Here is a 144,179-nt window from a genome sequence, read left to right on the forward strand (position 1 = left end):
AGAACAAACAAACAAGGGACCTCTCCTGAGCAATGTACTTCTCCTTCAAAACACATAACCTGAGGCAAACTATTCAAAAAGATATAGAGGATTGCTGCAGGTTGCATGGGAAACATCCTCCTAATTTGGGTATTTAGACCCGCCCTTTGGGCTCTCTGCACCACTGCCATTTGTATTTTGTACAAACTCTTAGTCTCCCTCTCCTTCAATACTTATGATTCCTGCCAACTTTGGTAAAAAAAAAAATCAGCCACTTGTTTTCAAGAAGATGAATACAGTGTGTGTAGAAAATAATAAAATTAGCCAAGGTTGCAGATTTTGACCCCACCCTAGGGGCCCCCCGAATGGGATTCCTGCCAATTTTGGTCAAAATCCAGCCCCCCACCCCACCCATCCCCCATTTTTCTAGGAGATAAAATTGACAAAAATCATGAAAATGTACTAATTTACGATATTAAGGCTCTGCCTTTGGGTCCCCTTAATAGGGTTGTTAACACCTTGAATAAACAATGACCCCCTCCCTCCATGATTCCTGTCAAGTTTAGTTAAAGTCCACCAACCATTTTTCGATCAGAAGATGATAAAAATGTGAACTACTGTACTTTTCGCATGACGCACATTGCATGCATGACGGACAATGAACAACAGATGGTAATTATTGCAATACTTACCTCGCTTCACCCATATTCGGGGGGGGGGGGGGGGGCGGCCTTTGGCAACTCCCCAAACAGACAACCCTATAGTACCCCTTAAAAAAAAAAAAAAAAAAAAAATCACATTAAGATGGGTTAAAAATGAGAAAATTTGTACATACCGAGCATGCTCAAAATCAAGTTTCTGTTTGTTTGTATTAATTTCAAAAACAGTTTCTTAATTTTTATGAAGAAGAAAAAATACTAGAAGCATACATAAAGAAGCATACATTGTACTTATTGGCTCCTTTCATTATCTAGTGCTGAGTCTAAGTTCAAGCCAAGATCCACCCATGAATCAGAAACAGGAACTCTCCATGTGCATTCTTATTTTATATCTCTCATATATTTTATTTCAAAATACTTTAGAAGCTTCCTGCACTCAAAGAAAAGAAAAAAATGCATCACTGTACAAACAGACATCTGGAGAATATACATATAACAATCATTAAAATAGTCCACATACACACTCATGAATTCAGTAAAATACATAGAGTTGACACTACAAAAGCAACAGATGGATATATTCAAATAATGTCTCCTTCCTCGGGAGTGTGACATACATTGTACTCTCAAATACATTCAATAAGTAATTCGTATTTCCTGTTAATGTTGAATTCTCTGTCTGCCTTCACAAAGGTCATTCTATACATACACAATTTGAAGTGGTAAGAGAGTAAATATAACATATTAGAAATATACTGATGCCACCAAAGGTAAGATTTGCTTGTCCCACCACAACATGACGTGTGGATCAGCTTTTGCATTGACAAAATTACGATGGTTATAAGTGGGCTGTGACCGGAGCGTCACTCAGAGGCATGTACATTTGTATGAACAATAATGTCACTGCATTGTCATAGCTGTGATTAATCAACTGTACACTGATGTTACCAGCCATTCATGTGTTGAGGTCTCTTCTTAGGTACAGTGGTACATTTTCTCATGCAACACTGCATCAAGGGTTTTCACACACACTCATGAAAAAAACCATGCCTTCATAGCCTATTGCCATTAACCTGCAGGCCAAACTTCCATACTCTTCCCCATCAGATCTCTTCCCATCCCTAGAGATAGCTACATCATGCGGTACATGGAATGCATGTCTACTCACACATTCCTTGGGGTGGCATCACACTGTTCCGTAGTTGCACACGATCGCAATACATGTATGAATATGAAAAGGCTACACAAAGATTATGCCACTGCTCACAAAGTTAATAATAGTAATAATAGTGTCTTCTTTACCCATGGTAGCCTCTTCAGTGTTGCCACTGCTCTACCAGAGGGCCCTGCTATTATCATTACTCTAGCGTTGCCAGGTACCCATTTACACGTCTGGTTCGAGAGGGACATGGTGGGTAAAAGCATCTCGTCCAAGGACGTATGCACTGGGCGGGAATTGAACTCGGGTCCTCCGATTGGGAGTCGGGAGTCTTATCCACTATGCCACAGCGCCCCCACAATGCAAGTTGCTGCTGGAGCCAGAGAAACTCCACCAGTGGCCATACAATGGGCTTAAGATGCCCTCAGGGATGATACAATGTTTATAAGATCAGAGCCAAATGTGAACATTTCCTCTATCATGTGTCCATGTTTGTTTAATTTTGGGACAGTGTGATGCCTGCTTCACAGCACACCTTCAAATACCAGACAAGTGAAACAGTGAAGAGATACAATGAGGATACATCTCAAGTAAATACCAAGTTTGAACATGAGACAGATAATAGTGTAACAAAATGAGTCCTTTTCTCACTTTCTATCAAATCAGTGGTGCCTTCCCACTTCTCAGACATACAAAGTCACAAACCTTTTCTGATTACACCTGCTATGCAGCTTACTGTTGGTATGCCTCTAAATATTACTAGTACCTAACAATCTAAACTAGGCTACTCTGGTCAGCTTAATCTCATTGACATCCAGGCCAAAAAAAAAAGTCTTTCTGTTTCAAGACTTGCTACAGCATCATAAAACAGCTTCAAAATGGAAGTCGTTTGCACATGATAGGGTAAATGAATTTCTGCTTCCATTACACAACATTTGGGCTATTGATTATTCACACACTACCAATAAAGAGTACTACAGTAGGCCAGGATCTTACCAGGTTAAAAAAAAAAAAAAAAAAAGTTTATGTCGCCAAACCTTTGGTTTGCTGGTCGACAAATGAGGATCGGCGACAAAACTAGAATGATTCATTTAGAAATTAAAATCACAGAATTTTGACAAGGAAATCACACTTGTGTCTCATCCCTCTCACATCACATGCAGCATGGTTACAAAAAAAATAACCCATACACATCTATTTCCTTGTCATCTTTGCAAAGTATGCATCGTTTCTCTCATTATACATTCATTCATGCATATATTCTATATCATACTTCAAGACTTGTACTTCTTACAAATTGTTAAAACAATATAATTTGTTTGTTAGATGTATGCTTTGCATTAAGTATGACCTTTTGCTGAATGGAAATGAAGTATGATTGAATAGAATTGAAATTGATCAACTCATTTCGGCAGATCGAGTATCATATTAGCTGTTTTCAATATATGCCTTTGTCTGAGTGTGTTGATAGAGTATACAAATGTAGAGAGGAATGTGCTGATATTCAACATAACACACAAATCATAACTGCCTACGTAAATGTACCATCTCCATTCTAGCACACACAACAGACAGTATCAAGGAGCATGCTGCCACTTCTGTCATCAACACATATTTCAATTCTGTCTGTGACATCCTAGCATCGCAGTGACAACTACTTCAACTGATGGGAAAATTCTCAAGGAACACATTCCTGTTTCTCCCACAATGAGTTAAGTGGTCTACAGAGAAAACAGAATTGAACAGAGTAACATTGCATTCCTACCATCTCTCCTTCCAAACAGGTTGCACACACTTCCATTTCAAGACAACGTAACAAATTCACTGAATTATACATTTAAGAAAGGTCTATTCTTTTTGTGAATGGAGCTCAGACGTAGGTGCCCAGAGGAACTGAAGGTTGTGAGTCATGATATCACACATGATCTTTCTCCCATCTGCCCCGATAGGTGTTTGGTCTAGAGCCCCTTACTACTCATTTGAGCTACCACCGGCAAGTAAACACGAGGGTTCATAGCACTTGGTATATTAGTACTTTGCACTCTCCATGTGTAACACAAAAGAGACAGTCATTATCACTTTCTTATAAACAAACATTTTCACTGGTATGAAACTAGACTACCAAGCTTTATCCTCTACAACCAGTTTGGTGATGTCTTCTATTGTTCTCTGTCCTCTATGACCCTACAAAGTAACTGTCACTGGTGTAAAGAAAAATATACAATCCATTCCCCCTAAGAGATTCATTTTTCTCTTTTCCCTTTCTCCAACACGAGAAAGATGGACTTTGAAGAGAACACATTTACATACACACTTTGTAATTGTCTAATATTGTGTACATAATGGCAAAAGATGTCGAGGAAATTTCACCCCATTATTTTTTTCAAGTCACAAGGTACTATCTGTCAGAGGAAATGAGTGTCGCCATGGTGATGACTGCGGAACCCTAACCCCAGGGGGGCGAGGCAGTCTCTATAGGGCCAGTCCCTCGAAGGACGGGGAGCCCTCCTCTGTGCTCTCCTGCTTGGTGCGCAGGTGATCGATGGTGTTGTTGAAGTGTTTGGTGATCTGTTCTGTATCCTCGTTATCCTCCAGGTTGGGCATGTCTTCCCGGATCTTCTCCAGGAGCTGGTTTGGCACCATCAGAGTGATCTGTGGTACGGGAAAATGGAAAATGATTACATAAATTCACATTACGTTCAGGGATTACTACTGTGTTTTTGTTGATGTTGAGGTCATGTTCTGGGAGGTACTGTAAAACCTGAACACTCCCGGCATAAAACTTTTGCAAATCGCCACTGGCACCCAATGCATTGTGTTGACAATCACTTTGGTGAATCTTGGCTCCCCACAAAATTCGTGAAAGTCTCATGCTGCCAAAAATGTCTGGTTTTATGGTACGCTGTCTCCAGTCCATGCCTTTTTCTGGATAGATGATTGGTATGGTAGGAGAACAAAATCCGATGCTATAGGACTTACCATGTCAGGGTTGCCAGCATTCACACATTACACTCATAGATGTCCTGTGTAAGAGCTGTATCAGGGGGAGACTAGCATGTCATATGCATCTTGAATAACAAAAATAATTTTTAAATCTGAGGGCTTATCAACAAAATTATCTTGTCGCAACATGAAGATAGACATGCACATGTATCTAATTATTCAGGCAGTCTTCTAGAGAATCAAAGAGACTTGCCAGGTCTGTTTTACATGTGCAAGCAAGACATGAAAGATGAGAGAAGATAAACAAGAGAGGAAAGGACAATAAAGTGAGTCCATCTGATTTCTCCATAAATAACTTCTCATGAAAAGTAGAATATGGCAACATTGTTGATAGATGTATTCGTGATTTCAAATCGCAAGTTCTGTGTACCTGTTCGTTGCCCCGTTCATAGAAGTAGACGTATCGGTTGAGGATCTCTACAAAGAGCTGCACTTGGACGGTGGGGTCCATGCACTGGTTGGCAATCCTGAGCGCTTTCTTCAGACACTCTGCCACCCTCTTACCATCATGGATCTGCCAAGAAAATATCATTAAATAAGGACGAGGTTCATTCGAGTGGTTCAATATCAATCTGGGCCCCATTTCACAAAATTTGTTATCAGTGACAAGTTGTTATAGTTGTGACAAGCTACTGAAATCCTTGCATCTGATTGGCTGAGAGCAAATTTGTCATAGAAATGTAGTAGTTGTCACTGATAACAAGTTTTATGAAATGGGCCCCTGGTTTCCACTGAATACTATTAAACACGAAGGACATACACATTTATCAAATCAAGAAATAGCATCGAGTATAACTTTAGAGAATACAGTAACATATCCAACATATTTAGACGTCTGACAAGAAGTGGTCAATTAAGTGTACATTTTCTAGGGTCTTGTATAAAATGCTTCCTAAATATGTAACAAAATGCTTTACCTCCTCATTCAGTAATGTGATTGATTGGGTATAATCTACTCTCATGGACCCCATGCAATAAAGCAAAGATTATTATAACAATACAACCTAGTCAATCAACCACCAACAATTAGACAAAATAAAAGCTTATATTACTTTCATACACAGGCCTTCTTACAAGCCAAGTTAAAGCTTCCTTTACTTGGGGTATGCACATACACACAGAAGCAAGTACATGCTCTGCGTAAAATCGCAGGTTTCAAGACTTGCAAAATTCGAGCAACACTGCTGCTACAATCCCCTTTTATCTCTGTGTGTGCCATGGTGTAACCACCCCATTTGCCACATTATTCTAAGACCCCAAATAATCATTTTAGGAAAATTTTGTTGTTCAAATCCAAGTAATTTTTCATGGAAGTGTTTAAGATAGGAATGCAATCCAGCAAAGTTGTACAGAACATTATCAGTTTTACTGTGGAGAAGTTTATGACAAAGGTATGGCTATGATACTTGCAATGTTCTGTAGCAAACTGCTATTTATGGATTGTTTTGTGCGCGTTTGGGCATTGAGCGAAATATGCACAGTTGGTATGCCATTGACTGCGTTTAGGTATGCGAACGTGGCACACAAAGGCCCGTATTCTACTGTAGACCAAGGTTTAAACCAATTTTAGACTCACCTATGGTTTAGCTAGACCCGAGGTTTAATTTTGTATTCTGCTAGCTAGGTTTAGTTAAACCCAAGTCTATTTCGGGTTTAAATTAAACCCGAAATAGTCTTGGGTCAAGCCACCATGGTGCCCTCTATGGAAGAAGAAATTCTCCATCTCTGAGTACTTTTCTCTCCACAAATCCACTTAAATTTATTATTGGCAGTGTATCAGTCACATGAGCGTGACTTTCTTGGATTTTGAATAGTTTTTACGGGTATTTATGTCGAATAAGGGCATGCTGTATTTTTGCTTACGACGACTCGTGAAGCACTGTACATTACTGTACAGTTTGTGTACGTGTGCGACGCACATCACAGGATACATGGTAAGCGTAGCGCTATTATATTCCTGGCTACTAGCTAGCTTTGAATGCTCAGTTACCAGCAGAGTCATCGCGCCGCACCGGCCGGCGGCACGGTTGCTGTGTGCGCTGGATGGGACATGGCTTTTTAGGTCGATTGAATCGTGCAATTGGCGATTGGATTGGCGATTGATCAAACCAGGACTTTGAGGTAGGAAATTGAATAAAAGCTTTTCTCTTAAGATTGTCAGTTAATAAAAATGGAAACCATTCTAAAATTTAGAAATAGATCTCGGCCAATCCATCAACCCTGTCTCGATATTGAAGTAGATTTTACCTACCGTACCACACTAACTTAACTTTTAATAGATCTAACGTTAGTCCTAACGTTACAATAATGTACTCTAGCGTTTAATAGCTATTCGAATAGGTTCTAACGTTAGTAGGACCCTACTCCTAGTCCTAACGTTAGTCCTACGATCTATGGGTAGGTTCTCGATCCACTCTAGTCTATTACTAGTAGAACTCTATGCCAAATCGACCTCATCTGCAGGCTCTACCCTCTAGTCCTACGTTGAGTTCTTGGTCTAGTCTTCAGGTTATTTTCATCGTAAAGTTTAGACTAACGTATATGTAATACTAGGTAGTAGTAGTATTTCTAACATTTAGATCTCGAGTCTCTTCTAAGTGTACAAGTACCGTGGATCTAGTACGTAGTAGGCGTATCTCGTGTGTACACGCGTGTGGCCGACAAGCTAGCTGCTGTACGTATCCAGGCTAGGCAGCCACTCGTTTTGTGCCATTGGCATTGATCTGTGTGCTGGTACCCTTACCAGTCATCGTTAGACTCGATTTAAACTCGAAATAAACCTCCTCCTGGGTAGGTTTAATTTAAACCCAATTTAGACCACAGCTGGACTTAGTAGAATACAAATTAAACCTGGGTTTAAACCTGGGTCTAAACTGGTGGTTTAAACCCAGGTTTAAACCCAAAAAACCCACTTTAGACCCAAGCGTGGGTTTAAACTCGGGTCTAAGTTTTTAGCAGAATACGGGCCAAAGAGTTTAACCAAACTACACAGCTCACCTCCTCGCCCTGGCTCTCCGTGCTCCTGCCCGACCAGAAGAGGTGTGAGCACACCCCGACAGCCCGGCACTGGTCTGGCTTCTTCAACAGCTTGGAGGCAGCGAGGGCGCACTGCGTCCTCAGCGGTTCGTGGTTTTCTTCCCCGAAGCAGCTCATGCGCTCAAAGGTGGCAATGATGAGAGTGATGGCAGCCAGCTGTGCCTTGGAGTCACTGATCTCATCCTCGTACAGTGAGAACGCCTAGCAACAAACAAAGAAATCCCCCATTAATCTACTGTATAATTATGCTGAATATTTCACAAAGTTTCTATTTTTGCAAATTTTGTGAGTCGGGTGCTATTCGGGAATTTAAAAACACGCGAAATATCAACTCTCATCCTGACACGAATGTGACTTGTATGCATACATTTCTCCATTCAATAATGTACTCCACTATTGCAAATTTAACCACTTGCAAAATTGTTGGGAAATCCTGATCTGCAAAAAAAATTGACTTGCTAAAAACATGGCATATACAGTATTCCAGTGACTTCCAATCACACACACACACACACACACACACACACACACACACACACACACACACACACACACACACACACACACACACACACACATTACTCATAAACGGCACACACAGTCAATCTTTCTCTCTTTCTCTCTCCATATCTCTTCCCCAAGTACTAGGAGTCCTCTAAAAGACAGAAGCAAATAATAACTAAATCTCATGATTGCCTTTGGCCCTGACTACTATAAAACAGACATTTTCGCATGCATAAAACTAGAATCTCGCAAGCCAAGTGTCGCAAAAGCAAAGTGCACACAACTGTTTTTGTCTACACTATACATTGAATGCTAGTCACCAATCTGTGAGTTTCATGCCACAAAAATAGGCTGTCAGCTCTAATTCACGAAAGTTTCACACTGCAACTGTTTCCGATTTTACAGTAACCATCCACACATCGTAACTCTTACCACAGGTTTGTGAAACAAAACTTATTCCCTCCTTCCCTCCCTCTTTCTCTTTGACACTCATGCACTCGCTTCTGACACACAGACAACACAGCAGTCATAATCTTAGGGTTGTTTTTATACAATTTTTATAGACGTGGCCAAAATTAAATGCTTTCTCAATGAGGCCCTTTCTCAATGAGGTAACTTCACATTTCTTACGTTCTCTCCAGCTACTTGGTAAAAGAAAGAATGCCAATGAGAACTTCACTCATTCCTAATCCCTCCCCTTACGGGTAGCGCCAAGACAAGCCTGATATTCCCAATTTACCTGGGACATGAACTCGTAGGCTACCGTCTCGTGGTTCTCAAAGCCAATCTCCCCAGCGGCTAGCGCCCCCTGGAGGAATAGTCTGAGCGGCAGCTCGGCCAGCTCTGCCTTGATGAGGGCTGTGATCGTCTGGTGGCAGAAGGAGAAGATTTTCTGGCACTTCTTCTCCCATTTATCATCCTGTGTACAGAGGGGAAAAGAGAAATCAATTCATTAACTCATGATGCCTGAGAGTTTGCATATCCCTTACATCAAATACATGTTATGATGGGTTCTGGGGAGTGCATTGTCCAATCCCACCTGGCAGCAAATCTGCTTATGCTTCGGTGTCGCATGCGCGTACGCACATGGTGATTGCATGATACATACCGGTATTGCAGTAGGCGCGAGCCTGTTGCAATATCTATCATGCATTCACCATACACATACATATGTTGTACATGCGTGGGACACCTTAGTAATAGTGGCGGATTCACTGACAGGTTGGATTGGTCTATAGGATAACTTGAGTATCGCAAGTTCACCATCCTCAGTACTAATGTATTTGCTCACAGTATGGATGGTGTTACAGATTTTTTTTTATTTTTTTAACTTATTCTTCTAATCTCTTATATAGATTTTCTACTTTTAAGGGAAGGAGACCCTAAGTGGGGAATAGTGCCCACTTATAGAAACTATTCTGCAGATTCTGCAGAAAGGTGTACAGATGTGCTGAGAATAAAAGGGTTATAAAAAGGGCACAGCAGAAAAAGAAAGGGTCTATAGAGAGTCTAAAGAGCTGGGAATGAAAGGGTTATAGAATCTGTTCTGAAAAATGAAAGGGTCTACTAATGAGCAGGGAATGAAAGGTTTATAGAAACTGGTATCCAAAATCAAACAGAATACAGAGGTTCTGAGAATAAAAGGGTTATCTATAGGGTACTGCCAAATGAAAGGGTGTACAGAGGTACTGAGAATAAAAGGGTTAACTATAGGGTACTGCCAAATGAAAGGGTCTTCTAATAAGCTGGGATTGAAAGGGTTACAGAAACTGGTATGCAAAATGAAAGGGTGTACAGAGGTTCTGAGAATAAAAGAGTTATATAAAGGGACTATAAAAGAGCTGGGAATCAAAGGGTTATAGAATCTGTTCTGCAAAATGAAAGGGTGTACAGAGGTACTGAGAATAAAAGAGTTAAGAAGGGTACTGCCAAATCAAAGGGTCTACTAATGAGCTGGGAATGAAAGGGTTATAGAAACTGGTATGCAAAATGAAAGGGTGTACATAGGTTCTGAGAATACAAGGGTTATATAAAGGGTACTGCAAAAAGAAAGGGTCTATAAAAGAGCTGGGAAGAAAGGGTTATAGCATCTGTTCTGCAAAATGAAAGGGTGTAACGAGGTAATGGGAATAAAAGGGTTAACTACAAGGTACTCCCAAATGAAGGGTCTACTAATGAGCTGGGAATGAAAGGGTTATAAAACTAGTATGCACAATGAAAGGGTGTACAGAGGTACTGAGAATAAAAGGGTTATCTATTGGTACTGCCAAGTGAAAGGGTCTACAAAAGAGCTGGGAATGAAAGGGTTATAGAATGTGTTCTGCAAAATGAAAGGGTATACAGAGGTATTGAGAATAAAAGGGTTAACTATAGGGTACAGTGAAACCCCGTTATAACGAGGTACGTGGGACCGGCGATATTACCTCGTTACAACCGGTACCTCGTTATAACCGTACGCATCAAAAACAGAGAAAAACATAAGCACTACATCATATACCCATCAATGAAACTGAAGAACATCCTTTGCATTGTTATTACACTATTATGGATCATTATTATTGAGAGAATAAAGGGAAATATTTGTGAATTAGACAAAAAAGTAGGGGCTGAAATGAGTTAATTCTTTATTGTAATTCTTGTTTGTTAAGTTTTTTCTAAATACTCTATAGCGCAAATAGAGTAACATACAGGCGTTGATTACCGTAACTTGCGAGGTATTTTTACATTGTTGGTGCCCAGCGGGAATGCGATGATTTCATGAATCATTTCGGCTGTAATCTTGTACAATGTATGATCGTTGCGCCCGAAAGGATTGAAAAATGCGTTCTTGATCTTCTTCCGAAAATCTCTTCGCGTTTCGTACATTCGTTTTTGAAAAATATGCGACAGAATTGAATGTGGAAGGTTGTGACCCTTTTTACGCAAATCTATTCTGACTATTCTGAAAGAAAGAAAATCGTTGTGAAATGCAGTGTTAAAATTTTGATAATGAACAAACCCAGATCTATTCAAACTAATAAATGTGTTTGTTTCTTTTTCTGATATAGGTTAACATGCGTCATTCAACTATTTTTACGCTACTGTCACCTGGCGAGATCGCGATGATTTCAAAGTAACATACATGCGTTGTTTACCGTTAACTTTCGAGGTACTTTACGCTGTTGGTGCCCAACGGAAATTTGATAATTTCATGAATCATTTCGACTGTGTATACAATGTATGATCGTTGCGCCAGAAGGGATCAAAATGCGTTCTTTATTTTCTTCCGAAAATCTCTTAGCGTTTTGTACATCCGTTCTTGAACTGTTGAATGCGTTTGTTTCTTTTTCTGAACACCGATTAAGTAGATTAACATACGTTATTCAACTATATTTACGCTACTGTCACCAGCGAGATCGCAATGATTTCACTTATTATTTCTGCTTTAATCATACACACTCGTATTTAAATTATCATTTGTTAAATGATAATGAACAAATCCAGATCTATTCAAACTAATAAATGCTTTTGTTTCTTTTCCTGAACACCGATTAAGTAGATTAACATGCGTTATTCAACTATTTTTACGCTACTGTCACCCGGCGGGTTCGCGATGATTTCTCTAATTATTTCTGCTTTAATCATAAACACTCATATTTAAATTATCATTTGTTAAATGATAATGAACAAATCCGGATCTATTCAAACTAATAAATGCTTTTGTTTCTTTTCCTGAACACCGATTAAGTAGGTTAACATGCGTTATTCAACTATTTCTACGCTACTGTCACCCGGCGGGTTCGCAATGATTTCACTAATATTCTGCTTTAATCATAAACACTCATATTTAAATTATCATTTGTTAAATGATAATGAACAAATCCGGATCTATTCAAACTAATAAATGTTTTTCTTTCTTTTTCTGAAAATCGATTAAGTAGGTTAACATGCGTTATTCAACTGTTTTTACGCTACTGTCACCCGGCAGGATCGTGATGATTTCATTAATTATTTCGGCTTTAATCATCCACACGCATATTTGCTAACCAGCAAAAGAACTGGAGGTCGGAACTGAAATTGGAAAGGATATAATGAGTTGCACACGCGTTCCAATTGTCCATTTTTGGCCACAAGTATCGCTACATGAAAAGTTTTAGAATGCGTTCCCCCTATTTTTTTTCTCGTTGCGCTGTGGTCTGACCTAATATCAAGCACACGTATATCGCGGAAAAGGAAAATCGAATGATTATGTTTTATAATTTAGTAGGAACATCGGAAGGCATTCCTGTGTCTTATTGCGTGGTTTAGAAGAAAACATGGAAGGAACGGTTCTCTGCAAAACGGGAAAAAGACGTGGATATATAGCGTGAATTTGGTTTTCAATGTTTCGTTTGTCGCGTGTTTGGAAGCGGCAATTTAGTCAAGAAATGGAACCTCGTTATATCCGATCAAATTGCTTATGCTTTTCTTTATCATGATGCACCGAAATTGTCCTCGCTATAACCGGTATCTTGTTATAATCGAACTCGTTATAACCGATTCGTTCTACCATAGGTTTACACGCAAAGGAAGACGGGATCGACGCGATCACCTCGTTATAAGCGGTTCCTCGTTATAACCGAACTCGCTATAACGGGGTTTCACTGTACTGCCAAATCAAAGGGTCTACTAATGAGCTGGGAATGAAAGGGTTATAGAAACTGGTATGCAAAATTAAAGGGTGTACATAGGTTTTGAGATTAAAAGGGTTATATAAAGGGTACTGTAAAAAGAAAAGGTCTATAAAAGAGCTGGGAATGAAAGGGTTATAGAAACTAGTATGCAAAATGAAAGGGTGTACAGAGGTACTGAGAATAAAAGGGTTATCTATTGGTACTGCCAAGTGAAAGGGTCTCCAAAAGAGCTGGGAATGGAAGGGTTATAGAATGTGTTCTGCAAAATGAAAGGGTATACAGAGGTACTGAGAATAAAAGGGTTAACTATAGGGTACTGCCAAATCAAAGGGTCTACTAATGAGCTGGGAATGAAAGGGTTATGGAAACTGGTATGGAAAATGAAAGGGTGTACAGAGGTACTGAGAATTAAAGGGGTATCTATAGGGTACTGCAATATCAAAGGGTCTACTAATGAGATGGGAATGAAAGGGTTATAGAAACTGGTATGCAAAATGAAAGGGTGTACAGAGGTACTGAGAATAAAAGGGATATCTGCAGGGTACTGTCACATGAAAGGGTCTATAAAAGAGATGGGAATGAAAGGGTTATAGAAATTGTTCTGTAAAATGAAAGGGAGTACTGATGAGGTACTGTTACCTACAGGTGACTAGCAATAGTCAGCAAACGGCATCAACCAGACACATTGTGCCATATGCTAGAATAAGAGGCTAAACACTAATATTACAGTGATTTGGGTCATGATGAGCCAAATTGGTTCGATGTCAAAAAGGTACTCTAAGTCAAATCCATGGACTAAGTGAAGTCCATGGACAAAAGCAAGCGCAAAATAGGCATATCAGCTTCTGCGACCTAAATTCAAACCACGTATGTGAATTGGGCCATTTAGCCATTTTTTCTACCTTACAAAGTGTGCTCTACGATGTCTCCTTACCTCTTCTGCTAGATCCTTGTACCTGAATGCTAACCGGAAGGCGGAGAAGGTGAGTGGCGGTAGTGTGTACTTTATCCGTTTGTTGCCTCCACTGCCAAAGTGTTTCCTGGCTGTGTTCAGGATCTGGAATTGACAGGTACATGATCAGACAATTTAGAGACATGTTTAACCCATTTAGGACAGGCTGATTTTGCTACAACATGCATTTCCCATAGACACTTGCGCGAGATATACTCGGAACTCGTCCTCAACGGGTTAACAGTGACAAATGCATATGAATCTTACCAATGTAAGACATAAGCAAACATGCACAGTAAACAAGAAGAAGCAGATCAACCAAATAATTCCCTCTGCACCTACATTATTGTACTTGAACAAGTTATGCTATTATAAAGTTGTGTCTTTTGCCTTTTCAATTCAACTGATGGTTGCTATGTCCCATTTTCTGAAATAATATATATTAAAAAAAAATGAACATCATCTTGTGGCTTTGGACGAACATTTATGAATTTATTGTACACCATAATTGTATGTACATACTTACTACCTCAATTGTGCCAAATGTGTGGGGAGTTCATGCCTTAGAACAAGAAAATTATTTCAAATATAAAACATCATCTTCATTGGCAAAGTTTGTTGAATGTGCAGTAGCACATAATATGTGGGTGCACACATGTGGTTTTCAATGTTGCGGTAATTAAGTAAAAACAGAGTTTGTTTTCTTACCTTTTTCTATGGGGGGGGGGGGGGGTAAAGGGGGCAACTATCTGCTGACGCTAGGTCTGAATGCTCAATTAGGCTTTGAAGATTAACTTTAGATCAATGTCATCAAAGACCATAAGCATTCTATTATCAACAAAGATGATAGGGCTATGGATGACAGGATCCAGTGTTGACTGAGCTACAGAGTTCATTCATGCAGTGGCAAAAAAAAAAAAAGAGGAAAAAAATGCGAACAGAAACATGTAGGCCTACTACTGTATGGATGTGTCTACAGATAACAACAATCCTGGAACTGTAAATGTCTTTGGTCATAAAACCGTGCACACCTGTTTTATCTGATGCCTGCCTTCATAATAATCTGACACAAAAGTAGGATGTAACGATATCTTCTTCTGATGATATTCACAACTCTTTTATGCCACCACTGCCACTGTGCACTGGGCACGATGGCTACCAATAGCTCTCTCCATTCTTCAAGTATGCACTCACTATCCCCAATGTGGAAGGCACTAGCAGTGGGAAAGAGAGACAGTCAGATCCAACTTTGATGGAACTGACGATCCCTCTGATGGTGTCAGAGGGCGAGCTATTAAGGGGCAGATATTTACGAGTGCTGTCATCGCGGTTTGAGGACCGAGGCAGACATTAAAATCCCTTCACTGGGAGGATTTCGCAAAGTCTGCCTCAGTGACTTTCGATAGGAAATAAATCACTGGAGTCACATAAAAGTGCTCACTTAACTGAGTCTTATACTACAACCACCTCTCCCCCCACCCATATCCCAATTCTGACAGGGTAACGTATTCCTGCAGGCAGCATATTCTACCATTACCTTTCCAACCTCCCCTGGTCAACCCCCCCCCCCCCCACACACACACACACACAAACAAACCACACACACTTTCTGTCTTGATGCTATATCACTATGATATTGATATGTGAGGGTATTTTCTTCAGTTGTTCTTTGCTATTTTTTTGTTTCATTTCAATACCCTATCCTTCTAACAATCTTGCATTCTTGCCAGTATCCAGTATTGATATCTAAAACACAGATATATAAAAATTACAAACCATGCACACTGCAGATATTAATGATACAAAAAGTAACAATAGAATTATCGTAATGTTACTTTTATAGTGTATGTAGGCCTATATATATGTCCTCTCACAGCAGCATACCCTTAGAGGAAGTGCGTTAAATCAACAGCAATTTGCCTGAAGATAACCCCCCACCAAAAAACAACAACAACAAACAAACAAACAAAAACAGCGAGTTAACATAACCCAGCTTACAGCAATTTTTCTTCTTTCTTTTTTTTTTTAACATACTCACCAAGTATTGCTGGTCAGCATCTTCAGCTTGGAGTAAATTGATAAACCTTCCCATCAGCCCCTGTTCCTCTGCAAAATCTTCTGGATCTTCCTACAGGGGAAAACATGCACACAGACATTAAGACATAAACAGTCAGTAGAGTTAGCAAGCAAGCTGCCACACAATATTGACCTTTTGGTGTGTGTTTTTTCTTCTTTCTTTGAGGGAGGTACATGTGTGTGTGCACAGTAGCATTATGGCCCTGTCTTGGCTGTTGCATAAAAAGATGCAATCAAACATACAAATCAGGGATCAGGCAATCATACATTTAGGCCTACTTGTTTGATTTCCCGACTTATGTTTGATGTAACCTTTTATGCAACAGGGCCCAGATCGCCCCCCCCCAAAAAAAAAAAAAAAAACAAAAACAAAAACAAAAACAACCAAACATTTGTATCTCTCCTGGATCAAACTGCCTTACGACTCACCAATGGGGAATATCGACATTCTTCCAGAATCTTTCTCTTTCTCATGCTCAAATACAATATCTGAATAATGCATAGAACTACACTCATAGAGATACATACTGTTTATGTCTGAATAAGGCTGGCCTGTGGTTAGAAATTCAGTGTCATCTCCCCCCCCCCCCCCCCACCCCTCTTTACAATCAAATCAAGATCATGCTTCAAACACTTTGGCAACACTACTGAATCCCTTTAGATATGATACTGCAGTATTGGAAACAATTATGAAATTCACACTTGTAAAAAAAATATGCTGGCTATATATCACAAGGCATCTACCACTGGTCGGAGATTTCCCCTCCTAACCTCTCTCTCCCTACCGAAATCTAACTCAAGTTCATGCTTAAAATGTCTTATCGCTATCACAGAATCACGCCAGGTGGTACAGAGACATTGGCCATATTAAAAGCATGTCAATGTCAAGATTTTTCAATCTAGAGGTCAACATGGAGTTTCAAAGTGGCCCACTGGCAAATATTCGAAGTTGTGTAATGAACTTCATGACTCCCAGCAAAAGAAAAGACAGTCAACAGCATAGTTTCCTGGGTTGCTAGGATACACACATCAGGAAACTTAGCTTCAGAAGCCCACAGGAAAACCTGTTCCTGGTAAAAGGCTAAAAACTTGTCTAGACTTCAGTGACACCACTTCAAGGAAATTTGTCCCAAGGACTATTGCTGGATTCACACACCTCCTCCCCTCCCTCCCCCCCCCCCCCCCCCCCCTGGAAAAAAAAAATACACACATAAACTGTGGGGGAAAAAAATTGTATCTGGCAATGTTTGCTTGACAGGCAGTCCAGATCATTTTAAATGCTTAAAGGTCTGCACACAGACTGGTCACAGAGTACTGTAAAACGGAGGATGTTCGCATGCACTTTAATTTCGTGAATTTTGCGAGAACCGACATTCGCGAAATTAAAATGCACGCGCAAGTTCTTGCCTACACAATATGCACTGGATGCCAGTTGCAATTCGCAAAAATTTCATGCTGCGAGAAAGGCCATCGGCTCCAATTTGCGAAATTTTCATGCCTCTAGTATATCATGTTTTAGAGTACTGTATACAAACATTTAGAAACTGTCAATTGTACATTGTTTGCATCAATCCTTCGTCTGCCTGGAGGCTGCAAATGTAATGTACACACATTTCTAGAAAGGTGTTTGCAGTACTTCAAATGACAACAGACAAAATTTACAATCTGGTCGAAGTCTGCAAATACCAGTGTGGTATGATCTGTGTGCAAATTGTAAGGCTAATAAAATCCAATGGAATTTTCTGTTTGAAGCACACCTGGCATTATGCATTCCATGTTTGTAGAAGCAGCAAATTCTAAAGATTCCTGCAGGATAAGAATTTAGGTAACTTGACCCTGAAATTGGAGGATACAAACACAAAACATCACACTCCTAGGTGAGAAGACCTTTCACACCTACTTACCCTGTGGAGCAATAAAAACTCTTTCTCCACTACACCACCACTCCATTCCCATTCTGGCACACCTCAGATAGTCCCACATATTGTATTTCTGTGTGTGCTCACATTACTTGATAACTTTGCAGAAGCATACCCCCAGTCCCCCCCCCCCCCCCCCCCAACAGATGCAATCTCAGAATAAATTGAAACCCTTCAGGCAATAGATAGGTCTGTTCTGTGATGACATTATTATGCAAGGCCAATTGAGGTCACACCCTGAGTGAAGGCGAGGATAAGACACTGCTTATACAAATTCATACTCCCTGAGGGCAATCCTCCCTACCCCCACCCATCTGAGCTTCCCTTGCAAATGTGCTTCCAGTTTACCCACAAAATGGTTTTGAAAATTCAACCACGGATATGACAAAAGGTGACTGTAAATTCTAAGAAACAATCGTAATTGCTGTCAAACACAACCCAGAATCAATATTCCTAATCCCAAACAAATATTAGCAAAGGCTGCATGACACAACAACAACAAAAAGAAAAAAAAGGGGGGGGGGGGAGGGAGGAGGAGGGAGAGAAGGGCTGGAAGGTGAGGGGGAGGGGGAGTACTAGGTCTCAATATAATTTGCCCTACAGAAAATGACATGTCACTCTGTATAGAGTTCACAACTGCCTAACTCACAGTAGTCTTAAATTCCATCCTTTGTACAATTAAATACAGTACATATGAAATGTACATACATGTACATTGTATATGTAGGGCCTATGATTAATAAACTATGTCATGACCTAATTCGGTATTGACACCAACTTTAATCATTGTTTAATAAGAGTAAGACTTTGTCATAATTCAAATTGTAGACATCAAATATGTTGAATATTGTTGTTTTGTATGAATTCATAAAATTGATACTCCACTATTTAATAGAAAATTAGAATAATATGACTGAGGCCATTGCAATAGACTTGAATACACAAACTGACATTCAATATCATTCGTGTGCTGAAGAAATCAATGTTTGTCACTGGGGTACTAACACAAGTAGCAAACACTACATTCATCACTATGATCATTTACAGCTGTTGACATTTTCAATTTGTGTCTACATGATTGGAGCTGGCACCTAGTGTACACTACCTAGGCAATAAACAAGCATCATTAACACCTTCTACTGTATTCATGGGCTGCAAGTAGGGTCTGAATGCAGCAGACTAGGTTTTCTCTGGGTGAAAGTTCGCCCCAGCCATGGCTTGACAGCACTCCAGGGGATTGGGGGATTGGGATTGGAAAAACAGGTGGACTTGACTGACTGCATAACTACACTAGCAGTTCAAGGTTATGGGAAGAAGTGAATAGGTACCAGTCTTTCCTTGCAAGACAAATGATGGAGAGGGGGGGGGGGGGGGGGGGGGCAGGGGGGGGGGGGGGGGTACCTGGTAGCCTGAAGGAAACAGAGGAGGGGAACCACTCCTATCCCACGATTGGTTGGCAAAGAAGTGGATAAATCTGTATCTGTAATGTATACATATTTCTGCAGATACATGTATGTCATGCGTGACAATATTTAGTTTAACCTACAGGACAGCCTATTGCACAAAAGCTTAAAGGGACTGTACAGTACTGGTTGAGGGGGGATTCATGTTTTGAACATTCCTAAGTGAGATAATGAGAAATCTCTTATGAAATATGAAAGAGCATGTAATTTTAAGAAGGATTCAATGTTTATTTGATGAAAATTGGTTTTCAAATGGCTGAGATATCCAAAAAGTGATAATAATAAAAGGAGACAGGCCATGCCTTTTATCAGGATCTCTTTGTTTCACCTTGTTTTGGGATATCTCAGCCATTTCAAAACCAATGTTCATCAAATAAACTTTTGATACCCCTTAGAATTGCATGCTTTTTGACATCTCATAGAATGGTTTCTGAATATTGCGCATAACGTTAAAAGCTAAATCCTCACCTCAACCAGATCTGAACACACCCTTTAACATTCGTGTACACTCTAGTCCAGTGACACTGTAATGAAATACACGAGTGCCACACTGATTTTCGATCCTATCCTGTACTGCACTATACTGGTCAGTGTATTAACCTCACTCTTTGAAGATGCAAAGAACTTCAAACCAGGGGATGTCACTGCTATGCGGTACAGCGAGAGTTGTTCCCACAAAAGTAGTTTACGTCTATAGGAGATCATTAGTTCATTTTGGTAATGCAAATTCCAACTCTGATAAAGACTCGTGCCCTGCATGACCAACTCATTTAGACTAAAACACAAAACTCCCAGTGAATGAAACTGAGTCCTACAGCTGTAATTGCAGGTGTCAGAAGTATCAACATGTAATCTTTTCTTGGATAAACTCGCCACAATTTGGGATAAGTTTAATACAACAACAAATGTGATACATTCTTTCCTCAAGGTTCCCTGTGGCAACTTTAAAACATGTATGAAGGCAATGCCTGGCCCATTAACAACTCACGACAGCTGTCATTATCAAACAAGGATCAAGCCACAGAAACAACTTACAATGAGGCAGACGCAATGCATAGCTCTCTCCATAAATAATAATAATAATAATAATAATAATTGTTTTGGATATAAACTCCAAATTTTATTGTCCGAAAATGGAAATTCTTTTTTGCCAAATTGATCGTGGGCCCGGCAGCCACTGAGCAGCGCCAGATCGACGTTGCTCTAACCTTTTCTACTGTTGAACGGCAAACAAGGTAGCAGCAACTCCCATCTTTTAACGTCTTATGGTATGACGCGGCCGGGGTTCGAACCCACGACCTCCCGATTGTGAGACAGCCGCTCTACTTACTGAGCCAACACATCCAATACTTGGGAATAATGGATCCAGGAAGTTTAGGGCAGTACTGAAAGAGTGTGTACTCAGGATATGAGAGGCAAAATCTAATAGCAAGTCACCACTGATTTTATACACCATGGTATGACGATGATGTATACAGACACACATACAAATTTACATGCACAAACATACCCGGACATACAACACAAACACACACACACGTGTATACAAATCATACAGTTGACTTTAAAAAGACCTGAATACAGCTTATAGCTGACCTGAGCTACAGTGGAGAAATATGATAAACTAAATCTGAAGCTGAACATAGGAAACTGTTTCCATAACATTGAATGAAACTGGTCAGATGGCCTAAACAAAAGTTTTTCTTTTCACTTTGAACCATTAAACCCTCACATCCAATGAGGTATGATGTACCAACATGATGCTGTCCATTCCAAAGGCAATCAAGTTCATTAGAAAGGAATCATCAAGGGACACACACTGCATAAGACTGACCACAACTTGATAATATTGCCAAGACCCAGCACTACATGTTGTCTATACATCTCACATCAAAACCAAGAGGCTAACTTTTCAGCCTTTAGTTTGTACAAATATGACTGTCACATTAATATCAATAAAGAGAAGTCTACAAGATATCATAGTTGTTGTTTCTCAAACAATATGGGCTTACCACCACAATTTTTGTTGTCAAACACCATTGTAAAGAATGAGTGTCATGGGTGAAAACAGTTTTTATGATATGACTTTGCATCATGTGACACATTTCAATACAGAAAGTACATCATGTGTACCTACAATGCTTGCTGTGAAATAGTTACAATAGGCAAGCAAAAACCAAAGAACAAGAAAGATCTAATGGCAATATACACATGGATTTTAGTGAATGTAGAAATATTAGTAGAACACATCAGTTACGTTTTGACGAAACTTGATTGAAACAAAATATGAAAAGGATTCTGCACTTATTCATGTTTTTATAATGATAAAAGAGCATTTGTGTTACATCCTCAAAAGGTAGTTGGAAATATTATTGTCCATAACACGTTAGTGACAAATGTGCATATTTTATTCCTTAAAAAATAATAGTTAACTATATAGTTATATACTATTCTTAAACTCCACTGATTGGCTCTACTAATCTTTCTGCATGCACTGAATTCACAAACACATTTGAGGTAAATACTCCTTTACGAAAAGGATCTGTACCAACTTGTTCACGCTGTCGATGTAATGCACTAACACACACACATACATGTAGATAAAAACACAAATCCAGATATTTCCACGTAATAACATGCATGCACGTACACATACACACACACGAAATACACAGCTATGCAGTCATTCCTTACCTCTTCTGGTTGATCAGGCTGGTCCTGCACGAGGGGCGCCACCAGTGTCAGCGTCTGGTCAACCTGCTCCTGGCTGGGCACCGCCAGGTTGCTGTCGATGGCGTTGTTGATGATGAAGGCGCTGATCGTCTTCCGGCCCTCGTAGTCCAGGTATTCGACGACGCGGCCGTAGTGCTCGAGGCGGAGCAGGGTGAGGATGTTGTTGTAAGACTCGACAGGGATCTTCAGCAGTCTCTGTAGCTCCTTGGCCACAGCAGTGTTGTATTGCAGACTGGAAGGTATCAAGCAAATTGCAATGTTGTAATAGTAGGATTAAGGTCATACCTGTTTCATGAAGATTGAGCATAAGCTGCAATCAATCGCAAATTGTATTTTATAAACAATTTTGCAATTGATCGCGAGTAAGGCTCAATCTACTGAAAGTTAGGCTTGATTTTTCTTGAAATCAAGCAAAAGCGTCTTCATGAAACAGGACTTATGGTCAATATTGAACTTACGCTCGATTCAATGAGTCATGGTCAATAAATCAAGCATAAGATCAATTGCAACTCTTTATGATACAGGCCCCAGGACTCTACACAAGTACAGTCAAACATGCTATAGCCTGACCTGTCTATACTGACTACCAACCTATCTTAACCACATGCAAAAACACCCTGCTGGGAAAATGAGTGGATAAGAACCTGTACATGGCAACCACCTGCCTGATGCAAGCAGTACCCAAAGATTTGGTTTCTTGTTGTACAACCAAAATGTGTGTACAACAACTGCCTAGTGGCAAGCAGTGGGAGAGTGACCAGCTTACTACAAGCTTTGCTTGCTTTGCATCAAACAAATGCCACTGAAATGTGTCTACAGCTAAAGTAACATATGACTGCTTGGAAGGGCAAGGCAAGGAGTCAACAGAAATGACTTATCTAGGTGTACATAATATACCATGGTGTACTAGCGTATGTAATCATATAGGATATTGAAACTATCCATCACACACGGCTACTACACTGAACATATTTGTAATAGCCACCTGTCTTCAATGACCATATTTCGTGTTTCATTTGAGTGGTCTTTGAGGAGAGGTTTGACTGTACATTGAACTTGAATGTTTGATGCTGCCACAAAGGAATGTTACAGTGACATACAAAACAGATGCAATGATAGCAATACCACTTGACCCATGTTCACTCCTTTACGCCAATGCTAATCTCTTGATCCTACTTACAAGATTGTGTCTTGCAGAGATCAACACATGCAATGCCTTTCAATATTGATGATTTTAGCTATTAATGGCACAGATGGGTACTCGCACTATGCTGTTCAAAATTAACTAGGCATTGCTGAGATGGAAATAAGCATTGGGCGGAGATAATTGCAGAGTGATATAAAATTTGCTGCCCATATTTTTGTAATGAAATCTCCACCTTTTTCTTGAAAACAATAAACTCCCATGGTTTTTAAATGTTTTTATCCGCATTATTGTTATCATTATCATTGTTATATCATTTCATCATTACATAAAGTACCATTTTGGCTATTTGAACCGTATAAAGACTTGAGAAATAATGTAAGATGTGAGAAGATGCAAAATGAACGAAACATGTGGACCTGGGCTTCCCAGAGGCTAATTTCAGAGGTTTTCAGACCCCACACACACTGCATCAACAACAAATGCTGCATCTGAAACTCACTGTTCCAGCTTGAGCTTTTCAAAGATGGAGGCAGTCGTCTCCAACACCTTGTCGATGTAGTCCACCCTGTCTGGGTAGCACTTGAGGGCAAGGTTGATGAGGGAGACTTGGAGAGCAACGATATCCTCCGTTGGCATGTCAGACCGAGCCTGTCCACACAGACAATGAAAGACAAGACAGAGAACTCAAACATTTAATTGACTGAGAAATGTTGCGGTGTGATAATCAATATTTCATCATCAATTGATTATGCTTATTGCCTGTCTCTGGAATATGCAATATATTTCTGAAAAGATTTCTAAGAAATATACTGATATTCCACAACTGAGAATCACTGAGAACTTTATTGGCTATCTTGGGGCACCCTATGTGGCACAGTGCAAAAACTCATGTATCGATGTGTTACTTTTTGAATATTATATACAGTAGAAAGTTAAGGAACATGGCAAATGCAATATGAAATCATACACACACACTGAAATTCACATCATTTTATCTACTGCATTTATATTTCAGCGTATGTCATTGTGTCTACATGGCACCATGCATTGTGCCTTTACAGATCCTGAGCTCATATTCTGAATGTGTGTATCAAACAAGTGGGACCAAATGAATTCAATCGAAATGTAGTGAATGAACTTTTTGTCTCTCTGGTACTTCCACACATCCACACATCCACACATTAAAAGCATAGATATTCACTTATAACATCTTTGATAGACCTGCTTTCACCTGGTCTGGGTAATTACCCCCTGGACAGTTACCCCAGACCCTTCCCCTGACCCTAACCCCAATCCTAAACATAATTGTGACCCTAACCCAAACTCTAACCTTACACCTAACCCCAACCCTAATCTTTACTCTAACCTTTGTAACGATTTATCGGGGGGGGGGGGGGGGGGGGGGGTAATTGTCCTCGGGGGTAATTGCCCTGATATGGTGCTCACCTCTATGATTCCTGCAATCTGATGTGAAAAGATGTCAAAGAGTTTGAGGTCTGATGGAATCCCCGGTGTGTCGTCTCGGCAGGCAAACAGGGCTAGTCTGTTGAGGGGTTGGGGGTTGAGGAAATTTGGGAAGATGCAAAAAAGATAATTCTACATGAAGACAAACTGCAAGGGTGGAACCTTCTGAACAATCAATTCTTTGCAAAGGATCAATTCACTTCAATTCAATGAACTTTGCTTGTTTATTCTATTCATTCATAAATCTTTTGCAGGTTAGAGCATTTTCTTTTCACTGGATTTAAAAGTTTGTTTTCTTTTTTGCATTATCACTTCTATGATGCTTCAACAGAGGGCAAAGTTCACAAAACATTTCCAGATTGCAAAACATTTCAAGTATACAGTTATTTCATCATATAGTATACGATTTTTCTTCTCCTTATGCATTTCATCTGTTGTTGATTATTTCAAAGGGGTGGTCTCAGTGCTGGATTCAAAGGTTGGTAAACCCCATGATCAGTAGTCTGACAACTTAACAAAAGAGATCCCCACACTTCTGAAGCTAAAAAATTAGTTCATGTCAGCTGCTAGTCTTGATTTGGACATTAAACATTGTCAGTGGTTGAAACTAAACTTCACTCAGTGGTATAGGAATAGAGAATGTCCTACCTGTCAATCATGGCGATGATGATATTCTTGACGTTGACCTGAGAGTTGAGATCAGCACAAGCCTTCAGGAACATACTCAGAGTCTGAAGGTGGAATTCGTCTGGGAACACCTACAAAACAAGAAAATTGTAACATATAGAACACTACAGTCGTGGCAGCAATGATACAAAACATACTCAGGGCTTAGATTTTAAGCCCAGGACAAATTTCTTTTCCTGGAAGAAGACACATCAAAACATGTTAAGAAATTTTATGTCAGATTTATGTCATCAAGGTGAGTCTGGGATTGTAAGAAGCAATAGAAGCAACAACCACAGCCACAAAAAAAAAAAAAATGCTTATCAGGTCAATAATTTGTGGCAAAGACATGCATATAAATTATGGAATACAGTACTGTATACGCTTAATATTTTGCCAGATTTCTATTTTCACTAATTTTGCGATTCAAGTGCTATTCACGAATTCAAAAACACATGAACGTATGAACTCTGATCCCAACATGAATGCGATGTGTACACATAAATTTCTCCATTGAGTACTTTACTCCACAATCGCGAATTTAACCTCTCGCAAAATCGTTGGAAAGTCCTGATTCTATCCTCCAGTAAGTTATGTTGTCTTTAGGGGCATTTTTGCCTGTTTCATTTGGTGACAGATCATAGCTTTTAGTCTTTATCATCAAAAATACAATTTCGACAGACATCCCAATGTTAGTGGACACAATTTATTCTTATCCATCAAATGTAAAGCAATATTTTCCTCTCACCTGGATGATACACTCCATGAGGTACTCCTGAGCAATCTGATCTCGACAGCTCACAACCTGCTCAATCACCTCTGGCAAGATGTCCTGAATTTTACAGACCAGGAAGATAAAACTTAAAATTACCAAGACTCAATCAGAGAATCTGTGACACACAATCATCTCCTCTTGTACACATAAAACCACAAACCACTTACAAAGGAAACGTAGGGAATGAACTGTATACAAGCAATCAACTTTAAATTGTTTATCTTTATCAAGCAGATGACAGAGTTTACTCCTGTTAAGAGTCAAGACGTGACTTCTAACATGTATGGCATGCACAGCTAAGAAATAATCTTAGAAGTCACACATCAACAATAATTCTATGGTGTTTTTCTGGGAACTAGGTAGAAAACACACACATAAACAAGAAAAGCAGGATAAGTAGAGGTGTAATAAGCTAGTATTAGATGTAAGCATGAAATGAGAGCAAAGTATGTGTAAATTGCTACTACAATGTACTTGAAGTCGGACCATGAATAAAAAGTTCATAATTACCTTTGATTAACAATCTTTATTCATATAATTCTTTTTCACACTCTCTCATACGCTGTCATAAATGTTAATATATATACATAAATGAGTATAGCAACAATCTCCGTGGCAGCAACACGAACTGTCAAATCCATAAAAGGGTGGTCTTTAGAGGGTAATGTCCAAGGGGATTCTGCAGCAGAAATTACTACTTTGTCATCACTAAATTGGCACCTTTGAATATTAATGCATATCTTACACATTGGAGGAAGATTAGACCGCTAAATTCAATAAATTTGCCGCAAAAAAAAAAAAAAAAATCAGAAAGACACCTACAAAATTTTGCCAATTTGAGAGAAAAACAAGGATTTAATTAAATCTTGTTGCTCATTTAAATTTGGCTTTCTGAAGGATTTGGAAAATTTTGTAACCAAAGCACACCATAATCTGTGAACACCAAAGGGATCCAAGGAAAGATTATAATTATTTTTTCTTGACCTGTTTCTCATAAAATACAATAATGAATATTGAAATCAATAATAATAAGAGTAATAATCAAACCATAGAAACGTTGTTTCTGGGACTCAGTTTACTGTCTACCTCCCTCCCTCCAATACCCCATCCCTCCCACCCCCTCCCAACAACCCACCTTCTTGTAGCGCTCCACGTCCACCGTCTCCAGTTGGCTGAGCCGAACCAGATTGGTGCCCACCAGGATGCGCAGCTCGTTGCGCTCCTTCTCCCGCTTCTCCCAGTCCCGGGAGTGGCCCTGGTGCTGCATCCGCACCCACAGCTTGTTCATCTCGGCAAAGTTGAGCAGAATGAAGTCGATGGAGTCCTCCACCTTCCCTCCAGCTGTCTCGGGGTTGTCGCTGGGGTTGGAAGTGGGGCAGAGAGAAAACATTCAGTGTTGTACAAGAAAAAATTTCTACCTTTTTTTTCAGTTCTTCAGAGAATGAAACTTCTACAGAGAGAGATTGCAGGGACATGAGGAAGAAGAGGAACAAAGAGCAGTAGGCAGTTCATATTCTCTTCCTACTTGATGAAGTAACACATTAATTATCATTATATCTTACATGTGACATATAGTAAAGAAACATATCAGTATCGCTTCTTGTCGATAGAGCATAACTATTAACCTTAGTAACTTAGTGTGATATTTAGTTTATGTTTCTTGCAGGATAATTCTGCAGTTGAATTGTGGACATTTCATTATGATATCAACACATCTTGGAAGAGAGAGACAGGAGAGAAATGTAATTTTTTGGAAGCATCAATTCTACTAACAATTTGCATGATCAAAAGATTATGGCGATGTCACTTCTGCACTCAGGATAATGGGATAACATAGATTTTGTTTTCATTAAATAGCCCAGGTATCAAACAACACATGGTAGGTCTATGGAGGAAGGTATTCATTCCCAACTGTTGAGCTCCATCATAGTTAATTCAAAATATGAGGACAGAAATAGCTACCCCCTACAGCTGTCCCCCCCCCCCCCCCTTCTCCATCCCTTGGAGGACCTGCTCACCTCTCATCGACCTCACAGTCTGGCAGAATGTTCCTGGTGCACTGCAGGAGGTAGTTCCTCAGGAACAGGCCCCTCAGGGGATGCTGGACACCCCTGCACATCTCCACCAGGTCCTTCATGATGTCCTTGCGAGAGCTCTGCTGTGACTTGATGTACACGATGCCGACGGTAATCAGAAGGTACCTAAAAGGGATCAACCACAGCTTCACTGTCAACATCTAGTCTCATTTTATATGAACACAAGTATGAGGGCAATGGAGTTTGAAAAGCACTGAAAACCACTTGTAGGGGCTGAAAGGACAGACCAACCACATTCCACATAAGGCAAGATCAGCCAAGAAGGCTCAACAGAATGCTTACACCACTTTGGGAATTTGTATCTTCTTCCAGACAGTCATGTACCCACATGTTAATAAGTAAGTAATCTCTCCCCCCCCCCCCCCCCCCGCCATTTCTGTGTCTATACCTTGGACCCATTTTGCCTTACGCCTTCCTGTGCAAAACTTCCTATCCATCTCTTTATCTCTTTATCTTCCATTCATTGAACGAGCTCAAACTATTACATCATGCCATAACCACTTCCCTTTATGAATGACCATGTGCACTTTCATTTCTGCCTCAGCATGCCTTGTACAGTTTGTCAATGTCAGTCTTTTGCTTTTGTTTTTTTAATATTTTTTTTAACTTAACTGGCCTTGGCCATTACTTTCTAACTTATCTCCACGACGGTAGAATGTTTTAAATCACTGACGAGGGCATCTCCTATTGCCATCACTACAAACACATTTTCCCATTTGCTGAAAGGTGATTATGACCTTACTTCTCAAGATTCATGTGTCCAACACACGCTCACATAATGAGTACACACCTGTAAACCCCCACTCCCCCCCCCCCCCCCCCAAAAAAAAAAAAAAAACCCCAAAACAAAACACAACACAACACAACACAACATAGCTATATCATGTGAATGTGTAAAAAGAAAAACTTACAGGCGGGGCACGATGTTTCCTGCATACTGAACGAGCTCATAAAGGTCAGCTATCTTGTGACCCTTCTGGTACTCATCCAGGAGGTACTGCTCCAGGTAACGGAGTTCATCGCATACACTCATATCTTACACACAAGTAATGTCAAGGAGAATTTAGACTAAAAAATCTGCCATAGCAAGATTGATTCCACTAGTAAAGAGCAGGTTTTCATACCAAATTTCACACCAACACACCGTCAGGAGAGAAGTAAAAGGTTCTGTAACATTTATTTAAATATCTTCTGATAGTCTAAATAACTCTACAATAATTATTCATTGACATACACAAGTGTTTATGAGTCACAAATGTTTTGCCAGAATGGTGAAACTGAATAAGAACGTAGAAATGCAGTTGAGTTCGGTTGAACGGTTTGCTGAAGACATCTTCCCTTAATAATAGAAAATAATAATCAATTCTGATTGGTTGATACCTGAATTATATTTGATTGCATCACAGCATGCCACACTGACAGGGCCCAGGTCAATTAATTCAGAACAAAAGGATACAGAGTTCATAGTAGCCTTTCGGAGATAGGAGAGATGTGCGCAGTTCACCCAGCATGTTGGATGCATTTTTAAGACCATCCATCAGTTTTCCTTTATCCTGGAGGAACAACAAAATGTGACAAAAGAAAGGTAATGTAAGTGTGTGATGAAGATCTATTAAAGTACTAAGTGTATCTCGAAGAATATCAAGGAGCAGCACTACTGGTATGTTATCATCTTAAATTTCTTCTTCATGCCACATTCACAATTCAATATTTAGTATCTGTTACCATGTTTAGCACAAGATATATTCAGTAAGTTCAAGTTGCATCTTAAAAGACACTTTTCATAACTGTTGCAAACTGTGATTTCTCCATGCTACTTGTAAGGTCTGGCAACACTTTTTTGGGCAAAACCACATTGCTCTACTTTGGCATGCAGGAAGGAAGTGAGAAATTATCGAAATCTGATCCATTAATGTCCTAAACTGGTCTTGTTCTACTCGGATGTCATTTCTCCATCCTACTGAGAGTAAGGCATGTAACGATGTCACCACATTGCAATGAAACTACAATTTATACTGTTAATGTCAGATACAGCTTCTTCATTGAACAGAAAAAGCACTTTTGCAACATACACCTGCCGAAATACATATTTGTAAGGCAAGAATTGCCGCAATGAAATGTGGACAGCTTTATCATTGATCTCTACACAAGTACAAACACAGCAGAATAATATTGGCTGGAGTCGACAGTTACTGATAAGCGTACCCTTCAATGCACATATTCACTGATGAGTGCTCTTTGTGGTTTTTTAATGTACCTTTGTGGGCAGCTAATGAAGATCGATTTAATCGGACCACCCATATTTCCCCATGCTACTGGGGACTTAAAAGGGGAAATCCAGTCTAATATAAGTTAGAAAGAGTAAAATAGTATGAGTTAAATGGTAAAATTTTGATCAAAATCAGGTAAAAATAAGGAAGTTAAGACATTTTGAAGTTTCGCTAATTTTTCAGGAAATAGTTCTTTAACAGTCAATTTATGCAAATGGAAAAGTGAGCATGTCATCCCCTAGCAACTTGCCACATAGATTGTATATAAAATTTTGAAATTTCCATTTTTTTATTTAAACGCAATTAAGTCCAAGGCTTAAATCCTGATATATCTAATTGATCACTATTATGAAGTGATTCAACCAGGAATACAAAACAGTGTAACATCATGTTTCAGACTTCAATGACAGAAACATTGAATTTTGTCATGTTTTTTTGACATGATCAATGGAAAATTGTGAGGTTAAGACATGGTTAGCTCACTCATTTGCATTCCTATCCACTGTGTAAGAACTCTTTTGCAGAAATTAGCAAACTTTAAAAATGCCATTACGTCCTTTATTTTCATCTGATTTCAGCCAAATTTTTACTGTTGAACTCATAAGATTTTACTCTTTCTTTTTATCAGACTAACATATACTGGATTTCCCCTCTAAGCGGTTATGGAACTCTGGCATGAACTCACCAAGGACCTCTTCATCTGGAAGGCCTGGACCTTGACCACTTGCTGAGCCTCCTCCAGCAGCTTCTCCTGCTCCTCGTTCCCGACCGCTTGTGTGGGCGGCTGCAAGAACAAACGCACAAGAAGCCATTAGGTTTGACGAATGCAATCCTGAGGGACTTTGGCTGAAGATATTATCACCTTTTCACCATTAACTATTTACATGCCATACATACAGTGTACATGTATTGTTGCTCTATGGGGTCTAGATGTGTATCATAATTATGGTGCAAAACAATTGCAACTTTGGTGAGCTACAAAATTTGTAGTGTGCTAAAATGGCACTTCCTAATTCCATTGCATACAGTTACATAAAAGGATTATAGATGGAATTGATTAAGTTGATTAAATTTACACAAAATTATTAACAAATTCACCACACACACACACACAAAAAGCCAATTGGAGCAAAAGAACCGACCCAAGCATGCATAACTTTTGCATATATACACCTGCCACTACCAAAATAGCTATGAATGATTTCAACTCTAGTGCAGTACTCGAGTATTAGTGGATAAACTCAGCCTAATGGGTAAACTCAGCCTATCGGGTAAACTCAGCCCCTCATGACCCCATTACAGGGGCCGAGTTTACCCACAAAGACGGTATACTAATTGTTAAGCGATTTACTTTGACTCTGGTAACCACATGGGGAAATCTGAGTATGGTAAACCGGGTCACATACGAATTGTGTTTGTGTGTGTGTGCGTGTGTGTGTGTTTTCAAAACATACAGCTTTGTACAGTGATCATTAGAAAGACTTTATGTCCCCCCCTCCCCCCCCCCCCCCCCCCCCTTGATATCACTCTACACTACCCTACCCTTGTTAACTTATGCACAGATGCAAACTGGTACACAGGCTGCTGGATCACTGCAACATACATTGTAAGTTTGTTCACCACAGACCTCCACTATAGAAATAGTATAAACAATGATGGATCTGAGCGATAATAGATAAAATCTAGACTGGTCTATCAATCATCCCTGGCCCTGGAAAATCATTTCATAAACGATAAACCATGATTTGATGAGCAAGATTGACACCGACACTAAACAGCCAATTTTATGTTGGGTGTTAGACCTTTACAGAACTACAATGTATATTCTTCCCCACATGACAGAGTCTTGTGACATTTGCTGTCTGAATAGAAGTAAATAAACTAGAAAAGTGCAGACCTCTGCCAAGCAGCTAATTCCAATCCATCATGTACACATGCTGAAAATTGTCCATTTCCCATTTATAGAACCCTTTCTCGATGGGCCGAATGCATAAACGCTAGCAATTGCTTGTGCTAGCCTTTTACTCAAATCCGTATGCATAAAAACAAGCAATTGCTTGCGAGCAGAAGCTTTTGCTACCAAGCACAAGCAATTGCTTGCTGCCCTCAAGCAATTGCTTAGAGACCAAGCATTTGCTTAAAAACGTATGCATAAAACATACCTTTTGCTAGTTCTTGCTAGCAATTGCTTACGATTTTCCAAGCTCTGTAAAATGAGCTCGAGCTTTTGCTTAACCGGAACGTTCCCTTTTTTTAATCATTTTCATATTCATGAAAGAAAGACCACACTTGTGCAGGAGTGGTATAAATCTACAAGAAATTACTCCTGAGTAGTGTAAGACACTTTTTCATTTCAACAACGGGAATGTCCAGTGGTTAGCACGCAAAATGTGATGAAAATCAGGTAGGATGTCTGACTTCGGTAGAGAGCAAGGAGACCTCTCTCCGCGTGCGATCTGGCAGATCCAGGCTACTATAAGCTGCAGTGATGAGAATCAGCCAGTAATACGTATGTGTGTGTAGATGTGTGTGTATGTGTCTGCTTGTCTCTTCTGCTATGTCAGGAAATGTTTCCACACACACATGCCCTTTCAAATACATGCTGTCACACTCGCCTTTGTTCTTGTGTTCGCACAGGCGTGAAGTCCCTTTTGTTGAAAACGCAAGCAATTGCTTGTGTGGGACAAGCAAAAGGTGTTAGCATAAGCAAAAGGTTATGCATATGGATTTAAGCAATTGCTTGAGCTAGACCTTTTGCTAGAAGAGCTTGTGCTTTTGCTTGAAGCAATTGCTTACAAGCAATTGCTTGTTTTATGCATTCGGCCCTTTGTTTCATCACCTTGCAGCTGCAGCATGGTGTCTCCCACAAGTACTGTATCATGGGCATCATGGGGGTGGGGGGGTGCAAACACACACTCCCTTCAGAAAAGTTTTGCTTATCATGTATGCAAGGACAATTTAAATCTCCATGGTCTCTCCCCCTCCCCCCTCTTGCTCATATGGGCTCAGTCACTTTGCTCCCTCACATGCACGTAGGTAAAGAGGCCTGCATTTTTTTCTCGCTCGTCAGCTGAAGAAATCCAGAAGTGGAATCAGAATTTTTTTCCTTTTTTTTTTTGTTTTTTTTTGTTTTTTTGTTTTTTTGTTTTTTTGTTTTGTTTTGTTTTGTTTTTTTTTTTTTTGGGGGGGGGGCTTGTTAGCTGATAAAACGCGGAAGTGGAACCAAAAATATAAACCCACCCCCTTGAAAAAAGCTGGTGACGCCCGTGTATATGCCATATATTTAGCGAGTCTTAAATTTTCGTGAATCAGGACTTCAGGACGATTTCGTGAGTGGTTAAATTGGCGATCGTGGAACGGAGAAATGTAAATGTGTGCATCACATTCATGTCGGGATCTGAGTCATTATTTTCGCGAATAGCACCTGACTCAAGAAATTCACAAAAATGAAAACCTTGCAAAATATTCGGCATAGAAACTATACAGCAGATGTCTAGAGCACGTGTTTAGAGTGCATATCACCTCAAATACGCGCAGCTTGACATTTCAAGTTCATTGACCTGATCTGCAAAAAAATAAAAAAATCCTTATTAAATTTAAAATCCATAAAAATTCCCGGATTGCTACCAAAATTTAATAATTTATTCCATGTTGTGTCATTTAATTATCAACTTTTCCTGCCTGGACAAGGTTCATTCCAAGCCATTCCCAAACTTTTGGAGGTATTTTGCAAACAACCCCGACAAACCAACGATGATGATCACTTAAATGTAATGGGATGGTACAGTTTCTGTTGAGGTGGGGCTTCATGTTTCCAAGGTTTATCAATGTTAATTTTTTGAGGTAATTAAGAACCTCGCATAAGTCCCATGAAATATGAAAGAGCATATAATTCTAAGAGGAATTCAAAGTTTTCTTGATGAAAATTTGTTGAGATGGCTGAGATATCCAAAACAAATTGTTTTACCTTTTTTTAGAAATCTCAGCCATTTCAAAACCGATTTTTATCAAATAGGCCTAAAACTTTTAATTCCTCTTAGAATTGCATGCTCTTTAACATTTCATGGAGTGGTTTCAAAGTACATGTATCTCACACAAAGTTAAAAGCTGAATCCTCACCTCAACCATAATTAGATCTATATAACACCTAATAGACTATTGAGATCCTTGTCATTTGATTAGTTGTACGACATTGATCATTCGTCCCATTTTACTATGAGTCCTGAGCTGACATCATAATCCGTGAAATTGTGGCTCCATTTACCGGGCAATCTTGGATTAATAAAATATAGATCTACAATAGTACAAGTAGGTCTATACAATTTGCTCCACTGCACTCACGCTGAAAGCCCAGCACAGGACACTACGCATTTACGCATGGAAAATGCTTGCGTTTCCAGTGTGTATGAAACAGCACGCTAGCGTAAAGCGTGCAATGAGCACTCTCTCGATTCTGGATCCCACACATTCTCTCGTTTCTATTCTAAATTTATAGTAAATTTTAAATAAATTTATACAACATCAAATGATAAGGATCTATTTTAGGTGATATATAAAACAAATAATAGATCTAGGGCCTAAATGTTTTCCATTTGTGAAATGGGCAGAGTATTGTATACGCCCAATATTCTGTGAGGTTTTCATGTTTCGCGAATTTCACGAGTCAGGTGCTATTCACGAAATTAAAGACACGCGAAAATATTGACTCTGATCCTGATGCGAATGTGACGTATACATGCGTGTACAAGTAAAATATAGATCTACTTCTCCTTCAGTACAGCCCAGTGCCCCAGGACTAGCCCCAATCGCAATTAACCACTCGCGATATTGTTGGAAATTTGCATATGCGAAAATTTAGATTTGGAAATAAGTAGGGTCTATATGCGGATGGCATGTAAATTTACAGTAGAGTCTAACATTATTTCTTTCAGTGAAAGATGAAATTTGTATTGATCCATTCAATTAAATTTACAATGAGGCGCAGCCGAGTTGAATGGATCATTTCACCTTTCACCTCATGAAATATTCTGTCCAATGCACTAACATTCATTATTTGTATAAATTTACTATATACCATACCATTCCTTTAACCTCCTCCGTTCTTGGAAGAGGTAAAATTGGCCTAAACTCCGGCCCCTTACGCCCTGCGACCCAGTGCAGTGCGAGTCGAATGGGTGCGTTGTTACACCCCCTTCATCGCGACCGCCGCTCCATGACCGTGTCGGGTGGGTGTGTGATGTCGATAATCGTGAGTAGAGGTATACGATTACGATACGGGTTTTAAATTTACTTGTGACTTGAACGGAAACAACAATAACATCAAAACTAACGTTAGAGGGGTTTGTTCATTCAACTGATTCTTACCATATCTGATAATCTCCTGCTCTAACAACCGTAAGGAAAATCACGAGTCCGCTCTTCAACGTAGGCGTCAACGGAGGTTAACGTTTCTCTACGGAACGTGTGTGTAAACGTATATTTGGTCGTGGGTAAGATTGCGATCCTTATCAAAGGATCGGAACGCCAATGCACACACGCCGAAATGGATCAGTGGGGCCGACCACAGAACTCGGTAATCATGTACAAATACACACAGAGTTGTGTGTAGAGTTCTGTGGGGTCGACACGACTGGGGATGTACAACCTTTGACCTGTGATCTGCGTGCGCGCGTACAATACACTCTGGTGCCTGTGCTTGTGCTCCGAGCATGCAGAGAGGGATCGGAGAGGAAGAGAGAGAGAAAAAAAGGAGGAAGAAGATTACCCGCGTCCGTCGAAGTCACGTTTCGAAGGGGCAAGATGATTGGTGTACATACGAACGGACTTATTTTAGAGCTTGCTGGATTGGTTAAAAGAGTTAAAGCGCTGGAACAGTGCGCGCGGGTTTTGATAATCGTATCGTAAATGACATGTGTATACGTGTAGGACTGAAGTGAATGTAGATTTCTACATCTACGTCCACGATAATACCCGTCCGATGTTATTTGCAGGAAGACTGAATCTCTCGGCTCAGTCGTGAAGTCTTTCCATGCGATTATGGACGACCATGCTGTAAAGAAACTGGGATCCAAGTTGGGCATTTGCTCTTCTAAAATCTTGAGGTAAGGTCGAGGGTAGACAGAAGTCAGATTATCAGAATAGAAAGATCCGTCTGGCGTCTATCCGAGGAGTCTTTTAATATAACATCGGTCTCCTCCGTATATTTTGAAGCCAGATAGACGCAGTCTCCACGGAACATATCCCTGACGACCAAGGGCCCCATTTCCTAAAAAGTTGCTATGATAGTCATTCTTGTTGGAATAAGTTGTCATGGTATGGTAACGACAAGAATCCAGCTTCGCTTCCTGATTGGCTGTTGCTACTGGTACTGGAAGTTGCTATTCCAGCAAGAGTTGACATCCTAACAAAAGTTTAAGTTCTTTAACATCTTTTATGAATATGAAACAGGGCCCAGTTAGACGTCTAAAGACTGATCTTTCGGTCAAGGTCGCGAGGATAGACCTAGACAGAAAGATTCATCTGTCCGGAGGAGTCTTCTTCTTTTTTTTTTTTTTTTTGACATTATCGCTCTCCTCCGGAGGGGATCCATGAAGCCAGGTACAATCCTGCGGAACATATCCCCGACGACCAGATACAGACTTGTGGGGCGTTTCATCAACGAGTTCGTCGGAGGTTTTCACCGACAAATTTGCTATCAGCCAATCAGACGCAAGGATTTCAGTAGCTTTTAACAGTTGTCGGTGTAAATCACTGACAAAAAGTTTCATGAAACACCCCCCTGATCGTTCGGACAGGCCAAGCAAGGCCAGGGTAGACCGAAATATCTGTCTGCTGACGATGAACTGCTTGTTGATTAACTGCAACATCCGCCGCACGAAGTGCGCCTTGCGGCGCGGTCCCCGGGGCTACTTGTTGATATGATGACAATAATATACTGTACACTACATGTTCACTTGTGCTGCATGCACCAACATTCAACAACCATGAGGACCGACTGCGACCATGACTGATGACGACAGGATTCATACTAGGGGGTCTATGCGGTAGAGCACGATATCGATTGATTAAGCGACTGCAGCAGTAAATTATAATTAAAGTTTAGGTAGTTTATACAATGCCAGGTATGAAAGCGTGTGATAATTTTTTCTTCTCTCTCATTGCATTGCTGCCTTTTAGTTTTGGATCTGTTACTCTAAAAAAGCTCAGGTTGAGCATCACTCGAACTTGACCGAAAGATCGGTCTGTATCTGTCCGTCGGGGAATGTTCCGCGGAGACTGCGTCTGGCTTCACGGATCCCCTCCGTATACAGACCGAAGTCAATGATTGCGGCTCCTGTGTGGAGCAGTCGCGCACAGATCAAACGTTACGATAAACCAAATTTCAGACAGCTTTTTTACATTCAAACAAGTTTGACATGACATGACACATTATGCAGCAATATTTGGGATAAATTTCTCAATTGTGCAATCGAAATACTCACATAAACTCGGTTATAACGCAGACATTTTATCGATATCGCAACATCGCCGTTCGCAAGCTGTAAGTCGCCATTTTGAATCTGTAAGCCAATCACATGTGAGGTACCTGTTTTAGTAAAACAAACACGTAGAAACTACCTCGCATGTGATTGGCTAATAGATTCATAGTGTATGTTTCTGCAGTTTGAACGTGACGACGCGACAGGCTGTGTTTTACGTTGAAAATTCTACTAAAATTTTGGATTATTCATTAATCTGGTGAGTTTATTGTATTCTTAAAAAGCTAATTTCACTATACAAGCTTAAATTTGCCGACCTAGGGCCATGAATTAGACGCAATCGAGAAGGGTGAGGTACCTCACCCAATTTTCCATAGAGACAGTGGTTAAGAACATCCACACAGCAATGGGTACTGCAACCTTCCGTCTGTCTACGGAGGACAGCGTTAATGGCAAAATATAAAAAAAGTCCTCCGGACAGACGGATCTTTCTGTCTACACTCGAACGTGACTGATGAATGGATGGAGTGCCGCTTAGAAAGTCCAAATGCAAACTTTGTGCTTTTGTTGTAGACATCTGTATAAATTAGAGCTGTTTTGAAGCCAATGAAGGCGTTTGTGCAGTTGTGCTAATTATTGATGTAAGCTCTTCGGGCAATTTATTCCACTCTCTTGCCATGTGGGGAAAATATGAGAATAGAAATGGACTCTAACGTTAGATGAGATGGAGAGTTTGATCGTAGAATAACCAGTTTGGGGGTAATTGGGTTTACAGCTCAAAGACTACCGTACTTGTTACTTGTTACTTGTTGCAGTAATCCCATTTGCAGCTCCAAGGAAGCTACACCGGGATGCAAATCGTGTCATGTGCCAGTGGAGGTGCCAAAGTGACAAGGTTGTGCATGTCTCTCTTATGTACACTAAAACTGTAAAGCAAAAGTGTCTGTGCAAGTAAAAACATTGGTCCCTTTCTACAGCATGTGGAACCCAGCAGGAGTTTTTGTCCACTTATTTGCAAAGGAGTTATAATTTATGTAAAACTAAAAAAAAAAACTAAAAAAAAAACATGTCCAAGTTGACATGATCAGATGAGATGATCATGATTGATTTTGTGGAACGGTCAGACTATAATTGAGTTATCTTCTGTGCTGAAGTAGGGGTAACTTGAGATTCCTTAGCATGTGTGTGTGTGTGTGGGGGGGGGGGGGGGGGGAAGCGGGGAACCATCAGCATATACACTGTAGAACTGCAGTACTCTACCTGTATGTGTGGTCGGACCAAGCTCTTAAATAGGCTTGGGTTTCTACATGAATTGGGGTGTTGGTGCATTGCTGAGATTTCTTTGAAAACTTGTTCCATTTCATATCTGACAAGAGGGTGACTCCTAGCCCCTACAAATTTTGTAGGTATTTATGCTGGTTTGTTTCTTTAAGGCTGGTGTGATCCGAGAGTGTATAGCGTTGAAGGATGGGTGATCGTTTCCTTGAAAACCGTATGACGTTGCACTTCTCTGGCTTAAAGTTCATCTTTCATTTTCTTTCCCAGCTAGTAAGGGAGTGTATGTGTAGGTCATTTTGGAGAGCAATCCTTACAGTCCTTCCTGTCTGTGAGGCAGTCCTCTGTGAAAAGGCGAACTCTGGATGTTAAGCTGTCTGATAGATCATTTATGTAACAAAAAAACCAAAACAAAACAAAAAACAAGAGAGGTTCCAACACTATGCCCTTGGGGAACTCCAGAATCTACATGGACAGGTTTAGAGGACTTGCCTTGACAATGGATTGCCCTCTGTTGGTAAGAAAATTTGATATCCAGGAGAGAGGCGGGCCTCTTACTTCATGTAAAGTTTATGAAGTAATAGTAGTCGCTGGTGAGGTACCTTATCGACAGCTTTAGGAAAATCTAATATTATTGCATCAGCTTCCTCTATGCTTTTGGTTCTATCTAATATGTGGTGGATTGTAGACAATAGCTGGGTTTGCATGATCTTCGTGCTCTGAAGCCATGTTGGTTGTTGCTCAGAATGTTGAACTCTTCAAGGTGATTCATGACATGCCAGTAGATGGTATGCTCAAGTACTTTGCAGATAGCTGAGGTGAGGGAGACTGGTCTATAGTTTGCAGCATCTGTCTTGCAGCCTTTTTTAACTATCACCGAAATGTTGTTGTTTTTTTTTTCAATTCTTTAGAGAGTTTCCCCAGTTCTGATGCTCTGTGTGAAAATGATCTGGAGGATTGGAGAAGTCTCCTCTGCGCAAATCTGCAGCACATGAGGACTGATTTCAGCTGGACCAGGAGCTTTGTTGACCTTGAGGTCCCTCAGGAGTTTTGTTATACCTTTAGTGCTGATTTCTAGATCTGACAAGGCTGGATAAGGACTCTGCCGTAGTGAAGGAATAGAGGATGTGTCTTCTTTGGTAAACACAGACTGATACTGCTTGCTACTGTAAGTACAGTGTTGTACCTCTGCTTTATCAGCTGCACTACTAACCAGGGACCCGTTGCTTACTAGGGCTGAGATGCCACATGCTTCCCGTCTACAGTATTTTATGAAGGACCAAAACTTCTTAACGTTCGTCTGTACCATAGGGATTCAAAGATGGTCATTGAGAGGTATTCCTGCTCTGCTTTTCTTAGGTTACGTTGAACTTCCGTCCTTAGTGACTTATATTGCTTCTATTGCCGTTCACAGTTGGTCGATTCAGCAGTGTAAAAGGCTCTATTCTTTTTCCTAATCAGTCTTTGGAGAGATTTTGACAGCCATGGAGGATTAAATCTGGATGATTTTCGGTAATTGATGAGGGTACATTTTTATGTACAGCACCCAAAAGTGGGGATTTAAATCCTTCCCAAATTTCATTTATGGATGACTGGCCATAACTTCCCTTAAACTTGGTTCTGAATTGGGCAAGGTCCTCATAGACCCCGTTTACAGTGCGGGGCCGGGCTCACCCGCGGCCGAAGCCGGCCTCAATTGCGCGGCCGAGCCTCGCAATTTTGTCCGTTTACACTGCTGGGCTCGGCCGTGCTTTTAATTCAAACCTTTCAATATTTTGTCGTAGTGGCGCTCTGCTTGTAAACAAATGCAATTTGGTATTGCCTGGTTTTCAGACCCTTTGCCAACGGAATTCCGTGGCGACGAAGTCGCCGTTCGGGCAAAGGCCTTTGCCAAAGGAAAGAATCCTTTGCAGGACAAAACCACCTTAAACTATACCAGTTTTCGACGTTGAGGGGGTTAATATCCTGAATAGCGAAAGATACAGGCAGAGGGTTTGGAAGCTAGACTAAAATTGGCTGCGCATTTGGCCCAGTTTGCGTTTACACCAAGAAAAGGCCGGGCTCGGGCCGAGACCACCTCCAGAGCGAGGCCAAATGCGAGGCAAAATTTGGCCTTTTGCGCGTTTACACTGAAGCGGGGCTGGGCACGGCCGCGGCTGAGCTGCGGCCGAGCCTCGCACTGTAAACGGGGTCTTTGATATGGCCTTTCACATTTGTTTTGTGCCAGTGAAAAATTCTTCTGCATTCAGACCTCTGTATGCAGGGTCTTGTACTTGCATCCGCAATTATTTTGAAATGATCGGATATTCCAGGCTCCGTCTTCAAAGGCTGGAAGAAGCTCGGATTTGAAACACACAAGAGGTTTGAAATATTTTGAACATGCAATGACTTAGTTTAAAGATTGTGATTCGGTTCATGTGCTAGCTGAACAAGAGAAAAATTATCTAACAAGTTGAGTAGTTCATTCGTTATCTCTGCAGGAGTATCAGACGTGATTATGTCTTGATCAGTTTTGTCTTTATCTTCCACACCAAATGGTAGCATAGGCAGAGACTCCAACTCTCCCGTTTTCGACGGGAGATCTCCTGCCGAAAACCCTATTTTGCAAAATCTCCCGTTCTCCCGCTTGAGATTTAATTTCTCCCGCCCTGGCTCCGTGTCTCCCGTTGGAAAGGATTTCTTACTTATTGCTATTGTATGTTGAAAAAATAAGCCTTAGATAGCACCAGAGAGCATCTAGAACCCTAGGAACTTGGCGCTTCACACACATCAACTTGGAGTCTCCCGTTTGCAAGGGGTTTCAGGCGGGAGAATCGCCAGATCAGAAGGTGCTTTGGGTTGGAGTCTCTGCATAGGATCAGTTATTGAAATATACTGTGTAGTACCCCACGTTTTATATTCGTCTATGGCAGTGCACCTAGACCTGTGTATGCTTACTATGGTGGGAGCATAAAGTAGAGATATCTGCCCGTACTTGGCAGTGGCTGTCAGGATTGTTGGTCCTTACAGTGTACAGTGTACATTGTATACCATTTCTTGAAAAGTTCTCAAAATATTTATTCTTGCCCAGTTGTGGTCTGTAGCATCCTACAGAATGAAGACATTTCCAACACACTGTTGGGCAATGATTCTAGCATTAAAGAATGTGTATTAAACATTGCATATTTGCATCTATAATTTTCTTTTGCAGAAGAGCTCAGGAGTTGATTAGGTTGTGCCAACTGCGCTGTACCTCCCTTGCAATGAATGGAACATGCCAAGCTGTGATGTGCCTTGAATTAGCTAGTACTGAAATGGATCACCCCACTAGTAGGGTAGGTTTTTTGTTCATTCAAGTCGATGTACATCTGTATATAATCACGTTCTTGTTAGTAAAAGGTCAGGTTTCATTGCTTTGTAAAATGAATATTGGCAGTAATATGTCATGGGCATTTAGATAGATCAGCACTCCATGGGCACAAGCACTCTTGTTCAAAGCTTTATAAACCAATTATCAACATAAAAACCTTTAATAGTTAGATCCATGACAAAATAAAGAAGAGACATACCCAAACTCCTGGTTTATTGGAAACAATTTTAATCATTTGCAGTAATAGTTACCAATCAACTTCATGACTCAAGTAAATGATATTATTATTGTTTTAAAGTTACCCAGTATTACTGAGTAACTGTATCAGTAGACACATTGATACAGATAATGGGCAGTGTTATAATCAGGTTCGTATATGGTGTAGCTTCAAATTGAGCTGTCTGAAATATTTCTGTCAAATTAGGCCAGTGCCGTCCAGCTGTCAGGGGTCAATAAGAAAGTCTACACCAACTCATTCAAGACCCTACAGACCCTGCTTGACCTCCAGCCCACAGTGACCCTCAGGGATCTGGCTGTCCAGTTTGGCTGTATTGGAGTGGTGGACAGTGCACAGGTCATTCTCAAAAGGTAAGTCCTGCATGGGAAGGTACTGTGTGTACCACTACTTCGAACATAGCTTTGAACCTATGAGATAAAGGGGGCCACTGGGCTATGGAAGACTTTTTGTTTATTTGTGATTGCTTTAAAAGCACTTATATGCCCATGAAATATTGATAGTGAGTATGAATTGCATGTTTGAATTTCGTCTGTGCACCTTTTTGATGTAGCTACATTCAATTCTTCTTGCTTCTATTTTTTTTTTTTGGGGGGGGGGGGGGGGAGGGGCAGCTCCCCCCCCCCCCCTACTTTTGGAAAATCACAATACCTATATTTTTTGGAATATTGCATCCATGATTCTTCCCATCTAAGGTGTGGGGGGGGGGGAATGGATGTTACCATTACCCACTTAAAATAATTTGTAGAACACTGAGAATTTGAGGACTGATAAAAGGAACAATTTTCCTTGTTTTCTTGTAAGGCATCAGCATGTTCCAATTTGAATAAAAATGATAAAATTTGGCTCTCCCATGCATTTTACTTTCTTGCTTGATATTTTATGAGCATTCAGAGAAATCACAAACTGCTGCAAACCATAAGTCCATATCCTATATTATAGCAGTGAGGATTTCAGGTCAGGATTTCCTATTTTGAGTTCACAGTTTTGCGTATTTTATCAAAGTGCTCCAGAGTGATCATATATAATGACTGTGAAGTCAGAATGATTCCATTTCTTGGTTCAGATGTAAGAAATCCTCCTACCCCACCCCCATCTAGCTTTTGGTTTTAAGTGTCCTAGTTTATGGGAGATGATATCATGTTGTTCAAATAGGTACAGTAAATCACTACTACATGACAGCAGTTGTCCAAATGTGCTGAACATGACCTTCACTGCTGCATTGCACTATTTCATAATCAAGGCACAGTTAAATCTGCATGGTTAATAAACACAAATTAAAGATAGGATTACATTAGAAGTTAATTTTTGGACACATACCTGGTATTCACTATTTTTTTTTTTTTTTTTTTGGGGGGGGGGGGGATATAGACAAAAGTTATCCCAGTATACTAGACCTGTTATTATCCTACACTGCTGGCATTGAACAATCTCATTTTTTAGACCTGTTTATGTATATTTTAGGAAAAATATGTCTTTGTTGTTGTTTGATAAATTCCTAGTTACAGACAGAGCTTTGAGAAGCGAGTGACTGAGGCAGCCAAGGATGAGGTAGACTTCAGTAAACCACTCTTTACAGGGGCTGCCATGTACACAGAATCCAGGTGAGGGATGCTTGTGTGAAGAAAAGATCTTAGATGAATGCATCACATACATGTATATTTGACCCCAGTATAAACTACAACATCCCACTGTACATGTTGAAGTTTTCAGTGATAATTGAGAAGTGAAATCAAACTGACAGATTAAGTAAGCTTCCATACAGTGTGAAGTTGCTGCTTAAAATGCGTCAATACCTTGAAAATTAAGTGTGTAACAAATAAGAGTACATAATTCGAATGATATCCAAAAATGTGAGAGTGTGAAGTTCTTTACTAGCAGAAATAATGCTAAGACTATTCCAAATGCACTGAAAGGTGTATGTATAGTGATATTAGAATGGGTGACAGGCACTATTGATGCGCATCGACTGCACAGATTTGGACATTTTCGCGTGGAACATTCTTTCTCTGGTTGCTGAAGTTACATAATCCACTGTGTGCATACTGTAAAAGTGGAAATTTTCGCGGTGTTGAAATTTTCGCACATTTCGCGCAACAAGAAACTAGCGCGAAAATAAAAGCATGCGAATATTTTTGCTTGCCATATGTTCCTGTGCATGATGTCTTGATTCTGCGGAATTAAAAACACGCAAAACCCTTCTGACCCCGCCAAGCGCGAAAAATTAGTCGCGCGAAAATATCCACTTTTACAGTATACAAGTGTAGCATATGTATGTGTGCAATGGCTTGGCCAGCTGTCGCTACATGTATGTATGTACCATGCCCTCTACTAATTAGCCAAATACATGTTCAGACTCACAATGCATTACTTGGTACCACTACAAAATGTGATCTGTTTGGACATACAGTATTGTAAAAATGGATGTTTTTCGCGTGAGTAATTTTTTTGCGCTCGGCCGGGTAAGATGAATTTCGAGTGTTTTTAATTCCACAGAATTAGGACATTACTGGAACGTACATGTATGACATGCAAAAATATTTGTGTGCTTTTATTTTCGCACTAGCTTCTGGTTGCGCGAAATAATAATGATAATGAATAACGCTTATACAGCACTTAATACTGACATTTGTAAGTGCATTAATATGGAAGAAATATTAAATTAAAGAGGAAATCCACCATAAAAATAAGTAAACTTCAAAAGAAAAAGAGAAAAATATCCCTACAAAACATCAGTGAGAAATAAGGAAGATATGACATTTTGAAATTTCACAATTTTTTGGAAGACATTTCTTGACTGGTCCTTATGAATATTCAAATCAGCAAGTTGACAATGTCATGCTCTCACAATTTCTTATTCATTTTGTATACAGCAATGACAAAAATCTCGTATTTTAGCTGCATGAATATAAAACTTGTCTTAAAATCACACCCCCCCCCCCCCCAAAAAAAAAAAAAAAAAAAAAAAAAATGTTAACTGATATATCTTGGTATGGGAACATGCTTTTACTTGTATTAGGCATTAGCTAAAAATAAATTTTTTTCTGAATTTCATATACAGTCAAACCTGTCTATAGCGGCCACCCAAGGGAGACGAAAAGAGTGGTGATTATAGACAGGTGGCTGCTATAGACAGGTTATCCAACTTTTGTGTGCATTGCCTACATGTTCATGTATCATCATTGTATACAATACATCTATGAGTACTTACATGTGCATGTATGTACATGTATATTATATGTGTGCACACGTGTGTTTCATGCATTGAACAATGTTTGTGTCAATCAAATTGTAGCATGTGTACAGTTGTGAAGAAAGCTTAACACTAGCGTATTATTATGACTGAATGAGTGATGAATGCAGTGGTGGTGATCACTGAACGTTGCCCATGAATGACTGGCCCAGCTACAAAGCAGAAAAACATGCTGAATTATCAGCTCGAATACAGCTCCATCCAATCTGTGGCGGCTTTCGGCAGGTTAAAATCTACTGTGGGAAACAAACTTTGTGGCTACTGGCCGCCTGAGACAGGTGGTCAATAAGGCAGGTTTGACTGTATAACATACATGAAAAATTGTGAGGGTATGTGTTCCAACAGTCTATTCACTATCAAATTATGGAACATTGTCACAGAAAGATAGAGGGAGAGAGAAAACATCGTAGTGTACATGTAATTCACCTGTGTCATTCTCCTCTGTGATTCTGGCCAAGAATTCATTAGATCACTCAGAGTGGTTGCTGCCATAGCATCTGAGGGGGTCTTGATACCGGTGTAGGGTCCACACTTCTTTCTGTTTGAGGTCAGACTTTTCAGGGCCAAAAATGCAGCCTTGGCAACACAAAACTCTTCATGGCAGTCGTGTCAAAGAAGCAGTGAGCACAATGGACATGGATGTTTGATAGAGATAAGAAGATCCATGCTGCATGAATCTTTGGACGTAAACATTACTAATTGCTGTGAGGGCATGGTTGTAGTGAAGTTTGACTTTGTTTGATTTCTTGTCCAAATACCAATATGTCTGGGTGTTTGTACCGCAGTGATATGCTGTCAGTCGTGTGAGAGCAGATGAAAGAGGTCAGACCACAGCAAGTGTCAGAAAATGTGTGAACACGCAGCATGGGCTCATATGCCCTGGTTATACTTATCAGATCAAATGCAGTATAGGTTACATGTACGATATCATTTTTACAACTCATTCATCATTATTGCTTGCTCTTAGGATTATTTTGCAAATCAAGTTCCGTTTAAGAAACTGATTATTGTATACACCAATTATTTCTTGGGTTTTTTTATTTTCACAAATTTTGTGAGTCGGGTGCCATTCACGAATTTCATAACACGTGAAAATGTCAACTCTGATCCCAAGATAATGTGACATGCTTGCGGGCATTCCTCTGCTCATTACTGTACTCTACAATCTCAAATTTAATCGCTCTAGAAATTGTCAGGAAGTCCTGATTCATGAAATATTAGACTGGCTAAATACATGACATGTACAGTAGTAGTATTAAACATCTAAGGGCCAGTATATTTTTCACGACTGTTCCATAATTGCACCAATGTGTCACCTCATTGAATACAGGCGGCAAAAGATCCGTATAGACAAGACCAAGCTGCTAGACATCGTTGGTGTGAAAAGGAGCACCTTTGACAAGCTGTGTGCGGAGATGGAGAAACATGCCACACGGGTTCTCGGTGAGTTTACGCCAATTTCCATAAAGAATACTTCCAACTGTTATTGATGACATTGACGAATGTTGTTTGATTGAACACATCTGGGTATGCATGGTTGTTTGTCTAAAGCAGCTTTCTTATAACTTTTGTAAATTGAATATTTGCAGCACCTGAAACAGCCAGTGAAATCTGTCAACATATGGGCTTTAGACTATGCTGCAGTTGTAGTACATATATATGTAATTATTTGTTTATCATTTTCTTTTATGTGATGATCCAGTATCATTATAATGGAGTGTGAATTGGAAGGATAGAAATTATACGTAATTTGGAGTCATTTACATAATTAGTATTCTCTGCCTGAATTAAGATATTGTTCTTGATTTGTGACCCTGATCACATACCAACTGCTACTTTTTCATATCAAATTTTGTCGATGAGGTTAGCTTTGTCATTATTTTTGTTGTGAATGAATGCTTCTTCAAGATGACTATCTTTTTGTTCCTTCTTATTGCAGGTGAGCAGAAATCCACATCATCAAAGAGACATCACTCCTGGTTAGATGACCTGGAAAAGTCCTTTGAAGGTCAGTTTAGATCAGCATCAGTCTGTGGCATCAAAAGTCATGATTGTGATCAAACATGAGATTTATCACAATATATTGATGCTGGATTCTGATTGGTCAAAGGCAATTGTTTGTTGATTTCAAATTGTTGCTGGTCATGCAGTTGGGCTTACATGTAGATATGTCCGGTGAAAAGTTTGTTTCAGTTTATGGAAAATGCGCTTTATAAATTTGTTATTATTATTATTATTATTATTATTATTATTATTATTATTATTGTTATTATTATTATTATTATTATTATTATTATTAATATTATTATTATTATTATTATTATTATTATTGTTATTATTATTATTATTATTATTATTATTATTATTATTATTATTATTATTATTATTATTATTATTATTATTATTATTATTATTATTATTATTTAGGTAATGAGTGCAGGATTCATTGTTCCAGCATAGTCTATCAGATGAATGCTGCAACTGGTAATGTAATGTACTCCTCTGTCAAGACATTTCATATTTCTGTTTATTTGTTTTCTGCCCACTCAAGATCCACTTGAAGAACTTTAATTCTCCCTCCCCTTGCATGAAAAGAATTCCCATCATCTATGCAATCTTTTCTCTCTCTCATCTTTAACTCAAATGCATTTTTATGGAGTGATCATTTTTAATTCTAATTTATTCTGTTAGAATTATTCTTTATCATCCATTTTGTTTCTTTGCTAATGCTATACACGCTGATACACACTGATCTTCACTTTCTCCAGATGAGGTTTCCCCACCAAAGCAGGGGCGGAAAGCAGCAGAGGCTAGAGACTCACAGCTCAGCGACTACGAGGAATGGAGACGGAAGATATTGGAAAACACCGATGATGCTGCCAAATGATGGCGGAGTCAGACAGACGAGATTCACCCACATTCAATAATGTGGGACTAAGAGACAACACAAGGAGAAATTTGGCCAGATGCATGGAAAGTTAATACATGTGTGAACTATATGAACATGACCAACAGAAATGGAGTCATTTTGTTTTGATAATGCCATCATTCTTGCTACACTGCCTGTTTTCATGCATTAAACATGTGATTTCTCATGTGACCTACAACCGTTGGGACTGGAATGGCAAGAGACCAGACACAGGTGATTGGCCGCAAAACTCTCTCAGGCGGGCAGCGATGGCGATCAAAAGAGAAATAAGACAGATTCATATTTGATCTAACTGTGGGTCTTGAAATTATTTGTAGGAGCCACAGTAGGCCTTGGGTTTAAAAAGGTTAAGAAGCTCGGGTCTAGATGTTGCTGGGGCAAATTGGGATTCATCAACACCCATAAAGAGAAGGTCACTGTTTCCCGTTGATCAGGCATGGTGACAGTTGTGTCGCAACTACTGTGGGAATCTGACAACTGTGTTGGACACAAACCAGCTTCCATTCTTGTGGAATGTGAGCTCCCAAAATCTCCTGCTATGGTTAAGTACTGTCTGACTTGGGTACTGGTTGAAATCAGCAAAGAGGAATTACAATTGAAGACCTGAATATAAGAACGACCCAAGTCCAATTTTTGGCCAAATTCAGTTTGACGTGGGAAATTGTAGCTTATGCATGGACTCATCTTGTGTATAAATGATAAATCCTAATTACCCCCGGAAGTGACTGAAATGAATGAGTTAAATCTTATATTAATGTAAGAATGAAGGACTTGGGTCATTCTTACATTCATAATAGCACCCTCTCTCATCCTTCTCTCATCTCTATAGCAGAATATCATGTATATGAATCAAAGAACGACCCAAGTCCATATGAACCAAAGAACGACCCAAGTCCACCACACAAAATGGCCTCGCCACAATGAATGTAAATGTTAATTGTCATAATAATATATGTTCTAATTTGTATATACAATGTTGCCTTCCCATCACAGTTAAATAGAATATTATTGGACAAATAAAAAAGATATGAAGTTTTTTTTTAGTTTACTCAAAATGGTCTTCCATGGACTTGGGTCGTTCTTATATTCATATACTCAATTTATTGACAAGATTCTGTATGAAAAACGTTTTTGTATGATTTTCATGAAAACTTTCTTTGGGGCTGCATCTCCCAGAAAGTAGTGCTATTCCTGTAACCTTAGTATCCATAAGAATAACTAGTGGCTCTCATTGCGTGTTATACAGATGTATATCAAGTTTTGTGTACTATGTCCTGTAATGGCTTGCAAGTAGGAACTTCTTTTGCACTGGAGACTTTGAACTGCTCTTCAATCTAACATTAGGGAGCTTTAGATCTGTGACACAAATACTATGACGATGCTCAGTAGGCAAAAAATGGTTTTCTGCACATGCACCGGTAAGCACTATTTGGGCACCCGTCCCGCTTCATCATGAATATTCATCAGGCAGTAAGATACTGTACTAGTAAATGGCAGAACGCTGGATACGTGCCATAGAATGTAAAGACGTATTGCCCCGAAATATAAAAATCTCGAAAAATTGCATCAACGGGGAATGTTAAAACGTCTCGCCGGGAGATGGAAACCAAATAGTGCTTACCCACATGCACCAGGCTGCTGTTTCCATTGTCCAGCCTGGGAGGCTGCATTGTCTTAGCGTTCGCGTAGCAGATCTAAAGCTAGCTATTTGTTAGTCCTGTTCTGGAGTAGATTGGGTTTACTAAGAAACTAGACTACTATGTTTTGTTTTGTTCTGCGTGACCTAAAAGGATAGCTGTCACATTGTGTACATTTCTATGTTATGTGGAATCTATCGTGATGTGTTTATGTTTTTATATGTAAACTCGATTGTCACAAAATCATTGCTACTTAACGATGAAATGAATGCAAGTAATCCTTTCGACTCAAAAATATTTTTTTTTGTATTCATTTAGATAAAGTATTTGTTATATCATAAATCATCCCTATGTGTTTGTGATGTCCATTGCAGAACAAATGTCAGAAGCTTCATTTTTTTAAAATTTTTTTATTGAAAACATAAATTTTTAAAGCTCTCCTGGACATAAATCAGGGAATTGTGTCACTACACATCCTCCAGGAAACATAAAGGCAATTCCTTCATGCAGCTGCCAGAAAAGTGATTTCATGTGGGTAACAGATTTTAATTTGTGGTGCAGCATCATTATCATGTGATGGAACAGCTGCAGGGAGGTACTCATGACATGCAAATTTAAAGGGGAATGAAACCCAGATACAACTGTATGTATGTGGATTGAGTGAATGCAGCAATATTAGTAGAACACATCAGTGAAGTTTAAGTAAAATTGGTTGATGCGTTTAAAAGTTAAGCATCTTTCAAGTTTTAATGCATTTGCAGCAATTGCAGGATGAGAAGGCTACATTTTGTGACATCAGACATGGACGATGGTATAAAGAAAATACATTCAAACCTGCCTTGACAGCCACTTGCCCTATATGGTCACTAAAATATCTCTCTCTCCCCCTGAAAAAGCTACAGTTGTATGTTAAAGACCCTGTCTACAGCAGCCACCTGTCTGTAATGGCCACCCTTTTGTCGTCTCCCTTGGATGGCTGCTATAGACAGCTTTGACTGTATGAAGAAAGTTCAACATCTTCACTCTTGTAGCATAATGGAAGAGTGCTGGACTTACGCCTCTGTCAGAAAGCTGGGGCAATAATATGTATACCCCTTGACATATGTAAGTAACAAGTTGAGGCAATGGGAAAGTCGAAACTTTTCACAAAAACTGGAATTTTGTGGAATTATCTCACACTTTTTGTATAACATTGTCCTGCGGTGACATCATGAACTGTAGTTGTCAGTGGCGGATCCAAAGGGGGCGCAAGAGGCGCACGCCCCCGTTATTTATCGTTAAAAACAAAAGAAATAAAAAGAAAAAAAATGATATGAAACCCGGAAGTGGCACCAAAAATAAGTTACGCCCCCCCTTTGCAGAATTCCTGGATCCGCCCCTGGTTGTCTTTTGATGTTGCAAGAAGTGCACAACAAATACAATGCGGTGCTGCACAACCTGATGTTTACCTCTGGTGCATATCTACTACCGGTATACACAATACAGTGCACTCCCATTACAACGAACACGGTTATAACGAAATTTCGTTATAACGAAGTAAATCTTCTGGTCCCAAAATTATCACCATTAAAGTCTGTGGTACAAAATTTGCTTATAACGAACACGGTTATAGCGAAATTTCCGTTATAACGAAGTCTTTTCCGAGCGCCACAGACAAAGAAAAACAAAAGAAATGTGCTCCATTATAACGAAATGCGAATTGCTTTCGAAAATACGTAGCGGAACAAGCATTTACAGCGTCTCTGCATGGGTGAACGCTTCACGCCACTGTGTGTTTGCTCCTTGTGTCACGCACAGTTTCTGAGGGGAACTTGCGCTAATTATTGTAATACAGTTATCCCATCACATTTCACATAGCTTTCCAGTGTACGATGAGTATTCAGCAAGCTGTGTATGATATATATATACGTGATTCCTTGTTTTCATTATATATTGTATTTGTTCGGTTATAACGAAATGTCGTTATAACGAAAGAAAACTGCCGGTCCCGAGCATTTCGTTATAACGGCAGTGCACTGTACAATGTACCGCTAGATTTGCAAACAACCCAAAATATGCAATCAAAAGAGATTATGAGAATATTTGAGGTCATACATGTATTATGATTGATACCCCCTCAAAATCAAACATTGCAACCTGATGACAATCACATTTTTAGTGACTTTATACTATTAAGTGACTTCAAACTTAGTAGCATCCAGTCTACACACTAGTTGTCACCTGTCCCTACTCCCCTCCCTCCTAAATCAACCATTTGTCTTAACAAACTACATTAACACCACAAGACCAGACACACATACACCCTCACAACAGACATACTGGTAGTTACATGTACCATACCATGCAAAATCAAAATCAGTTTCTCACAGTAAGTTTGCAGTGTCTACATATATCTCAGTGCTGCTTATATTAGTGTTTCAGTCAACTTTGTCAAGAGCTATTGTTAATGGACTTTGATCCATTGGTAAACTTTTCATGTTGGGCAAAAGTTCATTAATTTGACTACCTTTGATACATTGGAAGTTGCTGAAAATCAATTGTAGATCAGCATTCTAAAATGCTATGCACTGACTTTACTTGTAGTCGCAAAATGCTTGTGTGTTGTGTGTCTACATTGTAATTGTCATTATGCAAACCCCATGGATATGTTCATACATTATCTGGTGGAGTTACAGTAAATTGTTGTTTAAAGGACTCTTCTAAAAAGACTGCTGTATGAAAAGGAAACAGTGAACAGCTGAAAACACTGCTCACAACAAATGCCTCCGTCACATTGCATGCATGCATTCACATCAGGCCACACACATCAGCTAAGCTTTCTGTAACTCTCACAAAGCCAATTAGTGAAAAAGCTGTTCTTGAATTTAGGGGTATAGGCAATAGACCGTTTCTGTAATCTATTTTGATTTATGAATTTCTGTTTTCCACAGCCTAGTAATGGAGCAATTAATTCACCTGCTCCCTTCTATTAGGTTCCACAGGCAGGTATCTGCTTAGCTGTTGCTAGGAAGGGCAAGCCTCCTGCAAGCTTTATAGTTGCTATACAGGCAACTTTTATGAACAAAGCATGTACAGTATAAAATCTGAATACATTACAGAACCAGTCTATTCTTTATTTACATGGTTGGGTAAATTTGAACACACACACACACAAATTTCAGTTCAACTAAGACTTCAGGTGCAAATATTTTCAACTCTGTATTCGAACTGACCATAGCCAATTTGCAGCAAATACAATGTACATGTACATTACACGGAATATCATAACACTTACATTAGAGAATACCATACCGCACATTTTTCCATCCAATAAGTAAACATAACACCAAAGGATACACATTTTGTAGAAATATCATCAGACTTTCCTTATTCCTTCCTCCATCTAAAGATACATGTACATGTATTTACAGTTTACAGTCCATCTCACAATTTCAAGAATTATTGTTAGATTAAATTAGGTCCAGCTGCTCCTGATCAGTGAAAGAATGTGGTATGTGTAGGCCTGTTGATTGATGGACTTTGTTATAACCGGAGTCGCCTGTACTTAAAATGATGCTCTTTCATACTGCACAAGGGCACTTCAGTCTACAGATTACCTTTTTTTTTTTTTATCCACCTTCCTGTGAGAAGTATTACCATAGATTATCATGTAGCTGTTATGAATGTTGCCAACGCTAGAGTCAACATACATGTAATTGATTTTCATCCAAGTACGATTTCAATCTCTGGTTAACTGAGTATGGGATCAACAATGTTCATGACCATGCAGGTAGGAGATTCTTCCTGATATACCAATACTCAAACTTTCGATTTGATGTTGTATAAGCTCCCCATTGTGAAGAAAATCACACAGTATACACTGTATCATAAAATCTGCATTTGCTCACTTCAAGATCCTACCAGAATGTAAAATACTGATGTATCAGTGTCTTGTAGGTCCAGGATGTACCTCAGCAAGTAACAAACCAAAATAAAATGTGTAGAATCTACTTAAAACACAATGCATCCTTGCAATAGAATTCCAATAGAATTGGCCTGTATACACTTTTTAGAGGCATCTTTTTGAAATGTGACTGCAGAAATTCAAAGAAACACACAGGTAAATTAAACCCGTAGTAAATACAAAGGATAAAAAAGAATTGGTCATCAAAGCCAATGGTCGCAAGCTACAAAGTAACACCACTCATTACAGTAATATGAAAGCTCGCCAAAGGCTTGAGCGAACTGCTAAAATTATGTTATTTTTTGAGATGCTAACTGTTCTTACCATCCGTGGTCTACATTTTGCTGCAGTCTGGAAGTTGAAGGACAAACTGTTTGTATTTTAAGATATTCACTTTGTGTCTAGAAACAAAAAGTGCTGAAATGCAAATACAAACAGAGTCTTTGATGCCACTAAAGCCTGCCTGAAGTTTCTCAGCTTCCACAAATACAACTTTAGAGACATGGAGAGAGAGAGAAAAAAAGCATTGCATAATCATGAAGCCATATTTCAGTTGAATTCACCAAAGGTCAGACCAGTTTTGTCTTTTTTTTCCTCCCTTCACTTTCTCACCTTTACACTGCAGCAGCACATTTTCATTTCACATCATTCTCCAAATATATGAAGAGGTAAAGACCATTTGAGCAAACTTTATGTGAATTTGTAGTGGGGTGAAACAAATGAAACACACAGCAACAGACATGCTAACTTTGAGTACCGGTAATCACATGACAAAGGTCTTGCACTGTCATTGGTCTATCTCTCTACATGTTTATTGCACAGTAACAAGTAATGCTCACAATGACATGAAGACAAAACGATTTCAATAGAGGTAGTCAAATTTGTTTAGACATACCAGAATATACCACAAGCTAATTTGGTTGGTGTGACCAACACAAAACATGGAGTAACTTGAATTCATATGAGACAACTCCTATAGAACACGGAATATTTCACAACACAATAAAAAAAACACACACTTGAACCTTACATTAAATGAATCAACACACATGCTACACATATTGACAAAACCCTTTCTATCCACCTACATTCCCTCCTTCCCTCTTCCATCCATCAATCTATCCAAGGAATGTGCACTCTGACAATGAAACTGAATGATGCATCAAAAAGTCGAAAATTTCCTCAGAGGCAGAATTGCTCAACTGTAAAACACTGGGAGTGGGGTTTCAAACAGAAATGATTCAGTAGGCCTCATATTGATTTCTAACCTATTCTACATGTGACAATACCTGGCTTAGAAATAACGCCAACATCCAAACGTATACCTAGGAAATCGCTTCCTGAAATCATGAACAAGCAGACAAAAAACAAAAAACAAAAAAAATCAAGTCCTTCGTACAGAGATGGCTTGAACATATTTGTTTCCTCCAAAATGAGGAAACTTTGCAGAACGGCTAAGATTTCTCTACGGAAACCATGAAGGCAATGTTGTAACATCACCGAATGCCAAAGTTATCACACCTCAACTGCTAACAACAGATGTAATATGATGGCAGTGGAGTTAGTATAGCAAAAAAGGGCTGCTTAAAATGCCAGATGATTATGGCAAGAAACATGACTGTTAGCATTACAGTACATAATTGATTGTTTCCTCCTTCAAAATGCTAAATTTGAGGGAAAGTTTAGTGACTACCAATACAATCAATGTCTACCATTTATCAAAGTTGGCTGGAATTCAGTTTCATCAACAAGCAACTGGAAAAGGTTTCCATGAGATGACTGACTATGCGCATTAAACCTGCAAAATAAATTTTTTTCAAAGTTTCATGGGTTGGCACTCTAGCCAAAAGAGGACTGTTTTGATTGTAGTACACTGTTGGTCCCAATATTTACACAACTGCAGCTGTTCGGGCGGTGGCTTCACTTTTGTTTCATAGATGCAAGCAGTCCTCTGGCCTCATTGTTGACCTGTATGTAGTAGAGGTGAAACAATACATGCAGATAAAGAAAAGAAGTATTGTTACAGGCTGACAGCGATATCATGTCTGGCCACATCAGTGACATGCAAGATTGGGTCCAATCAAGTTTAACATGGATACCTTGTACAAGGTGGGCAAACAAGCACACAAGTTTTCATTCTAAAATATACATGCACACACTTTCAGCCAATAGGGGGAAAGAAATTTATGCTACAGTGCACTCCCATTATAACAAATACGGTTATTCTGAAATTCTTGTGACAGCAAAATCAAAATTCAGGTCCCAAAATTACCATCTACAACATATGTTTAGACACCATACTGTTCGATTATAACAAAAGTTCCATATAACGAAAGAAAATTGCTGGTCCCGAAGGACTTTGTTAATACAGGAGTACACTGTAACAGTAATTCATTTCCACTTTCCATCATTTTAGTCACTTAGTATTTTAGTAAGAATGCAAAGGTCAAAATTCGGCCCTGGACAGACCTGCATGTCTTCCTCCGTCTTTGCTGGATAGTCCCTGGCCTTTGTGAGGTAGAGGAGAGCCATTTTCTGGTTTCCCATCTTGTGGTATGTCTTGCCAATCATCAGCAGATTCTTGCTGTAGAAGTTTGGCGAGACTGTGTCGGATTCATTGGGACGGGACAAGGAGAAACATTTTGTATCACTGTGTATCTTTCTTTTTATTTGTATCTAGTACACTTTTGATGTATTTTGCATCTCTTCCGTAGAGACCCCCTCTCATGAGCATTGCGTAACAAGGGACACAACTTGCAACTGGTATTTGGATCAGAATATCTTTGTTTAAACTGCTTATCCCAATTCTTGAAAATATTTAATACAAAAATGATATGGCTCTATGGCTTTCATTCTTTCTATGTACTGTAAAACATTATGACTTATGAAACTTCAGAGGTTTCATGAGAGATTTTGTCTTTCTTTGTTACACAAGAAAATTTATTGCTCCCCCCCCCCCCTTTTTCATTAAAGATGATACAATTTTTTTTTTTTTTTTTTTGGTGGTGGTGGTGGTGGGGATCTTTGTCAGAGCTTCATACAATTTCAAACTAAAAGAATCTTGTGTCCATACAGCCATATAATCTCTAATTCTATTCAAGAAATAGAATTAAAATCTCAAATGATATTCTAACTAATTCTAAATATGTCCAAATAGTAATATAACATAAAGGAAGAAAGTTGTTGTTTTCTTTAAAGTAATGTTTCAAGGCTGATTAAACCTTTCCTATTTTTTACAGAGATTTGGGGTGGCTGAAACATGAAGATGGTTACTCACTCTTTTCTGCAGACAGGAACTTCTGCAGAGCCTGTGATATTCATGACAAAGAGAGAAATAAAAAAATTATATTATATATTGGGTCTCCATGTTTCCAATAATAAACATGCTATGCAAGTCACATGACAAGAATCTATTTATGGGAATGTGTAGAATTCTACTCCTTTGTACAGCACTTATCTCTAAAGCCACTCTTGAACTTTTGAGCAGTCTCTCTCATAAGTGTTAGCCATGTTTTTATCAACCCATGGCTGGTGAAGTAAGTATAACTTTTAAACTTATTTCTTCATTGTATCTACACTGATTATAATGTACTGTAACCGAATTGAAGGAATATAATATGAAGAAAAAGATAACAAATGGCTGAACTACAGACTATCCGAGATTGTAAAGTTTGATGCGCCAAAAACTGTCTTGTACACACATAATCATTTTCTTCAGTGCACTCCAGCTAGCACTACATGTTGTACGTGTGAAGTGTGTGTGTGCACGCACACTGATACATGCAGAAAATGTGGTGGGACGGCCATATGTATACATGACATCATCATGACATTTAGCAGGTATAAGGCACTCGGATGCTGTGATTGGCCTTTTACTTAGGGAATTCCCCGTCTTCACACACACGCAGTCATAATGTACATACAGAATGTGTCACATACACACACAGCATTGTGCAGACCATATTCAAGCTTTCCACACAACACACACCCATACGATAACCACATACCAATCCATAGACGATCTTGATACGATCGCAAGCTATATAAATTTACAAATTCAAACATCTACAATTAATAAGAAACACATGCTTGATATTGGATTTCCTTGGCGAAAAACATCTTCTTACCCATAAAGGTGAGTAATTCCCTCGCACATATATATATGTAAAGAGTGCACTTCTTAACTTCTAGGATAAATGAGTGATCTACATGCACATCATACTTTACTATATTATATCATCGCATTTCTCTCTTCAAAAGACCTTACTACTTAATAAAAATTTTACTGTTTATTTAGCATTCACAAATGACAAAATATTGGTCTTTATAATTCCTTAGCCTGTGAGTGAGGGGTATGGCAATGGTGCCTTGTAACTGTATGCAAAACAAGCTGCCCTTCATTTTCATTTTATACCTCTTCATAAGTTGACGATGGAGGGGTTGAGAAGACGACAGCTGCTATCTTCCTCTGGTACCACGCCATGTCGGCAAACGTGAAGCACCTAAACCAGTGTCGAGAATGAGAACGTTTAGAAAGAAGCATGCGTGCTATACAAAGGAGAGGTTTTGCTAGCAGCTCTAATTCTGCACTGCCCTGTTTACATGCTTGTTCCATTCAAATGAATGCCAAATTTACATCATTTTACCAGAAATCCTCATGTACTATATATCATACTGCAGGTATTAGGTGGCGACAAAGAACCCCTGGCACTGAATATGGTCTGGAATTGTAACAGATATGCTAAGTGTTCTTGTACAATATAACATTCATCCCAATATTATAAGGTGGGTTGCAGATTCAACATGCCACAAACAGCATTATGTAATCACAAATTGTCCTATTACACTTGGATCCATGAAATCTTCCATTTCATCTACTCTGATGAAGGTTATGGGTGTGTACACCTGTAAAAGGAGGAGCACTCATAATTGCAGAAGCAGATGAATCAAGGGGTTAAAGTTCAAATAATTTAACATTCTAGCAGAACTAACACACATATTTTGACAATTTCTGGAGGGGAAGAAAAAGTTGCATTCAGATTCAAAATATTTGTGTGATTTTTTTTGTTTTAAAAGTAGGAGAGATGGTGTTACCAGTACTTACCACATGACAATACTAACATACATGCTGTCCCCTCACAGACTGCTCTATGCAATGGTAATAACTGCTGCAGCTTTTCAAGCTCTGCTTACTTCATATTACTAAGACGTACGTAAAACTACAATAGAAACTTGTACACAGCAAAGACATTATTTCTTGGGAGTATACACTTGTAAATTACAACAGGTAAGCCGTGGAACAATTTGTGTTCTACAACCAATTTCCTTTAGACGTTACCACAAAGAAAGTGAAAGATTAAAACAAAGGAATTAAACAGAGAAGAAGTGGAATGCAATCCTTTCTTCAGCTCTTTTTGGTTCTGCACTCACCACAGTCCAAGCAAATGCACTGATGTCGCATCTCGTGGGTTTAGAGTGATTGCTCGCTGCAGGGAGAAGACAAGGTAAGATGATGAGTTCAGACTTTTGTCTCTGATGTGGCCATTTTGCCTCTGATGATCATTCTGCTAGGATTAAAAGCTCAGGCCCCCTTTGATTCAATTTTACGCTGCCGGCTCTCTATCACTAACAAAAAGTTTCCACCAGCTTTTTTTTGTCCCTAGATTCAAATTCCAACTGGAGGAAAACTTTATAATGTCAAGATACAGGTGTCCAAATGTCCTGAATCCTATTGACTTTCTACTTGTCTGGGATCTCAAAATAATGCATAGTTCACTACAATCCATTAGTCGCCTAGAAAATAAAACAAAAACAACATGAAACTGCCATCACATTGATAACATTACTTCTTACATCAGAAATACCATATCGCTTTATATGCTAATTAAGAACTCCCCATGAACAGTGCGTTCTTTTTATTATCAACTTGCTAGACACCTGTGGAAAAAAAAAAATCTTTGTGTGTATATCTTTTGCTTTCTGGGGGCTTTTTTTTTTTAAAGAGGGCCATTACATCATTTGACACTACTAAAATACAAATGAATAAGGGCATAAACAGTTGTCCTGTAAGCTCAAAATCCATGCAACAGTCCAATGATTCTTTTCGATTAGCCTATTATGTATAAAGAACATCAGGCTTTTTGTGGGGTATTCTCAGCACTGCGCAGCGATCTCGATGGGATTACCTGGAAGTGATCTCGGATGATGAATGCATTTGAGATTTTCTGCTTGGTGCCTTCATAGTCGCCCACTTCACTCAGGCATATGGCGTACCACTAGGAAGAGAAAACATGTTGTTCATAGAGTGAAAGGGTGTTTAATCCACAGCAGTAACACATTACAATGGAACCTTGTTATAACAAGGTCATATATAGCAAGGTATCTCATATAATGATGGAATTTTGCAGGTCCCATTCTTACTTTGATGCTCTTTTGTTTTATCCATGGGGGCATTTCATGGAGCATTTTGTCACATTTTTTTTTTTGCCATATTTGCTCTCAGCCAATCAGATGCAAGGATTTCAGTAACGTATTAACAGTTTTTCAAAAAACAAAAATAAAAATCTGACACAATGCCTAATGAAATGCCCCCTGATATGATACCGGACTGATATAACAAGGACATTTTAGTGGTTTCATGCAGCTCATTATAATGAGGTTCTTCTGTAGCAGTATCCCTACACAAATTGCTGACCAACATCACTTAACTTGTTGTTTACTGGAACAGATGCAAACCACAGTAGGTATATGACCATTTTCTACGTCATGGCAGTAATGGACTAACAAGACACATTTCATCTTGTCTTTTTATAACTAGTACCATTCTCACTGATATGATAGTTCATTGATATGAATTCATAAGCTTTGCTTGATTATGATAAAATGTGACATTTATGCACCATGACCTCTTCACAATATGTTGTTGGGTGTTTTCTTTGGACTGTAAACAGAAGGCACATCAACTGATATCTATTTTGGTTTTATTATCAAATTATTTATTTATCAGTTTTGCTTTGGTCTTTTCAAAACTGGTTATGGGATTAAGAGAAAAATGAATTCCAAAGAAGTGAAATACACATGTATAGACAAAAGATATTCCAAAATTTGACACCAGACAGAATGCAGTTGTAACGGATGGTATGTAGTTTAATTTGATACAACTAGCTATGGCCACCCAATATGTTGTTCAATCATTTTGATTAAAATAATCCTTTTCTTAACTTTCTTGATATTCCTACTTTTTTTTTCAATTAACTTGTTAGTGGTAGTTCTGCAATTGATTAGAACTACATTATTCAAACAAATTTCTCTTGGAAATAATTTTAAAGTATCACATTTCAAACAACAGAAACATTTAGAGTACATGGAGAAACATTTGTACTGTATTGCAAAATGCACTCTCGCTGATTTCTCTGAATCACTTTCATCTTTTAATCTTTTTGGATAGTATTTAGTTTGCCAAGATCTTCAGTGATTCATTTTTGATGGATACTTGATGTTTACTATTGGTAGCTTTTGTTTAAGTAGGAAGCCTGATGGAAAGTAGTCAAAATCCTCTTAAACTGACCTTGTGGGCAGCAAAGTTGTTGTCGTTTACTTCGAGTGCCCGTTTTGCAAAGTCTAGAGCCTCATAGGTGAACCTCTTCTTGTCTTCTTCCTTTGTGCTAGCCAGCTGGGCAACACCCCGACAGGCCCTGGCCAGCCGCCAGAGCAACTCGTCATCACTAGTGTCCTTGAACCTGACCAGGTGGTCGTAGAGCTCCAAGGTCTTGTTGTCATTGTACAGGCGATCTGCTTCCTCAGCAGGTGACACTTGAACTGGTTGTACTGCAGGCTCTGGCTCTGTAGTGAAGATAAAAAAAAAATGTTTTAATTACCTCAGGACTGGAAGCCAATTCAATGTATGCATTGCTCCTTCAAAGAGACAAGCCATTATCACTACCCAAGTATTTCCACATTCAATATGTACACCAGGGCTGAGAAGGATACTGCGAGTAAAATGCCGTATGTAAAGGATTTACAGACTTGGCAGGACTTTATGATTAATCACATATTGCACTTTGTTCTACATGGTTGCTAAGGATGTATTGAATGCTTGTAAGAAAACAACCATCAGACTGAATGCTCTAAGAGGAGATGTAATGCCTTGTCTACCGGCACAGCTGGTGTAGCCAAGGGACGTGAACGAGGAACCTCATAATTGAAGGTCACACCCATTGAGCCACAACAGCTCCTCTTGAGCTTGTGGATTCTGATTCATGAGTCAAGGAACTTAAATCCACACTACCAAGACATTGAGCGAGGTGAACGGAATGTGAAGATGGGGAATGCATAACATACACAAGTCTGACATCAAATCGTACGATAAAGATACAGACAAGCCAAAGTTCTCAGAAAGGGGGGGGGGCTCAAAATACCTAGCACTGAGAAAAAGAGGCCAACATCAAACAGATGGGATGCAGCTAAAGTGAGCTGGAGAGACCAACCAATGATTAAATTTGTTGGGGAAAATATGGAGGTACAGTTGTACAGAGGGGCAGAGGGGAACGGAAAGAATATCAAGAAAAGAAATCAGATAAAAATTGGTGGTATTCACCTTTAGGTTTACTTGACCATAGGCTGAGTGCTCTTGACACTCCAAGACTTGAAGACAGGAAAGATCCCAGTCTGAGTTTGGTGGAGTGTCGGGCACAAATCTGCCACAGCCGGGTGACCTAGCCACAGTTCACAGAGCCAAACATAAGCAAAGGGGGAAAAGTTTGTACCACATGGATTGTATCCAAATAGATTAGGCACATTAAAATGAAAGCATTCACCATGCAGCTTTGTAATCACTATCCAAGTGTATTCTCCCTATTCAGAGCAAAAATATTCACTCAACATGACAGGATGGCTGAGTGCAGTTTTTGAGCAAGGCTGCAGTTGACTTGCAATGCATTAATATTATCACATTCGATGAAGTACCAACCAGTAAAAAGTGCTCTCACAAACACAAGAACAGTTTGTTTACAGTGACATGATAATTTGCAGACCTGTGAGAATGATAATGAGTTATGCACGATGCATCTACATCTTCTTCTGCTTTCATTTCCTTACATTTTCTAATGGAACCACTATCTTCACACTGCCCCAGCCCCTTCCCACCTTATCTCTCTCCCTACTCCCTTTCCCCTCGATATAACCTACACTATAGACACAACAGATCCCTCCTTATCACATCTACCCATCTTCACACACACACACATCCACACACCTTATCAAGGTCTTCAAATATCAACCTGTCTACTCACTAGCACTCTAGTTTTTAAGCAGGAGACCCAAGTGATGGAGTAGATATGAAACAAATTGTGGACCCCACATTCCCTGGAGGCCCTAACCATAAATGCGCCTAAGTATAATTATCAAACTCCCCCCCCCCCCCCCCCCCCGACATTTGACACGATCCATGCACAGCATATCTCACCTAACTTTATACACAGCCCTGTCCCTGTGCTAATCTCAACCTAATTGTAAATTTGATACTACAGAAGTACAGTATTTAAGTCAGTATTACAATCTGAGATGTTTCCATGGCATGGAGTCCATATGTTGTTAGACCTCTACTATAAACAGATTTTGGCATATTATCTGTAAGTTACACTTTTCTAGCTCATAATATGTAAACATATAGCTAGGCCCTAGAACCTGCATGTAAACAAACTAAATTTGAATACTATTGTCACCATCTATCCTACCATTATTGACATTATATTCACTCACGGATTTATTACAGTCATAGACCCTAGTTTGAATTCTTAAATTTTTTCCAAGGCAACACCTTACTATCTTGGCATGAACGAGCAAGCTTCTGGCATGGGGAAGTGTCTACAAGATTTTGTTTTTCCTTTTCAATTGTTGTCTAATGTACAAGTATGCCACTTGGAATTACCCTGCCATTTTTATTTTTTTTTGTTTGTTTAAAACAATACATAGAAATTTAGACCATGCCCCTCATCTTCACCACGTTATTAGATCTAACATTAGGACCTACAACTTTTTTATTTTAACAAAAAAGCACTAGCCACTGCACTAGATTCCTCTAATTTTCAAAAATGAGGTGAGTAAACTGACAAAATGGGCATCTAGTACTACAATTCATTGTAATCTAACTATCTATTACAATTCAAGATGTGTCATTTGATCTTATGTGAGGTAAGTGCCATCTAATGTTTTAAAAACAAGCAAACAAGATTACCAGTAATGACACACAAAAGCGAACTCAAGAATAGTCGGGATAGCGCCCAACACAGGTGCATACTTAGTACAGACGACTGACACATTCATTCATTGCACCATTTATATATACTAGTGAGGCGTGGCGAACGGCTGCGTTGAAGAAATCATGATTGCGATATTTGTCATACCTTTATCACGTTATACAGAGGAGCAGAAGTCAAACGACGATGCGCAGAGTGTGCCTGACGAAAGAGAAGGGAGATATTCCTAGCGTTAAATCTGACAGCCATCTTCTTGGGTAGGATATCAGCGCCACAAATACGGAGCCCTACCTGGCTAAAACACTACCGTAGACCACCGCTACACTACTTATACACTGATGCGCCGCCCGCGGCGCTCCGGGGCGGCACGCCGTTCAACGTCTAGCTACACTAGCTAGCCAAGCTGGGTCCGTCCCCAAAACTCGACCTCAATCCGAAAATAACCTCTTCATGCATAAATCAACAACTTGCTTCGAAAACCGGTGCCGTCTCCCGTGCCGTCTGCACAAACATGATGCTCTCTCCTGCATTTTTTTTTTTTTTTGTAACTCAGGAAAATATAAGACGAGCCACGTCCAGTTCCGTAGAATAATCAGATTACCATGATTACGTTGTCTTTTCGTCCGTCAATAGCCGAAACCTTCGTGGTTTCTTCTTCTTTTTCTTTTGATCGTAATTAATCATGATCATCATCACCATCATCATCATTATCATGTCATCATCATCGTCATCATCATCGTCATCATCATCACCATCATGTCATCATCATCATGTCATCATCATCATAATAATATTAATCATCATCATCATCATCATCATCATCATCATTAATTTCCTTCTTCTCCTTCTTCTTCTTCTTCTTCTTCTTCTTCTTCTTCTTCGATGTTCTTTTTCTTTAAATCAATAGAATGAAGGATCGAAAGGAAGAAGTCGAATCTCCACCCCGTGCACCTCTTCTTTCTCCCTCCTCTTCCCCGGGTCCTCTTCTCACCCTTTTCAAACTAGTTGACCGGCAATTATTCAATGTAATGATGATGATGCAGTGGCGTATCTAGGGGGGGGGGGGGGGGGGGCAAGGGGGGGCACGTGCCCCGGGCGCCACTCCGTGGGGCGCAAAAAAAAAAAAAAAAAAAAAAAACGAAGAAGAAGAAAAAAAAAGAAAAAAGAAAAGAAGAAGAAGAAACTCACCGGAAGGGGGGGGGGGGCAGAAAACCAAATCAAAAAAAGATAAAAACAAAACATAACGATGACTCGGACAAAATGACAACGTTTATTGTGTTCACACAAGAATTCCATGTTATGTAAGCTGAAATACAATTTTCGGCTCGCTCGCTGCGCTCGCTCTCTAAATTTTATATAGAAGAAGGTAAGAACAAAATGTGATGATGAAGCGGACAAAATGACAATGTCTATTGTGTTCACACATGTCATTTTATATTTAGCAGGTAAAATGTTTCACTGAGCAGCGGCTGCAATTTCTTTCGTTCTGAAGCGATCGCCAATCGGATCAAAAGAAGGCGCCAACGGTTTCGAACATACTGGGGGGGGGGGGGGCGCCAAAAAAATCAAACAAGATAAGAACAAAACGTAATGATGACGTGGAAATATACAAATTTCGGCTCACTCGCTCGTACTTATTTAGAGTATTTCTTCAAGCCCTCAGTTTGTTGGTAAAAATCGTTATCTATAAGGCCGTCACTACATCTTGATTAGAATTGTAAGATTTGATAAGCAAAAAATGACAAGAGTTTCATGTTTTGTAAGCTGAAATACAAAAATTTTCGGCTCGCTCGCTGCGCTCGCTCGCAAAAATTTATCAAAACAAAATGGAGATAAGAACAAAACGTGATGATGATGACGTGGAAATATACAAATTTCGGCTCACTCGCTCGTACTAATTTAGAGTCTTTCTTCAATTCCTTAGTTTGTTGGTAAAAATCGTTATCTATAAGGCCGTCACTATATCTTGATTAGAATTGTAAGATTTGATAAGCAAAAAATGACAAGAGTTCCATGTTTTGTAAGCTGAAATACAAAAATTTTCGGCTCGCTCGCTGCGCTCGCTCGCCAAAATTTATCAAAATTAAAAAGGAGATAAGAACAAAACGTGATGATGACGAGGAAATATACAAATTTCGGCTCACTCGCGCGTACATGGAGGGGGGGGGGGGGCATTTCATGAAGCAATTTGTCAGATATTTCGTCTGACAAACTGTTAAAAGCTACTGAAATCCTTGCTTCTGATTGGCTGAAAGCAAATTTTGTCCGACAAGTTGTCGGACAAAATGCTTCATGAAATGCCCCTCTGATTTAGAATATTTTTTAAAGTACTCAGTTTGTTGGTATAGATAAATCGTTATCTATAAGGCCGTCACTATCTTGATTAATATTGTAAGATTTGATAAGCAAAAAATCAAATTCCATGCTTTGTCAGCTGAAATGCACAAATTTTCGGCTCGCTCGCTGCGCTAGCTCGCCAAAATTATCAAAATTCATTACATTTAAATCACCCTCAAAAGACCCCTTTTAAGGGCTTGAAAAGCATATCATGTGGACTTTGCTTAAAGTCCCTACCGGGATGGGGTTGGGGTTGAACAATAGTCTTTTTCAGAAATAAGGGGCGCAATTTTCGCGCTTGCCCCGGGCGCCGTTTTCCCTAGATACGCCACTGTGATGATGGCAAGGGCCTCATGTAAGCTAGTGCATACACAGCAGGACATTACGATGATAATAATATAGGCCTATCCTGTAGTAGCAATAATTCTCATTAGTATTATCATTATGTTGTTTGAGTCATTTATGATCATTATAACCATAATCATTAGCATTAGCATTTTAGCACTGTACGAAATCTGTTTTTATATCATATACCAAATTCTAAACATCATCTGCGAATGATTTTATCAGCAGCTGACCTACACATTAATACACAAATTGTGGTATAGGCATTTATGTTATCACAAGTCATTGCCCTTGTCATGCTGAGGCGCATTTAACTCCAGATCACTACTAAGCCTACTTAGTTTCTATGAGCAAAAAAATATTTTGTCTTTGTCCTTCTTCTTAAGAATTCCAGAAAATTGACATAAGTGTCAACTTATGTTATACATCGCTGTAACACATCCCGACCTCTGGATTTTAATGCGGGAAATGCAATCGAGAATGATTCATCGACATTTCAAGAGGAAACCAAAACAAGAGCAGGACTGATGAAAGGAAATGAGGGGGGAAAATCCTAAAATAATCGCTGTGCGTGCGATTTTGTTCTCATGTAACAACATGTGCAACGGGCTTTGGAAGGTTTGTTGTACCTGCAGTATTCTGATAAGTGCTGATGAGCGATGGATTTTCATGACCCTTGAAGATTTCTGTTTTGGTGACGTTCATCCTAATACGCTGCTGCCGCTGTTCACAGTGCCTGCTGGTATTTTTCTTCGAACCCTTCGGCATAGAGCAAAACATATTCCTCTCTATCTGTATCTCCATTGCTGTGACGTGAAACAGTCATACACGTATCTTTTTTTTTTTTGCTAATATCTAATATTCCCAGCGATATACTGAGTATATATAGTCATAATAGCTTGTTTGATACAGAAAACAACACGGCAAGGATTTGTATGTTTTAATTGCTCAACTTTGCATATCATTACAGCGGAATTAAGAAAGAATAAAACTTCATTGATGCGCTATGTTCACGGTTTTTGGTATATATTATGATGATTATTAAAGACTAGCAATATCGAGGAAACCAAAATGCGAAATTTCATTAAAACCGGACATAAAACGATAATAATGAGAGTAATCTTTTAACTTCAACTTTTCATGGAACAGTGATATTGGTTTCACCGACGTAAACATAATGGTGATAGACGGTGATTTATAAATAACGACATGATTACGTTAGTTACTTCACAATTATCTTATGTTTGGTCTACAGTGTGTATCAACTACAAACAAAACTTTCTCTTTTTTATTTTCTTGTATACACTACCGTCCATAAATTCATCCCCACTAAAGAAAAAACAAACACAAAAGAAAAACAAGCAGCCGATGTTGACGGATCTTCGCACCCGTTTTACTTCACCGTATTTCTCCATGCCATCAACCTACGATACACGTGAGAGTATATTGAACTTTTAGGGAGAGGAAAAAAAAAGATAAATATCCACAGGCAGTCAAAATTGTTAAGTTGAAGTAAAATGTGTACCAAAGAGCGGAGATTTTTGTTTGTTTTGTTTCAGTGTATCTGTTTGTTCGATCTTCGTTATGGTGGCGGGCATTCCACATTTCCTGCTCTCCTCATTAAGATTAATCTTCGAAGTCAAGTTTAACGAGTTTATGCGGTTTAAAGCGCGATTCTATACATATACGCCAAAATTTTTGAGTTGGCAAAAAAATCTAACAAACATAATAGCTTGAGATTTCATTATAGAATGTACCTATGATGGAGATATCAATGTAGAAAGTTATGGAGTTTTAAATTTAGTTCCACACAGAGGCGGATCTTATAGGCAGGGGCGCACCGTGCGCCCCCCCCCCTTTTGTTAAAACAATAGAAATAAAAAATGGGGGGGGGGGTGGGGGTGCAGCCCCTTTAGTTTTGTAAAGCCCCCGCCCCCTTTCGGAATTCCTGGATCTGCCCCTGTCACATGTTATAAAACAGTGACATATACTAGGAAGGAACTGCATAATAATTATGCAAATGAGATGAAGTGACGTCATATCCTGGCACATTTCTTACTGATCTAAATTTGCTTTTGTTTTGACATGAACTCGGACAGAAAACTGTGTCCTTGGAAATACCAGGCAATGGTGACTTTCGGGGAAGGATATTGTAGCAGATACAGATTTTCAACCAAAAAATCATGATTTTTTTTATAGATATTATGTTGTGACATCACCAGCACATCTTCTTCGCACCATGGCAGTGACCAAATGTGGCAACATGTCAAACCTTAAATTTTCCAAACTTTTTCTCTTCAATACAAGCTTTGTCCTTTCAGTGGGTCCCTCCATTTTTCGAATTTTGCGTATTGTTTACCTCGCTCTGATCACTTCAGTTTTAATGACAATACATAATTATCAAAAGGTTCGACATACTCTTTTCATTTCAAATAATTTTACTTAGACCTTATTCTCTGTTAACCCCCCCCCCAAAAAAAAAAAAAAAAAATAATGTGTATATGTTTCTGAAAATAAAATAAAAATTTGAATTGAATTGAATTGCATTAAATTGAATTGAATTGAATTGAAATGAATTGAATTGAACTGAATCTTTCATCCGATCTTAGTAAAACTTCTACCATTCGTCTGTTGCATTCCATTCAAGTTGTTTAAGGTGAAGGACTTGCACTTTAACAGCACTTGAGATAAGAAAGCAAAACAAACATCACGTAACGGGAAATTAACACACGAGTTCACCAGTGCATGTGACCTAGATTTAAAAGCATGTCGAGCAGCATTAACCTTTGGATTGTGTTCTCTGACTCTTTCGCACTGTCCTACGTCTGTGTCGGCAATCCTATAGATTGGCACATACATATGTATACGGGATAGAACGCCATGATGGTATAGATGTGAACACAATTTAATGTCAAAGGTATTTTGACATTTTTGACATTTTTTGCTTTACCATTCTCACAGGACACCGAAGCGATAGTATATTGTTCTCCATTTTCCTTTTTTTTCTTTTTTTTTCTTACAATGAGAATCATGACAATTTCCATAACACGACATGTCATTTTCTTTGCTCCTTTTGTTTAGCAATAACATTGTTATGTTATGTTCACGAGTTTAGTTTACGAACAATTCCTATTTGATGGTGGGGGCGAACAAACTACATGATACACTCACTTGTTGCCATATCGGACGGTTATGCATGAATGCCCCAAGGTTGGCTTACATATTTTTTTCTTACATCATACTCATTTCAGAAAAAATCACGGAAACTGCTGATTAGCTACATTTTCAATTAGATTTTAACGAATGATCACAAACTAATAATTATGCTTAATTCATCACTTAAATCATCGTACAGGTTATACCGCACGTGCTTTATGTGTGTCCAAAATCTATGCGATGAAATCACTAAATCACTTTTGAAAGAAAGAGAAAATGACACATCCAGAGAAATACGGAGTTAGCTGCAAAGTTCAATTCCTTCTGAAGTCATCCATATTCATGACGGCTAAATCTTATTCTCATGAATAATCATTATTTGCTTTAAAGTCGTCACTAAGTCCCTATCTCAAGATCGATGTTAATGATTTCAAACTGATTTCGATTTAGGCATAAACACTATACACAATTATGCTCGTTTACAGCTTTCTATCATTATGCTTTGGCTGAGTCGATTATAGACAAGATAGACTCAGACAATGTTATGGCTCCATCGAAATGCGTCACGAAGACTTATGACTTATGACTCTTGTGTGACCTTACAACCCATTTCACCCGCTGAGCCATGACGCGTGCGCACAAGCCGACCAATAGCATATTGCCCGAAGCACCCTTCGAGATGACGCAACGAAGAACTTTAACCAATCAGAAATGAGCCGCCCGGCGAGAGTTTGTGTTAGTGACAAGATTCTAGAACCTTACTAACCCTTGAACATTTACATTGCGAATGAGTGAATCTTTATCTCTCTCTCTCTCTCTCTCTCTCTGCCGTATCCCGAGATACAGTCACGGCAGGCAATCATGGCGTGCCACAAATCTCTATTTTTACCCTTGCTGAAATTAGTTTCAATTCTTGATGCCCTTTTAAATCTCTCTGATGCATGCATTTAGACTATCTGGTCATCCAAAATATCCTTTACCTTGCTCTGTCACTCTTTCCGTCTGTCTTTCCTGTCAATGCCGGATTGCAATTTCAATTCAATTTCAATTTCATTTTCATATTTCTCGGTGAAAAAAATGCATCAAATATAACAAAATTGAATGATATCCAGCTAGGAGGCATAATATTACAAAATGAAATACATGATATCCAGCTAGGAGACATACATAGAATATTGCAAACATATAAAACATATAGCGGTCGATCTATGAAAGTTGGAATCTGAGAATGAATGCGAAAGAAATATGAAGCCGAGCGTAGGATTCGTCAGGCCCTCCTTTTTATCTCATCTAGTCTAGATACATATTTTACAGAAAAGATAAGAAATATAAAAATGAAATGAACTTATTTACAAACTTGAATATACAAATTTCGTATGATTACAGGGAAAACAACACATCAAACAAACATGATAAAACAAAAATTAGAACATTACAATATGCAAACATGTTAAAGGTATATTGACTGGAAAATATGAAAATAATAATAGTGTATAACTGCTTGACTGCTGATCACTTCCTCTAAAAGAAGCTTGTGATCGGTCAATGCATTGATATTTGCGGGTTAGACGTATAGAAAGAGAACCAGAGGCCCGCCGATTCCCCCACTCATAATTCCCTCCCTGAGTGTTCTATTATAATGGCAATGCCATTTCAATGAGTGAGTATTGTCGTGTTTATGACTGAATTAACTATACAGTGCTGGTACGTTGCAAGACACTGCTATCAACCAATGAGTTCAAACATTCAAGGTGAATTTTGCGTATAGCCTGTATTGAGCTATTATGCACTACCGTGGTGCATTCATTCCGCGTTTAATTCCACTTGTATTCAGCAGAACACACTCTCTGACTTACGTGGGATGATATGCATTGCAGATTTGTTTACTCTACCGAAACAGTTTAGTGTCTAACGCATACGAGTTACCGCAGAAATAGGATGTGTGAGTGTAGGACTACAATGTAGCCACAATAAGTTATGTTGATCCAGGGAGGTGTGATCTCATCAGCATCGTGTTGAAATCGCACAGTAGTGATGTCCCTGTCTTGATGGAATCCTCCTCGTGTCCAATGCACCTGACTCGCTGAGATGAATCGCGCACAACAAAGGTAGACGTGGTGTAAGTCGGGCGCTGTGCATTTGTTCCTGGCTCCAGGGTTCCTTAAAAATTAGACTGAGGTTTCGCTGAGAAGCGTCGTTGGGAAGCGAACGCTGCCAGTTCCCTTGCGTCGACGGGAAGATCGGCAGGAACCTGTGTTCAGCTCAGACGAAGAATGTGGATCTGGGGTAATTGCAGATACGGCACAGATCTGAGGGAAAGATGAACAGCACGAAGCAATACCATGCAGGCAGAGAGGCGTATGTAGTATGATTTTCGACACTTTAATTCCCAGGTATGGAGAGAGATGGTTCAAAAATTTTCTGGGGAGTATGTGATTTTGGCAGTTGTATGGACACTTTCGTGAGATATTCCTTTTTTTCCCCTACTTTATATACTATTTTTGTTTTTTTGAACAACATTCGGGAATTATCAAGATGACTTGGTCAGCACTCCACTTTAGCTTGATGACTGTCATTCTGATCCGCTGCTCTTCTGGTGCAAATATTTTGATTTCGCTCACCAATGCCATGAGCACTAAGAGTCACAGCTACAGCCTGGCCAGGATATCCGAAGGACTCATCGAAAGGGGGCACTACGTCACCGTGCTCGCGGCTTCCAACAAAGGCACCATGGGATTCCGGAAGTCATCCCACAACGACAGCATCATCTACCCCATCCCTTACACCCGGGAGGAGACGGACGCGCTGCAAGATTCCTTCACCAGGGTGTCCTTCCGGAAGCAGTCCATCCTGGATTATGCCGAGGTGCTCCCCGTTGCCCAGGAGTTCTTCGGCGTTGTAGCAGCCGGTTGCAAGAGTCTCTTCGCACAACCCTCCCATCTGCAACGACTGCGGAATGGATCCTTCCATGCGATCATCGGGATTCCCTTTTGTCCCTGCGACGCGCTGCTGGCCGAGTACCTCGACACCAGCTTCATCGCCTTCACGGCGACCTTCCGCTACGAGACCTTCAACGAAGAGCTGCTCGGAATCCCGACGCCAAATGCCTACGTTCCGTTCCCGCTCTATGAAGCTTTGACGGACGAAATGACCTTCCTCCAACGCCTCTACAACCTCTTCTACCGCTTTGTCTTCGTCAAATATCTGACCTACGTCTGGTCCAAGCCTTTCGTGGCCCTGCAGATGGAACACAACATCTCGACAAAGTTGACCATCCGTGAGATACTTGGAAAGACGCAGCTGTGGTTGGCTCACACTAACTTCGCCCTCGACTTCCCTCGCCCGACGGCGCCGGCGTGGGTGCCTGTCGGCGGTCTCTTGGCCAAACCTCCAGACCTATTACAGCAGGTATGACACGACATTGTGTAATTATTCTAGTTTGTTGGTCTACTTCATCATCTTTTCTCAAAGGTATACGTAGATTTACATAATCAATGCCATTCATTACAAGCAGCTATAGTATAATCAAAAGTAAACCTTTTATATTTGACATGAAATTAATGACATAATCTCTCTGAATATATCTCTATATTTGCTAGTCACATACCTACAATACAGGTCACGTCTTAGTGTATTTAAAAGATCGTAAGTATGCGTACTAGGTAATATCTGTGTTGTTGAAATTTTAGAGGAAAACAGTACTGAATTCCGTTCACTGTTTCTTTTTTTTTTTGGGGGGGGGGAGAGGGGCAGGGCTCCGCCTTGCCTATAGGCCAACAGAGTTTGTTTGTTTGTTTTTTTAACTTAAACTATGGTGAAAAGCTGAGCTACATTAATAAATCCAAATATTTTCCGAAGTCTTATAACATCACCTCTGACACACAGCAAACATAATATATAACTTGTATACACGCATTTGTATAGAAGGATGTGTGCGTCTGTGTGTTTTTGCTTGAAAACAGAAAATATACGGGTCATAATTTATGGCTGATGAAAATTTTCCATAAATAGGACGAAACGACATGACCTATTTTCTCTCCCCTTTCCTCTCTCTTCCTCTGCGCGGGATTAGAAGTCCTGCTTATTATCAGATTATTCCGAATGGATCAGAGCGCATGTTAATGAGGCATACTAAATCGCGTTTCAGTCACCCAATCAGCTGAAGGGCGTAGACTAATATTGTGACCTCAGTCGTACAAAGGCGTGCAAAGGTGACCAGAAAGTGGGTTACACTATTATCAAATTTGTCAGAGCCGGGGGGGGGGGGGGGAGGGTTCAAACGAACAGGATTTAGCGGTAGTCATTCCTTTTCTATCACAACGAAAAATCAAGAGTCACGTTTTCCTCTCACTGAAAGCCTGACGCAAAACGAGCTTGAATGTTATGATTTTCTCTGCCCCCCCCCCATCCATTCGAAAAATGTTGTAATTCATTTCCTGTAAATTAAAATAGATACTTCTCAGACAACTATTCTGGTGTAGGCCCTGGTGTTATCTTTAGTATGCCCATAGGCCTCGTGGATTGTATTGTCCTTGTAAGATGTGAAAGAACGACATTGGAACTGAGGTTTTTTTCTTCTTCTTCTTCTTTATAGCTGAATATACTTAAGGTCTGTTCGCTGTAAATATATGGATATATACCGTATGCCCCCATCCAAAAAAAAAAGTAAAATACAACGGAACCCTCCGCAGTGATAATTTTGAAAAGAGTGAATCAATCTAAGTATAATTTCAGGGTATGAAACTATAACTTCTTACCCACGTCTTGGAGAAAACCCCATCCGATTTGTTGCAGTGGTCAAAGAGAAATGAGGACCTTTGTAGAGCATGTCAGGAATCCCTTCCTTCAAATTCTGTTCATTGTGTGCACACATTTTACACATTAATGCAGTTCCAAGAGCATGAAAGTGCTATACTTGAAAGAAACAGACCCATGACATGCTTTATACAACAATCATCATTTCTCTGTGATCACTTAACCACATTGAATGGCGTTTTCTGCAAATTTAAGCAAGATGTGATATTTTAGACCCTGAAATAGGATTCAGACAAATTTGATTGTATTTTTTTTGGGGGGGGGGGTGGAACATACTCTCTCTCTCTCTCTCTCTCTCTCTCTCTGTATATATATATATATATATATATATATATATATATACATGTTTGCTGTTGTTTGTCTTCTTTCTAGTTATTGTCATCTTAAGTTTAGCGACAATGATGTCGAATCGCAGTCATAGCCTAAGCATTTTCATCTTTTTGCACTGTAATAAGGCCTATGATAGTCGATGGAAATCGACTTTGACGAATATGCATAGAGGAGTGTTCTATTTGAGGGACATTTTAGGTGAGGGGATGTACTGAGAAAGAAACTAGGAAAACGTGGACATTCTGTTCATAAAGGAAAAAAATACAAAAAACAAAAAACAACAACAACAACAACACTAACATGACCGGGTCAGCCCCGGTCTCGAATATCTCCGTGAATTATATTGGACGTCGACGTCAATCACTGTGAACAATCGACATCAAATCATGTCTAGTTTTATTTCGGTTTTGCTTCTTTTCAGTATCATTCCCAGTGGAAACGGTCCTGGGGTTGCTTCATAAAGCTGGTTATTTTCAGTCACTCCCCTATATACGCTAGTCTGACTGAACCACTCATTGGAGAGGTCTAGGTATTGATGGGTAGACATCTACTAGCTGTCCGATCCTGAGGTCGGCCTCCGTTGAGATCTTTCTTCCTTTTTTTTCTGAAATCTTTATTTGATTTCCTTCTTATGATATAACAAATCAATCATAGAGCCAATTATAACCTCTTCATTTCCTGCAGTATAAATTCTTTTCGTTGTATCTAGGCTTTTTACAATATAATTTCATAAAACCAGTTACACTGTATTACAATATTGCATTTTTTACAGAATAATTTCGGAACACAAAAACAATTGTAAAAAGAATATGAAACATACCTCACTTGGGATCTACAAAGAAGAAGAAGAAAAAGAAGAATACTCACCCAAACCATCGAGAAGCACACACACACACACACACACACACACACGTGAACATTCTACATCAAAACACACACTTCACCAAACACTCCCCATGATTATGCACACAAATGAATTACAGTGTATACACTTGTCACTGCTTGTACAGGTACCATTATATATACACGCACATACATACAATTATTTTATAAGACCTAAATAATTAACAAGGATATGCGTTCTCAAATAAATTCTAGACCTTTCCATTCCAACAACAACAAAATGAACTCCTAATTTTCTACCTTTGGTAGAATAAGCATCATTTTTTCTTCTTCCCGAAACAACATTATTGCTATTTTGACTTCATGCACTATAGGAACGGCTAATTTTGTCTTCACTCGATGAATAATGTATGTGATTATGAGAATGACTGTATTGACTAACTTTATTCTTAAAGATGACCTTTTTATGCCTAAATGTATAGAATGCCAATTTGCATTTCTGAGTTACCTGAAATCAAAACTCGCAAAACATTCTTTTCTCTCTCCCTCTCTCTCTCCGAAATGCTATAAGAGAGTATACGAATTTTGTAACTATAATACAAAATACGAATATATATATATATATATATATATATATATGTGTGTATATGTGTGTGTGTGTGTGTGTGTGTTCTTGATGTAATATCTTTAAACATAACTAACTGTATTAAGACATTTATCGATAAATTGTAGTCGGTCATATCCACCAAGTAACAATTGTGTTTTGTTACATCATATAATCTTATGTCACATTTCCTAACTATAACAACAACGCCAAATTTTAGTGATATTTCCACTTTTTAAACCCAAATTGTAACACATTCAAAATGATTCAATATTTCCGTAATAAAAACTATGTGGTCCAGACAATGGATCTCATGATCATATGAATGAGCGTAAAAGGTTATTTTCGATTTGTGTAACATAATTCTATTCATTGAAAATAATAGAATTAATTTTCCCACCCTCATATCTGGGATTCAATATTTCTTGCCAGGCCTTCAAAATCTCCATATAGAATTAGTGTGCTTTACAAAATAACTTAGCAACATCGTAATTGTAAATAAATATGAATCTTTCCTCGACAGAGAATCATACATCTTTAAAATGTAGCAATAGCGAAGCACACACACACACACACACACACACCAGACATAAACATGACTACATACAGATGGAACAATTTTTTTTTTTTTTTTTGCATTTATTCTGCTTCTCGAGTCAAAACAATGTATAATTACATTGTTGTAAAGAGTTCGACAAAACATACAGGTAACTAAATTACAAAGGGACAAAAGAAAAGTGCAATCTCATGATATATGACAGCATAATCATTACATGTACAAAAAGTTATTACCAGATGTGCACAAAAATAAAGTGTATTTAGATAAACATCATTAGAACTATGCTAATGTTTGTAATACTAATCAGAATTACGCAGAACCTTCCTTTCGGCGAGGCATGTACTAGGAGCTATACTGTTGTAACTCCATGCTATTATTGTTGAAGATATTTTCGCTGTTATTGTTTCGTTTTATTAATTTACCACACTGAACCATTTAAGTATTAAGCCTGAGAATATGATCTCGTGCATATACGATCCTTATTGATAGAACAGGACAATATTACAAATGCAGATAGATTATAATTAATGTGACACAAAAGAATGTTTACAAAAACGCCTAAAACAAAGAAACTTTCGTTAAATCATCTATATATAGGTGTTCATTGATCATCCGTTTTAGGATACTCCGCAGGACTTACATCGAAAGAAGTAACCATCAAAAGGGCAATGCATTAAAACTTCTAAAACTAAATCATCAGGTATTTTCGTTAAGATATACCTTTATTAAAAATAAAAACGTTTAAATTGAACGTTATGAGCAGTTTCATTCGACGAACGTGCCTCCGTAACTGCTTTATGTTAACATCTGTAAGGGTGCTGTATGGATAAAGTTGATTACTTGATATCAAGGATATTACAATTTGAAAGTGGGCGAGGCAATTCACGTAAGATCATCTTGTATGTATAAGAGAATGTGTTTTGAAGTTAACGTCACCTTGTCTTATACGTCTTATCTTATAAAACCGTACCTATATATATATATATATATATATATATATATATGTGTATACGTATATATGTATATACAGTGTATTTATATATATATATATATATATATATATATATACTTATACTTGTATATATATATATATATATCTAAGTGAACAGAGAGTAGGTCTAATCTACATGGTAGCACAGACTCAAGAGCAAGAGGTAATTTGGATCTTAGGAAAAGTCAGATGTATTTCACTGGTTTGTTGGGTTGTTTCTTTGTTTCTGAAAATATTCCAAACACCTTTGTTTCCAGTTGTGCTAAACTACAAAATCAATGATGGATCTTTAGTCCTTTAGTGGAGAGTAACAAGTATAAATAGAAAAACTTCAGCCTCAAAAACACTTCATAAACAAGAAGGATTACTTTTATGAAGTTATAAGCAACATCTCTATTAGGATTCCATATAAGTGGTCAATATTATAACTAATCTACTATTATAGCTTCTAATTTGTTTGACTTTATTTAAATCAAGTAGGCCTATATTATATATTTTACTGTATTTTCATTTTCAGTTTCATTTCATTTATTCACGGTATATACTTGGCTCAACCAATGGTTGTTTTTCTGCTAATCCGTGAATAAAAACACAGGAATAATTCACGATGAAATAATTACATAATTGAAATACACGAATCAGATGAATGATTACGTATTTGGTTACTTAAAAAAAATAATTTTGCAATGAATTACTATTACTTCCAAAATAATTTCTGTACCGACGGCTGTAAATGCTTCGGGACTCAAATGAAGTTAACCTATATTCCAATGAGATCAATGAGATCGTTGCTGTGCAGAGCAGATGGCCAAACTTTAATATTTATAGCACGAAACATTTCCATTGTCTTTCGGGCTACACCAGGGAACTGTTGCGTGATACTTTCTGCAAAATGCAAAGTCTGTTGCTTCGGCCTCTATTGTTTGCATACTGCATGTGAACTGGAGATTTACGCTCTCCGAAACCGTAGACATTGACGCAGTTAAAACAGCAGGCGTCATTAGATTATAAGCTTAAACTCCATCACCCGCGGGAAAAAAAAAACCGTTTTGAATGATCAAAATGTCTCAGCGAATCAGTCCTTTGTTTTGTGGTTTTAAAGGGACTGTACAGTACTGGTTGAGGTAGGGATTCATGTTTTGAACATTCCTAAGTGAGATAATGAAAAGCTTCTTATGAAATATGAAAGAGCATGTAATTTTAAGAAGGATTCAACGTTTATTTGATGAAAATTGGTTTTCAAATGGCTGAGATATCCAAAAAAGTGCTAATAATAAAAGGCGACATGCCACAACTTTATTAGGATCTCTTTGTTTCACCTTGTTTTTGGATATCTCAGCCATTTCAAAAGCGATTTTCATCGAGTAAACTTTTGATACCCCTTAGAACTGCATGCTCTTTGACATCTCATAGAGTGGTTTCTGAATATCTCGCAAAACGTTAAAAGCTAAATCTACACCTCGACCAGAACTATACACACCCTTTAAGGCGCATGTTATATATAAAAAAGCACACTTACAGAAACACGATTAATATCTGAATTAAGTTTATGATCCTCCTTCTCTGGGTATGCACTGAAAGTAATGCAATGTAAACTGAAGCAACATATTGTCAGGTTTTGTTGTTGTTCTTTGTTTGTTCGTTTCTTTGTTTGTTTTTGTTTTTGTTTGCAGTAAGGTCTTCCATTTTAGTTTTTGTCATCACTATAGCCTCCATGAGATCAAAGCCGCAGTCATTCCGTGGAACGGAAAAAAAAAAGAATGGTAATGCTGTCGTTTCCTTATTAAAACAGTGGTTTATTCTTTTTCTTTTTTAATTTGGTAAGTGAAATGGTCTGGTTAAGGTGTTTACTAGTTGGTGTTGCCATGATTATGAGAAAGAACTACGCTTTAGTTGGGAGTTCGAAAGTATCACATGTTGCAAGTGACCCGAAAGAAAGAAAATACAGATGCAGCCTATTGTGTTTCTTCTGTATTTCTGTTATCACTGGTGATATTACGAATGATCCAGTTGCAACAATCATGAAAAGTATAAAAATGAAATACAATTATGAAAAGTAATGTAGTTCTGAATGTACATGTTGTCATACTCAATTTTTTTTATTTCGTCAAATTCACCAAACTTTTACGACCATTTTAGTTGGGTAGAGCTCGACCGCATAGTCGAGAGGGGTAGCACATTCATGGTTTTCGGATTATGATTATGGCATATGTTACTTAAAATGTCAGGGCATTAGACATTGCTTTGAATATTTGATACCAGTAGTCTGAAGTGTATAGACTACAGCACACATGAAAACCTGATTATTGTTTTTCATGGAGCTGTTGTTTATGGTGTAAAAGTTTATGTTAGTCGTGCATGTGTCTCCAATGGCTCAATGTCGGGGTGTTTTCTGATCTCTCCCGTCCGCGGGACGGACGAAGGGAAACCCCCGTCTGGCTTTAATTGCCTCCCCCTCCCAGTCTTGATCCCCTGCCGTCCCTCCCACCCCCCCCCCCCCCCCACCACCACCACCACAACCTCCACACTCGCGCACAAACGCACATGCGGACAAGCCTGGATTATGTACATATACATATAAGTTGCAAATAAAAAATATATAATATTACATAGATGCCATATCGATGTTTTATTTCGCAATAATCACATTCCAGATATTGTTATCGTTTGCACTTAGTTTGCACTTAGGACATGTTTTGAGGACAAAATTACTAAACGTTATTGTTTTTCCCTCTTTTCTTCGATTCGGTATCTGTTTAACAGAAAATTGTTTGTTCACATCCTACTCGGCAATCCAACGAATTTCACTTGCCATTGACTATCATTTTGATCTCTATCCTGTCCTGACCCTCAATTTTGAAAATTCTCGTAGACAGCATAATCTGTCAATCTATAGAAGTATCATTGCTCTTACTTTTACTTTTGTATTAGTTTCTTTTTACAATAATTCTTATATAGCAAGAGAGTTATATCTCTTATATAACTCTTGTCTTTAAGTCCTTATTTTCTTCTCCTTAAAAGCTTTGATTCATCCCATATAACAATCTCCTCCAATGCCGCGGTGATCTCATGTACATTATGTCTCGTTGGTATTTAACGCGTGGGTTTTAAGCCTCAATTCTTTTTCCTTCGCCCCTTTCCCTGTCTCTTCCAGTTGTCTCTTCCAAACACGTATTTCCTTCAAATTCTTGAAATTCTTCCGTAGAGATGTTTTCATCACAACTGATTGACAAATTGCCTTACATCGACGGAAATAAGTACTGAAGTGATCAGTGTTTTTAGTATAGTAGCCATCATAAAAAATAATAGGGTAAATACTTGAGCAGGTTTCGAATCTACGACCTCCTGATCACCGGGCAGGCGTCATCTGACCACCGAGCTTTCGCCCGAAAGCAGTGTTGGTTCTAATCCTTGTAGCATGCAGCGGGTACTGCGTAATTATTCAAATTCATGAAATTCTTCCGTCGAGATGTTTTCATTGCAACTGGACGTAACATCTCGTCAATGTAGGGCAATTTCTCAATCAGTTGCAACGTACATATCCCTTTTTTTCTTATAAGAGAGCTTCTTCGTTTTTGTGTGTGTTTGTGTTTTTATTTCTTGGTCTTTTTTCTTTTTGTTTAAAAGCAATTTTTTCCTCTAACAGTCTTGTAAGTTACGTAATTAATAATTGCTCGGTGCGGAGGCTGCAAATTCTTGTGCAGGCCCTGCTTTACAGCAGTAACCTCCATTTCCTTCGTTTCTGAATTGTCATAAAAATCACAGCATATAAAACCTCCTTTCACCAGCATTTTTTCTTTCATTACAATATGTTGCTGATTGTGTGTAACTATAATAAGTGTAAATTTCCTATTGTAATCGTATTTTTGTTAACAGTGAAGTACAGGTAAATGAAATCAAACACACACACACACACGCACGCACTACCTTTCACCATCAAAAGAGATGTACAAAAGTTTGTATTTTCATTTCCGTCCGCAGACAGGTATAGCCTCAGTTCTTTTTTCTTCCTCTCTCTTCCGATAAAGGTGATGTGTTTTTTTCCTATGCAGATTATAGGGTTATCTTTGTCAGCATTTTACGAATAAACAGGACGGAGCCCCTACTATACCTCTACACACACGTCCACGCCTACACACACACAGAACCATGTCAGTGGATTCGTTCAAGCACAGCTATCTTAAACGATTACGTATATATGCATAGACGATATGATGAATAAGCAAATAAACGAAGATAAAAAACCATTTACAAATGTTCTATAAGATTAAACATGACATGTGAACTATCAAACCAATTGTGGAGACATGAAACATGACAACACCAGTTAGATGAAATATCAATATTTGCTAAACGTTGGCAAATTGCAACAAACATTATGCATGGCTGAGAAGATTATAGACTAACTGTTCATCATTACTTTGCATACACGATTCTTCGTACCGTGTCATGGTTGCAACCCCATCCTTCGTATGTAAAATCATCGATGGATATAAAGCAGAAACATGATATCATATCATGTACCGAAAATATTGTTAATTTTTGTCTTGATGACGCAGTATTTTCTATGTAAATGCATTCATTCGAGTGATTTTCTTTTGATAGGCAGCAACCATACAACGCGAGGCATCGTGGTGTGGAAAGCAATAATTAGCATTTACACTGTAGTTTTCTCAGCCATGATGATGGTGTAATTTGCTAGCCATGAAAAAAAAAAGTATTGACATTTCATCAAATCAGTTGGTGTTGTCATGTTTCCTGTCTTCCATTGTCGGTTTCATGGGGGAAGTATGTATAGAGGATGCATGCAATGCACACAAGTCTATGGGAAGTATTCATCCCATACAAACTCTGCCGGTTTATGTTGATGTATTGTGTCAGATCTCTTCCTCCCTCCCCCCTTCCCCTTCCTACCCCTCCCCTCTCTCTCTCCTCTACCCCCCCCCCCCAACTCTGTTTGGCTATAATTTGTTTTCTTATTATGTTGTTGTGTTGTTGTGGTATAGATAGATCTTTGTACATAGCAGTCATCAGTATCACACAACTTTGAATGCCTGTGTTATTTTAATGTATTTCTTTGTTTGGCTACCACTGGAACAGGTCAAAATTCATAAAGTTAGTCTGTTTGACAAAACAAAGTCTTTTCAAGTATTTTGTAGGCAATAATGTGATGATGACACCCCCATAATCAAAGATTACTGCCTGCATCTAGGTATTCATCTTATGAAGAACTGATCAACACTATATACATTTTTATTTTTTTAAAAAACCTCAAAGGGTGTGAGTTTCAAAAGTGTCCCTTTGAGAAGCTTTATAACCCTAGAATGTGTAATTTCCCATATGATGTAGGTGCAAATATCATCAAAAACACATTTATGATGTTTAAAAGTCAAATGAGAAATATGACCTTCACTATAGGGCTCACACCCGTAAATACAATGGAATGTCCGAAACCCCTTCACAAATTCGTACCAAAGATACCAAAATAAATGAAGAAAAAAATTAATTAAAATTCAATGATGTAGTTTGGCAAAAAACTGAATAGCTGTAGATATTGAGTATGAATTCCTCTACAAATTGCATTTTGGTTAGAAGATGAAAGCTTTTCTGGTGGAATTTGAGGGGACTATATTTCATTGGGTACGTGTACGGAAAATGGGTGACTTTTTGAGTGACAAGAACTCGTAGTCTGGCTTTTCGGACCCCTGAACAGAATTTGAACTGAATTATCCACCCTGAGAATTTGATGGATGAAAGGGTAGGCCTACATCTAACTTATCCAGGTTAGTGAAGCTGAAACACCTCATTTCTCCCAGCTATTTTACAGAATTTTTTGAAATTTCATTTCTAACACACGTCCCTATGGGGAAATATTTATGGGTGTGAGCCCTATAGAACTTTTGTAAATGGTGTTATCATCGCACGGGCGGATCAAGGAATTCGGTGAGGCGGGAGGGAGGCGCAAGAAATATTTCTGGTGCCACTCCCGGTTTTCATTTCATTTTTCTTGTTATTTCTTTTGTTTTAACAACAAATAAACGGGGAGCGCGCCCAGTACGCTCCCTCTGGATCCAGCGCTGCATCGTTATTTGTTTATTCATTGTCATTAACCTACATATTTATTGTTTGAATAGCTGTGCTTGAACGAAGCCACATGACATGGTATTAGATATTGAGTGTGTAAGCGTGGACGAGAAAGAGACCTATTTTATATTGTAGGGCGTTCCAAGGACCAAGGAGGTTCCATAGTACATAATTATATACATGTATAACTTCTTACTTCCTTGGTGGGACTTTCCAGGTCTCGCCCCTCCCCCCCCCCCCCTCCAGTCCCCCACCCCCTCCAGTCCCCCCTTAATAAATCACTCCCCTGAAGAATTTCAAAGGCCAGGGTACACAAGAATAGACCCTCTCCCCCCAGACGTCTATACTAAATCATTGTTCATTGTTCAGCCATTGTATTCTGAATGAGACAACATTTTGCCTCTCGATTGTACTCATCTGAGTGTGGTAATAAGCTCACGTACCAGTGTAGCTGACGCAATTAAGGGCAAGGACGGAGACAGAGTTTAAGGAGAATTCCAGACGATATTCATAATTTCACATCGTGTAGAATACGTAAATTGATAGCTATGAATTTATAGATTTCTTGAGCACATAAATCAATTTTCTGAAAAAAATCCAAACAACACCAAATGACCCTGAACAAGGATAATGAAATACGGTAGATTCTCACACATTTCAGAAATGTAGCTATACAATGTATATTATGTACAATTGTAGTTCAATTACAATTTTTACGGCTTGCTTAACAAGTTTACCTATGAAGGATTTGTGCTTTCTTTCTTTCTTAATCTTTTGTTTGGTTCTTCGTTGAGCCCCCATTCTTGAATTCTTATGGTGATTCTGCCATGTCATCATCCTTGTTCACCAGTGCGATTTTCATAAATTTTGAGAACATTATTTTCCCTCATCCTGATCACTTTAAATTCAGGACTCTGTACCCCATGCAGTAACTAATATTGTCCAAATTTAAAAGTCTGAAATACGGAGGTCTCCTTTTAAAGCAAGACAGACGCAGTAGGCTAACTGCACGTGAGGTTCACACACACGCACGCACACACACACACACACACACACACACACACACGCACACACAAATAACTGGAGTATAAGTCACATCTGATGGGTTATAGGGTCGAGGTAACTTAATATTGTGGTATCTGCGTTCACTATAGAGGGCAAGGAATGAATGAAAGATAAAAAACAAAAATCTGAATACAGTCATCCTTTTTTTTACTTCTCAAAACGGCATTTTTTGTTGTTGTTTTAAACTGAAAACAAATCTTGGCAATGATTAGTGCTTTGACCCTATTCCAACTGGGGGGAGGGTCAAATTGGCCCCCCCCCCCGACATTTCGCGCCACGATTCCGCAACGCGCAAAGATTTTGCCGCGTCGTTTCATGACTTTTTTCATTGAAGTCTCCCGCATATTTTGAGACTAAATTTGCGACGTCCGGGTACACTGTTCTGAAGTTACGTAATGTTTTGCATATGCATGTCAACCCCAAAACGGCTCAAATTCATGAAATCGTGTGCAAATCCAATGCAAACTGTGGTGTGTTTTTTTTTTTGTTAAATTGATATGAATTAGATTATTTCAACTTTAAACCATTGAAATTAATCAATTCTAATGTAGATAAGCTTGAAAAAGTGCCTGCAACAAATTTTGGCAAAAAATCAATAGAAAACAAAAGGTCGAAAAAACAATAAAATACATCAGAAATTAACAAAACAATAAAAATCAAAAGAAATTGATTTTGATTTCCCTATCTTTTTACAAGAAAATTGTTCGATGTGTCTTGAGGAACTCTGACACAAAGATGTAGGGATCCTTCAGTCATTTTAATGGAATTATAGATGAAAATATGATTTCATGCGTAAATTTGCATAATCAATTTACTAAAAATAGAAAGCCGATATTTTTCTTTTGTATGACCATGTAATCTTGTAGTTGACGTCCGGCTCTATCTTCAGGCAAAATTTTGCGGCGATCGCGCGATCGGCGGCCGAGATCTGAAGGGGGGGGGGGTCAAATTGACCCCCCCCCCCCCGTAAAAACTTGGTCTCAAATAGCCTAGTTAGAATAGGGTTAACACAGCTGCTTCGTTGGAGAATTATCCAATATGACATCATGTAATCATAGCTATCAATTTTAACTCATCAAATTGCTTAACGTGTCGTATACCTACACCTCCGTCTTATAGTGTCTATGAATAAGTCACGCGTTGGTGTTCATGACTGAAAATAGTAGCATTTACATAACTTGAAATCAGACCATGGTAGACTGTCAGTTACAGGTGGGTGTATTGTGCAAAGGATTTCACCTCTATCGATCACAGTTAACTAGTTAATGTAATATTGGCGTTTCTTGTCCTCCTCCCCCAACCCCACCCCCTCCAAGTATTTCAGCTTCTTTCATATGCTTAAAGGGATGGTGCAGTATTGGTGGAGATGAGAATTGGGCTTTTAACTTTTTGCGAGATACCAAGAAAACACTTATGATATAGTACAGAACATACCATTTTACGAGGAATTCAAAGTTTATTCGGAGAAAATCGGGTCTAGAATGACTGAAACATCCAAAAACAAAGTAAAACAAAGCGATCGTAATAAGGTGTTGTAGGTCCCACACCTTTTAGAATCGCTCTTTTTTTGATATTTTCAAAAACAATTTTCATCAAATAAACGTTGAATTCCTCATAGAATTACATTTATTTCATATTTCATAAGTGGTTTCTCATTATCTCACAAAAAATGTCAGAAACCTGAAATTAGGTCTCAATGAAAACTATAAGGTCCCTTTTAAGGGCTAGGACTAGGAGCGATTGAAATTTCGTCTTTTCAGGTGTCAGAATTTGTGCCTGACGGTATCGGCAAAGTGTTTCTCCCAAAGACTTCTAAAATATCACCGCGATAGACTTAACTTTGCGAGATGATACACAAGCATGTATGCAGCTGAAAATACCCTCACCCATGTGTCGAACAGTTAGCAAAAAAAAAAAAAAAAAAAAAAAAAAAACCAACAACAAAAAGAGAAAACAGTCAGGTGACCGATAATCACGTGATAAGGAATAATCACGTGGTGTCCGTAGTCCCGTGCATGTGAGGCAAGTGTAGGGTACCGGTGTCTGCTCCACGCGCTTCGCCGGGAAGTGGCCCGTGCCCCCAAAGGCGGCCGTATACTACATGTACACATGCGAATGGCTATGCCGCAGCTCAGCGCAGGCCGTTGGATTTTCTGGTGTAATTGTAAGCTTAGGAGAAGGCCAAAGGTTGGGCCTTTTGTGTGGTTGAGTGATTGAAAGGCTCAACAATTGAAGACAACGTACATCCGGCCTGGAATACATTTTGTAGTAGCAAAGAATTTTGGCATCCATTCCCGTCATCATGATTGGCAGGATTGGCGAATCGTGCTTGATATCCCTTGTCGTCTGCATGCAAATGGCGGCTGCTCTTTCTCACAAGCAGAATTCGATTTCTGGAGCCGCCGAGAAGCCCGCCAGCATTCTCGTATCCATGAGCGACCCTACAAGTACGAGGAGCCGTTCCGAGCAAATGACTGCCATAGCTCGGGCACTTGGTAGTCGAGGTCACTCGATCACCTATCTCATACCGGCTAACAAGGACCCTTCCTCATTAGGCGTGAGAGATTCCGACGTACGAGATTCCGGCAAAGTCGTCACTTACGACGTGGTCTTCCAACAAGCTGACATTGACAGGCTCAAAGTCAGCTACGTGTCCTCGTCTGTTGGTGTGCGTGCTGCCGGCAATTTATCCCTTGCTGACCAAATTTCTCGGCCCATCAACCCATTGTTGATTTTTAACCAGTATTTGGATTTCTTCGTGAAGAGCTGTGATGGTATTTTTAGGGACTCAGAGACATTAGGTCGCTTGGAAAGAACAAAATTTGATCTCCTACTCCACGATGCCTTCAACCCATGCGATTTCCTGATTGGAACGCATCTTGGTATCCCTTATGTTACTATGACAACATCCATCCGGTTTTACTATGTAAACGAGGCCACATACGCCATTCCTGCCCCCTCCTCGTACGTCCCGTTCGACTTCGGTCGGTCCTTCACTGATGAGATGACCTTCAAACAGCGTCTGGTCAACTTTTTGAGCTGGAACGTTGTCCGCCCAATCCTGACGTCCTACGCCTTCTCCTCCTTTGACATCATCAGGCGAAAGCACAATGTGTCCGTCGGCCTCTCCTGGACTCAGATGGCAAGCTCTTCATTGCTGTGGTTGGCCAACAGGGACGCGACACTTGATTTCGCCAAACCACTAGCTCCAAATGTGGTACAAATCGGTGGCTTATTGAGGGAAAGTTCAAAACTGCTATCACAGGTATATAAGTCTGTTTCAAATCATTGCAGTTCTGACCATCTTCTATCTTGAGTCTTGATGAAATAATCCCTATAGCAGCTGTGCAACACAGCTAGACTGGGATGGGTTGATGTAGTTGCAGTGTGTGACGGTGCATGTGTTATACCAAGATATACAATCAAAATGTGATGCATGTTCAAGTAAAAGATGCTCTCGAACTACAGCATCCTGTTACCAACGGGAGACTTCATCCTTCTAAGATAGCTGGAAGGGCAGCCTCCGGGGAAGCAGCAAGGGTTTCTGCTGTTATAGTGTTACGGCTTGAGGTGGTAGACGTTCCATATAAGATATGTATACATTTTAACATAATGTAATTTCAACATTGCTTTTTGTTATTTTACAGGATCTTAATGAGTTCATCCAGGGAGCTGGTAACCACGGAGTTATTGTGTTTAGTCTGGTAAGTCGCCGATTCAGACTCGGCTCACTCCATTTTAATGTCATATCAATTTGCAGACAAGTTAGCCCAACAAATCATCTGCTTGATTGAAAATAAACAACTGGAAAGAATGAACGATAATTCATGATAATTTATTACCCATACTACATACATACTTATTCTTTGTTTTTCCAAATCGTATTACCGATATATTGATTATATTAGTGTAAGTATTGCGTGTAATAACAAGCTATGGGATGCTCATTTACATATTTATGCACGAATAATGTAAATGGTGATGATGCCTCTCCTCCTTAACTCCTAGGGTTCCATGGTGACATCACTCATGCGAGAGGACTTGAACGAGCTCTTTGCAGAGGTCTTCAGTGACCTGCCCCAGAGAGTGATCTGGCGATTCGTAGGACCTCCTCCCCGCAAACTTGGCAACAACACGCGTCTCATGGAGTGGCTACCTCAAAACGATTTGCTAGGTAAAAAAAAAACGCCAAATGTACAACAGCAATGTTTAACTATTCATCAAAGGGATTTAATTTCAACTTAATTGTAAATAATCATGCAGTAAAGGTAGAGAAGTATAGTACACTATACTAGTAGTGGCAGTGAAATTGGCAATCGCATGGTGGGGGGGGGGGGGTTGCTGGAGGTCCTGTAGGGCCCCATCTCTCTCTCTCTCTCTCTCACACACACACATACACATCATACTACGTGTACTTTTACAGTGATGCTTATACATAAAAATAAACCCACTGCAATCCAGGTTTTCCTGCGATTTTACCACCAGGCTCCTCCTCGAGGAGGAAGGGGGAGGGGGTAGGAGGGGGAGTGCCCCTTGATCCTATCAGTAGCAGAAGATGATCACCCCCTCCCCTTCTTTGGGCCTATCCACCCCACCCCCCCCCCCCCCCCACACACACACACACATTGAAAAATATTACCTGGGCCTTATTAGTGACGTTCATAAAAGTAAAGAAATTATGTGACAGTCATGGCAGTGATGCTAATGTATACAAGATCAAAACAGGAAAACAAATTCATGTACTGTACTTGCTACGAGGCTATACAGAATACAGGAAAAACAACAGTAAGAACTTCCCCAAGGTGAAGTAAGCATTGATTACTGTAAACCCAGAAATATTAGCGCGCATTTTGATTTTGCAAATGTCGCTAGAAGATTCGCGCAATTGAAAAACACGCAAAAGTTCTTGTGTCTACACTATTGAATGCCAGTGTCAATTTGCAAAAAAAAAAAAATCTTCCCGTGGAAAAGGCCGATGGCTCCAATTCACAAAAATCTCATGCCACAGAAATATCTTGCTTAATTACAGTTATGGGCTTATAATGTCTCATCACATGTTCAGCGCTTTGAGGTAACAATTCAGGAATTTCAGGGGTTTCCTGCAAGAACTCGCCCATTAAAAGATTAGTTGACTTTCAAAAAACCTTTATACATTTATTATCATCATTATCATTACTTATCCATGGAAGTTTCATTCGATTGAACTCTTACAAAATTAGGAGGAACATTTCCAGAATCAAGCATAGGAACAGAAGACTGGCATAATTATTTAAGTTCCTTTAGCAGTAACAGTAAAAGTCAATGCGAATTCATCTATCTTTCCTCTGTCCATTCTCCATGCAGGTCACCCGCAGACGCGACTATTGATATACCATGGCGGTATCAACGGTGTGTACGAGGCGATCTATCACAAAGTTCCCATGGTCCTTTTGCCTATCTTTGCCGACCAGCCTGCCATAGGGGCCCGGGTGTCAAAAAAAGGAATGGGCGTGGTTCTGGATCGGGCCACTCTCACCTACGCCACTGTCAAAGGCGCCATTGAGGAAGTCATCCATGACCCAAAGTATGCTGGGAGCTCGCTATGCTATTATCTTAATAGTCTCCTTGCTTTTACTTTCATGTGTGTCAGCTTTTCTGTTTCTGTACTAAGTACTTAACAATACAAGCTTATAATGCGTCTAAAGAGAATGACTGGTAGCCTAAGTTTAGCTTTGATTGGCATATCATTAAAGGATTGTCCTCTAATGGTGCTAAGAATACTGCAATACAAATGCAAATTATTGATGCATGGATTAGAAAGGTACTATACGAAGCATAGGTTTATGATTAGCTTGATTGTTGCATTGTTCCACATGGGGTTACTGCTATTGATACCAAGAGAAAACTTGTGCTGCTTTCATTTTCGAGAATGTTTTTCTGAGAGTACAGGTAAGTATACAATATGAGAAATGAAAAGGTTCAAGCAAAAACTTGCTGTTAATGCCGGAAATAAATAATTCGAAATTCACAACGTTATTAAACATGTTGTATTATCATCGGGATTGTTTGAGTGATTGTTGTTTGATTATATCAATATTTCTAGGGTTTATGTTGTGGTTTTTACGTTGTTGTTTGTTCGTTTGCTGGTTTGTGTTTGGCTCCATTGAAACAAACTCTGTTGCTGCCAGCAGTGAATAGTGCATGACATAAAGGCCCTGTCACACCTTTCCGGGCAAGCATTGCGTGCGACTTGCGAAGAACAATTTTTACTACCCGGAGGTCCCCAAAGATGACCCACAAATGACAGTACCTAGCACGTTTCTCACCCATAGTTACCCGGAGTTGCTCACGCAAGTCCTATTCACCAGCAGTCAAGTTTAGGCCCTGTCACACCTTTCCGGGCAAGCTATAGGTGGGCTTGTTGCGTGTGGGGATTTTCCAGCACGCAGGACAATTTTTTTTTTTTGAAGGCGGACAAGGATTTTGGGCAAGTTTCGCATGCGTCTTACCTGCTGGACCCGTGCTACTTACGTTTTACTTCCGTGTGACCTGCGTGTCAGGCGCATGGGTGGCGAGTGAGGGCTGACAACTCGGTGAAGGAATCCCTCTGAAGGAATGGCAGAAGTCCCACAGAATGTCATTATCTTAACCGCATACGGGCCGGGACTGCGAAGTTTTGGTCATGCTCAAAACTTGGCTGCGGGTAAATCAGACTTGCGTGCGCACCTCCGGGCAACTACGGGCGAGATACGCGCTAGGTACTGTCAGGTGCGGACCAATTGCTGGGAAGTCCGGGTAGCAAATATTTTTCCCCGCAAGTCAACCCGCAAGGCTTCCCCAGACACGGTGTGACAAGGCCTTGGCATGCTCAAACAAATTCCGGGTGAGTCGCGGGGGTTTGCCCGCAGAGGTACACGCAGAACACCAGTAGGAGGCCCTTAGCGGCAGCATCTCGCAGGCAACTCCCACGCAGGTACTTCGCAACTGTAACACAGGTACTTCGCAGTCTTCGTATGTCGCTCGTTTCAAAGCTCTCACGCAGGTCAACCGGAATACACGCAAGTAGCAGGTAAATAGCACGCGTCTAGCGGTAAGACGCAAGTACGGAACTCGCCAACATCCTTGTCCGCCCGCAGGAAAATCCATACTCGCAACAAGCCCGCGCAGCTTATCCAGAAAGGTGTGACAGGGCCTTCATCAGTATTTCAAACTCAAATGGGAACAATATTATGCCATTAGTGATACTGTATTTGGGTATGTGGCAGCATGTACTCGATGATGTTGCCATAAACTTTGTTGTCGCTACATTGTATCATCATTGACCCGTTGTAGTTTCATCACCATCAACAATCTCATTTTAATTGTTGTGTGTTTTTTCTTTGTCTTTTGTGCTAGATACAAGGCCAACGTGGAGCATTATGGTGCTATTCATCACCACTCGCTTGCTAGCCCGCTGGACACCGCTGTCTTCTGGATAGAGCACGTGCTGAAGTTTGGCGGGAGCCACCTACGCCTCAGAGGGAGTGACCTCAGCTTTATCGTGCTGAATTCTGTGGATGTGGTCGCCTTCGTGATCATCGTTATGGTCGTCGCAATATATATCGATTATCTTGTGCTTCGGACTTGCTGTAGACTGTGTTGCTCAAGGAAAAAATCAAAGTTGAAAGCAGAGTGAACTGGCATTGAATGCAGGTAGCTAGTTGGTGTATTTTTTCAACCCATTTTTTTGAAAGAACTCGTCCACACTCTTTGATATGTACATGCACATGACAGAGTAATGTGACGTCATAGAGACTGGAGCGAAATGCAGTAAGTAAAGCATGCATGTGAAAATTCAATTTAAGACCAATCATGGGCAACCATTTCATGCGAACAAGCTTTTACCATTGACAGCACTTGTGATATCAGTTGCCTTATGATAAATGGATTTCATTCTATTTGAGTAAGAGATGGCACGAGCTCAGCTATCTGTATGTTCTTGGTATTTAGAATGGACTAATCCAAACTGCAGATGTCTTGCATAATTTTCATTTTGTGAGGGCAGATTTAATAAGTATCAAGGAATTCATTGCAACATATCTGAAAGACTTGTCGGCCTATTTAACTGACTACTGACGATGGGCATACAGTTATGTGATAAGCCATAATTGTTACTGTCGAACAGCAAACACGGCGGCGTCTGTACAACCAGCGACTCCCGTTACAATGAAGTTCTTGGAGTGGGCAGATTTCTTATCATATCAAAATTTTGTTGTACGAGAAGAAATTGAGTGTATAAAGATATACATTTGTACATGTATAGCCAATGATTTTGGGTACCTGGATTTTTACTTCCTTTTAATGAAATTTTGTTACAACCATGTTTGTTATAGCCAAAACAGTGCTAAATACCCTGGGTGTAGGAGTTCGATCAAACAAAATTGTCTGCTTGCAGAGGGCACAATATTCTCTCCCTGCTCCCTGGTAAGATGAGGCTGTTACAATGTATAGTCTGCGGTGTGTGGTGTAACTGCAGTGATAATGAATGCTAGTGTGTTCAGAGACCATGGACTATCAAGGGAGAACTGAATGTCTAATCCATTGGATGTTTTATGAATATCAATGCTGTGAGCATTTTATGTATATAATGTGGACGACTATTTGCATTAAGATTGAAATACATGTACTACGCATGTAAGTGTATATTGTATGTTTTATGTACTCTTAAAAGATTTGTGAAATCTTTTGAAACCTTTTCAGTGCAGTTTCAATGTATGTTCACGATTGCATTATGCAATTACAATAAAGTATTTCATTTAATTGCAAAACTATGTGTGTGTGTGTGTGTGTGTGTGTGTGCATGTTTTTAATGCATTACCTACAAGAATCATAGGTGTGAAGAGAACACATATGATTTATATCAAAGCCCCTCTCCTAACGAAATTTCATAACTTAAGGGGGAAATTCAGTCCAAATATAAGTTAGCCTGGTAAGAAAGAGTATGATATCATGAGCTCAACGGTAAAAAGTTTGATCGAAATCGGGTGAAAAATAATGAAGTTATGACAGTTTGAACTTTCGCCAATTTTTCAGGAAATAGTTCTTCAACGGTCAATATGAATATGCAAATGGAAATTGAGCATGTCATTCCCTCACAACTTGCCGTATAGTTTGTACATAAAATTTTGACATTTCCAGTTTTTTATTCAAACGTAATTATGCCTGAGGCTCAAATCCTGATATATCTAATTGATCACTGTTCTGGAGTTATTCAACCGGGAATATCAATAACATCATGTTTCAGACTTCAATGACAGAAACATTGAATTTTTGTCATTTTTGCACAAGATTAATGGAAAATTGTGAGGTTATAACATAGTCAGCTCACTCATTTGCATATTCATATCCACTGTACAAGATCTGTTTTGCGGGAATTAACAAAACTTCAAAATTGTATTACTTCCCTATTTTTCTCCGATTTCAGTCCAATTTCTAACGTTTCGTAAGATTTTACTTTTTTCTTTTATGAGACCAATTTGTTTTTTGGACTGGATTTCCCCTTTAATGATATAACATAATAATGATGATAATGATGGTAATAATAGTTAAACAACAAGTACATCAACAACAACAATAATAATAATAATAATGATTATTATTATTTATCATTATTATCATCATCATCATTACCATTTTTTATGCCTCCGCCACGAAGTGGTGCCGGAGGCATTATGTTTTCAGGTTGTCTGTCCGTCCGTACGTCCGTACGTACGTCCGTCCGCTTTCGTTTACGCGATAACTTGAGTAATATGTACTGGAATTTTACCAAACTTGGTCCAAGTATGAAATATGATGGGGCAATGATTTGATTAGATTTTGGGTGAAATCGGCCAAAGGTTAAGGTCAAATCATGAAATTGTATCCTTTACGCGATAACTCAAGATTGGATCGAGCAAATTTCACCAAACTTTGTTGGAGGATGATGTATGATGGGACAATTACTTAATTAGTTTTTCAGTGAAATCGGACAGAGATCAAAGGTCAAAGATCAAGATCAAATCCTAAAATTTATCTGTTCACGTGATAACTCAAATCTGGATGAAGCAGCTTTCACCAAACTTGGTCCAAGGATGATGTATGATGGGACAATTAGTTCAGTAGATTTTAGTGACATTGGCAAGAGGTCAAAGGTCAAAAGGTCAAGGTCAAATGCTACAAATGTTGCCTTCCCCCATATCTATGCAATGCCCGAAGGTATTTTCTTGAAACTTGGTGTGAACATGTACTACTGCGTAAAGATTCTCCAGAGAGAGTTTCATGTCATAAGGTAAAAGGTCAAAAGGTCAAGGGTTAGGTGAAAATGTTGCAATATCACTTTTCTCGCAAATGGTTCAACGTATCTTCATGGAACTTGGTACATACGCATGTACTGTCTGGCAGGGATTATCTAGGGAATTTAGGGGTCATGGGTCAATAGTCAGGGGGTCAAAGGTCAAGGTCAACTCCTCAAAATTTTACTATTTCCCTCATATACTAGTATATGCAATGCTTGCATTATTAGCTTCAAAACTTAATACATGCATTACCTAATGGAGATTCTCCGGGAAATTTCCAGCCAAAAGGTCAGAGGTTAAGGGTCATAGGCCAGGTTTCAATGCCCCCCCCCCAAAAAAAAAAAAAAAAAATCTATTTTGTACCGTCATCACACTCTTTCTTCATACCTTGGAAATTACTCAATGCATAAACTTCCCCAAAATTCCCCAAATATGTGTACCTGCACTCTTAGAAAATTATAGCAAACCCAGTTCAAGACATTTCTGACAAACCTGTCATTTCAATATTTTGCCAGTTATGTGAAACTGTCATGGATTACACATTGTGAAGACATTGTACTATACGCCTATTGGGAGAACCATGCATTATGGCGGAGGCATCAGTCGCCATAGCGACATTTCTAGTTTGTTGTTATCATTATAAGTATTATTGTTATCATTATTATTGTTATCATTACAGTGATAATGATGATGATTGATAGTAATAATCTCACTTTACTAAATTGATTCTACCTTTTGCAACTGATCAAATTCCCGTCATATTCTGTATATGCAGACAGGTGCAAATATTCGTTTCAACAGGAAATCTTTCTGAAAAATATAAGACATAATACTAAAGAAAAAACAATTTATTGTTCATGTTTTTTGTAGATGTAGGAACTGAAAATGCTGCATGCCACATGTTTAATTAACGCAAAGCAAGACTACTCAATAACTGCCAATTTCCCCTGAAAAGGGCACAACTCTGAAACCATAAAATACTTTTTTTCTATTTTGTCCTGGCAAGAAATAAAATATGTACAAGCCCCACCACCATCCCCACCCTTGGAATCGTTTGTACCTTTGGAGATGTATGTAACGCGCAAGCGTACGTTTCCATGAATGCTTGCTACTTGGCATCGTCTTTATTTGATGCATGAATGACGGCATCTCTACAATGCTCGGAGTCGAAAGACTTACAGCTCGTGCCCTCATCGAACACTGTTATACATGTAGCTAAAGAGGGCGCCAGAGAGGATAACCCGAAGACTTGTATTGTGGTCATCGAATCATCCAGGGTGGTCCAGAAGTACCGTGAGCGCAGGGCAATCGGGCAAAGCGATGCGTACGAACAGAAAATCATTTTGCTTTGTCGAATACAGCTTATGATTCCAAAGGTTTGATAATCCCAGAATGAAATGAGGTTCATTTTTCCGAAGGTTCGTCATTCCGAGGGGCCGTAATTCCGAAAATGAAATGAGGTTCGCCATTTCGAAGGTCCGTTAATCCAAAACTGAAGAAGGGTTGATGAAACAACAAAATTTATCCCGTATGCTAACTTTCTCCCCTTGTCTATACATCATCATCAGGATGAGCTGTGCATGACGTAGAAACAAGAGGCCACTTAATTCCTTTTCAAAGGATTCTGGTTATGGTAATCAGCCCCTTCCACCCTTACAGTATAACTACTCAATCGAAACGATGAACCCCCTCCCCATCCCGTCTTCGCCACACCACACACAGATTATTCAGTTTTTGGAATATACATGTATATACCTTATTTCATTTTCAGTGTAAGAAATCTTAGGAATAATAACAACAATAATGATAATAATGATAATGATAATAATAATAATAATAATGCATATACCACGCATATAGCGCATAAGACATTTTGTCCCTATACACTCCAGAAAATAGTCTGTAATAGAATATAGTTATCCCAACTGCAGTTTAACAGTGATAACTGTTCTGATAAACGAACATCCTTTCATTTTCGGATTGACGACCTTTATCAGGTGTAAGGAATTTGCGTGTTTTGGAATCACAAACAAAAAACACCCTCCAGGAGGCGTACGTATATAGTAAATGTCTTGGTGAAAGCAAAGAAACGCTTGATATCTTCCTTTCTCTAATCTCTTCCAATCGAATCCTTCTCATGGATTTTGCCTCTGACATTGTCTGATGAAGATTCTGATATGATCGAAAGCTCAGGCCCCTTTTGAATTCACTTTGAACACCACATATATATCTCTAATAGGCTACATGAATATTGTAGCCTATGTGTGTATATGAAATTATTTCATCATATTAAATGGTTCACCCCCTTGAACAGATTCTTCGAAAATTCTTTCCATGGAATTTTTGATTTTGATTGGCTGTTGAGTGTTGTTGCCATGGTAGTTACCATTGGATGGCAAAGTTACCATAATAGTAACTTTTATGCAACGGGCCCCTGGTTTGTTTGTTCATTTTCTATTTTCCGAAAGTGAAAAGAAGGTGCAAACGAACGAACCTTCGAAGTTACGAATCTAATATTTCATTTTCAGATTATCAAACCTTCGGAATGACGAACAACTGTTACCAGATTATCTTACCAGAGGACACACACACACACACACACACACACACACACACACACACACACACAAAGCTTCCTCCAAAAAGTAGGAAGAGTCATTGTTGACCTCGATCATGAGGAAGTTATCCCAAGTTTGTTTATCATAGCGCCCTCTTAAATCAACAAAAGCTGAAATTTGAAAGAGAAGGCACACAAGCCCTGCCCCCTGCCAAACATGGCAACATCTCAACCCTCCTTGGGAGGTCGTCTATCTCATTTGTCAGTGCTTTGAGCAGTGAGCGTGCGCGCACCTGGACAGATCCCTGGAGAGCACGGGGCCATCTTATTGTAACAAGAGCGTGTCAAGAGGTTTAAATCATAAAGAGTATAGAAGCGCACGCAGGGCGCACTTCTTCCCTCTTTGGTTTAAATACTTAGTAGTGCGATCGAGAATCCAGTTCAAGAGAGATCGCTTGTTTAGATCGGTGGCTATCTGCAGAGTGTTCATTTTTCACGAGGTAAGTATTCACATACTAGTAACTAATCCTGTTCTTTCGTTCTTTTTTTTCGCCTTCTTCTTCTTCTTCTTCTTCTTCTTTCTTCTTCTTTTACAATGTGTTCTTTAGAACAGGGTAATCATAGCTGCGGTTATCATGTAGCTTCGTGTTTAACAACCCTTTTCCTTCAAGACCATGATATTGTTAATGTAAGAGAAGTTTGTAGTTCGCCAGACATCTAAAATTTAGGTCCCATCCTTCGGATTGATATCTGTCATATACGAAACACTGTCACTGTGCATGCCAAAAGTAAAGACTCGATCGGATGCAAACGATACATTTTGCTTTGTCAATAGATTAGTGATTTCATTGGTAGTTGAAACAGGATTATAGTCTCTCTTTATATCTCCCGCCCCCTCTCTCATATATATATATATATATATATATATATATATATGTGTGTGTGTGTGTGTGTGTGTGTGTGTGTGTGTGTGTGCGTGCGTGCGTGTGTGTGTGTGTATGTGGGAGAGTATGCCATATGCGTGTGCGTACGTATGTGTGTACTTCTCAGTGTGAACTGTATTTACATAAATTGAAAAGATATCGTAAGAAGACTATCCAGATTCTTACACGCCACAAGGATCATTATACACTATAGGATTTTTGCACGCCTGATGATGATTATTCACGTCTTACGCCTCAAAATTAGGACACGAGAAACACTCGGGTATAGAGCTAGACTGGCAATATAAGAATATCTGTTGTCGTCCTTTCATGGTTCAAATGGGGGCTCGCGTAGTGAATACATCCTTGGCTTCGGCTGCTGGCCTCTCGCAAAATTATATACTTACTGGTCCCTGGTAACTGGCCCAGGGGTGTAGAAACTCACCCTATTGAAGACGGAGAGGGAGTGTCAACACTGTATCATTATACCGCCACAAAAGACGGCTACAAGGGTTGAATAGGGCTAGACCTTGGGGATTTGAAACCATGCAAATGGAAATCGATTTTGTGCAATGGGTTTCCAATTTGGGCTTGCAAAAGGGACTCCATGATTTGAAATCATAAAAGATGCTTTTACATCTTTCTGCCAAACGAGAGAGAGAGAGAGAGATAGGGATTTATAAACAGAGAGATGAGGAGAGAGAGGGAGAGAGGGGGGATGGGGAGAGGAGCACACGGAAGCCACTCTGTCAGATTGATGATCACAGGACATGGATTTTTTTTTTTTTGATGTTCCCGTCCAAAATATAGGAGGTTTTCCCGGCCGATTCAATTGCTCGGTCATTTGCATTCATTTTCGTCAAAGGATTCCTCAGGAATCGAAATGCTGTCACTCAAAATCGTATTTCTTCTCTAAAATATAAAATTGACTAATTTTGGCAATCGTTTTCGCATTTGCGCATTGCCGCATTCTAATTCAGTGAATGTGCATGCACGTTTTTGGCTGCGTACTCAACATCGTCTGCACTTGTTGCCAGCTCTTTTCCTAGTACTTAAATTCACATATGGGCAGGCAAACTTGTACGACATCCATTGAAGTGCATTATTTGTAGTGCTCTCCAAATACAATGTTAAAAAACGACTATACATTTTGAATCACACATATTGTAAGGATGCAAATAAGTATATTATCTTAAATGAAGATCACAACGCAACATGATGATCATAAATATATATAAAAAAAGATGTTGAAAGAAAAATTACTAACACAATAATGGTGATCTTAATGAAAATAAAATGCAAATCAATAGTGATAAAAAATTCATGTGATGACATGACGAAATGAGGATTTCGTGATTGAAGTTTACAAAACATGTTTAGCAAACGCAAAAAAAAAAATCTGGATGTTCCATTAAAAAAAAATCAATGCCGATCATGATGGTGGAATTTAAATGTAAAAGTCAATAATAAATTTGCTGCGCATGATCAGTCTTGCTTATTCATGAGTGTACATGCATTACGAAATTCAGTGCTCAATATTGTGAAAATCGCTTTCTCAAAGACGAAATTGGAGGTGCCTGTAAGTACTTATAGTGTAGAACCCATCACACTAATTTGAATGCACAAACCTGGGGAGCATTGGGAGCATTTTCTAATGAAGCGTTTTGGTCGGATATTTTTCTGACAAACAGAAATCCTTGCATCTGACTGGCTGAGAGCAAATTTGTCCGACAACTTTGTCGGACAAAATGCTTCATAAAATTCTTCCCCCCCCCCAAAAAAAAAGATATATATATATATATATATATATATATATATATATATATATATGTAAAAAATCCATGCCCAAATTGAAAGTTATCCACCCCCCCCCCCACACCCTTCCCACCACACACACACACGCATCTGTTCATGTAGAGTAGAGTGTATAGACAGGCTTCACCACAATGATCATATTGTAGTTCGGATAACTAGGGAGGTGGAAATCCCACCTCCCTGGGATAACGGTATTGGTCTGTAATGAGCAAGACAGCCGTGTGTGTTCCACCTCCCTGGTATCATCATGGTAGTGGCTCCATGGTATCATGTAGCCAGGAAATGTCAACTGAAAAAAAAAATAAAGATGATATCCTTTGGGGTTAGTAGCCACCTGTAAATCGATTCCGCTGGTCTACTGAACGCTTGCTTGGATAAACCCACACGACGTATAAAACATAAGAAAAAAAAATCCAGGCATAATTATACACGCACACTCGCACGCACACACAGGCGCATTTTGATACAACCTCGCACTGTGCCCAGGGGGATGGGTACCTTCCGTCTTTCTGATCTCACCATGCAGACATAATATAGAGAATAATAGAGAGTATAGACATAATATAGTGCAAACGTAGACGACATTTTGATTCGTTTTATTTCCTTTTGGTCTCCATTTGATACCAGATCTCTGTCTCTCGTTCATTCTTTTGACGCCGACAGTGATTACAAAGAAAGTGCAGGTTACCATCGTAACAACACGGTTGTCCTTGTCGCAAAGAACTGAACAGGTCAGTAAAAAGATATGACAAAGGTAGGTTCATCGGTAATCATCCCGAGGGAAATAGCTTTTATACTGACAGCATTTAGGAGAAGTCTTCAGGAAATGAGTTTTATTTCATCATTTCTGTCGAATTCCAGTGGCGCCTTACGAATTTGGGTAATGTTTGTTATTCCCAAGGTTCGTTAATCCGAAATTGAAATCATAAGGTTCATTATTCCGAAGATCCTCATTATTCCGAAGATCCTCATTATTCCGAAACACAGAAATTCCTTATACCTAGATGCCCGTTAATCCAAACGTTATTTTGTGGTGTTTTTGCGAATGTTCCACATCGTACAAGCTTTGCTTTTTAGTGGGACCCTCCATTTCCATTCCCATCCTGATATAATTTGTACTATGCATTATATATATAATATATATATATATATATATATATATATATATATTCAATAAACTCATTCTTTCTTATATATTGGCTAAATAATGAATTACTGGTTTATTTCTCGATTCTTCGTTATATATATATATATATATATATATATATATATATAATTATATATATATATATATATATATATATATATGCACATTCGCACTGTCATCCCAGGAGGGAGGACCCCCGAAAATTCTGATTTTTAATTAAAATTAAGATTGGCATTTAGTGCATTCCTCTGTTGTGACACCATTATTGCTATATACACTGTTGGTAAAAAAAAAAGTGGAGTAATTTTGTATTGAATAAAAGACGGCCGTTTTCTTTGCGTTTAAAATTCTGTCTGTAGACTAGCTGGTATGTTATTGATTACGTAATGTTACCACATTATTCAGGTTATATGTGAACATGAGGAATGTGTTATTACGTAACAAAGTTACCTTGTGCAGACTATAAAGGCCCTGTGCAGTGGAAATATTGACCTCTTTACTGATTTTGCACCGTGTAAAGAAAGTTTATTTTTCCAAGTTTCCTGTACTGTTTGCATTAAAAATCGGTACAGAGTCCCCCTAGACTGCGCCTGGTCCAATGCTGGTGGCAATGTGCGAGAGAGTGATAGCGCTTAGGTAGGACTAGGGCTACAAGCAGACTCGTGCAGGATAAATCTTAGGGATTTCACAAGGTGCAGTCTCTAAAATCGTTAAGCGTCATCGTGAGAGAGGAAATGTGCGGCCACGGAAATCACCAGGACGTCGCAGACTGACAAAAGGAAGAGATAATCGCCAACTGTTGAATCTTAGCCTCAGAAACCGGAAGTTTTCTGCAAGTCGTCTTCAACGCTTGTGAGGAAACATCATGGTCTCAAGATCGACAGTCAATCTCAGATTAATACAACATGGCTACCGACCACGGTAATTGGTTAGATGTCCACGCCTGACGGCTAGCCACAGGATACCTCGTCTCTTTTGGGCCAGGCAGCACAGGACGCTTCAACTTGGATGTTGGCAACACGTTATCTTCAGCCCTTTTTACACTTGTGTTTCTTAACCCCGGACTTTCTCTGACCCAGGACTATCGTTAGTCCCGTACCAATTTTTTCAGCTTTTTACACTGGCCAATTAGTCCCGTACTATCTCTTGTCCGGGGCTAAGGAGAAAACTTACCTTTTTACACTCGTATTTCTTAGCCCCGGACTTTCCAAAGCACATGAATATTCATAATTACGCTGTGTACTGTACACGTACACGCACGCACCGGCAGCACTTGATTACCTCGTTTCTGATTGGTCAGTGAGGGTCGGACTTCGTCTCCGTCGCTTAGCCCAGGATTATTTTTTCGTTCTGTTTACACTCACTTGCTTGGCACCGCAATTGCGGTGATAACCCTGCTATTTTGCAGGGCCAGATAGTACCGGACTATCGGTGGGGCTAGCCCACTTCGGCAAAAACGAGTGTAAACAGAAAGTGGGCTAAGGATAGTCCCGTACCAACGGTGGGGCTAAGGTCCCCCCCCCCCCCTTAGCCCCACCGTTGGTACGGGACTAAGCAAAAATTTACAAGTGTAAAAAGCCCTGTCATGGACGAGTGCCGGTTCATCCTTGACCGTAGAGATGGGAGACAGTGAGTTCGTCGGTTAGCTTGGGAAAGCCTTCGGGATGACTGTGTCTACGAGACAACCCAATGTGGAGGAGGCCCGTGATGGTCTGGGCCGGAATCTACGGAGGAAAAACGCCACTAGTGGTGCCGGTTGGCACCACTAGTGGCGTTTACTATCCAGTGAATGCCGCTGTCTACTGGGAGATATTGGAGATCCACTGCCTTCCATATGCAAGACATGTGTGTGGGTTCAATATATCCGACTGCAGGATGATAACGCTAGACCGCACAGGGCAGCTGTAGTTAGAGAATTCCTTAAGGCAGAGGGGGTTGAGCAGTTGCCATGGCCAACTTATTCGCCAGATATGAACCCCATAGAACATGAATGGGATGCCCTAGGCCGGGCCATCAACGACAGAGAGGTCATTCCTCAAAATCTGCAGGAGTTGGCAGCTGCGTTGAGGGAAGAGTGGGAAGTCATACCTGTCGACGTCATCAACAACCTGGTGGACAGCCTGTCACAACGCCTACGCGCTCTAATTCGAGCTAGGGGTGGGTATACCAGGGGTGGACATACCCGATATTAGTGAAATCTTAAGAACAATGATTTAAATTTGATGTGAACTTGTCAATGGAATCACACAAAAAAAGTCATATGGAAAATTGAATGACGTTTAAATCAAATAATTATTCTTGATGAAGTTTCTTTTGTAATGTTATCAATGTTCTTTCATGCCCATAGTTTATAATGATTTACTTGTTGAAAATCACCATGAATGTGTGTAAGCGGCATGATAACAAAGTTAAGTGATTGACATACATCAAACATATTATTTTTCAATCACATTGTAATAGATATGTCGTTAAAATTTGAGAAAAAGAAATATTCCACCTTTATGACCAACAGTGTATAGATACATTTATGTTTTCTTCAATTTGTTACTCATAATCGTAAGTACTTTGTTACTTTACGTTTTTGCAATCATTACAAATAATAGTTCTGCTTACACAATGTATATAATTTCTCTGCTTATTTGACGAAAATGAAAAATAAATTTGAATTGAATTAAAAATAGCGAACCTTGGGATTGACGAACCTTTGGAACGAACAATAACCACGAAATTGGCTTACACCTTCTTTATCGCGAGCACATTAACAGCGAAATTTGGAAAGGAACAATGAGATAAGTATGTTTGATAACGACTCCCATTTCTTGCATTAAAGTTTCATCCGTGTTCTTTGCATGCTTCTGCAGCATAGGGAAGATAACTCGTTTGCAAACTTTCATTGTATACAGTGTAAAAAAAAATTAGAATCATGTTGTCTCTATCGAGAGATCTATCAACATTGAGTGCAAATATTGAGTGCATATTTTGCAGACACTGAACAGTCGTGATGTCTTATGTAATACTGTGGTATGTTATTGTCCAATCAAACATTTTGTCAACACGTTGCAGATTCCATTCAGGGTCTTGCCATCGGGCTCTCTGAATTCATCATTAGCAATTCCACATTCTACTTCGTTTCCCTCTCTTCCTCTTTCCCTCTGCCCCTCTCTAACCTTCTATGCAGAGCTTGACGGCAGGCACCAAATGGCTTAATAGTTGTACATGTTACTTTTTGTGTCTTACTGATCATATCCTGGTGAAAGTTTTAATGCAACAATAGTTTATAGTATATATACCAAAGTAGGCTGTATAATAATGATGGCTCGGTCACAGTAACTTCATATTAATGTATAGTTTGTTTGTTTTTCTTCTTCTTCTTTTTCTTCTTCGTTTTTATTACATAAAATTTGGCAACCTTACATCATCATTCTGGTCTTATCTTCTATCCGTTCTCCGTTTCTTTTTCACAAACACTGATTACTCGGGGCTTACAGCCAAACAAGCTTGCTTTCATGTAGGTCCCGTCATACTTCTCTTTGATCAACCCCATTTCGATTTCGATTTTGACCAGTTATCATTACATGTAATTACTGTGTTATCACCATGTATATTGTTTGTTTTCTGCACATTGTTCACAAGGTAAAAGAACTTGTCTGGTTTCTGTTGTAATGTTCATAAATGAGAAGTATGAAAAATAAATGAATTGAAATTGAATTGAACATATAGCTATATAGTACACAATAAAGTGATTTCTGAATAGTTAGTCTCATGCTGGTGTCTAACATAATATTGAGCATGGTAAGTCCCGCCACAAAGGCATTTTACCTTTTTTAATCAATTAGCTTTTGTTTTTAATCAGTTAGCGCTTATATTCAATCCTCATTAACTTTCAGAACCCATATTTACACAATATTTATACAGACACGGATTGCACCAGTGACCAAGCAGGTCGCATTTTCCAGGCTGGGAACATTGTTCAACAATTCTATGCAATCTCTTTGACCCCCCCCCCCCCCCCTCCAAAAAAAAAAAAATAATAATAATAATAAAAAATAAAAGAAATTAAAACCCAACCAAACACACATACATTCATACAAGCAGACAATCAAACGACAACCCCGTGTTTCTGTGGTATCCTTGGTGGTGGTATCGCAATTGAGTTTTCCATTGTGGCTGAAATACTGTTTACATTCAAATTCCATGCAATATCCATCTTATGCAACGGTTACAGCTCGTTATTCCGAAGGTTCGCTATTCCGAAGGTTCTTTAGTCCGTAGGTTCTTTAGTTCGAAGGTTCTTTAGTCCGTCGTTTATTCCGAAGATTCGTTATTCCGAAGGTTCGTTAATCCGAAAATGTGGTGACGTTTGTTATTCCGAAGGTTCATTAATCCGAAAATGAAATAAGGTCCGTTATTCCGAAGGTTTGTTCATCCGAAAATGAAACAAGGCTCGTTGTTCCGAAGGTTCGTTACGGACCATATCACTTATCTTTCGGATTAATGAACTTTCGGAATAACGAACCCTATTTCAATTTCGGATAAACGAATTTTCGGAATAGCGAACCCTATTTCATTTTCGGATTAACGAACCTCTAGGTATAGGAAATTTGTGTGTTTCGGATTAACGAATCTTCGGAATAACGAACCTTCGGAATAACGAACAGCACCCAATGCAACGCATCTGAGAGCTTATCCTGTTTATCTTTGTTGTTATTGTTGTTGCTTCTTTGTAACAAGCCGAGACTACAAAATGCTATTATGAAATTGACCTCTTTTTACCACATCACCTGATTCTAACTTGGAAAGAGTTATTTTGACTTGTTTGATTACTTGATTATACTAAGATTGATTTTTTTTTAATATTCAGAATAATTGATAAAGACGTTTTAGAAATGTAACAAACATGTAGATTATGTTCATATGGTTATATGCCCAAACTGTGTCACAGATTATAGATATGAACCCGTGGGAATGACAGTTTGCAGCACTCGCATTGAATTTCAAGTCGGTGGGAATACCATGACCTTACGACCTTACATTCTCGCATTACCCCATCCTTACTCGTGACCTACATCAGCGTCATTCATCCCTGCATCGGAGAGGTCACCTCCGTGCCTGCTTTTAGATTTTAAAGGGGTGGTAAAGTTTTAGTTGAGACCTGGCTTCAGGTTTCTAACCTTTTTATGAGATAATGAGAAACCTGTTACGAAAATAGAAAAGAGCATGTGATTCAAAGAGGAATTCAACGTTTATTTGGTGAAATTTGGTTGCGAATTGGCTGAGATATACGAGGCGATCTTACTAAAAGGTGACTACATATTTTTATTATAGGAGCGCTTCGTTTTACTTTGTTTTTGGATACATCAGCCAGTCAAATACCGAATTTCATCAAATAAACTTTGAATTCTTTTTATAGAATGGCATGCTCTGCAACATTTCATAAATGGCTTCTTATAGTATGTGGCAAAAACTTTGAAACTTTAATCCTCATCACCACAACCATCCCTCTAACAGGACACTTCAGTATATTACTGTGCATGCAGGGTATATAAAGGCAAAAAAGAGAAGAAGAAAACATAAACAACGCTTTGTGGCTTGGTTCTGATATCGTGACGTTTAGATGTCAGATGGAATGAAAAATAAAACAACAAAAAGAAAACTATGGAATAGTCGGAAGATTCGACTTTGGTATAGAGGTTATAGAATTACACCCACGGATATATACCCATACCATGCAGCGGGAGCAGTGGGGGTACAATTGGTAGGCCTCATACTTTATGAAAGAGGGAATGACACCCAAACAATTGTTGTTTTTTCATTGAAAAGTACACATTCCTTCGACTTATGCTTCTAACTTAAGGGAAATGTTATTCCTTCTGCGTTCTGCAAGAGACAAGTCAAGTGCTCTTTGTGCTTTAAAGTGTATATATATATATATATATATATATATATATACATTATAATCATGTTGAACTTTTTTTTTTCGTTTTCCTGCGGTGACGTCACGAACAGTAGTCTTCTAGTGGTGGCACCAAATCTCTAAACATTAATAACTTTTGAACCTATCATGCAATTTCCCTCAAACTTCGCCTGTGTGTTCTTTTGATATTGCTGCATTCGCTCAATCCACACTGTAAGTGATATTTGACTATAATTCCCTTTTTAAGAAGCCCGGGGTTCACATGATCGCTTAGCAAGATGTTTGACCCACTTTGTCCCTCTCGGCAGAAGGAATTGCTTGTCAACTAGCTGTAATTGCACTGCTGGAAACCACATTTTATATAATAATATGTTAGACTGCACATGTTGGGAGAAGTAAGGAAAAGACATTATTTTTGTTTTTGTTTCAAATCCTGTCAACGACCGACTCCACACGTGAGGTTAAGTTAAGCAGTACTAAAATGTTTATACTTTCAACAGTCACTGACAAAAAAAAAAACAACATGTGTAGATATGAAGAAGTCGATTTGACTTCCAAACACTCATGCTTGATGTATACCGCATGACATTTTTTCCTCGATTAATTTTGCTAAATAAGTTGCGAATTTCATCACTAAATGACTCGTATCAAGTCTGCACATAGGATTTGTCTATCAGTATGTGATGTGGATGTCACTGGCATAATATATCAAAAGTAAACTTTACAAATTGATAACTTGTAAAGGGATCATTGTCACTGAAGTGCTCTAGTAATACTGCTGATCATTCACTCAAGACATGCATTATATTACTGTGAATTTGTCTTTTAATAAGTTAAAGAGAACAGTGCAAACGATGACAAACGAAAGAATTGATGGCGCAATAGTAATGATGAAGTAACACTGATGATGATATAGTACAGGTGGTGATCCGTATTCATACCATCGTTTTGATTATCAGCATTGTCAGGCTTTCGGAATTTCTTTCATTTCTGTTTTAACCATACTCCTCTTTTTTATCTGAAAAAAAACCTCGATAAGGAGCCTTTTTTTTGTTGTCTTTTGGTTTCTACTGTTTTATGTTTATCTTCTTCTTATACCAGCAGTGCTTGCTTGACATCATGTTTTGCTTTTTTTTTTCTAACTCAGTTGCAATGGGCAGTTGTTCAATCATCTTATCCTTGTTATATTTCGATTTTTTTTTTCAGACGTGACATCAAACACATTCCATCAAGATGATGTCTTTGTGTGCTGTTGCTATTGGTTTGGCTCTCTTGAGTGGCGCCACCTGCCAAGGTTTGTATTTAATGATCCTCCACCATTCTCCTTTCGAGATTTTAAATATCTTCTAGGCCTATACTTTGTTCTCTCCTTTGGCAATAATTGTAGTCTTGTCCAACTGTAGAATTGTCCTTATAGTTTCTGTGTAGTTTTGGGAGATTAGAAGCATATTGGTATAGCAGTGTTCTCTGTAAGGAATTCTTTCGTATGCTCAGTGCTCATGATTTTATAGCGGCCACTGAACATTGTATCATACTCGTATTTTCTTGTCCACCTAGAGTTTTGAAATATTCTTACACACGTTTTCGTGTGTTACTATTGTGTGAGAAAGGGAGACAGTCAAAGTTGCTGGTGCAAATGGACCTTTGATCCAGAGAATTCATTTCAGCTTGAAAGATACACTCGTCATGTCGCGTTTGCATATCACACAGTAGAATAAACACACTGACAAACGAAGACAATGGGGAAAAAAGATGGCCGGAAGTGCTGAAGTGTTATTACAAGCAAAGCACTCAAGGGGAAATAACATGTCGCCTGCAGTGGAGAGAGAATTACTGCGTCCATGTCAATATGTAAGTCCAGACACGTAGCTAGGACTTTTTTTTTCTTTTTTTTTTCTTTTTTTTTTTTTTGGGGGGGGGGGGGTTTCAAAGTTGAAAATAGTAGACATTTTGAAGCAACCAAATGGGATAGGTATTCATCTTTTTTCTTCTTTTTCGATCCCCCCACACAGCTTTTGTCTTGTTTCTTTCAATGCTGATCAGGAGAACACAGTGGGTTTTGTTTTTGTGCTCTCTCATTGGTAATCTGGTAGAAAATGGAAGTCACTTAGGGATTATTTGGGTAAAATCAAGAAAGAATCTCGAAGAAATGACGACGATTGGCCAAAGCGACAGCTGGTCTTCTTTAAGTTTAATTCTGAAAAAAAAAATGCCTTTCAGTCAAAATAACATCGGGGTTTTTGTTGTTGTTTTTTCCAGGAAATTACGTTTGGGTAAGATGCTGGGGTTATATCTTTTAGGTTCAAGCTTAAGTTTTAGACTTTTAGCATCCTATAGTAATACAACGCTGAATATCATTCATAGATCCTTTCACTTCGATTTGTTGTTCAGAATTAGTTGAAATGTGGTTAAAAATTTTTGTGACTTTGAAGGGACATTGTTATATAAAGGGTGAGATACTCTTTGATTAAACACATAATGCGATTGAACGGATGAATGTGTTTTGAAGAAAAATATTTTTGAGAACACTCAAGAGTCCGGATACCAATCTGAACTCAAATGATTACTTCTTAAAGGGACTTACTGTAGAAAAAATGCTTAATTTAAACTAGATTGCAATCAAATGATAAAATGTACCTCATTGGAAAAGTAACATAAAACAGGATCTGTTATTACATTTGCAGAAGAATCACATGCTATAAAAAGAATAGAGCATATTTTTATGCCATTTCTGTAAAAGAACCTGAAAAAAAATCACTTTATACCTTGACAAGCTACTTTGAATAGCAGATTTAGAAATCAAACCTTGTTCATAAGATAAGTTAGTATTGTCTTCATGTTAAGTCTTTATATACTACAGTAATCACTCGCGGGGAGGAGCTCGCTTCTGTGTTCTCGATAGAAATGTGTAGTCTTCAAATGACAACATTTTTCGATGCATACTGTCATCATTGTGACAAAATTGTCGCTGCGAGTAAGATATTCGTGAAATGGGAGCTTTTTGAAAATGATGATATGATCTCAAGTAATTGTCCCCGCCCCGTCATCTGATTTCCCCCCTTCTTGATGTTTCATTCCTACAGACCACAAGCGGCTGATGGATGACCTCTTTGGTAACTATGACAAGGATCTCATTCCGCACTTTGACAAAGTGCACAACGTTTCGTTTTTACCGACACTCCGAGCCATCGCAGATGTTGTGAGTAATTTCATTTGATTGAAGAACATGATATTATTATCATCATTATTATCATTATTATCATGGTCATAGATCCCATCATGTCAATATTATGTCTACTTTGCATAAATCCAAAAGGTTGTTATCAGTTGCCTGATGTAATGCGATCATTACTCGAGAATGAACGTGGCGCTGCATTTCAAAACATTCGAGAGCACTGAGAAATAATGTTTTCAATATCTATATATAACGAATAACCTGAGCTTCATAATAGTCCTGCATACCTCCCTTAGTCTCCATAAGTTTATTGAAAACTTTAGGGTGAATAATCAACAGTTCATTTCAATTCCCTTTAGATTAATTTTCATTTTTCGACAGAACATAGCATACACTTCACTCTCTTTTCTGTGAGTAAAAAAAAAAAAATGCTGTAAACGGCACATTGCGAAAGACAAAGAGTTTACAACGATTTAGCAAATAAACAAATATCATCGTGTCATTTTTTTCTGGTGTGTTATGTTTTGTCGAAAAACGGAAATAAATTTCTCAGAGTTTCGTTGATGTTGTTTGTTGAGCAGATATCTAGTTTATTTAGTGTTCTGTACTATAGAGTTGTGGTCTTAATATAACTGATTTGGTAGACTGTTTTGTTATCTTTATAAACGTATGTTTTGTTTTATTTTTTTTACGTGTAATTGCGCATACAATTCAGAAATTAACCTGATTGTTATTTTTTACTTTTCTTGATTTTGCAGGAACTGTTCAAAGGCAGAATTGAAATTGATGTGTGGGAGACGTTGGTGAGTCAAAAAAGAAAAAAAAAAACAACAACAACAAACCAATCAATAATTTTATTGGAAAATGTTGACGTTCCAAGATTCTTCATTGTTTTTTTTTTTTTTCGGTAACTCTCTTCGTACCTTCAATAGTAGTCTTACTACAAGGCCCTTGAGATATTTTTACTACAGTCTTTCAAGAACAAAGAAAGTCAAGCAGTGGGTCTCTTGTTGTTTCTCGCGTGATGGCCCTCTATCTGTACTCATTTTTCCTGCAGGGCATTAAATTACACTAGTGGCAATGAGCAGAGACTCCAACCCCAAGCACCTTCTGATCTGGAGATTCTCCCGCCTGAAACCCCTAGCAAACGGGAGACTCCAACTCATGTGCGCCAAGTTCCTTGTGGCCGGGGTCCAGCTCTAGGGTTCTAGATGCTTTCTCGTGCTAACTAAGGCTCATTTTTAAATATACGATAACACTAAGTATTAGAAATTATTTCATGCGGAAGAAATTAGATCTCAAGCGGGAGAACAGGAGATTTTGCAAAAATGGGCTTTCGACGGGAGATCTCCTGTCGAAAGAGGGAGAGTTAGAGTCTCTGCCTGGGGCTTCAAAATGTATGTGTCTGTGTGCTACTGGTTGATTGTATTCGATGAGAGTCATGAGCTGCATTGGAGAGAGAGGGAGAGAGAGAGAATAATGGCATACCGAAGTATGCAGAAAAGTCGTATATTATAGATTATGGTATGAAAAACTTGATACAGCCAACCTATAGACAATCCCCCCCCCCCCCATTTAAGTCTATGATCATTCATACAATATATCACGTAAAACTTCTATCAATCTTTTTTTTTCTATCTATCTATATCTATATCTATCCATCTATCTATCAATCTATATCTATCTATCTATCTATCTACCTATCTATCTATCTATCTATCTATCTATCTATCTATCTATCTATCTATCTAATCTATAAACACATGGAATGTTGATCATTATGAATAACATATCTTTTATGTATATCAAATAATGATATATCTTCGCACATGATAATTCATACAGTCTTTATATATCCCCAGTAACAAAATAGAGATCCTATGCAATTGCTGCATGCTGAAGACAGCCAGATGATCATAGCAAAAATATTTTCCCCCTGCAAGTATTGTACTCCAAATTTCCATCTGTTTTTTTTTTTTCACGACGCTAATGATGATTCCAGATCTGGAGCGACTCCCGCCTGGTGTGGAATCCGGAAGACTACAGCAACGTGGACGTGTTGAGGATTCCCATCTCTAGTTTGTGGAAGCCTGATGTCGTTTTGTACAACAGGTATAGAAGATAGATATAATTGGTTCTTGATCACATCACGTTGTTGTTGTTTTTTTTTTGTAGTTGTGTTGAACCATTATAAGCACACTTTCTTCGCTTTTTTATTTGCTTGTTTACTTTTTGCAAACGTATGAATATGACATCATGCAGAATTATAGCATGTTACCCAATTTATCATTATGAAGGATGATTACAGACTGGGGAGAGGCGATTTCCCTCTGTTATACAGAACAGACATGCAACATGGAATCAAACAAAATATGAGCATTCTTTCTTTTTTCGTTGACTGAGATAGACTGGTGAAATGGTAGTGAAGGCTAATTCTGAGGTAACATTAGTCTATCTTAAGTTACGACTGGTAAAGCCAGAAATATCCCATCCGTGAACTTTTACATGGATGGGAACACAGCACCACTTTGCCACACAGAAGGCGGAAGTTTGAGAAAGAATTTGAGGAAGGATCGAGCCCTTCAGAATACAGGTGGGGCATGCAGGAAAATAGTGTACCATGCTTCTGTCCCTGTAACAAGCAATAAAGGTGCGCCAGATTGAAAGACACGGAAATACAAAGTATATCAATTTCAATTGAGCGCAAACAGTGTCTTTCGATGTGGTACAGAACGACAATGTATTGCAATAAGTGTGTCATTGTTAATGTATGATGCTGCTTTGCACACAGAGAAAAGTATGCAGTTTGTACAATCGGCGGTCTATACCGAACATAATAATTTCAAAAGGAATGCACGCTCTTCAAAGGCCTGAGAATAACTAGTTGGCGCGGACTAGGATCAATAAAGGGGGCAGTCAATATCGTTCATAACTTACCGGGCCCCGTTTCATAAAACTTGTTATCAGTGACAAGTTGTCATAGTTGTTATAAACTACTGAAATCCTTGCATCTGATTGGCTAAGAGCAGATTTGTCACTGAAATGTGGCTGTTATCACTGATAGAAAGTTTTATGAAACGGGACCCGGGTCTTATGATTTATCCACTTCCCATAATAGTATATAAAAGAACGCTGCACTATAGGCAAGGTATTGCGTACCCGAAGTCATCATTGGCGAGAAAATCCTCAGTCCTTCTGTTATAGCTTGCTATGTTTGAATCTTCATTTCCAAATACACTCAGTCTTACCAACTGATGAAGCGGTGTTCCCCCTTTTTCTTCTGTTGTTTCTAATAAGTCTAAACATCAAACCTATGAAGAGTCCATTTCCATAAAAATAATATAGCGAGATAGGTGAAGCATGTAGAATTAGAAGTCTCATGGTACTCATAAAATCAGCACAACCATCCTATGGCGACCAAGAGGAAGATGAATCATACCGTCAATTGTTCCCACGTATACTTTCGAAGGGCTTTACTTTTTTTTCTACAATCTTCATGAAAATAACCGATGTCATCGATCCTTAGCAAAACATCACTATTGCTTCAGCGTGTAGCACCAGTGGTGTTCAGACAGAAGACGTTAATCGATTGTTATTGGCCAGAATTGGTCAGACATATGCAGGGGATGATAATTCAACATGCCAGAAATAGAGAGAAGCATCGTGTTAGCAAATTCCTGAGAAACTAATACGATGAGAATGAGGAATCGAACATTGTATATTCGAATTCCTGAGAGTACGTGTGACATGGATACCTATACACGGTTACAAACGAGGACACGCTTTTGTCGGGATCCTCACACCATGTATTACTGTATTATCATATTATATACAGACTGGACGATTGAATAGAACAAACAGAACAATTCAAAGAGTAAGGAATTTAGTATCGTAAAAAAAAAGAAAAACAGTTTCCCTCTTACAGGCATCTCTTCCGTCCTGATTTATTTCTTTCCCGTGAAGAAGAGAAGACGGGGAACCTCTCTTCTCATTTTTGAGTTCATATGATGGGCAAACACAAAGCAAACAACCCACTGTCAACATACGAATAAAAAGGGATCCTTTTGTCAACCCCGGATGAATGGAAAGGTCAAAAAAGAGCGAACACACTCGAGGTTACCGGGTTGTGGAATGGTACGAAGTATGACTTTACTCCTCCTATTCTAGTAGGTCCTACTTTACCCATTCATTGTCACCACTGATGTCAAGCAATTGCTGCCTGTAAATACTTATTTCGTTCCTCCTTTTCTATTAATTGTTATATATCTAATCTATCCATAACATCCTCTTGATCTCAGGTGTGTACTGCGGTATTATTCGTTGAAATGATCCATATAATACCACTTATGAGTTAAACATCGCATGGATGAACTCGTCTCTCTTATTCACGTCTATTTCGGATCCAAAGTTTATCAGTCGTATAGTCGTGAGTCGTATATTATGAGCGGCGGGCTTTACATTTCATATGGAATCGTTACTCTGCCTTTTCTACTTGCTATTTATGAATTCCCCTAGTTTTTGGCGTTTTGCACATCAGAAAGAGACCAACGTAAAGATACAATTCTCTTTTTTGTATAGGAATTGTATATGTCTTGTTTGTATGTATGCCAATAATTCATCATTAAACACCCTGTATATCACTATACACATGTACATTGCGAAAGGAACTGAGCCGTATAATGCGTCATAAGAGGGAACATTGAGATCTGGTATGCAACGTTTAGAATTTCTTAAACAGCTTTTCTGATCACATTGCTTGCTATAAAGTCCAAACTGAGATTTTTTTTTTAAAACTGTAATATGTAGAATGTTGTGAAATAAAGTCATCTTTGCTCAGTAACGCCTGAAATAGACGAGGGATAAAAATGATGGAAGATTTCTGACTTCCCTGTGGCCTGTGACTATATTAGTTTAAGCCTTTGTGAGTTTGTCGGTTGGTGTACTCTGCTAAATGCCTTCGTTATCATAAAACTGAAGAAGATAATCTCTCGCTTAATACACCTCACCAACATAGCAAGATTTTGTAAAGGAGATTTGTTTCATGACATGGTTGTCATACGGAGCCTCTTTGAAATATTTCACCATAATTTTCAGTGCTCTACGTCTGATCAGATATTGCAAGAAAAATTGTGAGCGCGTCATACTGAAAAAATGGTTCCTTGCGTGGGGTCACAAAACATGAAACAATGTGCATGGTTATACATTGCACTTATCCGCTGTCCTTTTCTTACGGATCGTTCCATCTCATGTGGTATAGGGTGGGCCTTATGGTCATAGCGTATAGACTTAATATGATTTTGACAGATGGCAACTAGCAAAAAGAGAGAGGCGTTTCCCCGCCATTTGGATCAGTCAACGGTGCTCTTTTAGATGGATAATTCGTATTTCAGCGAAGAATATGTTAAAAAGTCGTTCGTTAAGAAATCCCATTCTAATATTATATTTACATGTATTTAAACAAAAAGATTACAGGAGATCAGCAAAAATTTCGGGATATAGAATCCCCCCTCCCCCCCAAAAAAAAAAGAAAAGAAAAGGAGAGAAGATATGAAGTGTAAACAAGTTTAGGGAATCAGATAAACTAAGAAGTCTTTGTCGATTATCGTTGAGCAGCTTTCCTTTGGGTTTGTACACACAAGATTACCAATTTTCACTTTTCTACCGATTTTTTGTTTTTACTTATTATATATTTTAATTTAGACAAGTTGTTGGTATAAAGTGCATGCCTGTTTACAGAGTAACATGCTTCTTGTAAGCGGATAGGGCCTTTTTGAGGGAAAGAGAGAAATTAGAATTATTAAAATGTTTTGTATCAAACAAATTCAGAGCTGGTCAACTTCTAAATCACAGAGCTCCCAATCAATTATACTCTCTAAATCTATTCAGTTCAAAACTGTTCTTATGTGTCCAATTTAATTCCCAAATTTTCATTGATGTACTCCGATTTCTACAAAAACTTTAAGGACTTATTGATAACATGAATACAAATTACCCTTTCTCGAGTGAGAGAGACACTGTTTTGCAATCGATCAATCAATCAGTCTATATATATATATATAGGCCTATATATCTAGTGCGAGAAAGAAATCACCTCTACAACAGCTTTTTGACTTCTCCTGAATTAATTAGAGTTATAACTCTCTGCCCCAAAAAAAGGAACATGCGCATAAAGGGTTGAAAGGTTGGTCCATCGGGTACTAGTATTCGAGCTTGGGTCTGCCTGAACCGCTATGACGTCTCCGTGGCCGAGCAGTTTAAGGCGTTGGCGTTCCATGCCAAAGACCCGGGTTCGATTCCCAATTTTTCAGCTCTTGTGCATTTCCGAGAAGGAGGAACAGTAAGAGGAATAATGATGTCAAAGCTACGCACCGATTTCTCCTTCCTTATATATCACAATTGTTATACAAAAATGTTAAATTGACAGATTTTAATGGGCCGAATGGGCTACCAGAGAAGAGTTTGTGTCAAGCCTTGATATTGATATATATATATATATATATATATATATATATATATATATATATATATATACAGTGTATATATTTATTATTTATATATACATGTATTATATATGTATAATCCACTTGCACATGGCTATTGAGACTATAAACTGTGTCTTTTCTCTTTTCCTCCCCCGGATAACAGTGTAGAGACGACACAGAGTGTGACCGATATCCTAGCCACGGTGTACGCTGATGGAACAATCCACTACATCCAGCCACATAATATCAAAGCCCAGTGTGCCATGGATGTCTCCAGGTATCCATACGACGAACAGGTGAATACATGTATCGACCCTTTCAACGCGGGAACACATTTGGGTCTTTCAAAGATAAAAATGTATAGTGATTTTAAAATCACTTAAAGAATAACACGGTATAGGGATCGGACAAAGTCACCAGACCTGACCCTCTTGCTTGACTCTAATACAGATGTAATTCCACTTTCAAATGCCATTTTGATTTGATTTGATTTAATTTAATTTAACTTAACGTTTCTGGAACTTTCTTATGACAATGATTTTACCCCCCCCCCCCCCCCAAAAAAAAAAAAAAAAAAAAAAAAATATATATATATATTATACAAAATATGAAACTTATGGTCCATTGTCCCCGCCGAACGAGTTCGAGCAGGGGACTATGAAACGGGCTCCGTACGTGTGTGTGTCCGTGTGTGTGTCCGTGTGTCCGTGTGTGGGCCCGTGTGTGATCAAAATGTTCAATTTGCTACTTCTCTGTCATTTATGAGCCAATTTTTATTCTGTTTGCTTTATATGATAGCCCTACATGGGAGCTTTGAAGCTTCTAGACAGAATTTCAGTTGTGACCTTTGACCTTGACCTTTGACCTATAATGTACATTTTGCTACAAAATGCTACTCCTTCGCCATTTCTAACCCGATTTCGATTCCGTTTGCTTTATGTGATGGCACTACGTGAGGGCTTCAAAACTTCTACACAGAATTTTGACCTTTGACTTCTTTGACCTTTGACCTTGATTTTTTACCTGTATTGTACATTTTGCTACAAAATGCTACTCCTTCACCATTTCTAACCCGATTTCGATTCCGTTTGCTTTATGTGATGTCACTACGTGAGGGTTTCAAAACTTCTACACAGAATTTTGACCTTTGACTTCTTTGACCTTTGACCTTTATTTTTGACCTGTATTGTACATTTTGCTACAAAATGCTACTCCTTCGCCATTTCTAACCTGATTTCGATTCCGTTTGCTTTATGTGATGGCACTAGGTGAGGGCTTCAAAACTTCTTTGACTTCTTTGACCTGACACAGAATTTTGACATTTGACTTCTTTGACCTTTGACCTTTATTTTTGACCTATAATGTACATTTTGCTACAAAATGCTACTCCTTCGCCATTTCTAACCCGATTTCGATTCCGTTTGCTTTATGTGATGGCACTACGTGAGGGCTTCAAAACTTCTACACAGAATTTTGACCTTTGACTTCTTTGACCTTTGACCTTGATTTTTGACCTGTATTGTACATTTTGCTACAAAATGCTACTCCTTCGCCATTTCTAACCCGATTTCGATTCCGTTTGCTTTATGTGATGGCACTAGGTGAGGGCTTCAAAACTTCTACACAGAATTTTGACCTTTGACTTCTTTGACCTTTGACCTTGATTTTTGACCTACATTTTATTGTACATTGGCTACAAAATGCTACTCCTTCGCCATTTCTAACCCGATTTCGATTCCGTTTGCTTTATGTGATGGCACTAGGTGAGGGCTTCAAAACTTCTACACAGAATTTTGACCTTTGACTTCTTTGACCTTTGACCTTTATTTTTGACCTATATTGTACATTTTGCTACAAAATGCTACTTCCGGTGGGGACATATATTACGCACCGCGTAATTTCTGCTTTTCCTTGTTTTGATTTTGTGATACAAATCATTCTGATATGATACAAGTTCTTGAATTATATTTTCTGTCACAGAATGTTTCATAGTATTACAGGGGTTGACACTTCAGCATAGCTTGAAAGTGTGGCAACAATAAATAAATCAATTCTCAAATTCTTGTCGAACGCGCGCCCATTTAAAAAATGTAGGAAGATGACCTCAAGAAATTTGCCGTTTGTTTTTTTTTTCTTTTCTTTTGACATGTGCATCGCAACGAAACATTAATAGCGCATGGTATAGAAGATGAAAAAATACTACTGAAAATTAGCAATTGGATTACAACAATAATGACATGATCAGTAAGCATGTGACATGTTGCAATGATAATCTAAATATGCGAAAACATGGATGAACACAAAATATCTAAGATACCAGAAGATAAGTGACATAATGCCACAGTTGAAAACATGACCACGTGTTTTGTTAGTACTCATACTCATACTAAACAATTAAAAGAATTAAAAAAAAGAAATCAAACTAATTGCAAAGTATTTTTTTTTTTTTCGAATTAGGTACAGTATTGCATTCTCCGCAGTAATTCAATTTTGATGAAATATTATCGGGGTTTGGAATTGTCATCTTTCAATCATATTCTATTTACTATATATTATAGAAAAAGAAAATACAATTCCGTTTCGTCATTTCAATTGTATTGTTTATGTGTAGCTTCCATTAAACTTTCCACAGTTCTTTAAGTATCACATCTTTTCACTATTTTTTTAAAGATTTGTTTCTACATTTTGGGATTAAAGTATCAAGGAAAGAGACCAATCACATTTGAATTTCAACAAAACCAACATTTGTCATCGAGCTGCGTTCTCCAATTCTCAAATTCCTCAATATCTTTTCCCCCAATTGACTCATCTGAATACTTAAACTAGCATGTCATAACCTCCGCAGTCGCTCTTTTCTATATTCACAATACAATCCAACAACATCAGAGATGGAACAGCACAGAATTATCAATTGCTGTTGCAAGTCTGTCCTAACAAACAAACAAATAAACAAACAAACGAACAGTGAGTTTTTGCGGACCTATATTCAATTTGTTTTCACTTTTTCTTTGATTATTATCAATTTGCGTCTGCAGCACAATGTCTTATTTATTGCCTTTGTATGTGAAGTTTCCATGAAGATTTTCCTAATTCCATGCATCTAATCTTTTGGTCAAATTTATTTGTATTGAAAAAGGAATGATTTTGTTGCATAACTCACTGTCAATTCCATCAGATGCAGCTGAAAAGTTTACCAAGGTAGTAGGAGTCGACACTGTAAGAAGTATAAAGTTCTTAGAGTTTTATAGGACTTTATTAACAAGCTACATGTATTTACATTTTATTTCATGAACATAAAAGCTTTCATTCAGCAGCCTAGACCCTTTGCTTTGACCCTGCAAACCTATCGCTTCCTTTGAATGTTTAGGGCAAAATTCTCAGCTGTCGTGAAAATGGGTTTTCTATCATAACCTAAGTGCATTCAATTTCCGTACTTAAATGGGTGTTATACTCACTTGCAGCTATTTACACCAAGCGTTTGTTTTGTTTTGATTTTTGCTTTGCTTTGCTTTGTTTGTTTTGTTTTTGAGGATGTCGTGACGTTTTTCTACGAGGGTTTGTATCTCTCTGAATCGTTTACAGTACATTATTATGTATTTATTTGCAGACATGTGAGCTAATATGGGGCTCGTGGGCACACCACACTGAAAACATCGCGCTCATAGTTGACAAGTTGGCTGGCTTCGACGAGATCCTCGACAATAAAAACTGGGATGTGATCGACTACAAGCTCGAACTGAATCGTAAAAAGTATCCGTGCTGTGCAGAATCTTACGATCAGATCAAAGGCACCGTCGTGATCGCCCGCAAGAACTCGAGCTCCCTCATCGGACCAGCCGTCATCACTGCCTGGCTGATCCTTGTCGTCTTCATCCTGAGGCCCGAGGGATCGGGGGAAAGAGTCATCTTCGGCGGGATCGTGTTCATCGCCCTGGTCGTCCAGGCAATGGCGCTGAGCAGCGAGGTGCCAGCGTACATGACCACTCGGCTCGGTCGGTATCTACTGGCGAGCATGGTTCTCACTGCCATCATCACGCTAATCAACGCAGTGCTGTTCAGCTTCTATCGGCGGGACAGTCCTTTGCCATCAAAGGTGGGTTGTCTCTCGCATTGGCATACCGTAATGTATACCAGTAGACCATAATTTTTCATGCCTCTGCATTGACAAAAGCAGTATATGTATTATGCAATTGATCTCAAAACTGTTTCATACACGCTCTATGAATAATTCTTACATGTTGTGCAAATCACACATACACACAAATTATGCATGTCTGATATGTAAAATTAACACAACATTGTTTTTCTTCCGACATTGTTGTCTTTGACAGGATATACAGGAGGCTCCAGCCAACCAGGATCGACGTCGATTCTTCCTGATCATCAATCTTGGCCTCCTGTTCATCTCCACGATCCTTCTGGCGATAATCACGGGCGCCCTCTTTTCCTGAGCTTATGCCATGATGATACCGTGGGAGTTTACAGGTGTATCTTGTGTCTGATTCTTCCATTGTGTGTACGAGCTATCTTCCATTTCACTATGCATTACTAACATTTATTATGATGTGTGTAATTAGCCAATTTAGATTAGTTTCTCCATTGACACATAAATATTCTATGCATAAAAGTAAGTGCATGGGTCACGCTGTGTTTCCTATAGGTATATATAGGTAAGATGTTATGTACCAGCAATCAATAAAATAGTGAGAGCTGTTTTGTCTCATCTGTGGATAAGCCACATGTTTTCAACATTGAGGTCCCTGGTTTGAGTTTCCTTACAGTACCGGGTGTGCCTGGGGGCACTTCATGAAGCACTTAGGGCTGATACATTTGCTGACAAAATTGCTCTCAGCCAATCAGATACCGTACAAGGAATTCAGTGGCCTATATCAGTTTGTCAATAGGAAAAAAATAAATAAATCTTGACAATATGCTTCATGAAATGCCCCCCTGACCTTTGACATGACACTTTAGCTCATAGCCTAGTCCTTTGAAAGGGACTGTGGGAGCCTGTGAGTACATGTATATTATTATAGAGTGTGTGTATAGCACACAGTGCTTCCTAATGGGCCACTTATATCATTATTCATATTCAGAATTGACTGTAGATTCAAGCGAACATGTAGACCTGCATGGTGCGTATCTCTGTGAACTTATGACTGATAATTTGACAAAAGCAAACACGCACACACAGTGACATAAAGATAAGAAACGAGACAAAGTACTATGTAGTAGAAATATCTGACATCAAACATTAAACATCTTGTACTACTATTACTTCAAGATATATGCTCATTTTATCAATGTATTTATTCCATCTTTGTCAGGCTACCTTCTCTCATCTCAATACAGTGCACTCCCGTTACAACGAACACGGTTATAACGAAGTAAAACTTCTGGTCCCAAAATTATCGCCATTAATGTCTATGGTACAAAATTCGCTTCTAACGAACACGGTTATAGAGAAATATTCGTTATAACAAAGTCTTTTCCGAGCCCCACGGACAAAGAAAAAAAGAAGAAATGTGATCCATTATAACGAAATGTGGATCGCTTTCGAAAATACGTAGCGGAACAAGCATGGGCAAACGCTTCACATCACGGTGTGTTCGCTCTGTGTGTCACGGACAGTTTCTGTCAATTTTATGCTCTCTTCAATGTAATATCCAAGCGAAATTTAAAAGGTACAGTGTACCATCCCGTTTCACATAGCTGCACAGTGTAAGATGAGTATTCAACAAACAGAATATGATATATGCGTGGTTTCCTTGTTTTGATTATATTGTATTTGTTCGGTTATAACGAAAGAAAACTGCCCGTCCCGAGCATTTCATTATAACGGGAGTGCACTGTACAGAACTGTCAGTAGAGATACAGGGTGCTCCCATTACAATGAACAAAACTGTAGTGCATAAAATAATTTTTTAAAAACAAAGTAAGAATTCAGGTACCAAAATCATCATTACATGTATTAAGTTTGAGGCAAAATTTCCTTAGATTATGTAATGAATTTCAATACAACGAAAGAAAATTGCAAGTCCCAAGGACATAATGGGAGTCACCTGTTGATGCTACTTTTGTTTGAAGAAGTGTGAACATGCAAAACTATCACATTGCTCAGTTCAAAATATGGTACAGTGTACATATGTAGTGTCTTTCCACTACACAGATTGTGCAAGTCATACCTGTTTTAGACGCACACATTATGTGTGCATTCAGGATTCTATGGATAGTGATTGTGGTAAAATTGCTACAGTATTCAATCTTTCCATATTGTCAAAGAAAACTAGAAATGTCGCTACAGCGACTGGTTATACCCCCGTCAAACAACATTTCATAAGCTTTGGTCAAAACAACATTTGATAAGCTTTGGTCAAAAAACTGAGGAAGTAGTTAAATCCGCAAGATCTTTCCTTGATCTTCTGCCATTAATATGCCGTTACCATGGCAACGTACTTTCGGGTACTGTCGAAAAATGCGTTTTGCACATCTACAACCAAATGCACACGTCTGTACCAAGTTTCATGGAAATTGGGCAAAAACTGAGGAAGTAGTTTGCAACACAAAATTTTCCATCATTTTGGCTCATAATATGTGAGCTGTTACCATGGCAACATACTTTTTGTCACTGTCAAGAAATGTGTCATGCTGACCTATATCCTAAGACAAACATTCAATATGAATTCCATGAGAATTGGAAGAACACTGATGAAGCAGTTTTGCCATGAAGCATTTTGCCCTATATTTTACCAATAACATGCCGTTACCATGGCAACGCATTTTTTGTCACTGCGGAAATATGTGTCTTGCACATTAACATATTCAGATGAACATCTGTACCTAATTTCATAAAAATTGATCAAAAACTGTGGGAGGAGTTCGCGACGCAAGATTTGTACCCATTTTTGCCCATAATATGCCGTTACCATGGCAACGTACTTTTGGGTACTGTCAAAAAATACGTCTTGCACATCTACAACCCAAGGCACACATCTGTGCCAAGTTTTATGGGAATCGGTTGAAAACTGAGGAAGTAGTTCGCGACGCAAGATTTGTACCCATTTTTGCCCATAATATGCCGTTACCATGGCAACGTACTTTTGGGTACTGTCAAAAAATACGTCTTGCACATCTACAACCCAAGGCACACATCTGTGCCAAGTTTTATGGGAATCGGTTGAAAACTGAGGAAGTAGTTCGCGACGCAAGATTTGCAACGGACCGACCGCCCGACCGCCCGACCGACCGCCCGACCGACCGCCCGACCGACCGCCCGACCGCCCGCCCGACCGCCCGACCGCCCGACCGCCCGACCGCCCGACCGACCGCCCGACCGACCGTCCGCTGATTCCTATATACCCCCTTCAAACTTCGTTTGGCGGGGGTATAAAAATGCATCTCAGTGGTTTTCAAAGAAATTATTGTAATATTTTCATTTTATTTACTGTTTGCTTTGACTGCGTTTGCAATTCTTGGTTGATTTAAAGCAGTGTCTAATTGCTGTACACTAATTTTTATCCACCAACATACCAGTCCTACATGATGCCATCACCTAACAGTTCAAAAGTACATATCAAAGTCTTTTCTAGCACCATATGTTTACACAATCATTTATAAATACAAATACAGTGTACATTAATATTACATATACAGTAAAGATTCAACAGTCAAAACTTGGCATACAGGAACAGTTATCAGTCAATGTGAACCTATCAAGTAATGCATTTGATGCACCAATTTACATATTCACTAACCTGATAATTATGTGGTTCATAATTATGTGGTTCATAATTATGTAGTTCTTTTTGAAAAACATTGAAAAAAGGGTAAAAATATGGTTCTATAATTGCATATAGAGTACAGTGTATTTGATGATTTGATATCTATCTCCTTTTTTTCTTATTTAGACAGTAAGTATGATTATAATCTGCATCCATTAATTTTTAAGCATGTAAGCAATAAGAGATATGGCATACATACTTCAGAACTTGCTATCATTACATTTAGTATGATGATTTGTGATATAAGCCAGTCAATGTTAATCACTCAAGGTTGTTTGTGTGTTTTGATGCATAGCGCCACCTGTGGCAGGTGTAAAGAGAGTTCTGGTGTATACTGCTTTCAGGAATAATGTGCCTTATCTTGGTTGGCTGGAATTGCTGTGAATAAAGTGAATATTTCATCCAAATGAACCTCAACTAGTGTCTTTCTTCATTTGTGACCGAACATAATAAATGAAAATGCTGATTATGTAATTTCATGATTTAATTGCAAGCAGAATTACAGTAATGATTGATATTATGATTACTGTTTTCTGCCGAGTTCAAAGTTCCATCAATGAATACAAATAGCATCAAGCCTTTAGTAGTTTATAGTAATGTTTGCATGATGATACTAAAAGGACATCACATTTACACACATTTTGTTCACTTCTTAGAACAAACAGCGTGTTTATTAAAAAGGAATCTCTGATAACAAAAGGTAAAGGTTATACAGTGTATGCTCCTATGTGTTTGTCTGTCTTCTGGAATATTGTAATACGCAAATTTTGATTTTTAAAAGTCCCAGTATGGGAATGGTGACAAAATCACACTTAGAATCACAGTAATTTGGTTTAAAAATTATGATTATTCAAAATTCAATGATGAAATTGCACTTGAGAGTGAAAAGATGAATGCACCATGCAGGATTTGAACTCCAAACCCGACAAATCCAAAGCTTTGCCCACTATACCTTGGAGCTCACTCTACTCTTCTTCTATTAAAAAACACAAAACAAACCCCCAAAACCAAACTTAGTAAGTAATAGTACATTACAGTTCATATAAGACAGGTTCTATGGATGATTTACATATTGTGTTGTGGATGTGTCTGTGAAGGGTACTTCACTGGAGGAAATGAAAGCATTCGTTGAATTTAACAAGGAGTCATAAGCAAGTAAAATGTCACACCTCATTAAAATCCTAACATGACTGTAGTTCTTCTAGACCACCTCAACACACACCTGTATATACATGTATACTTAATGTATACTGATGTGAACCTACCAAAGCATTCATCTATTGCATCACAGATTCTATTAAAAGTGTGTATGCAAAGACTCATAAAATTGGTTGTGACAGCTTTCGCAGGGCCTATCTAATCAATGCCTAGTCTGCCTCACCTACTTCATGTTCATATCTTAGACTAAGCATCTTCCTCAGTGGTTGAGGTACGGAACATTTCCCCAAGTTCCTTGCTTGAAAAAAATTATTGGTAACATTCAAATAAAGTTTTTGAGCTTTCTAACTAATATGACAGCCAAATGTCAGCAACAGCGCTTGTCAGAAACGCACAAAAAATGTGATATCTTGATAGGGAAAATGTAATCAAGTTACAACATTTTGCAAGAAGACATGCTACAAGTTATAATACTATAAAAATAGTTGCTTCACACATGTATAATAAAAGGTTATATGCTATAGAATTAAATAATTCCATGAGAAAAGGTGAGTGTGTGCCACTGCACGGCATGTCACCTCTGTTCTGCACTCTGTCCCTCAAATTTGTCTGTTTTGGCTATTTCTGTCACCGGCTTTTGCAGTGAGTCTCCACACTCTAAATCTTGTGAAGAGTTTCCGGCCAACACTACATTCAGAGTGTTTTCCTTGTTCCCAACCTCCCCCGCTCCTCCATTGGATCGTTCATTTCTGCCGTCACGGAATGACTCTCCTCTCGTGGGATCGGTGCCAGTGGAGAGCGCCCTCTCGCAAATTCCACTGGTCTCCTTCGGCTCGGCGAGGCTGTCGGACTTCACTGGGCACTCCAGGGACAGTCCTAGTTCCATGGCACACACTGCCGCAGCAGCCTGCTCTGCATTCTTCTTGCTCTTCTCCCTATAGAGGGCGACATGTGAGACATTGTGGCCTGAATTCTTGATGGAAGAGGATTGTTTGACCCTTTAATTACTTAAATTAATGGCAAAGAAAGCAGAATTAGGGCTAGGTTCAATACCATATCATGCTCAAGTAAGCTTTGATAAATCCAGTAAATTCAGACAAAGACAATGGGAGAGGTTTCATTACACTTTGACGTAAAATAAGAAAGAAGGTAAAAAAGTTTTGCTCCCGACTCCAAACTGTGCACCTCGTCATTTCTAATTTTCTGTATCATTCCTTTGTCCCCTAAAACATAGCTACATAAAGCATGTTTGTATGTTGCACTGTAAAATAATATGATCATCAGAGTCTTCACCAACAAATATAAGCTTTAAAAGAATAATATTGTTTTGATCAGAAAATAGTGAAACAGTTCATTTTTCTAGTAGTCATTAAGACTGAATATAGGCTAATTTTTTGTTTATCTACCAAAGAAAATGGTATGGTGCAGTTGAGGCATGTACAGTGTGTGCCATCCACTCACTAGTCATGTGACAAAGGGACTATCAGTCATGTGACCAAATCACTGTGAAATGTTGACTCACCATACACTAGAGGTATACTGGATGCAGTTCATCGTGACGACAGACTTGTACACTCGCATCGCAGGTTCTTCTTCCTGTCGAAGCAAAAAGAAGAAAGAATTCCTCAGACTCAATTACAAATTTCATCTGGTTTTACTGTCAGATTAAGAAGAACTAGAAATGTCGCTTTGGCGACTGGTATGCCTCCGCCATAATGCATGATTTTCCAAATAGGTCTAGATAGTACATGTGGACAATGTGTGATTACATTTTCACAAAATTGGCAAAATATTGAAATGACAAGTTTGTCACAAATGTGTTGAATGTTCACCTTCCTTGACCTAGGTTTAATTGGATGAATAGGAGAGCATGTATCTAGGGATTTAAGGACTTTAACTTGACTTTGACCCATTCATACATTTAGGCATTGAGTAATTTTCAAGGTACAGGTGTGGAGAAAAAAGTGCAATTTCTGAATTGAATAGTAAATTGTTACCATTTTCATCTGGCCCTTGACCTTAAAATTCATAAGATAATCACTTTCAGGTAGAACATGCATAATATGTACTTAAGTTTCAAGATTGAGCCACTTCCGAGATATGGAGGAAAAAGTTAGTTCAGCACTTTCACTTGATCTTTGACCTTTTGACCTTTGAGGCAAAAAAAGAAGAAAAAAAAAACTTTCCAGAGAATTTCTATTAGGTTACACATGCATACACCAAGTGTAAAAAAAAATAACCCTGCTGGCATTGCATGAATATGAGGGAAATAGTAAAATTTTGAAGTGTTGCACTTGACCTTTGACCCCTGACCTTTGACCCCATGAACCCTACATTCTCTAGATAATCACTTCCAGTCAGTACATGTATATACTATGTTCCATGAAGATACCTTGAACAATTTTCCAAGGTACGGAGAAAAAAAATAAGTTTTAATATTTTTACTTGACCTTTTGACCTTTGACCTTTGACCTCATGACCCAAACTTTCACCAGAGAATCTTAATTGGGTAATACAAGTATACACTAAGTTTCAAGCAAATATCTTCAAGCATTCAATAGATATGGTGGAAATAGTGAAATTTTATGTATTTGACCCTGACCTTTTGACCTTTGACCTTTGACCTCATGACCCAAACTTCCACCAGAGAATCTTAATTGGGTAATACACGTATACACTAAGTTTCAAGAAAATATCTTCAGGCATTCAATAGATATGGTGGAAATAGTGAAATTTTATGTATTTGACCTTGACCTTTTGACCTTTGACCTTGAGCATGTGCACCCAAAAGTTGATAGGCACAACTTCACCCCCTAATACACATACATGCCAAGTTTCATTAGGATACCTCAACAGGTTTTGATAGTTACCTTGTCCACAAAATTCATTACGGACGGACGGAAGGACGGACGGACGGACGGACGGAAGGACGGACGGATGGACAACCCGAAAACATAATGCCTCCGGCACCACTTTGTGGCGGAGGCATAAAAAGAACTAGATTCTACTTGTTGTTTGTCATTTCAATTGATAAATGCACCAAACTGCATGTACTTTTGCAAAACACAAATGACTTGATCAAATAAGAACAATTTCAAATTCAGTAAGTATAGCTAAAAACAATTTTCATCTACGTGCAAACCCTATATACCTTTGTATACAACACAAACTACTGCATTACTATTATGATCTGTATGAGTATTCACCATGCATGTGATTTCTATTTCATTGCTTGTTTTTTGCTGAACACCTTGAAAAGAGAAATGGCATGCAACTTTCTCCAAGCAGTCTATATTTGTGCCAGGTAAAGGTTCAGATTTTGAAATTTGTCATATACATAGCTTATACACATTACACATACCACAAGGTCTGCAGTACTGGTACTGCTTTGTAAATAACAATGCAACTGGGTCTCATTGTGACAATGCTAGATAATACTTGTTCCACCTTATCGGGAGTGACACAACATTGTCTTCATGCACTATATATTTTGTGAATCACATCAAAGGATTTCCTACTGTCACATTATCCAGAAGATCAGCAATAGCATAATCATGATATACAACGTTACATCAAAGTTACACAAATTACAATACAGGGGAAACTCGGTATAACGAACACTGCTATAACGAGATATTGGTTATAACGAGGAAATTTTCTTGGTCCCAAATTTCCTTCCACACAAGTCTATGTAAAATGCTACTCTTATAGCGAGATCGGCTATAACGAAATAACTGCTATAACGAGATAAATTTTGTGACTTCCAAACAAAGAAAAACATAGTAAATCAAACCTGCTATAGCGAAGTCCGGACGATTTTGAAAAAAATTAACCAAAATCTACATAAATAAAGGACCATAATGACTAAGTTTCATTGAAAAAGACCCTCCCAACTCGCCACAATCGATTTTTTAGCATCACTAATTTTGAATCGTAACCGTTCGATTTCTGTACGCCGGCGAGAAAGATCACGTGACAGCGTGACGTTTCATCCTCACATTGCTTTTTGCTTGGAGCGTCAGCTGGCTCGGGGGAGCCCTGCTTGAGCAACGGTGATACGGGCCAAGCAAGCGGTAGTAGCGTACCGCTCAACAGTCTCTGACCACACAGCGGATGCACGCGGCATGATCTACTGCTTCATTAAAAAAATGCCGATGTGTCAAGTGTTAGGGTGTTGTCAATACTTCAACTTTACTAGTAAGTCTTCAAATTGAAGAAATATTTCGATTTTAAATTGATATCTATCCACGATACTACCTTTCCATGATCCTGAATGCTACAACACGCAGCCCGATTACGCTGTGTGTATTGGGCTGCTGGTCGTAGTTACCGGCGCGGCGCGGCGGCGGTACCAAGCTGGCGCTGACGTTTCTTCCTCGGTTCAAGTTACATGTATACTGTCGTATTTTATCACCGTCAGACACACTTTTCAACAGTCTCGGACAACAAAAGAGGCAATAATTCTGACATTGACAGACTGATTTCAGATTGTTCACTCTCAGAAGTCGAAAAAACGATCGCGGATTGTGATAGCACTTGGCAGCAGCAGACGTAAATGTATGCCTGCACAGCCCGACAACAGCTAATGCATTGTAAGTGATGGGGTGGACACTAATAAGTACGGCAGTATTATAATACATACATATTTCAATTTAAACGAAAATGTTATAGCATTGCAACTATTTTACATTAATCTTTGAAGATTTTATATAGATATATAACGAAGATTATTTGAATAAAGGAATACAGCGTTTGGCAACAGCACTCCTAAATCGGTGTACGGTCTCCTGCAGTAGCGCCGACAAGGCACACATGCAGATACCGCCCGCAGTCAGCAGTGCAATGGGAGATCGATGCGTAGCTGGGCTTCGCTCGCGGTGCTCTCAGCTGAGGAAACTGCGCCCGATACGTCACGCGCAATGCATCCTGGGACAGATAGTACGAAGGGCAGCTCGCGACGGATTCGAACATGAAGAATTACCTTATTTTAAAAAAAAATCATAGTAAATGTATCTGATGGTCTTTTCTCGTCGGGAAAAGGGTAATAGGTTCATGAAATATTGTTCTTTACACACGAAACGGCTGATAATCGTCCGGACTTCCCCTTTAAGCAAAATGCTTTCGGTAAAGCTTTACTTCGCCTGTGCTAGAGCTATCATCTTCCGAGATTGTAAAGCTTGATGCGCCAAAAACTGTCTTGTACACACATAATCATTTTCTTCAGTGCACTCCAGCTAGCACTGCATGTTGTACGTGTGAAGTGTATGTGTGCACGCACACTGGTACATGCAGAAAATGTGGTGGGACGGCCATATGTGTACATGACATCATCATGACGTTTAGCAGGTGTGAGGCAATCGGATGCTGTGATTGGCCTTCTACTTAGGGAATTCCCCGTCTTCACACACACGCAGTCATAATGTACATACAGAATGTGTCACATACACACACAGCATTGTGCAGACCATATTCAAGCTTTCCACACAACACACACCCATACGATAACCACATACCAATCCACAGACGATCTTGATACAATCGCAAGCTATACAAATTTACAAATTCACACATCTACAATTAATAAGAAACACATTCTTGATATTGGATTTCCTTGGCGAAAAACATCTTCTTGCCCATAAAGGTGAGTAATTCCCTTGCACACAATATCAAGTTATCAGTATTGATTGACATATGATGGGTAGTCCCACATGTGCAAATTAATGTCTTTATTTTATGCCTTCTTTTATGCCTACTGATATAACGAGATATCGGCTATAACGAGGAAAATGACTCGGTCCCGACCATCTCGTTATATCGAGTTTCCACTGTATAAAACAACTAATTTCCAGATATCATAAAACTGCTATGATATGAAAAGACTTGGTAAAGCTGTATTGCCTCCAAGCTGAAGTCAGCTGAACATTTTTGTATATGACATGGGTCATTCAAATACCAGTCAGTGATTGGATTAAAAGTGATCATGTAACAGCAGACCATTTTTTATGTTACCTCATCTATCTATGGGCATACAGAAAATTTTGGGGACCATTATCCCAATGGAGAGCATTTGTATACAAAAATAGCAAAAAAGAGGGATTTTGCATCATAAACTTCCCCAGAAAATTGCAGTTTTTATGTTTCATTTTGTGTTGTTGTTGTAGCTGAAGTTTTTGCTTACTGTGACATAGCTGGGCCGAGGCCAGTGCATCGCATGGGAATACTCCAGAAGAAGCCCCTTGAAAGATGTTCTGGCTGAACGCAGCATTTTCCTGGGCAATAAAAGAGTTGTCATCGCCAGACACGGTACAACAGTTTAATATACATTTATTGTAATGTCTAAACTGTCTCCTAAGGCTACAGTTTACAAATACAATGCACAGAGGTTCTCTTCATGCAACTAATTCTAATCTGTACATTTGTTCTTTTTGTGCATCCCTTCATGATTGAAAATGTGGGATTACTTGAAGCTTGTATCTTTACTACAAGGGCATATGGCACAAGCAAGGAGCATATATATAATGCACTTGAGGATTGACAGAAAATTCTTGTATATTGTATCTTTGTCTCCCACATCTATTAAAGCGCATACCAAGATACAAGTTGCACTCCTTCAAGTCTTTGAAGAGTACATGTAACCAGTGGGAAAGAAACAGTACAAACTGAAACTTAAACATGTAGACAGGTTGATATACCACTTGGATGAAATATGAAAAGGAACAAAAGAAATCTGAATCAAGGTTTTGTATTTGCAGACAGAACTATCTTATCAATTGAATTAACTTATCAATAGAACTGATTATCAACAGAACTATTCTATCAATAAAATGAACTTATCAACAGAACTAATTTATTAGTAAAACTAACTTATCAATTTTGACAGGAGCCTCGGTGATGTAGCTGCCATCGTCCAGCTTGCGTCTCTTGGGTTTCCTGGCTTCCTTCAGCTCCTCAGACTTGGCACGACTTGCAGCGATGCCATCATAGTAGTCTGACAAGCCATAAATGGCACTGGTGAGATAACAAATTATATATAGAGAATATCAAAGATGTGACAGAATTAATGGGAAGAGATGGCAACATTCAGACTTTCCACACAACTGAATGATATTGAATTACATTCTTGACTTCTATTTCAGTTCTATGAAAAGATATTGTGCATATTTATTCATAGCAATAAGAAAACACCTGCTGAATACAGTGGAGGAAAGTGATTATTTCATACTGCGTCACTGTCACATTATATCTACAGAGTACCAATGTGATGATGTCACAGTCTTTTGTTATATATAGCTTGGGTTAGAACAAGGTGCGAGCATAGACACTTGAGCCTGGTGAGGTTGTTCAGAACCAGTTTTCATGGTGATGAATAGCTTGACATCAAAGTTTGGTACTCTATGATTTCCTTTCAATGGGAAAAAAAAAATGTTAATGAGATCTGTTCCCAGGATTATTATTCTGTTTATCTAGCTATATATCTATCCATTAGCCATTTATTTATCTACCAATCTAATTTATCAACCTAATATTCGACCTTACAGAAATCTCTCTATCTGCTTACCTATCTAACAATCTATTTATCTATTTACCACTTACACTCATGTATAAGGCGCATCTTTTTTTGTCCTGAAAAATATCGAAAGTTGGGAGTGTGCCTTATACATAAATGCAAGTACCTGCGTCTGTGTTTGTTTTTTTCTGCCCGATGTCCAAAGTCATGGTGTGCCTTATACATGTAAATGAGTGTTTACTGTATACTTGAATTTCTACTGATCAATCAACCTAATGTCCATGCTATACATTTCATGGCGTATTCATTTTCAAAAGTGTGAGTTGACTGATATTCCCTAACATCAAAATGTCAGACACACGACAACATATATCTCTGTCCGGGCTTAATGGGCCTGTGCAACACAAAAGCATGTTGACTTATATTGATTTATAATGCTCTGACCACCACCACTATGTCCCGAAGAATATCTAAATTCTTGCCATGTATCTTATAATAATTTTCCAACTATTTTTCTTTGGATTACTTAGAAACGCCAACAAAAAACCTATCAAACCAAGATTCTGTCAATGACATCATCTGTCTTACACTAGTAAAGTATTAACATTATTAACAGAAGACATAGGAATGCACCTCCCACTTGACTGAGCACAACTGGCATGTTTCTATGTTTCCCTGCAATGTCTTTGCTAATCATATTAGAAACATAGAAACATGCAATAAAATATATGGCACCTATTCATGTATTCATTTGGCCACATACATAATGCTGAGGGCATCATGAATCCACACAAGTCAACAAGCAATGGTATTGCATAGTTCCTTTATTAACGGTGTCCCTCACCAGATCTCCTGCACGCCCCTTGAGTGCTGGAGGAGTTGCCCCTGCTCTGACTGCACCTCTTCCCGTAGGATCTGCTGGATGCAGTACTTCATGTTGGTGTACGTGTTATCATAGTCCACCGCCTACAGCACCATCATCGCCGGAATGCAGGGATAGTAAAAATATTGCAGGAACATATCAAAAGGAAGGATGATATAGGTATTCATACATGTATAGATACAGAAAGCAGAACAAAGCTTGGGCATCAAAGCAGTCTTGTATGACTGACATGACTAAGTGGATGTCACAATTTTTAAAGACTTCTTTAGATTATTCATTTAGAATAGCAAATACTTACAGGTGTAATTGGAAGAATATAGCCATATAGGTATCTTTTAGCCCCCTGCTTCTTAAAGGGAAGGTAAACCCAAAGAGCAATGTGGATTGAGTGAAAGCAGCAACATTAGTAGAACACATCAGTGAAAGTTTAAGGAAAATCGGACAATCGACGCAAAAGTTATGAATTTTTAAAGTTCTGGTGTTGGAACCACTGGATGAGGAGACTACTAGAGGATATGACGTATGAGTGGACAACAATACAAAGAAAAGATAAAGGAAATTCAACAAAAATTCACTTTTCTAGAATTATGAAAGAGCAATGGACCAACTTTTTTTCAGAAAGCAGGGGGAACAATTGCTACCCTTAACATATGTCAATATCAAGTTGATGGAATTTGTAATTTTCATGAAAAATGGATTTTTGTAGAATTTTCTTTATATTTTCTTGGTATTGTTGTCCACTCATACGTCATAACCTCTAGTAGTCTCCTCATCCAGCGGTTCCAACACCAAAACTTTAAAAATTCATAACTTTTGCATCGATTGTCCGATTTTCTTCAAACTTTCACTGATGTGTTCTACTAATGTTGCTGCTTTCACTCAATCCACATTGCTCTTGGGGTTTATCTTCCCTTTAACTGGAGGGCCATGAAGCTCTCTCAGGTGGGCTTTGATGTTGGCCAAAAAAAATACATTCAAAAATATTTGTATTCTAACTGGGCACTGAAGAAACTTATATGAGCCAAAGTGGACTCAGGTTATAAAAGGTTGAGAAGCATTGGTCTAAGAAACAGATTAAATAAGCAAAGAGTAATAACTTTACTCAGTTAAGCACTAACAGACTTCCCATCCAGTGTTTATTATTGATCTATGTGCAGTGTTTGTTTGTTTTTTGCTTTGTTTTGGGCTTTTTTGTGTTTTCTTTTTTCCAGTGAGAAAATGACTGCTGAGTGGGTGAGTGTGAGATGGGTTGCTGGCAGGGGCATGATACTCATACCGTAGGCATTAGACTTGGTACGTATGTAGGTCTGATATACCTCAGAGTGCCGTTTCATGTATGCAATCATTCCCCGTGGATGTGACACAGACCCCATAGTGATACTCACATACTGGATGTATCTCTTGATGACTGCCTCCATGGGCAGCTTGCCCTCTTTCCTGAAGATGGACGGGTTCCATTGTGCCTCCCTGGCAATCATCACAGATGAGGCTCCGGTCAACTCCTTGAATCGCTCAATGTCTTCATAGGTCTTCAGGATATCAAGGGAGCCCCCACTGGACAGAAGAAGACACAGAAATAAGCCAGATATTCCCTGCTACTGTATAAGTTACTATTTTCACGAGGGTTTAATTTTCGCGAAGTTCACGAATCTCAGTTGGACCGCGAATTTAACAACACGCGAAAATGTCACCATATGCTAAGGTAGTAGTGCACTCATGTAGGCCTCTGTGCCAATTCGCAAAAACAGCATCTCGCGAAAATGTCCAATGTTCACAAAAGTAAAATGCATGCGAAAGTGCTTTTCTACACAATGCATTCCATGCCTGAGGCGATTCACAAACGTTCTTTTCCACGAAAATGGACATTGGCTCTGATTTGCAAAGGTTTCCTTTCTGGTTTTACAGAATGGCACTATTACATGACCATGCCACCCAGCTTCCAACCCTACCACCACCCAACTTACATTGAAAAATACACAAAAACTTTCTCTTTAAACATTACTTTTCCCTTTAATCACCTAGTGATGATTGGTCAATGTAATAATTAGGTATTCTTTTTTTTTTTTCTACAATAGGAAATGTATCCTTACTGTATGTAACATGGGCAATGGTAGTGTGGCAGTATGCATGATAGCAATAATTCAAAAATGCAATGAAGAACTGACGGATTTTTTACAACCATTACCTGCATGTCATACACTCTACAAAATTCAAAAGAAGTACCAAGTGTCTACAGAGGTACACAACACTGTACAAGATACTAATGACAAAACATTTTGGAGCTAATGGATCTCTCTTTATGAACAACAAATCTCACTTAGCAATCACAGGAATGCTGACACTTTCCGCCACAGCCTTGATGACATCACAGTGACACGGGTGACGAGGTCTCTCCTCCTTTAGTCGACCATGGACAGCGAGGGCAGCAACACCAGTCGTCTCTATCATCTTGGCTAGAGATATGGTGTCCTCCAACTGCATGGCATGTAAATAAAGTGTCATCATAATTATACAAAGAGAAGACAGGGAAGCTATGGAACTGTGAGGCGATGACATCAAAGCCTCACCTAATTTGTACAGGTGATTGAAAGACTATTATCACTGTCTTGAGAAAATGCAAGAAACCTTTCAAGTTTCAAAACTTCTTAACTTGATTTCAGTGAAAAATTCATGGTTTTAATTATTTTAATTTTGTTCTTTTGAATGGTGTCAACTTAGAAAATGTGCAGTGCATTTTCAAATTACTAATTGTTTCTGTACTTCTGAAAATACATTAAATATTACCATTTATACACTGAATTACATGTAGGTTGATTTGGTATGATGAATTGCTTACCTTTCAGTCACATAATTGCAAGAAAGTCAAAGGTACGCATGTAACAATAGTCCTTATCAATATCTGAGTTGTACTTTAAAAAACAAACAAATCAAAAACACATATGTCGCAAAGCATTTCAGTCAAGGCCCTCTTTTCTGTCCACACGAATTTGACCGACACCTGATTGACAACATTCCTCGACACTGCACATAATAGTACAGCAGAGGTGCAATTGCATTGAACAGCTGCGAAAGATGGCTTCAACATTTACCTTTGGCAGGATACGGATCTTGCACGTGACTGGTATCTTCACCCCCTTGACTAATGTCGTCAAGATCTGAACAAACAAACAAACGAACAAACAACAACAAATACAAGATTGGTAAAATGCAATGCTAGTGTGATAAGCAAAGCTTTCCTTGAAACAAAAAATCATTCTTTTCTTTTCTCTTGGTAACAAGCCTGCTCAATCTAATGATATTTAGGCTCATGGATATTGTTCAGTGGTAACAAAGCATCATGAAAACATATCAAAAAGAGAAATTGGATAATAATATTCTACCAGAAATAAATTACATGAAAATGATCCGATTGCTAAAGGCTTGAATGATTCACTTGTGACCCTGACATATACATTTGTTATATATGTATATAACACACTGCAAGACCTTTAAGTAAGTTGTGGTTGTTGTTGAAGTTGTTGTTGTTGTAGTAATAGTAGTAGTGGTAGTAGTAGTAGCAGTAGTAGTAGTAGTAGTAGTAGTAGTTGTTGTTGTTGTTGTTAACATGTCATGCCCTATACAGGGTGGCCCAAAAAGAACGGAACACCTAAGATCTTTAATTACAGCAATATTGTTGCGAATATGTCATTACTTTGCATACTGTTGAAAAGGCCATTCTTTTTCCAATAGAATGACACCAAATTCTTTGATTTTGGTTAATGCGTTATGATTTTACGACCATTTTTGTGAACCCTTGCAATTTTCAAAATGTGATCATTTTGCACTCTCAGAGATACCGAAATCAGTGATAATTCGGCTTACCGTAGAACCAGTAGCGTTCACAATGTGCGGAATGTGGGGCGGACGGTGTGATTGTCGTCAGGTCGTCTCATTCACAATGGTAACGGACAATGACAGCCACATTCCACACATTGTGAACATTACTGGTTCTATGGCAAGCCGAATTCTCGCTGATTTCGGTGTCTCTGAGAGTTGAAAATATGGGCCTAAAATCGTAATGCATGAACCACAATTAAAGAGCTTGGCATCATTCTATTGGAAAAAGAATGGCCTTTCCAATAGTATGCAAAATAATTACATATTTGCAACGATATTGCTGAAATTAAAGGTGTTCCGTTCTTTCTGGGCCACCCTGTATATTTATGTTTCTGTGGGTAAACATGAGAATTTTGGTCTGAGTTACCTCTCGTATCTTGTCAGGCTTAGTGAGGAGTGCTGCTCCCATACCTCCCTTCAGAGAGAAATCCTTTGGGCAGCCCATGTTGACATCTATTCCAGATACATCCTGCTCTCTGATGGAAAGAAACACAATGCAGCACATAAGCAATGCTGCAGGCCAGTGGAAGAGAGGTGTGAAATGAGATGAAGAGATGGGACAGATTGCACAATAGGGAGTGCCATTTCACTTTGAATCTGCACTGCAGACATTTAGATGACGATTGTGATGGCCCTTCTCCTCTTTCCCCGCACCGTGTTGCAAAGTAGCTTTAGATTTCGTGAAGATGCAGCCTATACAAAGTAAAACGACTGCATCAAGTAGCTCTCTGCGTCGTGCATTTGAGCATATACCATGCAAAAATACCCAGAACCAACTGTGAACACTCACGCGCAGTGAGAGTGATTTTGATGAGAAATTTTGTGCATGCGCAGAAAAGTTTTTTTTCCCCCCCTCTAACATCCAGGTCGTGAAAATCTAAAGCTCCCAAACGCTATGTGATTGCAAACTCCTAGGCAGTGAAATAGGATACTAAGATGATTTTTTATGTTCCTATGTGTATCCATTTTACTTATTTACTAGCACATCATACTCGCAATATTTTAGGTTCAATTTCTCAATTTCTCTTCGAAGCTATCACTGCTTTGCTGCTTTTCAAAACAGTCTATCCACAGGAATTACCGATTGCCCATTCTACATCCTCTGTTTTCGCACAAAATCATGGTAATACAGAACAGAATAGCACAAGTCAAATCTAATTTTTTTTTTTAAAATTGTAATCATCCTTTGAATTGTTCACAGTCTTTAAATTCTACACAAATCCTTAGCAAATTTAGAGTATGCTTCATTTTCACTTTAAATACTGTAAAAGTGGAAAGTTTTGCGGTGTTGAAATTTTCGCAAATTTCGCGCAACCAGATGCTAGCGCGAAAATAAAAGCACACAAATATTTTTGCGTGTCATATGTTCCAGTAGTTGACGTCTTGATTCTGCGGAAATAAAAACATGCGAAGCTCTTCTTACCCGGCCAAGCGCGCAAAATTACCTGGTAGTCGCAAGAAAATATCCACTTTTACAGTATGTGATTCCATAACATGACAATAAATCAAAAAGCAGATATCATTCTCAGCTGAACCTTGACTCTGTTTGGCATCATACCATTAATAACTTACAATGAAAAAGTCTAAGCATTTGACTCTGCAATGCAGTAGACTAAAGAGTCATTCAACACCATTCTTAAAGTCACATCAAATTCATGCATATAAAGGCCGTGTAACACCATAACGCGGGCTTGTGGCGAGGAGGTAGTTTCCAGCACGTAGAAGATTTTCAGCGGGCGAACAAGAATGTTTGCAATTTTCATTCATGCCTTGTCATACCATACGGGGGAACTTCTGCGGCTTGACTTGCGGGGAAACAAATTTACTCCCCGGAGCTCTCCGCAGTTGGTCCGCACCTGGCAGTATCTAGTGCATAGTTGCCCGGAGGTGCTCACGCAAGTCCGATTTAACCGCAGCCAAGTTTTGAGCATGACCAAAACTTTTTCCGCGCGAGTCGCGGGAATGCCCGTAAAGGTCCACGCAGAACGCCAGTAGGAGACCCTTAGCAGCAGTACTTCCCAGGCAATTCCCACGCAGGTACTTCGCAGTCCTGTATGCAGCCAAGATAATGAAATTCTGTGAGATTTCAGCCTGACCACTAGAGGAATTCCTTCACTAAGTTGTCAGCCCCCACGCGACTGGTACAAAGGTCACACAGTATACTCGGAAGTATAACACGTCCAGCACGTAAGACACATGCGCTGACTCGCACAAATCCTTTTCCGCCCTCAGGAATGTCCGGTATGCTAGAAAATCCCTACACATAACAAGCCCGAGTAGCTTGCCCGTAAAGGTGTGACAGGGCCTAAACACGGTTGCGGGTAAAAAAATATGCGTGCACACCTCCGGGCGACTATTTTTGAGATATATGCTAGGTACTGTCATGTGCGGATATCTACGGGGACCTCCGGGTAGTCAAAATTGTTCTTTGCAAGTCGCACGCAAGGCTGGTGTGACACGGCCTTTAGGGTAAAAAAATCAGATGAACAGAATAGTTAAAGGGATGGTACAGGCAGGCCCCTTGGAGCAACTTTTTTCACAGGGGTGCTGAACCCCTGACCCACCCGTTCGGTTGCCGGACCATATTAGCAGCATTTCAGTATTGGGGGGGGGGGGGGGGGGGGGGATGCATAGGCCATACAAGCACTGTCGACATTTTTTTTTTTTTTTTTGGGGGGGGGGGGGGCAGTTGGAGGTGAAGGGAAGGATATAGAGACATTGAAGAGAGGGCGAAAAAGCCCTCTGCCGCACAAGGAAACTTTTGCATTTTTAGTGCAATTCAACAATCTTGTAAACACTTTATGTGGTAAATTTTGAAATTCTCCAATCAAAACAGAAAGAAAACTATGTTCATGGATGAAATGTTCTTGATCATGGTATCTGTTATCTCTTGATCAGTGTGTGAGTCTTCATTTTGTATAAGTCCATAGAAGGGGACCTAAAGGGGGAGGGTGTGGGAGGGGGTATCCCCCTCCCACTCAAGGGAGATTTTGAATTTACAGACCTGAAATTCAGCGTTCTGGTGCACACTTTTGGTGAAATATTTAAAGAAGTATGAAAAATGAATTTTCACAGAGATCAGAATGACCATTAAATCGGTGTATATAATCAGGTATTGTTCCGCGTGTGGGTCATCAGTTTAATAATTGTAATGAAGTTGATGAAGTGGGGATGGGATGGGTAGCCCCATCCAACACGATGGAGCTTTTGCATTTTTAGAATTGAAATACAATGTCCAAAGATCTGATGCAAACTCTTGGTGGAATATCCCAAAATTTATATCAGAGAAGTGTGTGTGGGTCTTTTCACTTTGTATAAGTCCATAGAAGGGAACCTAAAGGGAGATTTTGAATTTTCAGACCTGAAATTCAGCGTCCTGGTGCACACTTTTGGTGAAATTTTTAAAGAAGTACACTGTATAAAAAATAATTAATAACAGAAATGTGAATGACCATTAAATCGAGGCATATAGTCAGCTCTTCATCCGCGTGTGCGTCATCACTGTGTAATAAATATATGGCAGTTGATGAGGCAGGGATGGGAGGGGTAGCCCCCTCCCACACAACGGAGCTTTAGCATTTTTAGAATTGAAATACAATGTACAACGATCTGATGCACACTCTTGGTGGAAATACCTGAAATTTGTATCAGATCATAGTAAGGCATCTATGGAGGGAGACCAAGCAAGGGAAGGATGTGATGGGAGGATGTATCCCCCTCCTACATGAGAGAGATTTTGCATCTTTATAGTAATTGCAATGCAAAGATCTGGAATTTCTGGCGCATACTTCTGGTGGAATATGTAAATATCTAACATAGCCATAATCAATGCATGGGGCGGAGGCTAATATGCAGTAGCATATGGGGGAGGGTTTTGGAAGGGGGTGTCCCTTACTCCTCCCATTCGAGAGAGCCTTCGTACTTTGAGGATTGAAATGAAAATATATTGTTTATGATGGAATATTTGAAAAAAAAACGTCAAATAAAGAAGCATAAAGCTACTAAATGTAGTGGGGGAATAAAAGTAAACTGAAAGAGGACATCCCCCTTCCAAAATCAAGGAACTTTTGTTGACAGATCTGGTGCACACTTTTTCATGAAATATTCCGAAAAGGTGTCAATCTCATAAGTCTATACTAAGTGTATGGAAGTTGGCCTAACGGGGTAGGGTGTGGGAGGGGGTATCCCTCCCACACTAGGGACATTTTCCATTTTCAGAATTGAAATTAAACAATACGGTGCACTTTTGGTGAAATAACTGGACAGTTAGCAAGATCGTGGGGATTTTTTTTTTTTTTGGGGGGGTGTAGGGGGATGGAGAGGGTGGGGGTAAAGTGATCTGTTTGCACAGCCCACACCCAATATTTCTATTCAAGGATTGATGCCATTTAATACGAGGAAACTGTGGCATTTTTGAAATTCATGTGTCATTATCACGTAACAAATTTTTGATGGAATTTGGGAAATTATCAATACCCAAAGTGTACTGCTACAAAGTCTATGAAGGGGAACTAAGCGGGGAAATGGTTAAGGCCTATATAAATGAAAGGAGGATATTATTCCCACACGAGGGAACTTTTGCATTTTTTAAAACTGAAATGACAGATCTTTTTATGACTTTTATGAAATAAT

The 144,179-nt window shown here is 39.0% G+C and overlaps 7 protein-coding genes and 1 long non-coding RNA gene across 8 annotated transcripts in view; 5 read left to right on the top strand and 3 right to left on the bottom strand.

Moving 5' to 3' along the window:
* Positions 1-2,999: 2,999 nt before the first annotated feature.
* LOC139729763 (vacuolar protein sorting-associated protein 35-like) lies at positions 3,000-46,741 on the bottom strand. Its single transcript, XM_071640698.1, has 17 exons — positions 46,570-46,741; positions 31,239-31,337; positions 29,740-29,836; positions 29,195-29,318; positions 28,206-28,388; positions 27,323-27,545; positions 26,161-26,244; positions 25,395-25,504; positions 24,729-24,825; positions 23,782-23,930; positions 22,097-22,367; positions 15,983-16,072; positions 13,927-14,049; positions 9,080-9,259; positions 7,798-8,037; positions 5,171-5,314; positions 3,000-4,449 (listed from the first exon to the last, which is right to left on the bottom strand). The coding sequence occupies exons 1-17, from the start codon at positions 46,633-46,635 to the stop codon at positions 4,270-4,272; spliced, it is 2,460 nt and encodes an 819-aa protein (XP_071496799.1). The 5' UTR covers positions 46,636-46,741; the 3' UTR covers positions 3,000-4,269.
* On the top strand, positions 36,590-49,043 carry LOC139729762 (origin recognition complex subunit 6-like). Its single transcript, XM_071640697.1, has 7 exons — positions 36,590-36,654; positions 42,497-42,620; positions 43,080-43,243; positions 44,393-44,494; positions 47,474-47,586; positions 48,083-48,151; positions 48,912-49,043. The coding sequence occupies exons 1-7, from the start codon at positions 36,590-36,592 to the stop codon at positions 49,028-49,030; spliced, it is 756 nt and encodes a 251-aa protein (XP_071496798.1). The 3' UTR covers positions 49,031-49,043.
* A 6,424-nt stretch (positions 49,044-55,467) lies between these two features.
* LOC139729744 (regulator of microtubule dynamics protein 1-like) lies at positions 55,468-65,211 on the bottom strand. The gene is made up of 9 exons (XM_071640679.1): positions 65,056-65,211; positions 63,249-63,366; positions 62,220-62,494; positions 60,838-60,927; positions 60,083-60,138; positions 59,067-59,154; positions 57,930-57,960; positions 57,122-57,255; positions 55,468-56,620 (listed from the first exon to the last, which is right to left on the bottom strand). Exons 1-9 carry the CDS (start codon positions 65,155-65,157, stop codon positions 56,573-56,575), a joined length of 942 nt encoding a protein of 313 aa, XP_071496780.1. The 5' UTR covers positions 65,158-65,211; the 3' UTR covers positions 55,468-56,572.
* An 8,070-nt stretch (positions 65,212-73,281) lies between these two features.
* Positions 73,282-74,160, top strand: LOC139729778 (UDP-glucuronosyltransferase 2A3-like). The gene has a single exon (XM_071640712.1). It carries the CDS (start codon positions 73,282-73,284, stop codon positions 74,158-74,160), a length of 879 nt encoding a protein of 292 aa, XP_071496813.1.
* A 14,026-nt stretch (positions 74,161-88,186) lies between these two features.
* LOC139729745 (UDP-glucuronosyltransferase-like) lies at positions 88,187-93,746 on the top strand. The gene is made up of 5 exons (XM_071640680.1): positions 88,187-89,302; positions 89,685-89,741; positions 90,046-90,211; positions 91,381-91,600; positions 93,412-93,746. Exons 1-5 carry the CDS (start codon positions 88,340-88,342, stop codon positions 93,689-93,691), a joined length of 1,686 nt encoding a protein of 561 aa, XP_071496781.1. The 5' UTR covers positions 88,187-88,339; the 3' UTR covers positions 93,692-93,746.
* Positions 93,747-102,317: 8,571 nt separating this feature from the next.
* On the top strand, positions 102,318-111,812 carry LOC139729746 (uncharacterized). The gene is made up of 3 exons (XR_011710883.1): positions 102,318-102,355; positions 109,892-109,979; positions 111,769-111,812. It is a non-coding gene; the product is annotated as an uncharacterized lncRNA (long non-coding RNA).
* A 2,040-nt stretch (positions 111,813-113,852) lies between these two features.
* Positions 113,853-124,623, top strand: LOC139729779 (neuronal acetylcholine receptor subunit alpha-7-like). The gene is made up of 4 exons (XM_071640713.1): positions 113,853-113,938; positions 118,506-118,638; positions 121,950-122,435; positions 122,674-124,623. Exons 1-4 carry the CDS (start codon positions 113,853-113,855, stop codon positions 122,791-122,793), a joined length of 825 nt encoding a protein of 274 aa, XP_071496814.1. The 3' UTR covers positions 122,794-124,623.
* A 3,193-nt stretch (positions 124,624-127,816) lies between these two features.
* Positions 127,817-144,179, bottom strand: part of LOC139729780 (tRNA-dihydrouridine(20) synthase [NAD(P)+]-like) — a 22,624-nt gene continuing 6,261 nt past the window's right edge. Inside the window, exons 4-12 of the mRNA XM_071640714.1 lie at positions 139,915-140,023; positions 138,761-138,826; positions 137,989-138,146; positions 137,057-137,225; positions 135,633-135,754; positions 134,146-134,289; positions 133,460-133,550; positions 128,804-128,877; positions 127,817-128,216 (exon numbers count right to left, since the gene is read on the bottom strand). Of these exons, the coding sequence (XP_071496815.1) occupies positions 127,856-128,216; positions 128,804-128,877; positions 133,460-133,550; positions 134,146-134,289; positions 135,633-135,754; positions 137,057-137,225; positions 137,989-138,146; positions 138,761-138,826; positions 139,915-140,023 (1,294 nt within the window). The 3' untranslated portion in view covers positions 127,817-127,855. The remainder of the gene's footprint in view (positions 128,217-128,803; positions 128,878-133,459; positions 133,551-134,145; positions 134,290-135,632; positions 135,755-137,056; positions 137,226-137,988; positions 138,147-138,760; positions 138,827-139,914; positions 140,024-144,179) is intronic.

This window comes from Diadema antillarum, unplaced genomic scaffold, assembly GCF_040938485.1.
Source record: "Diadema antillarum isolate AM-2024a unplaced genomic scaffold, OU_Dant_1.0 seq00000263_RagTag, whole genome shotgun sequence".
NCBI classification, from domain to species: Eukaryota; Metazoa; Echinodermata; class Echinoidea; order Diadematoida; family Diadematidae; genus Diadema; species Diadema antillarum.

What these genes read in the sequence shown, in the direction of transcription:
- LOC139729762 (XM_071640697.1), top strand. Translation starts at nt 36,590, where the DNA reads ATGGACGACCATGCTGTAAAGAAACTGGGATCCAAGTTGGGCATTTGC. An exon ending in TGCTCTTCTAAAATCTTGAG is followed by an intron (nt 36,655 to 42,496) that starts GTAAGGTCGAGG and finishes TTTCTTTTGCAG; the next exon opens with AAGAGCTCAGGAGTTGATTA. An exon ending in ACATGCCACACGGGTTCTCG is followed by an intron (nt 47,587 to 48,082) that starts GTGAGTTTACGC and finishes TTCTTATTGCAG; the next exon opens with GTGAGCAGAAATCCACATCA.
- LOC139729745 (XM_071640680.1), top strand. Translation starts at nt 88,340, where the DNA reads ATGATTGGCAGGATTGGCGAATCGTGCTTGATATCCCTTGTCGTCTGC. An exon ending in ACCTCAAAACGATTTGCTAG is followed by an intron (nt 90,212 to 91,380) that starts GTAAAAAAAAAA and finishes TTCTCCATGCAG; the next exon opens with GTCACCCGCAGACGCGACTA. An exon ending in GAAGTCATCCATGACCCAAA is followed by an intron (nt 91,601 to 93,411) that starts GTATGCTGGGAG and finishes CTTTTGTGCTAG; the next exon opens with ATACAAGGCCAACGTGGAGC.
- LOC139729778 (XM_071640712.1), top strand. Translation starts at nt 73,282, where the DNA reads ATGACTTGGTCAGCACTCCACTTTAGCTTGATGACTGTCATTCTGATC.
- LOC139729744 (XM_071640679.1), bottom strand. Translation starts at nt 65,157, where the DNA reads ATGGCTGTCAGATTTAACGCTAGGAATATCTCCCTTCTCTTTCGTCAG. An exon ending in CTCTGTATAACGTGATAAAG is followed by an intron (nt 63,367 to 65,055) that starts GTATGACAAATA and finishes AACTGTGGCTAG; the next exon opens with GTCACCCGGCTGTGGCAGAT. An exon ending in AGACGGAGGAAGACATGCAG is followed by an intron (nt 56,621 to 57,121) that starts GTCTGTCCAGGG and finishes TACTACATACAG; the next exon opens with GTCAACAATGAGGCCAGAGG.
- LOC139729779 (XM_071640713.1), top strand. Translation starts at nt 113,853, where the DNA reads ATGATTCCAGATCTGGAGCGACTCCCGCCTGGTGTGGAATCCGGAAGA. An exon ending in GTTGAGGATTCCCATCTCTA is followed by an intron (nt 113,939 to 118,505) that starts GTTTGTGGAAGC and finishes CCCGGATAACAG; the next exon opens with TGTAGAGACGACACAGAGTG. An exon ending in ACAGTCCTTTGCCATCAAAG is followed by an intron (nt 122,436 to 122,673) that starts GTGGGTTGTCTC and finishes TGTCTTTGACAG; the next exon opens with GATATACAGGAGGCTCCAGC.
- LOC139729763 (XM_071640698.1), bottom strand. Translation starts at nt 46,635, where the DNA reads ATGGCAGCAACCACTCTGAGTGATCTAATGAATTCTTGGCCAGAATCA. An exon ending in GGAAACATCGTGCCCCGCCT is followed by an intron (nt 28,389 to 29,194) that starts GTAAGTTTTTCT and finishes GATCCCTTTTAG; the next exon opens with GTACCTTCTGATTACCGTCG. An exon ending in AGCCTGATCAACCAGAAGAG is followed by an intron (nt 16,073 to 22,096) that starts GTAAGGAATGAC and finishes TTTCCCCTGTAG; the next exon opens with GAAGATCCAGAAGATTTTGC.